General features: G+C 38.5%; 1 protein-coding gene across 1 annotated transcript; it reads right to left on the bottom strand.

Annotated features, from left to right (window-relative positions):
* Nucleotides 1-74,011: 74,011 nt before the first annotated feature.
* Nucleotides 74,012-143,898, bottom strand: GRB14 (growth factor receptor bound protein 14). Its single transcript, XM_076342747.1, has 14 exons — nt 143,756-143,898; nt 141,990-142,122; nt 103,574-103,730; nt 97,010-97,131; nt 95,012-95,086; nt 87,417-87,554; nt 86,289-86,399; nt 86,003-86,098; nt 85,343-85,423; nt 82,990-83,106; nt 82,831-82,888; nt 82,651-82,738; nt 78,760-78,853; nt 74,012-74,633 (listed from the first exon to the last, which is right to left on the bottom strand). Exons 1-14 carry the CDS (start codon nt 143,896-143,898, stop codon nt 74,487-74,489), a joined length of 1,560 nt encoding a protein of 519 aa, XP_076198862.1. The 3' UTR covers nt 74,012-74,486.
* Nucleotides 143,899-144,179: the final 281 nt, after the last annotated feature.

Here is a 144,179-nt window from a genome sequence, read left to right as displayed (position 1 = left end):
AGCACTGTTTTAATTAAGTTTCATCCTTGGTTGTCCGATTGCTTTTGCTCATGGATGCATACCAATTTGTATATTATAAAGAATCTTCTATTGATTCTATAAAGTTGACAATTTGCCTAATGGAGGGCAAGAATAATTTGTGACTGTGACTTCCCTTCCTTTCCAAAGTGTGCCTCTACAGAATTTGCAGATGACGTATGATCAGTGCACATTAGGTTCAGAATGAAAACATTTGTCAGCCAGATATCTAATGGCCCATTTTGCAGTGAATAAATGATGTTCGAAATCTGCCAATTTTCATGGGTCTTTTAATTACAGCTTTGATGGGTATGGTTTAGTTTACCTCATATATTTACCTAACAGGTACAAAAGGCCTGAAGTCTTTTTTACTCTCATGTTCACTTTGCAAAGCTTAAATTTGTGGAAGCTAATCAAACACGTTTCCTTTCCAACGAGACTAAGAACTAGAGTTCAGATGCAGAACTTCAATACCTAAAACTTGAAATACTAGACTGAATTGAATACCTAAAACCCAAAGGACTGAATTAAGTGCAAGGAAAAGATGGCTTAGCAATTTGTCTTTCACCTGTTTACAAAGGCAGACTCACTCATCAGTCACATGATATAAGTATAAGCCTGCACCCATTCAGTTTTCAGCACTACCCAGTACCGTACTAAAAACCCCACACTCCTCTAATTCTGGTGACTTTTTTCCCCACGTGTTGTCATGCATTAAGAGGATTTAAAATGTATTCAACACTACAGTAGAATTTCCGGTTTTGGATGCTATTTATTAATATCTGAAAACAGCATGCTGAAAAAAAATTCTTTTTAGAGAGGTAAGAAGGCAATTCACAGCCCTCACCCTATCTTTCAATTGAGCACAATTAAGCTGCTATGTTGCTTAAGCAAATTTAAAATCTCAGCATCTAATTTGTTTAATTATCTATGAAGTGTCTTCACAAAGATTCAACCATTTGTGTTTCTCTGCCTTACAGAAAATGTTTCAAAAATGGAAACACAGAGGCAGAGATTTCATGTTGTGTTCTCTGCTGTCAGAGGTCTCTTTTTCTCTCCCTTTCTCTGTTGTTTCCAGCCATCCTTCTCTCCATTCTCCTTTGTTTGCTAAAGTAGCTTACTGACTGTAATAAAGGGAGCCCAAGTGTCAGCTTGAGACTGCCATGAAAACTAACATTCACATAAACCATTTTTTCCACTTTTGTTAAGCTTCTTATCAAAAGAACTAGCCCCCTCTCTCTCTACTTCTCTTTTACTCTCTCTCGTCTTCTGTCCTTTTTAGGATATCTTTCTAATTTTATTGAGACTCCTCTGTTAAGGTACAGCACTATAGTTCAGTAACTATAGGAAAGTGAACCCAAAAGAGCTAGCTTGAGACTTCCACAAACCATTTCCACTTCTTATGTTAACATTTCATCTCAAAGGACTCTTTTCTCTCTGTCAGTTGCAAGGCATCTCTTTGTCTCTATTGTGCTTACTGCGCTAAGGTGCCTCATTGACTGGAGTGAAGTGAACTCAAGCATGCCAACTTGAGGCTGGCACACATTTTTTAATTTGGTTGAAGCTGACACCCTAAGGGACTTGGTTTCTGAGCAGCAACGCTCCTCTCCCCACCACCCCATGCCTACTCCACTGGAGGTAACTCTAAGATATGTTTGCTATAATAATGTTTTCTATATTATATATTTAATTTGACAGAATTTAACGGATCGTAACCCTACAGGTCATTCAAGGATATTTCTTTTATTCCTCACCACCTTGTAGAGAACCTGGGATACTGAAGTAAAGTGAATACCAAATTGCCAAACACACACATGGCTATATACCTGCCAAATAGCTTAGGAAAACTTAACAGTAAGGCCCACTTTTAAGAGAAATACCTCTGAAAATAAGAGACCCAAACCTTTTTCCTCTTTTGCTGGGAAAAAAACCCACCCAAAAAACCCACTTTAGCCTGTGAATTTTCATGTCAACTGAAATAATCAGTATATGTTTCTAAGCTAACTCCTAATCACTTTGGTTTGACCTTTTTATAGTATTCCTCATTCCCCTGAGGATTTACTTTTGGTGACAATCTAATGATTGAATATAAAACAACTAAGATGAAATGAATTATGGCAACCAAACTCTTATCCTTGAGTGGAAAGATGCAAGTCTAAAGACAAGGACCAAAACTGACTAGACTGCAAATTCCCAGGACAGAGTTTAAGTCAGCTGCTGTCGACATAACTAGTAATCCTTTGGTACCCAAATGTTTCACTGGAATAACAACACAGAAGAAGGAATCCAGTAAGCAATATTTGCCATCTTCTTTTTGTTTGTTTTCAGTGATGTCCTTAACCTACTTTCTATGTCTTTCATAATTTCTGACAATGTTCAGTTAGCTCATTTTAATATTTTTCTTGCTCTTCTGTACTGCTAAAATAAGTCACTCAGTTTTGAATTGGAAAACAAGAAGGGAAATTTTTTATAACACTGGGTGTATCCTTCAGTTTGTTGTAGCCAAAACCCTACACACTGCTGGCAAGAAAGATCTATGTGTCTTAATTCCAAAATGCAGCAAAAAGAAGCTTGTTTATTTTTGCACAAGTCTGAGATTAGCGATGAAGTTACTCTATGACAAAACTCAGCTGCAAAATAAAAACCAATAATATTACTGAGAAAAATCTGTGCTATCTATTTTCCTTTTTTTCTTTTTCTTTTTTTCTTTTTTAAATGTCTGTAGATCACACTAGAATTTCAGGAACATGCATTATGTTGACAACAACCACTGCAAGTAACAAATGATCATAATAACATGCCACTTAATTGTGAACACAGCAGAAATTTTGCATAGATGTTTTACAAGCTTTCATGCACAGTTTGTCTCCAATTTAAAAAAAAAAAAACAAACACAAAACCAAAACAAATGCCTTTCTAAAAAACCCTTAGCTTTTAGAGAAAATATTATGATTTCAGGGCACACAAAAGTTAATACCACTTCTTGTCCACTATACCCAAAAGCAGCATTGAGTACAGAAGTTATTTCATTTTTAAGTCATTACCAGTAAAACCCTTAATCTTTGTTGCTACACTAGGGGCCTTTCCTTCTATCTTGCTCCTGAATATACCACCGTGCAATGGTGCTAAATTCACTGAAAAACACCCCAAGAGAACAGCATTAAAAAGGTAGGTCCTTCCATATCAAAAGGGCTTTGTTTTTCCATAGCACATTTGGGATTCATTCTATTTGTCTTCTAGTTTCTGAAGCTTTAGAGTTCAGTCAAGTCTACAGTTTTAGGTTTTAGTCTCCTACCATTAAAAAAACCCTGAAAGCTGACTGTTCACATATAATCCCATTCCTATAGAAGTTGAGGCTTTCAGAAAGAAAAAAAAAAATCCTCCCCCACCTTTCCCATCCCCCCCCAAAAAAAAAAAAATCCCAAATATTGTGAAATCTGTGAAACAAAAGATCAAAAGAAAGGATGGAAGTCAGCCACATCTTCTGTGGACAACAGTATAGCAGCCCATTTCCACAGCTAAGAGATGGAAAACATGCAAGTTACCCTAAAGGAAAAGAATCAGGAGAAAGGTGTAAGTTTAGAGCACTGAATCTAAAAATTAATAAAGGAGAAGGGAATAAATATGTCTTGTAAACTTTCAGAAAGCTTGATTTTCTCATCATGTTCTAATTGAAAACACTCTTTGCTACATCAGTGCTTATTCACAAAACTGAGAACTACAATTTCCTGAATAGTCAAGGCCAGGCACGCACAAAAAAAAAAGCAAGCAAAACCCCAGAAAACCCACATCCAGCCATGACCAAGTAGTGAATAACAACAGTGTGTGTGATGATTTTCTAGAAAACCTAACATGATCCAGGTACATAAAAACATAGCACAGAATTTCAAGAGCCTAGCTAATGTTGCCAACAACCACTTGCAAATAGTAAATGAACTGTAAAAAACCCACATCACCTGATTATAAACAGAATAGTCATTTTAAATAGATACTTCATTAATTTTAATAATCAGTTTAAGTCTTTAATTCTCATATGACAACCAAAGTACCCAAAGACACTAGTCTTCAGGAAATTCTGAAGAAATAAAAAGAAAAAAAGCATATCAATTCCTGTTAAGTCCATGGGCATTCTGCCATTGTTCTTGGTAGAATTACCTTTCCGTTAGAGTTTTGAGAGACTCAGAAGCAGAGACAGGCATTTTCTGATTTTGGAGTAAAGGAACGTTTACTTCACATTGCACCAGCAGAAAAGTCAAGTTTCACAAGCTGTGACTGGGCAAATCAACTATGAATATTCCTTGTGACAAAGCAAATCAGCCTCCTGGGTGAAATGATTGGATGTGCTCTTTAAGTAATACCTTGCATCGATTCATAGGACACAAGAAGCTTTCTGAGAACGTTTTGAGACCCCTTCACTCTTAAAATTAGTTACTAATCATTTACTATTTACCTGCAGGAAACTAAATAAAATGTTAAAATGCTCTAAAGCCTCCAAACCTGTCTCTGGCTAACAGCAAAATAAATACAACTGGCCAATTTCAATCAGATTTCTTTGGCAATTTTTCAAAGACAGAAAGAAGCGTGACACGAGTACTCTGCCAGGCCTCATGTGTCTCTGTGACTATTCTGTAAACAAAAGCACTTCAGCACATCCCCAATCAAAGTCATACCAGCTGTTGTTCTTCCTGCACTTATTCTCTGCAGTGAAAGGGAAGACAAAAATCATACCGCCTGGACAAGAAAGAAAAAAAAAAAGGCAAAACAACACACATCAGGGAAAAGGGATATTAATGGCTATTTCGAGAAAGAAAAATTTGCTTTTCAGCAGGCATTTTGATACCCTCATAAAGGAGGGCCATGATGATGGTGGTGCCATAAAAAATAAAACTGTATCAAGCTAGGACTTTCATTTCCTTTTGACTCATGCAATTTTACCAGATTTGTGTAAAGTTCATAGCGCTTCAAGAAACAACAGAAAGACACATTAACTCTGCAGTAGTTCATAGAAAGTTTCTATGAGATAGGAAATGTATTCATGTTGAAAATATTGAGTCACTAAGCCTTCAGACTGCATTCCAAAAGTCTACCAGAAACATTTCAATCAAGAGTGCGAGTATGTGACAGCCAGGCCATTTGGGCTAGAAAGCATTGTGCAGAATTATGTTGGCGAATCTAGTGCCCTATAAATGACCTCATATTATGGCCATGGTATTAAGTCATGGAGAAACCTGTAAGTAAGATGAATAATTTTTTTTTTCCTTAAAAAAAAAAAAGGAAGGGGAAAACTCTCAAGTTCCCAGTAAGAATGCTAAATTACCCCCTCTCCCAATGGAATGCTTCACTTTCATTTCCAAGTAGCAGTAAGCCTATTGACCCCTATGGTGTTATCCTTTTCACTGCTCTTGCAGTACTTTCTTTAATCTCTTGGATCAAAGATTGGTCAATAAAAATCATCTCTGCTTTTGTGGGGAGCAAACAAACTGCACTGAGTCCTATGATAATTGTAAATCTTCACTAAAATCCCTGAGAAAAAAAAAAAAGCACACATGTTGACATTAACTTTGCAACCGGAAATGTTTGTGTTGGTTTTGTTCTATATTAAATATTCTGAATGATTTTCTTTTGAATCAGTTGTTATTGTTTTATATTCTTTCATATTCATTGCATTCCCTAATTAAGTAACTTTAGGCCTTGAAAAACTAAAGCTAAATTATATTTACACTCCGTTATACAATATTTCTAATCAATTGGTTTAAGTCCTAATTATAGAAAAACCTCTGGGTCCTCCACAAAGGTTAAAAGATTGGACAGTATTTTAACAACAGAAATATTTGTTGAGACAGTTTTCAACAGCCTCCAGACTATATGGCATCCAAGGGCTTTGTGTTACACCTTAGGTATCAAATCTAATGAGAATTTGAGCCCGAAAAAGAAGAAAAAGAAAACAAAAAACAAAGACCCCAATAGAATTTTTTGCTGGGGGGAAAAAAAAAAATCATCCAGAGGTATTATCTCCCTGCTACTTTAGCTTATAATCTAAGTCATTTTTAAATTTTCTTCCTACTTTAACCTATGCCTCCTATGTGCAGCATCCATATCCTGACCTTATTATTCCAGAGTATTTCTAATATCCATCAGCTTCCTTGTCTAAACAGAAAGGAAGTGATTTCTGTTTAGCAGAAACTCCTTGAAGTCACTCGTAATCACTGATCACTGCATCTTCATCTACTCTGGACTCCCTGATGAATGCAGAGCATTTCCCTCCTCCTGAGTCTGAAGAGAAACACAGACTGCGGATGGTTCTGGTGATCCAGCTGTGTCACAGGTGCAACTTTGAATGTTTCCACCAGGTCCCCCCATCCCAAGATACAGTGCTTGAAAGTTTTGACATTACCTACATCATGCCTTGTGGACAATCTCTTGCTATTGCATTTTTATTGTCATGCCCAAACTGCCCTCTAACTTCACCTATGAGCTGTTCAAACCCACATTGCTACCAAGAAGTCTCCCCATCTCACCCACTGTATTTGCCTGGCCCTCAGACAGGTTGTCTGCAAAGCTGCTAACAGATTCTCAGTCAAGCACTCCTTGCTAGTAACTCTAGTAAAAAACAACACATGTATGTGCCCAGAACATTTTAGTCATAACAAGAGAGAAATTCCAGCATGCTGGGCTATATCTTCTCTGAGCAGAGATCCCAGACTTGGACTTTGATTTCAGGGAGACTTAAACAACGTCTTAACTGTGCTATAAATCATGTTCTTGTTTAGCAGCAATTTCCTACTTTATTTTAGAGCTCTGCGCCATTTTTTGGCTCACATTGAAAATAGATCAGAAGAGTCAACGGTGAAGGGGAATGTTTTCTTATTTGTACTATGTAGTGCCTCGTATGCACTCTGGAGTGATGTAAAACAACACGAGGCTAAATACAACCCATAAATATTGAACTACAATTATTTTCTCACACGTTTATTGCAAGGTCAAAAGTTATTCTACTAGTGCGCTAATTTGAAAAAACAGAACTTCACTTCCAAATCCAGATCTCTCAATTCAAGATGCCAAGGCTGGCAGAACAGCTTGTGTCCACACATCATACCCCTGCGTTAAGGATCATGGAGATGCACTCTGCAATCAGGTTTGGCCCTTTGGTTCCCAGGGAGAGCCAAAGGTGTTCAGAGGACAGGCGAAGCTTAGGTGAATCCAGATTAGCCTAAATCATAAAGGGCAATCTTACATTTGCTGCATGAACAAATTCCCCATGATTTTATTTAAAACTTTGAGCCTGAAAGCAATATGCAGCTAGGTTTCTTGCCCAAACCCTGAACGGTTTTTTTTCCCCCCATCAAGGGAAAACATTTTGTCACTTGGAAAATAGATGAAAAAAGTAATTTTTAAGCACCTAGGAATTAATAGATTGCTACTGAAGAAACAACCTTTTGTTCTAAGATGTAAAAAGGGAGCCTGCTGGATATTTCCACACTAGTGTCAGTGATATTAGTGCACAGAGAAGCTAACAAAAGGCAGCCATGCTGTCTGCTGCAGCACTAGAAATGGAGTAAAATACAGTAAAGTGAGAGGAAAAAAAGCAGAACAAGCTAATTTCAAGATCAATTTCAAAAACAGATTTAAAATATGAAAATAGAAGTTGATACTTTTATGATGGGCTAAGCTGACACTGATTTAGTTACATTGTTACAGTAATCCCAGAAAAACATTTCTTTGTTTACAGACACTTCATCGTGATTCAAAAATAGTACATAATTTATATTTTTTCCCGAATCTCAGTGCATCTGACACATATATCACATGCAGCACAAAGCACAGACAAACACACATCTATCAATATAGTCTTACTGTTACACCATTTATAAGATTTCCCATACATGATAATAGCAACTCATTTAAAATATCATGGTTTGATTTTGTTTTTTAAATAAAGCACTCAGATACTCAAAATGGAATACTTCATATAGAAAATAGGTTGCTATTCTCTAAAATTGCCTCTAATGTTAGCTGAATATTAATAAAATCCATAAACCATTAGTACATTATAGCTGCTTTGTTCTGAATTACATAGACCTTTTATGTTTATTCCTCAGTGAAAATGCATAAAAAAAAATGAAATCCTCTCTAATTGTGCTCTCTGAAGATAGCTGGTAAAATCATTTCTAGCAGCAATAAATCAATTGTAGTATTAAAATGACCTGCCAGGTGCATCTTCTGGGTATCAGACTAATTAAGGGAATGTATTAATTGCAACTATTCATCAACACCACCAATGTTGTTAGGTAACCCTTACAATGAATCTTTTTACCATATTATCCAGCAATGAAACTGCAGTTTGACCAAATAGAAGGGATTGAACAAAAAAAAATTTCAAAAACTATGCACAGCTTGCTTAATTATATCACTTTGATCCCAATTCTTTGCTAGTAAATCAACCAAACGCAAGAAGATACAATTGTATGTGCATATGTAATTTATACATATACATATCTCAGTAGAGAATATTACCAGGTTTTAGAGACTGATGTGGGGGTTTTTCCCCTCCCCAAAATCTAATTCTGATATAATTTCATATGCATTTTCTGTAGCTATGAGCCAAATGTGACCAAATTTGGATCATACAGGCCTTCACTGGAAAAGACCATTTACTTCTGAAAATATGGTTTACTAGTATCTTCATTATTTTTCCACCAGTACTTTTTTATCACTTTAACCTATACATTCTTGTAAATGCAGATAACATAATTCGAGTCTGCTGTTTTGTATGGGTTGCTGGTTCCCCCAGTGTTATTTTCCCTGGTAAAAATAAAAGCTGTTCTTCAAAACTTCTGATATGTTTTATCACCTTCTTCTACAAGCAAAAATTCTGGATTGCACAATAACTTCATACATTTCAGACAAAATGCTGGAATGCAGTAAAACTCCTACCATACCAATTTCTCTGCCATGCTTTTTCGTTTAGAAGATTAGGAAAGGGATATAGTGATAGGCTGACAGAGGGGAAAAAACATACACGTCTGAGTTCAATTAGCAAAATACACAGAGAATAGTAAATACACAGACCGAATCTAAAAGACACGAAGACAAAATTTGGCCCACCATATCAAAGTTCACATTCCTCTCTCCAGTGTGCTGTAAACACTCATATCTAGGAGACTGGTTCTTGTTGACTCACTCTGTCTACACCTTTTAGGTATTTCTAAGTCACCCTGGTGTCTAAGCACTAAAAACAGTTAGATATAACTATGGCTTTTCCATTGCCATGCCCATCACTATCACCATCATTCTCTGTCCCAGGTGAACCAGAGATTAAGTAGCACCTGTAGATGCATAGGAGGTCATTCTTTTGCCCAAACAAAAATTTACCTTCTCTTCTGGCTGTATATGCATAGATGGGCAGTGAGACAGTGAAACCAGTCATATTTTGCACATTTGGTCATTTAGTTATAAGCCAGTGCATGCACACTTATACTAGAACAAGAATGTCCTGCTTTTATTCAAAAAAGGAGGAGCTGGGGGAGATTTCACAACCCTGTAGCTCCTGCTTGTGCTTTTGCAAAATCACTCGAGCCCTACTTCTGCAGAAAATCCACAGAATTATGCGCCATGTCCTGAAGGCCATGGTACTAGATACTGGTAATCAAAGCTAGGAAGCAAGATCCAGAAACATCAGCATTACAGCACAGATGCCCTGGTAGCAGCTTCCCAGATGACTTTAACCCAAGCGTTCAGTGCCAGGCAGAGAGCACGCCAGGTGCTGGGGCTCACGGCAGCCAACCTGTTCAGCGTCCATGGCCACGCACAGCACAGTCAAGACGCTCCTCTTCACACACAGCTCTGCAAACGCGCCGCAGTCCTGACCTCCAACACTGCTTATTGTGGTTTTGAATGTTTCTTGAACAGCTACTGCCAGAATTGTCAAAATGAATGAAATTGAGATAAAATAGACCCACAGTGAAAAACACTTGATTCATTTTTATTTATGACTCAAAATAAGAATATAGACCTTCCTACTTTTAAAGTCTGTCAAATAAAGTAATTTTTAAATGATCTAGATGATTCACAATCAAGCAATGAATTTTAAAGCCAGCCACCTGTCTCCAGCTTGTGTCAATACGTCTGAAGAAATGCTCTCGATCACCTTTGGTATTCAAAGAGTTAGAAATAGAAGTTCACAAGTAAGATATTGTTCCTGTCTTTCCCTTCACTACCCAGACTGCTTTCTGATCTTCCTTTTGTCCTCAATCCGTTCCTTATCCCTTTCACCTCTCTTTCTCACTCTTACTCCGTCCCCTTGATCCATCAGACATAGCCAAGCTATCTGACACCTATGCCTTAAAGTAATTTTGGACAGAAGCAAAATGCCCTAGAATCCTTAGTAATCCTCCTCAGATCCATGTACTGAGCCCCAGTTTGGCTCTTTTATAGCCACAAACAGTCTCGCAGCTAGCTAGCCTGGAAACTGAAAGCTGTTTCAGTAACAGAGGAAGGACAACAAGTCCTGAAAGAAAATAAGCCTGCTCGGGAAGAGGGGCGGGGGGGGGAATAAAATTTTTAAAAAAATCTTTTTTGGTGTTAACATTAATATAAGCTAGAATGACCAAACCAGTTAAATGAACGTTAAGGAACTCTCTAACTACAGAAGGTAACTGGGGAGACAGTGAGTTCATGGGGGCAGGATCTGTCCTTTCCTTGCACTTATATACACTCCGTGTCCTGGTACAAGACAATGTTTTATAAACACTGGTGGTTTTGTTAATTATTGAAACAGCTACACCGTTCTGTAAGCCCATAGAAAAATGTCTTTCACCCCTTATCATTCCCTATTGAGTCAAAGCGTAGTTTTTGACATCCCAGAGTGGGATTTTTCTTTGTCCTTTTCCAGTACAACTAAATCGAAAGCCATATGGAATTCAGAGAGGTAAATAAAAAATAAAACACAAAAATCAATAGACTACTGTCAAAACCCTGTGGATCGTACTAAAGTCAGAGTTAAATTACCTTTCATGACTAAGCAAGAATCTAGAGAAACTAAAAAGACTACTTGTACCACACTGAGTTACAGAGCTGCTCTCCCCCAGGCTCGGGGTGTACCAGCACTCACACTCCTCTGGTACAAAAGGTAGATTTCAGTGACAGGCTGTGGGTCCTAAAGCCATCTCATCTTTGAGAGAAAAAAATACTTTACAAACTTGTACTTCTCAGTGTGGGAATGTAACAGATCCTTCTCTTTGCAGTCTAACATAGGGCCTTGTTGTCTCTCCACTTTCTAATCTTTTCGTAGAATCATAGAATCATTTAGGTTGGAAAAGACCCTTCATGAGACAACCCTTCCCAGCAAAACAAAACAGTCGGATACATCCAGGGAACATAATACATGATGAAAAGCAATGAAGGATTATCTTTAAATTATGAGTATTTGTACTGAAGGAATGTGGGGATTTTTGGAAGGGGGGATGAAGGAGGAAAGAGAAGGAAGAGGAGGAAACTGAGGAGCCAGAAGCTGCTTCTTTCTATCAAGGCCCATCAGACTTTGGCAAGTAACAGGACATGGAGCCAGATACCATGGACGGACTACCTCAGGGTAAGGGCTTAATTCTTCCTCAGCTCTGCCTTGTTGTTCCCGTGGTAAATCCCCAGGGACGATGGATGTCAGAAGACTTGCATCAGATTTACTCCAGCGTAATGAGGAGCAGAACCTGGCATCGAGTTGCAGCAAATACAGTCAGATGAACTAATTCCCGACATGTCTATCTGCTGACAATGTTAGATTAGATTTTTGCAAGTTAAAAACAGAAGCTCACCCATTCTCTGCAATTGAAGTGATCAGCCATTTCTAAATCTACTAATTGGTGTTTCTCTGCAACAAAACAAAGAAAAAAAGATACTATACGAGACTTCTTTTTAAGGAAAAAAAAAATCATCACCGAAGGAAGTGGAATATACCTGTTACTAAGAGCTACAATACAGACATGGCCAGCCCCTCTCCTTCCCCCAAAGAAGCAATTTACAACAGTGAGAGGACGTAAGTCAGGGGATCAAACACAAGAGAAGTTTAAAAGCGGGTTTTGGCTGCAGTAGTGATGCAACTTAATGGGGGCAAGAACAACTTAATGCCACACAAATCCATTTTTCTGGTAGGGCCATAAGGCTCTGAGGCAGCCTGACAGCTGATTCCACCTCTCCGGGATGTCAGTAGGCAATGCTCTTTAGAAAAGCACAGCCCAGACTTAAGAAGCTTTACTCACTCTTACTTCCTCATGATGAGTTGCAGTATGTTCCACATCAAGAGGCAAAGACTTCCAATATTGCCATGTCCAGTGCTCCTAGCATTAAGCTCTTGAAACAGCCTGGGTTTTTTTCAGAGAATGCTGCTTCTAAACTCCATTTTTGCTTACAAAAAATGAAAAAGAAAAAGACTGGGTAATATAAGCTTAGCAAATTAAGGTTAAATAAAAACACACTACCACAAGATGATCATCAGAAAAGTCATAAGATTAGACAAGTTCATGATTTTGGAAATAACTGATTTTTGACTGCTTTAGTCTGGCAACGGCTATTTGAGAACCTAACGTGAGGTAGATCATTTTCTGTTCATATCTGTATGTTCCCCCATAACTAATGGAAAAAGTTCAGGAAGAAGAGTGTATATGAGTTTCTGTTTTGCTTCATTTTGCCAAAACAGGCATTGTCAAGCAGGAACTTGACCTTAACTTTTGTGGATGGCTGACTTCAAAACACATTTATTTAGTATGCTTTACAGTAGTCATTAGCTTATTTCTCCAGTACTATAGCAATGAGGTAAAATTTTTAGTAACAACCACTCTAGATATCTGCCAATATAAATGGCACAAAGGTACTTCATTTCCAAGGGTCAGTGCTGTACGATAGGCCAAAAATCAAGTATCGCTGCTTTAGCTCTTGCCTACAATCTAGTCAGTCAAGATACATGTATGAAGACATTAAAATATCCATAATCTTTTACATGCACTAATATACGCTATACTTTGTTTTCTTAAAAAGGCATTTGGCCTTATACACTTTGTCCACAACAGCAGCAGATCCACTACAAAGCAACAACTATATCCATACCTATAATTTGCATTTTCTCTGATTGTATTGGTACACCAGCTTCCAGCCATTAGCAATAACTGAGTTTACTAGTTTCTTTCTCTTCCTCTACCTTAGTTAGAAAAGAAAAAAGCTTTTCTTTTTTTTCTCTAATACCTATCTATTGATTCTAAAAACATCTCCTCCTTACCATGTTTGTTCCAATAGACTGTTGTTCTCTTTACTCCACTCTTCTTCTCCTAAGGCCCAATATGCCGACCGGACCCGTCCCACAGGGAAGTCTGCTGCCTCCCTGGGGCCCGGGTCAGAGACATCACTAGGAAGCTCCCTGGTCTGGTACGGCCTTCTGATTACTACCCACTGCTGGTTATACAGGCTGGCAGTGATGAGGTTGCGGAGAGAAGTCCTGCAGCGATCAAAAGGGACTTCAGGGCACTGGGGCGACTGGTTCAAGGATTGGGAGCACAGGTAGTGTTTTCCTCTATCCCTACAGTGGCAGGGAAGGATACTGAAAGGAGCAGGAAAACACACCTGATCAACGCGTGGCTCAGGGGCTGGTGCCGTCGGAGGAATTTTGGTTTTTTTGATCATGGGGAGGTTTACATGGCACCGGGCCTGCTGGTGACAGACGGAGTCCAGCTGTCTCACAAGGGAAAAAGGATCATGGCTCATGAATTGGCAGGGCTCATTGAGAGGGCTTTAAACTAGGTTCAAAGGGGGAAGGGGATAAAACCAGGCTCGCTAGAGATGAGCCGAGGGGTGGCGTGCCGATGCCGGGGGCGAAATCGATAGCCCAGCTCAAGTGCATATACACCAATGCACGCAGCATGGGCGGCAAGCAGGAGGAGCTGGAAGCCATTGTGCAGCAGGAGAGATATGACTTAGTCGCCATCACAGAAACATGGTGGGGTGACTCTCACGACTGGAGTGCTGCAATGGATGGCTACAGACTCTTCAGAAGGGACAGGCGAGGAAGGAGAGGCGGTGGGGTGGCCCTGTATGTTAGGGAGTGTTTTGATTGTATAGAGCTCAACGATTGTGATGATGGTACGGTTGAGTGTCTATGGGTAAGGATGAGGGGGAAGGCCAACGAGGCAGATATCCTGCTGGGAGTCTGTTATAGACCACCCAACCAGGATGAAGGGGCGGATGAAGCGTTCTATAAGCGGCTGGCAGAAGTTTCTCAATCGCTAGCCCTTGTTCTCGTGGGGGACTTCAACTTCCCGGACGTCTGCTGGAAATACAACACGGCAGAGAGGAAGCAGTCTAGGAGGTTCCTGGAGTGTGTGGAAGACAACTTCCTGACACAGCTGGTAAGTGAGCCTACCAGGGGAGGTGCCTCGCTCGACCTGCTGTTTACAAACAGAGAAGGACTGGTGGGAGATGTGGTGGTCGGAGGCCGTCTTGGGCTTAGCGACCATGAAATGATAGAATTCTCACTTCTTGGTGAAGTAAGAAGGGGGGCCACCAAAACAGCAACCATGGACTTCCGGAGGGCGGACTTTGGCCTGTTCAGGACGCTGGTTGAGAGAGTCCCGTGGGAGACGGTCCTGAAGGGCAAAGGGGTCCAGGAAGGCTGGACGATCTTCAAGAAGGAAGTCTTAAAGGCGCAGGAGCAGGCTGTCCCTGTACGCCGTAAGAAGAATGGGCGGGGAAGACGACCGGCCTGGCTGAATGGGGAGCTCTTGCTGGGACTCAGGAAAAAAAGGAGAGTTTACCGCTTGTGGAAGAAGGGGCAGGCGACTCAAGAAGAGTACAGGGATCTTGTTAGGTCGTGCAGAGAAGAAATGAGAAAGGCAAAAGCCCAGCTAGAACGCAATCTGGCCGCTGTCGTTAAAGACAACAAAAAAAGTTTTTACAAATATATTAATGACAAGAAGAGAGCCAAGGAGAATCTCCATCCTTTATTGGATGCAAGGGGGAATATTGTCACTGAGGATGAGGAAAAGGCTGAGGTACTCAATGCCTTCTTTGCCTCAGTCTTTAACAGGCAGACCAGTTATCCTCAGGGTACTCGGCCCCCCGAGCTGGAAGACGGGGACGGCGAGCAGGATGAACCCCCCGTAATCCAGGAGGAAGCAGTCAATGACCTGCTATGCCACCTGGACACTCACAAGTCTATGGGGCCGGATGGGATCCACCCGAGAGTGCTGAGGGAGCTGGCAGAGTTGCTCGCCAAGCCACTCTCCATCATTTATCAGCAGTCCTGGTTAACGGGGGAGGTCCCAGGCGACTGGAGGCTTGCCAATGTGACGCCCATCCACAAGAAGGGCCGGAAGGAGGATCCGGGGAACTACAGGCCTGTCAGCCTGACCTCGGTGCCGGGGAAGATTATGGAGCGGTTCATCTTGAGGGCGCTCACAAGGCATGAGCGGGACAACCAGGGGATCCGGCCTAGCCAGCACGGGTTCATGAGAGGCAGGTCCTGCTTGACCAACCTGATCTCCTTCTATGACCAGGTGACCCGCCTAGTGGATGAGGGAAAGGCTGTGGATGTGGTCTACCTGGACTTCAGCAAGGCCTTTGACACTGTCTCCCACAGCATTCTCCTAGAGAAGCTGGCGGCTCACGGCTTAGACAGGTGGACTCTGCGCTGGGTCAAAAACTGGCTGGATGGCCGGGCCCAGAGAGTTGTGGTGAATGGAGTTACATCCAGTTGGCGGCCGGTCACGAGCGGTGTTCCCCAGGGCTCAGTACTGGGGCCGGTCTTGTTTAATATCTTTATTGATGATCTGGATGAGGGGATTGAGTGCACCCTCAGTAAGTTTGCAGACGACACCAAGTTGGGTGGGAGTGTTGATCTGCTCGAGGGTAGGAAGGCTCTGCAGAGGGACCTGGACAGGCTGGATCGATGGGCCCAGGCCAACTGTATGAGGTTCAACAAGGCCAAGTGCCGGGTCCTGCACTTGGGCCACAACAACCCCATGCAGCGCTACAGGCTTGGGGAAGAGTGGCTGGAAAGCTGCCTGTCGGAAAAGGACCTGGGGGTGTTGGTCGACAGCCGGCTGAACATGAGCCGGCAGTGTGCCCAGGCGGCCAAGAAGGCCAATGGCATCCTGGCCTGTATCAGAAATAGTGTGGCCAGTAGGAGTAGGGAAGTGATCGTGCCCCTGTACTCGGCACTGGTGAGGCCGCACCTCGAATACTGTGTTCAGTTTTGGGCCCCTCACTACAAGAAGGACGTCGAGGTGCTGGAGCGTGTCCAGAGAAGGGCAACGAGGCTGGTGAGGGGTCTGGAGAACAAGTCTGATGAGGAGCGGCTGAGGGAACTGGGACTGTTCAGCCTGGAGAAAAGGAGGCTGAGGGGAGACCTCATCGCTCTCTACAACTACCTGAAAGGAAGTTGTAGCGAGGTGGGTGTTGGTCTTTTCTCCGAAGTAACAAGCGATAGGACGAGAGGAAATGGCCTCAAGTTGCACCAGGGGAGGTTTAGATTGGATGTAAGGAAAAATTTCTTTACTGAAAGAGTGGTGAAACATTGGAACAGGCTGCCCAGGGAAGTGGTGGAGTCCCCATCCCTGGAGGTTTTTAAAAGACGTGTAGATGAGGCGCTTAGGGACATGGTTTAGTGGGCCTGGTGGTGTTGGGTTGACGGTTGGACTCGATGATCTTAGAGGTCTTTTCCAACCTCAATGATTCTATGATTCTATGATTCTATACAGTTATACTTTAAAAAGAGCAGTTGCTTTCTTCTAGGTTTTATATGGATTTTTATCTTTTACTCATGGCAGTGCTTTATCCTTAATATAGCTGTAGAATATACCACATTTTGCCCTGTTTTCACATTTTCCTTTTGTAGCTGCTCTTTTTTCTGAAAAGTGTCATCCTTCATAGCAATTTTTTAAACAAATGCATGAAATCTAACAAAGTTTTAATTCATTAACAAATGCAATTGACAGATATATCACATATAATACAGCTATAAGACAACTGTCAATCTGCAAAAAAATCTGTTGCTAATAACGAACCATTATTTAATGCTATTACATACCCGAAAAATTCCAAACAAACATTTTATTTAAGCATATTTAAGATGGCTGGACCTCTATTAGCAAAACAGCCATCTGTCTTCCATTGCATGTGTAGCTATGAAAAACAATTGTTCAGGACTTCAGCAGCCTTGCCCAGTGCACAAGCCAAGCTGATTTTTGCTGAATCAGGGTCTTAGCTCTAAATGATACCAATTTTTCTTTTCACACTTCAGATTTCCTCTCTTCAAAAAAAAAAAGGGGGGGGAGGCAGTGGGGAGAGGGCGAGGCAGTTTGTTTACCTGTTCAGAAACACTGGAATAGTAGAACCTCTGTCAGTGAATTAAAAAAAAAGAAGGATGAGATCTACTTTTATCAGAAATTTCCAGTAGAGTTACTCTGGTTAAAAGTCATTAGTCTTAAAAAATAAAATGGAAACGCATAATTTCCATGATGAAAAATAAGCCAACTATTAGATTAGCAGTATAGTTACTTCCATATTTTAGAAAATATTTATAGCATCATCCTGTACTGTTAGTTTTCAGTGCTATGATAACAGAATATTATCTGCGAGGGGCACGGTACAAATTCATTCATACTGTTTTTCACTTTGGAGAAAAGTACATCAGAATAATCACGTCAGACAACTAAGAGTTTCTATAATGACAAATGTCATTTTGAAATATTCTGGGCCACAGAAGCTGAGAAAGTATGGCAATTTTGAATAGTCTTTATTTTCTTATTAAATCCTAAAGGACTGTTGGTGTTTGTGTTTCCCAGTTCCTATAAAAATACCATTTTATCATGAAAAAAATTAATATTTTCCTAAAGCAAATGCTTACAACAATAATGGTATTAGTCTATTTTAGAAACTTAACTTTACCCAGTATGTTTCATTACTAAAACAATATATTGCCACTGAAGTAAATTATTATTCTCTCAGTTCTTTTTAGTTGACACGACACTGTCATTAGAAACCTAGCTTCCACGTTAATGTATCACTAGAGATACAGGTATCTCTTCATGTAAGTTGTATGTACACTTATGTCCATACATTTCATTCAAACTACAAGTAAACATAAATATATTTGTATTCTTGCCTTTTGTCCTTTTCATCCTCATTTTCCTCAGTAGTCCAAACAATCGAGAATTGCACATTTCATCTGTTGCCAGTGCCTCAATAATTATGATGGAGCTATAAAGGAAATTATACACGCCGCGGATGATTAAATCAGCCTAAACATTCTACTCTCATGATTCATTGTGGCATGAATGAAGACACCATATTCTTAGCCTTATATCTGTCCTGCTAATTTTCCTTAGCTTCTTTTTTTTTTTTTTTTGCCTGGTATCTTTGACCCTTCTTTTGCTTCTCCCCATCATCTGTCTCTCTCTTTTTTCTTCTAATTAGGCCACTTCTTTTTTTCTGTCCTTCTTGCTCCAGGTATACTTCTGTCCCTGCTCTCACCTCTTTTCCACATTATCTCTTTCTAAGCACAATACCAATGCCACATTTTTTTCCCTTTCTGATTTGTGAAAGTCTTTCTTTCCTCTGTCCCTGCCCAGGCTTCCTACCCCCTGCCTAAGCTTTTCCTTTCTCCTCTATTATGAGGTATGCTCTCTTATATTTCTAGCTCTAAAGTTCACTGAGCTTTTGGGAAGAGAAAACTACAGCTGTGGTGAAACAACATAGGTTTGTCCAAAACTAGTGCTGGCAATTCAATTCAGTTATATCAGCTTTGTTTGTTCTCAAGTAATAGTATAATTGTCCTAATAACTGGAAATTTAGAAATTAAATAAAATAAAAACACTAAAAATAAAAACCAAAACACCAAGACAAATCTCTCTGGGAAATGCACTTACAGAAATCCTTTTGCCAGGATTTTCACAGACTGACTATGCTGTGTGGTTGCTTTTTAGAGGATTATAACACAGTAAAGCTCAACAGAAATTGCTAGACTTAAGTGGTGTAGATTGAAGCATCTCTGCTAACAACAAAACTGCACTAACATAATCCAGGTGAAAAGCTAGTTCTTAAAGTATATAGTTGTATGGTTATAACCTTCATGTGTAATATACACCCTCTACATCTATTCAGTTCAGCTGTTCTGGCATCTAATATTTCAAATCAAGGAGAATTTTATTATATTATTTTGTTTGCAGTACTACATCAAGTGTAAGAAGACTGAGGAAAGTGATGATCAATTGGCAGTCATTTGCAAAGACCTTAGATAAAAGCACACTGAGGAAGAAACACTGTAATAGTATATTCAGTCTCATACTTAGTCTGTCCTGAAGTATGCTGCATTAAGGCTGTTGTAACATTATCAGTACTTATATTCTTTTGTAAACCAAAATTACACACCTGCACAATGCTCCTTACAAAACACCCTCTTTTTAAAGACAACTCTTGAAACTAAACGCATGCACTTCCATAAATCTTTCCTGATTTAGGTCCTACATTTTAATTTTCTTGTAGTCTTCTCATTTATATTTTATAAAGACATGCCTATTTCTACTCCCATATTGAGAATATTACCTTCTATCTATACATCTTTTCAGCAGGAACACCCATTGCTATAATACCCTCTACTGCCTTATATCTTGCTACAAAACAAAAGGATAGGGAGATTCTTCTGGAAAATTAAGTAATCATAAATTACTATTACATTAATGGATTCTTTTAAATGTTGCCTTTAGCTTTTTTTTTGTTTTGCCTAAGGGAAGAATTCAGAAATAGGACTTTGTGAAAAAATCTGTAAAGTCAAACAGAGTTTTGTTGGATTAATAGCTTCACAATTTAGTATCTTTTCCTTCTTTTCTTGGCTAAAAATATATTACTGGGCAATATTTCCAAAGCTAGATATTCATATATCCAAACAGAAGTGACCAGTTCTCATAACTATTAAACACCTAAAGAAATCGTAATGATCACATGGAACACATTGAAAAGAGGCTAGCAGTTCCTAAGGCATAAAAGGTTTATTTGGGCATCTAATTTTAGACATCCAATATTAGAAGTTTTGAGGTGTAGAAATTATGGTAAACTTTACAGGGAAAACACACCTGTGCATAAATATATTAATGACTGCACAGAAAGCATTACGGTCAATTTATGGTCTGCCACTCTTCATAGTCAGTAGAAAGATACTTGAAAGCAATTCAGAAGAGCTAAACTGCAAAATGTGAGAAAGAATGAAGAATCCAGCCTTTACTAAAAAGTGGCATAAACCAGCATAGCGTTAATGAAGAAACAGTATCTAACATACACATTCTGGAAGGACTTTATTAAAGACTGAGAAGCAAATACATAGGATGTTTGCTGCTGAATGCTATACACTGGATGAAGTTTTGCATTCACCCATAAATTAGAAGCAGAATTTGAAATCTTATATTGCAGTAGTCTAGTTGATGCAATTCTATATCCCACTTTAGGAAAATTGTTAGCACAAGCTCTAAAAAAAAATATATTCCATTCACTGCCCCTATATATTTTAAGGTCACTTTAAGATAAATAGTGCTGTGATAAGAGGGGGGGGGGAAGCATTAGCACTAGCATTCCAGCAAAACTATTTTATTCTGAAAAGTTCTGCAGAAATTACACTGTGCCAGACATTTAATTGTAACATAAAAATTAAACACCATTTACTTGATATAAAATTGGGATAGTATGTAAATTACGTAAGTTTCAATTCATGTCTTCTTACTCACATCTGTTGGCAGTTTAAATAGTTTTAGTGTCATTAATTGTTATAAAAGTGCAAGATTTGCTGTATGCTTGCCACTTAGGACCAAAGGCACAAAAGTCTAATTGAACTAAGTAATTAGTAATTTGTCATTTCCTATTGTCAGCAATTACTTTCCATTAGAAATCCTCACTGAAAATTCTAATTTGAAGTGAGGTTTGCATTTTATTGCTGTCCATCCAAATTAGTTTAAAATTGACAGCTACATTTTCATTTAAAAATTTAAAGATATTAAATATGTTTGAAGACACCGAGGCATATTCTACCCCACGTGTAGCTGTGATAACCAATTTGGACTCAAAAGAACGAGAAGGAAACTCCAAAATACTTCTTTCTTTTCTTCAGTTACGAAGTATGTACCAGCATTACATAGTAGGCCACATCACACTCTTGGTCATGTGAATAGTCCCCTTAATTGGCAATTTAAATGGGTAACACAAACAGAGTACGACACACAAAATTATATAAGGATTCATTGGATTTCTTATTCGCTTTCACACGGGAACCAGAAATAGGTATTGAAACTGCATGTGTAACAGGAATGGAACTGTGTATTTTCATGCCTTCTCCTAGAGGCTTTTCTGTGTGGTTTTACTGCAAGAGCAATTTTTCTTTTGTTATTTTTCAGACTTGTTAAAGCAATCAGCAATGTCCAGTTGCGAATGCTCGGCGTGCAGCACGAGGCAGCACTTGGGAGGGCAGGAGTGCTGCAGGTTCCTCAGAAATGCATGGGGCTGATTAGCCGTGAGGAGGTAGAGATTTATAATTAAGATGTGTCAAACCGATATGTACCATCATTTCAGGGCTCATAACATGGAACTGCCTAGCAAGCACCAGCTTGCTGCCTCGTAAAATGCTTCTGCTGCCCAGTCCAATCCAGTTCTGAAACTAGGGGACAACTGGATATCCCAAGGGGCAAAGTGGTTCAACTTTATTCTGTTGGCAGAAAGGCAAAAATAATAATGGTATAAATTCACCACTGTCCCAGACCTCTTTTGCAAGCCAGTTACAAATCTGAAAGCGAAGAGCATGGGGTTTTATTGTTTTTAATGTAAAAAAAATGCTCAAACCCTGAAATAAGATCATGCTTAGTGCCAGTTAACAAACTTTTCAGTGGTAAAGCTAACAGTTTAGCAGAGGTTCATGCTAAATGTGTTCAGAAGATGCCAGCTGGATATCAGTTGCTATCCACTTGCAAGTAAGCCTTTCAAAAACATGTACAGAAGATAAAAGGTATATGATAAGTTTTCACCATAAAATGGGGGGAGGGAATTTGATGTATGAAGAGTTGGCCAAGTGTGTAGTGATATTTTAATGTATTAATTTACAGAATTAGAAAACTATTAAGACTAGAAGACAACAGAATTGCACAATTGTATGTCTAATAATGGAACAGTTATTAGAGGTAGTATCAAGCACAGTTGCACTTCAATGGCAGTTCTATGGTATACTGCCATCTTTCTTTTTCTTAGTTTATGTGATACGATAATTAACCTTTAAATTTAGCAATGGTGATGAATTTCCCTTAAATAGTTATTCTACATTCATATTTCCTGAAAGCACACATCTTTCTCTGAAACTCTCTCTGATAACTAGTTAATACACATCACAGATCACTAGCACTCTATATTAAGCGCACATTAATTACTGATAATTTAGAACATAATTCCTATGAAGAAACATATCCACGTGCTTACAAAAAGCTCATCACAATTAATGCTATGAAAAAGAAAAGTGAAGAATTCTAATGATTCATCACTAATAAATAACAGGCATTATCCACAATACTTTCATAGCTGAAGTAGACTGTACCAGGGAATCTCTCAAACAGACAGTATCATAGGCCTCTTTCCTTAAACTGATTTAAGCACTACATTCACTAGGAATAGAGATTTGTTCCCTCTTCGGGGGGGGGGGGGGGGGGGGGGGGAGGGTAAGGGGTACAAAAGAAAACAGAAGGGAAAAAGGTCAACTGGACTCTTAACATTAAGTCCACCGGACTGGCAGAAAACTCCCTCCAACCCCCCCGCCACCTTCCACTGCAATCAGTTTTACTTCATAGTGTATTGGTGGGAGCTGATTATAATTAGGTGTTTGATTTGTATTAAAGAAAAAACTGATCTCCAAATGCATAGACTGCTTCCTAATTATGCGTTCCTAATTCCATGGGGTGTTCAAAGCTAGGGTTTGGAGGTATTTTCAGAATAATAAAGATAGTAGGTATATTGCAAACCATTATTCTGTCATTTCTGCAGCTGTGTTTAATTGCCAATAAGGCACTGAACAAAACAGAGAATTAAATTAAAAGTTCAATAAACACTGATCAATATTCTTGTAAATACCAAGTCCATAAAATGATCTTCTCTTTAAATGTAGTTATGCTACAGGTACCGTGTAGATGATCCACACTTGAATTTCATGTGTTGCTTGAAAGTCTAGTTAAATTTCTTTCTAGTAAAAACATTTTGAATCTAGGAATGCTGTTAAAAAATATTATAAACCTGCTTTTATTCTTAAACTGTTGCTGTCTTCTGATTCCACATTAGCTCACAATCAGCTGAATAAAGAAGTCATCTTCTGTCTAACATGTAAATAAATCATCAGCTTCAGTTACTTTACCACTAGCTGTTTGTCATTCAGAAAAATAATGGTTAATCGATGACTAATCAATGAAGATGTGTAACGTATTAGTTTGCAGTCCTTCATCATCCTATTTTCCTCAATTGCCTGGGGGTTTGTGTTCAGTACTTACAGAATCGATTACAATTGTGAGTGATCATTCAGCTCATGTTGAGAGCTGTCAGCTGTGCTTTCTGCTAGGAGTTTTTACCCTCCTGTTTAATACGAGATGCTAATATTTAGCTGCATCTGACAAGCTAGATACCGTAGTAGAAAATTTTATAAGAAGTGCTTAAGTAACTAATTGCAACACTACATGTCACTTGATGAAACTAAACTTTTCCTGACTTCACAATAATCATAAGCATTACTGGCTTGCTGTGGAAAATTAAAGGAAAATAGCTGTCTGCTTGAGTCTGATCATGCCTGCAGGGAAGGTCTAAGAAAGGCAACTGACAATGATGCCTTTGTGCATAACTGCAGGGGGAAAACAGATAATTCTTCAATTTTCATATAAACTGACATTCTTCACCATATGACATTCATGTGTGCGCTCAATTTCCTACCAGAGCCACTAGAAAAGTTGGACCCACAGACTTTTGATACACAACAACATAAATGAGTAACAAAGGTTTCTATAACGAAAGTAATGTTTCACTGCTTGACAAGACTGTTTGCTTTGAAGCAGATTTAAGCTTGTCACCAACATAAGGAGAAAAGATTGGCTGTTGTTCCCACACACATGCCAAATGTATTACTACCAATGTATAGGTTTGTTCACTTTAATTATTGTTTTCATACTTCTCTTAGAAAATGCATGTCAGTGGTAGTCATAGGGTGTAATGGTGGAAACTAATAATTGTTAATGTATTTCATTAAATATTTAGAACTGAGCAGTATTGATTAAAACGGCAGCGTGTAAGTGCGCATTTCTAGTAGTTTTAGCTCCAACAGCTCCCTCTTGTGATTGAAATCTCAAAGCTCCCTTGCCTAACAGCTACACTTGGATGTCATGCTAAGCTTACCGGCACTCTTTCCGTAGCCAATATTAAGAAAAAGAGGGAGAGAGAAGTTGCCTTACCAGAAAATCATATATCCTTTTAACTTAAAACATTGCAATATAATTCAATAATCAAGGTTAATACCCAAATTTAATTTAGAGAAGTAAAAAGAGTAATTTCTCCATTAATTTAAGGAATATGACTCACCTAAGAATTATTTTAATATTGTAGGGGTTTGTTCAGTTGCCTTGTTTTTAGCTGATGCGATAGACAGGGAAGATAGCAGTAGATTTCAGGAAACAAGCACTTTCCTACCACAGAGGCTAAAAGCTGCAGTGATACCCACGGTACTGACAAGAGTCAGTGTCTGGTTTTTACGTAGTGCACAGAAACAGTCGAAATACATCCTCTAATTCAAAACAATAAGTGACCCATTAAAAATAGCTACAAAGCAATATTATTACCTTGCTATAGAGAAGACCATTCCCAGCATTAAATCTTATTTTATTTCTATGTTTTTGTCCCTCACCTGTATTGGAAATAAAATTACCTTTTGCGAAAGAACAGATACTCAGAACTTTTTTGGTTTATATACAGACAGACTGATATAAACCACCAATTTCTAACGTGATCACAGAAACTGCTAGTGTATTTAGTATTACTGCATACAGGAAAAATAAAACCAATTAGCTATTAGTTACAAGACTAGTACTAGACAAATAAAAATATAAGGCCTACAAATTATGTGTAGCAATGATCTCCCTACAATCAAATAACAAGCAAATACTGTAAAGGAGTAAAACTTCATGTAGCTACATAGTCACATTATCCACAACAGTTGCAAAAGCATGACAACCATCGTTATATTTAGCCTCTATTTTGGAAGAAACTGGTGTTTTAATTTAAGATCGCTTGGCTAAGCTGCCCCCAAGGATCTGAATAAAAATCCTACTGGTAACTTGGTTGTTTTCCCCCTAAAGCTTCCTATAGTACACAGAAATATTTAGACATGGTCAATTCATCTTAACAACATCTTGAACACCCACCCCAGGTCCCAGCCCTTCAGAATGACAACACAAATAATTGCTTTGAAATCACAAAGTAAAGGAAACAACACTTTAAATCATGGATGGCATTTTTAGTGCAAACACCTATTGTTTCTCATTTCTTAAGTTCCTGCCAAAGACTCAAAGAACACAAATAGGCAAAACAGATCCATTCCCTCTTAGTTATTCAGTGTCTACAGAAGACCTGTATTTATTTGGACCAGTTAAGACAAAAACAAAAATACTTGTCTGCTTATTTCAAGTTCAGACTCTGAATTACCTCGCTTTGTCAGCTGACATTTTTTCTTTTGGTCTGGAAGGCCCCAGCTCATGGTAATACTATCATCAATAACAGCCAGAGTATGGTGACTATGTGTGACTAAAATCTTCTCATTTATGACTTTGCAAGCCAAACTGTGTTCTGACATTTCATGAAAATGCATTTCCAACATACTTTTCTTGAGTGAAATTGCTAATCTTTGTGTTTAAAATGAAACATTTACACCAAAACATCTAAGTGATCATATTACATAAGAATGGCAAAAGGGCTAATTTTAGCCAAACAATTGTTAAGAAAAGTCTTATGAACTATGATATGATTCCTGTTGCACAGAACATTTTTCTTCCCCCCCCCCCCCCCTTTTTTGAAGATATAATCATCAAAACAATGACAAATGAAAGACTCAGAAAAGGTTATGACTTGACAAAGTAACATTTTTAAAACTTGGACACCAATCAAATTGATATAAGCATCAGTGATGCAACACTTTCTGACACTAAAGTCTTTAGCACTGTCTAAAATATATAGAATAGCCTATTGTGATTGCTTAATGTCAACTTTTGTTCATAAGCTCTTTCATAAAAGTGAAACAGGGAAAAATGATTTAAAGCAGTTCAATTTGTCTATTTACCTTAATCTTTAACTATTCCCATATGTCTTAGCTACATGATGTATGACTCGCCATAAACCAATTTTTCAAAGATATACAAGACAGAAAAAAGTCAGGCTCCTAACCTTTTATGCACTGAACTTTCATAGACAGCTGGCAAAACAAAATACTTCTAGGCTTCAGAAAAAGCTGAAAGGTTATTTTGCTCTCTTGCTTTTATGAAACATTTGCATCTGTTAAATAAGATACAGTTGAAATATTTCATCATTTAAATTTAAATCAATCAAAATCAAAAATTTTAAATCAATTTAAAAATTTGAATTAAACTAAAAAGTTGATGGCTGCTATTCTAATAGAACAATTAGACTTCCATTTAGGAAGCAAACACTAGATTTGTGCGCTCTTTTCTGAACACCAGCCTGTGACACTGTACGAATCCTGACATTAAAAATTGCAAGTGGTGTAATCTCACTTTATGGTCATATGCATAACTCAAGGCACTTAGTCTAATGACTGTTTTTCTTAGTACTGACGCTCACTTTAATATGCACCAGTCTGAAGCACAGGGCGATGCAACGCACACTTTTGCTTTGGTTTAGCAAGACCTTCACTGGCAATTTAGAAAATAAAAAACACACTGCAGAATAAAAGTGTCTGACTTACCTAGAACAGTCAGTAGACTGGAGCAAGGTGGAGATGTGTTAATTAGCAAGAAGGTTTTGTTCCATGCAAGAAGTCTCAGCATAGGATCCATTTGGGTATTGGGACTAAGCAGGGTACCAGGTAGGATTATTCAGAAACTTATTCCTCCCACTCTAAAAAAAATTAACAACAAAAAAGTGAATAAAAATATGCACAGATGGAAACGAGCTTAGTTTTCTTTTATACAATAAAAAACATTCATAATTCTGTGTACTGTGGTAAACCAATTAAGAAATATAGTCTTCAATTTATATTAAAAAATGTCATTCATATTTTTTGTTTCAATTTGAAATATTTAAATAAACTTCTACATTAAAGGACAGAATTGTGAACTTCATAATTCAAGACAGCTTCTCATATCAACAGGAGCTAAAGCTTTTCAGTAAGTCTAGCAACATACGTAATGTCTGTAATTTGGTATCGCTATGCATTTCAAAAACGTTTGGTGTCAGAGACAGACCAGGTAGAGATATCTGACAATGGAGAGGGGGGCTGCGTGTAAATTTTCTAAGAATGTATCTTCAGAAACCGCACTGTCATAAAATCTGTTTGTGCTAAAACAAAACAACAAGAAGGTACATATATAGAAAGAGGAAAAAAACCTTGCTTCTTAAACTTACAACTTTAGAGAAGGAAAAATAGTTTTAATCCAGAATACACATTTTGATATACATATTTTGAATCCTAGAATTAAAATGACTGTTTTTTAAACTTCAAGTAAGCTTGAGAAACTGACTGCAGATCATGTATACAATATAGGGTCAATGCCGTATTGAATTTCTAGACCATTTTCAGACTACCTTCTGGCAATGGAAGCATTTTGACCACTGACACTCCCTATGGGTATATCTGACTATCCTGGTACAATGCACCATTCCCCATTATTGAATCTACAACAAACTGCTGTAGGTTATTCATTGATTGAGTGTTTAAGTGTATTCTTTGGGAGCAAATGGAGAACGAAATCTGTAAACAATCACACACACAAAATCAGCAGAATTCTTCACTTGGAGATGGTTTTCAGTTTCAGCACTTAATTCTTTCTGTATTCTTTGATAAAAACTCTGTCACTTTAAATAAAGATGCACAGGAATTTTGCTTTTAAAAGATACACCAAGCTACAACGTGGAGCTGCACATTTTATCTCAAAGAAAAATTAAGCCATCATTGGCCAATATGACTACATAGGGACATGAGGTTTAAGCACATCTGCCATACTTTATGCTAACATCTTTATCTGGATCAATTACAATATGCACTATCACTGTTAAATAACCAATATAGATGCAGACTGCAGCTCTATAATATTCCTAATGGAGGTTAGAACAGATATTAAGAGCTACATTTTCATAAGCTCAAGCAGTAATTGTGTGTGCTTGTACGCCTGTGCATATCTTCAATCAAGCTGTATTTTGATATCACATGAAAATGTTCCTTTTTCCACCGGTGCAAAACCCTCTTTCTTTATCATATATATATATAGCTCTGAGTTCATTTGTACAGTTTGTCTGCCACTATGTATTTATAGCTTTTGTCTCAATGAGTGGTTCATACAGTACTAGGGAGCTAAAAAAACCAAGACATTTGAAGCTTATTTCATCATAATTTTCACCTTTGATTTAATTAAAAAAAAAAAAAGGGGGTCATCCTGAGAATATACACAAATGATATGATTTCAGCTTGAGAAAACTGTATTTGTATGTATCACTGCAGTACAAAAGCGTAACAAAAAGTTTACATTTCTTAGGGTTAAATCTTTAAGATTAATTTTACCATAAATCTGCAATGCAGCTTTGTTATTCCCTCTCATTCTCACTGAAAAACTAACTACAATATCATTACTTTCTATTTCAAAGTAGCACCCAAATGCCAGGGATACAGGAGTCTTCGTCATATGAAGTCCTATCCATCCATGTAGCAAAGTTTTGACTGTGCTCCAAAGAGCTCAAAGCTGAGTAATTTGGAGCAAAACACACAGCATGTTGAAAATAACTTTTTTGCTCTATGAACTAAACTTCAAACTACATCATGATTCTGTTACACGAAAGCATTGAAGATGGAGGAGAACCTGCATGCTCTGTGCATGAAGACACTGCAATGTAAGTTGAGCATAGACTAGGTTATAAAAATAGTTTCTACTCTGTCTATAAATCACCTACGTATGCATATTCACAGACAAGAAAATATTAGGGTGCAGCACAGCAGGACTCCATAGGTATCATAATTCAAGCATTTTAGCTGCACATGCACTGCAAGACAATGCTTCCGTGTGCCTGCTGGCACCCAGACACATGTGTGGCTGTGTTCAGACTGCAGGTTGGAGCAAGGCCTTCAGGAGGGTCCCCTTGGAGAGGTCCCCTTGGAGAGAACCTTAAGTTCACAGTCAATCCAGAAGGATTCAGTTTAGACAATCAGGGAGTAAGACTGCAAGTTGCACCGCAGAGAGCATCTGTTCTGCAACTCAGATACTCCCAATAGGCGCTTTTGAGCGGACGCTCAAGTTTGTTATTAAATTGTGGTAAGGTATCAATTTCCTCTGCTGTCTGACAAGGTTCAAATCCATACCTCCTACCTCCCCAGGGGGCAGCTCAGCCATCTGCCAGTAACCCCAGCCTATGCTTTCCCTTCCACGTTAGTGGAATCACGCACACATACTTGATGGGCTAGTGTGGGACTCGGCAGATTCATGTTCGGAAATCCAACAGTACCAGCTTCTAGATGCTTGCCTAATTCCATAGATGTCCAAAGCTGAGCCCAGGAATGGGATTCAGTTGCATCCCATTACAAGTACTTTTGCAGGAATCCTAGAGTATTTTGTCTGGTCTCCAGCTGCCACTTCAGAAACATGCAGGTTTCCCCCAGTATATCTTTTGGCCACGTGCAGTTACGTTGAATGCTCCAAGACTGTCTGAAACAGCACAAAGTATCTACATTTTGACACAGTCTACGCTTAAGCCAGCAATAGCCCATCAGGTTCCCAGGGCATATCAGATACCAGAAGCAGTCTAACCGTATTAACTTTCTTGAGATGTGATGATTAGCACAGCCAGGGAAGCCACAGCTAATATGGTTTCATTTTTTTAGCCTGTAGTTCAGGTATCTCTTCACAACATTCGTTGGACTATGGAGACTTACTCTCTTGTTCTGCCTCTAAATACACCCAGAAGCATGTTATTCTTGAGCACTGAACCACCATGTATTCATATATCCCACTGGGAAGGTGCTTCTATGGGTGAGATTTCATACACTTCTTATGAAACCGTTAATGGGTAAAACACAAATAGTCATTGGAGCAAGAAGCAGAGCACAGATTTCCCTTTCCCAGCAGAGCGCCCCAGCCAGGAGACCTGTTTGCTCCCTTCAGGCCAACACATTTTTTCTGCAAAGAAGGAGGGGAAGAGCAACCTAGATATAGTATAAGACAGTGAGGCCTCTCGCTGAAAAAGGAGATATGGGTTTGAACCTGATATAGGTTCAAGTCTCCACCAGTCTGTCCAGTGCTCCTTCTGCTGAACACCTCATACCAGTGGACAGAAATTACTTTCAGGAAAGGAATATCTTATTTCGCTTTTTGTAAAGAAACAGCACCAAGGATCAAACACCAAGAGATAACTTAAGGTTATAAATATCACATAGAGGTAGATGTTCAAGCTCTGAAAAATTCATGCAGTGCTTCAATACCGCTTGTAATCATGATTTCTTATTGACTAATTTAGACAGTTGCCTTATAAGTGTCTTTGCATAAAAGAGATCAGTAAATCTGATGGTTTATGGTATCAGTAAATCTCTATCAGTGAGAAAAGCCAAAGTAGAGATTTCATGTCACAAATGAGGCCCCTAAATGTCAGGTATTGCTACACCCAGTGTCATAACAGCTGTACTGTGACCCTTTAAGGGCAAGTGTTTGGACAGGTCCAAACACACAACTAACTGTGTAGGCCATACAGAGGACTTGGAAGCACTTAAACTTCACCTTGAATCTCTTGTGGCTGACTAACTTCATGTTAATTCTGATATGTCATAGGGCTTCCTTTGGAAACCTTTGGAAATGAGGGCTTATATCATCATGGGAATTTTCATAATACTTCAAAGCAAGGCAATCACAAAAACAGATATAGCAACAAGAAAAGTAAAAGTTCAGGGGTTTTGTTTGGTTGGTTCTGTTATAATCAATAAAGTTCTCTGGCACTGGTAACTATGTTTTCTTTGTAAGTTCATCTTGTAAGGTTGGGTAAATGTAATAACAGTAGTATTTAAAAAAAAGGTCACTCTAGAGTTTTGTATTCTTGTATTTTAGCTGGTAGGTGAAGAAGAGAAAAAGGAATTTCTTCCTCTGCATACTAAACACGTACAACAAAGCGAACTATCTTCATAAAGAATTTTTCCTTTGGGACAGTTCTCTGCACATACCTATCTTTAAATTATATTAACATGGAAAAACTAGGGCATTCAGCACCTTTCTGCACCAAAATCTATTATGTTCTATTTCCCATCCTGAGGAAGACATCAAGACTGCATGTAATCACCTTGTCACTTGTTCCAATTTAAGTGTGGTCAGAACTCGTGTTGTAAACTCCCAAAAGTGGGGCTTAGTCATTTGACAGCAGCCGTTTCACTCCCTAAGTCAAGTTTGTTGATTTGTTGAAAGAAATTGGCTCTGCTGCAATATTCATTTCAAAGTTCTTTTGTTTTAAACATAGGGATCACCTTACGTGTGATTACATCAAGAGGGCCACATGAAAGAAGTCTGAGCCCATTTGGGTGAGCAAGTTGAAATCTGGCAGGGATGCAGCGCTTGCCATTAAGGCTGGGCTGGGAAGAACTCACAATCAGGAAGTGACAAGGCTTGAGATTGCACACGCTACATTAGCTGCTCCCTGGTGCATATGTATTACAACACAGTCATGAAATATACAGTCAGTTCCTTTTTCAGTCCTAATATGTACTTTCTATAGGTAAAAGCATGTAGCATCCTACGTTACATATTCCAGCCAGAGAAAGCCTTCTAGAACATCCACAATGTACACATACAATAAGGAATATCATTCTAGAATATAGCAAACCAAGCACAAACAACTCTTTTATGCTTTCATTCTGCCAAATGCCTAGTTACCTGCTCCCACGTTTTTTGTTGCAACTAAAGGAGTCCTCACTGATGGCTGAAAAGAAATTTGTCCAATGATTGCTACTTAAGTCCATAAACTTGCCACAGGGGAGAAAGACTTACATCTTTAGGGCGTACCACTGCCACTGCTGAAAATATGTCGCTAGTATCATCCCAGGTTTTACCAAGCATGTGTTAGTAGGCACTGTTTTAGGAACTATGGGGTAAAGGAAAAACAGACTAAGTTTGCTTTTCACAAATAGTCATAGTCAAGAGGGAGAACAATTATTATTTTGCTATCCTTTTTTAGGATGAGAAGAATGCATGATACACAGAAAACTCTCTGAAGATTATTTAGACAGGGGTCCAGCTTGACTCCCTAGTACCCGGAAGTTACCCCCCACCTTCTCTTTCTCATCAAGGAAAGCTTCTTCAGTTCTGATTATCATGACTCAGAATTTTATCTGTTCTGTAAAATTCTGTAGTAAGAAAGGCTGAAGGAACACATTTTTTAATAATGTTGTGTTACTGCTTCTACTTTGTAACTTAAGGGGGAATGGCAGAAGCAGGCAGGGCAACTTGCAAGAATCCTGGTGCATCATAGAATCATTTAGGTCAGAAAAGACCCGTCAAGATCATCGAGTCCAACTGTTAACCTAACACTACCAAGTCCACCACTAAAAATGGTCATATATGAATATCTAGTTCTCTGCCTGGATAACTGTTTAAGTCTTGCATTTGGGAGACAGGACCTGAGAATTAAGTAAAAGTGAGAATAACCTCAGAGTCCTATACCAGGAAATCTAAAGAGCAAAACACCTCAGAAACGGACTTTTGAAAGGATTGAGCTCTGATCCACCCCAACCCCAATAGGAACAATTTCCTTCTTAGGAAACTATTTTAAAAGAAAAAAAGTAACAGTTAAAAGGGAAGACTTCTATATTTTTCAAACTTTATTACTTGCAATTAGTAGATTTTCTGGGTACAAGATAGTCTTTTAATAATCTAAGACTCTTTTCTATGTTAAAGGTTTGTCGGTCTTGCACCTTGACAGATTCAAAAGGCCCAAAATAGAAGCAATACAAGCATATATCTTATATATAAGTGTTACGTGGTACTAAAGGAGAAAAGTAATTTTAGAAGCTAGACTGTGACACCTGAATGCAATAAAGTGACTTCTGAAGGTGCCACATTTCATTTGTATAGAGTATAAATGAGGTGAGGGCATTTTTTTTACATCACAGCTCAGAAAATAACTGTTGATCTAGAACAGCTGGAAAAAATTAGTTATTGACACATCAGTTTAGAAAAGGCTTAATACAGAAGGACAAGGAAAGGGTTGCATGTTTAACATTAGCATAACAGAGTGACACTTATTGCAAATTTAATTACCTAATATGCATATCTGAAAGTTGTCTGAAAATAATCACTGATGACTTATTGTAGTTACTGAATTAGCAGCTCCAACTGCTAAGGGTGCTAGAGGCTGGCAGAGGCAATGCTTGCTGCTGTCAGAATGAAGGGAGAAGCTGGTGGGAACATAGGCACATTTTGGTTAACTAAGGTAGGATTATTGCTAAGGTATCTGGTGCAGATGGTGGATAAATAATCATTTCTGATGGTGGATAACAGCTAGGAAGAGTATCTGGTAGACCCTGAAAAACTTTCTCTTCTTCCTTCTTCTAATAATTCTGCTACTTCCGAGTTAGAAAGAAAAAGCCAAGTATGTCTAACACGGTGGGGAATCCAGAAGAGAAATATAAGGCCACCTGATTGTTACTCACAAAATTGGCCCTTTACTAACCTATGAGAAACTACTCAAAATAAACAGACTTTGGCCGTAGCCAGCTGAATGCACAAGGTGAGCAGGGATGCCCGTGATTGATAAAACATACAACAGTTGGAAGCCCTGGAGCAGAGAGACTAATCCATGAAATACAAACCTGAAGAAGGATAAAAAAGCCTCCCAGACCAGACTGCAAGCTCCTCCCAAGGATGAGAGCTGTATAAATTTTATCCCATGCCTTTTGATGAGAAATGGCTCTGATGATGGCATATCTACATTGTTGTAGAATCATAGAATCATAGAATCATTGAGGTTGGAAAAGATCTCTAAGATCATCGAGTCCAACCGTCAACCCAACACCACCAGGCCCACTAAACCATGTCCCTAAGCGCCTCATCTACACGTCTTTTAAATACCTCCAGGGATGGGGACTCAACCACTTCCCTGGGCAGCCTGTTCCAATGTTTCACCACTCTTTCAGTAAAGAAATTTTTCCTTACATCCAATCTAAACCTCCCCTGGTGCAACTTGAGGCCATTTCCTCTCGTCCTATCGCTTGTTACTTCGGAGAAAAGACCAACACCCACCTCGCTACAACCTCCTTTCAGGTAGTTGTAGAGAGCGATGAGGTCTCCCCTCAGCCTCCTTTTCTCCAGGCTAAACAGCCCCAGTTCCCTCAGCCGCTCCTCATAAGACTTGTTCTCCAGACCCCTCACCAGCCTCGTTGCCCTTCTCTGGACACGCTCCAGCACCTCAACGTCCTTCTTGTAGTGAGGGGCCCAAAACTGAACACAGTATTCGAGGTGCGGCCTCACCAGTGCCGAGTACAGGGGCACGATCACTTCCCTACTCCTGCTGGCCACACTATTTCTGATACAGGCCAGGATGCCATTGGCCTTCTTGGCCGCCTGGGCACACTGCCGGCTCATGTTCAGCCGGCTGTCGACCAACACCCCCAGGTCCTTTTCCAACAGGCAGCTTTCCAGCCACTCTTCCCCAAGCCTGTAGCGCTGCATGGGGTTGTTGTGGCCAAAGTGCAGGACCCGGCACTTGGCCTTGTTGAACCTCATACAGTTGGCCTGGGCCCATCGATCCAGCCTGTCCAGGTCCCTCTGCAGAGCCTTCCTACCCTCGACCAGATCAACACTCCCACCCAACTTGGTGGTGTCTGCAAACTGACTGAGGGTGCACTTGATCCCCTCATCCAGATCATCGATAAAGATATTGAACAAGACTGGCCCCAAAACTGAGCCCTGGGGAACACCGCTCGTGACCGGCCGCCAACTGGATTGAACTCCATTCACCACAACTCTCTGGGCCCGGCTGTCCAGCCAGTTTTTGACCCAGCGCAGAGTCCACCTGTCTAAGCTGTGAGCCGCCAGCTTCTCTAGGAGAATGCTGTGGGAGATGGTGTCAAAGGCCTTGCTGAAGTCCAGGTAGACCACATCCACAGCCTTTCCCTCATCCACTAGGCGGGTCACCTGGTCATAGAAGGAGATCAGGTTGGTCAAGCAGGACCTGCCTTTCATGAATCCGTGCTGGCTAGGCCGGATCCCCTGGTTGTCCCGCTCATGCCTTGTAAGCGCCCTCAAGATGAACCACTCCATAATCTTCCCCGGCACCGAGGTCAGGCTGACAGGCCTGTAGTTCCCCGGATCCTCTTTCTGGCCCTTCTTGTGGATGGGCGTCACATTGGCAAGCCTCCAGTCATCCGGGACCTCCCCCGTTAACCAGGACTGCTGATAAATGATGGAGAGTGGCTTGGCGAGCACCTCCGCCAGCTCCCTCAGCACTCTCGGGTGGATCCCATCCGGCCCCATAGACTTGTGAGTGTCCAGATGGTGTAGCAGGTCATTGACTGCTTCCTCTTGGATTACGGGGGGTTCATCCTGCTCGCCATCCCTGTCTTCCAGCTCGGGGGGCCGAGTACCCTGAGGATAACTGGTCTGCCTGTTAAAGACTGAGGCAAAGAAGGCATTGAGTACCTCAGCCTTTTCCTCATCCTCAGTGACAATGTTCCCCCCTGCATCCAATAAAGGATGGAGATTCTCCTTGGCTCTCTTCTTGTCATTAATATATTTGTAAAAACTTTTTTTGTTGTCTTTAACAACAGCGGCCAGATTGCGTTCTAGCTGGGCTTTTGCCTTTCTCATTTCTTCTCTGCACGACCTAATGAGATCCCTGTACTCTTCTTGAGTCGCCTGCCCCTTCTTCCACAAGCGGTAAACTCTCCTTTTTTTCCTGAGTCCCAGCAAGAGCTCCCCGTTCAGCCAGGCCGGTCGTCTTCCCCGCCCATTCTTCTTACGGCGTACAGGGACAGCCTGCTCCTGCGCCTTTAAGACTTCCTTCTTGAAGATCGTCCAGCCTTCCTGGACCCCTTTGCCCTTCAGGACCATCTCCCAAGGGACTCTCAACCAACGTCCTGAACAGGCCAAAGTCCGCCCTCCGGAAGTCCATGGTTGTGGTTTTGCTGCCCCCCCTCCTTACTTCACCAAGAAGCGAGAATTCTATCATTTCATGGTCGCTAAGCCCAAGACGGCCTCCGACCACCACATCTCCCACCAGTCCTTCTCTGTTTGTAAACAGCAGGTCGAGCGAGGCACCTCCCCTGGTAGGCTCACTTACCAGCTGTGTCAGGAAGTTGTCTTCCACACACTCCAGGAACCTCCTAGACTGCTTCCTCTCTGCCGTGTTGTATTTCCAGCAGACGTCCGGGAAGTTGAAGTCCCCCACGAGAACAAGGGCTAGCGATTGAGAAACTTCTGCCAGCCGCTTATAGAACGCTTCATCCGCCCCTTCATCCTGGTTGGGTGGTCTATAACAGACTCCCAGCAGGATATCTGCCTCGTTGGCCTTCCCCCTCATCCTTACCCATAGACACTCAACCGTACCATCATCACAATCGTTGAGCTCTATACAATCAAAACACTCCCTAACATACAGGGCCACCCCACCGCCTCTCCTTCCTCGCCTGTCCCTTCTGAAGAGTCTATAGCCATCCATTGCAGCACTCCAGTCATGAGAGTCACCCCACCATGTTTCTGTGATGGCGACTAAGTCATATCTCTCCTGCTGCACAATGGCTTCCAGCTCCTCCTGCTTGCCGCCCATGCTGCGTGCATTGGTGTATATGCACTTGAGCTGGGCTATCGATTTCGCCCCTGGCATCGGCACGCCACCCCTCGGCTCATCTCTAGCGAGCCTGGTTTTATCCCCTTCCCCCTTCGAACCTAGTTTAAAGCCCTCTCAATGAGCCCTGCCAATTCATGAGCCATGATCCTTTTTCCCTTGTGAGACAGCTGGACTCCGTCTGTCACCAGCAGGCCCGGTGCCATGTAAACCTCCCCATGATCAAAAAAACCAAAATTCCTCCGATGGCACCAGCCCCTGAGCCACGCGTTGATCAGTTGTTGTCACAGAGGTACTTGCCATATAAGCACCACCAGCCACCAAAGTAGCTCAGTCAAGGCCAAAAGGCAATATAAAACTCAGCAAGAGCTATTTTAGTCTCCCCCAAAAATACTTGAGTACTTCTGCATTGATGTCAGCTAAAAATCACTGAAAATTAAACATAAACGTGAAATTATATACATACTACTATGCAACAGAAGTCAAGTTTAATTATGTTTGGCTGCCTGGTTCAAATATTGCTCCTAGACATCAGATAATACAATTCAGAAATCGGGAAGTTTAGATTGTGATTATATTTACCCCATACAAACAGTTGCAAAGATTTCACTAGGACTATTTAAATGGAAACCTGATTGCTGTTACAATAATTCATTCTTACTTATTGCTTTCACTACCTATATAATCTCCAAATACCAAGACGACACCCACAGTCATACAACAGGGTTGTCTTGCTCTCCTTTCCGTTGACCAAGATATGCGTTTATCCACATTAGGATTACAGAAATGAACAAGGCTTGCATGACACAGTCTTACCTTGCCTTATTTTTTTCAGCTGTAGCACAAATAAGGTCATATCCTCTGTAACACACAGACTAGGCATGGAGAAGAGCCCATTTAAGAGTTTTCCTTAATTCAGGAAATTAATTTGGGGCCCTTTCTATGCCATCACTCTCCAGCAAAAGGGAGCCCAGAAGGGAAGAATGGTAAATTTGCAAATCAGATTAAAAGTGTGTTTGATTTCTTAGGGATCTGAGCTAGACACTGTCACTTAGAAGAAAAAATATTGCTTATGAGTGATCTACTGCACAGCAGGACTTTGGTTGTGGTTACTTGCAACCTGCTCCCTGACAGCTACTCATCCATTCTGTGTTCAGTGAGTCTCACAGCAGAAGGAAACGCTGTCCTGAATGCTTGTGTTAAAATTAAACTGTTCTTAACAAAACGAGTGGACATCAAGCATCCAGCCCTATTAAAACATACACGAGAGTCAGTTGGCTTCTTCAAATGCTGTTTAAAGTACACTGAATTTCTGATCAACAGAAGATTGTTTTTCTTCATACAGGCACAACTGCAAAGGGAGCATTTGTTTGAAACTGATCTTCCCAGTGCAAGTTTTAATGTGTTGTTAAACTCAGCCATTTAAACCAGAACCAGTGAAATAAAACTCTGATGACTCTTAAAGAATTTAAGATTAATGCAGGAGGAAATTACCTTGCCTAGTCATGCCTACTTTTATTAGTACCCTGCAGTTGTGTTTCATTTTGTATGTGACAAAAGTATGATTTGAAAGTCAAGAAGGCAACTTCTTGCATTTTGTATTTAATTATTGAACATAGAACAATGCTAAAGCTGCATTTCCAAAGTTTGTGGTGTTGTGTTTTGCAAGTTTTACTTAACAAAACTGCAGTCATGGCAGGAAGAAATTTTGTCTTCCCATGATCATGCTGAGAAATGGCATGTGTCTTTTTGAATACCCATGTCCAGTAATCATTATACCAGCATTGCAGAATTTGACAATTTGCTTTTCTTATTTTTAGATTGGATTTTTTTTTTTTTTTTTAAATATGGCAAAACAGATACAGTCTTCAAACATTTCAGTAGGTTCCACGGATTGCACACACGGGGTATAAACTTTGAGGTTATTCCTGGTGTATTACTTTCAATTTTTATTGTAGTATGTGGTTTTAAGGAGAGAGCTAGTTTCAGCTTATGGTGAAGTTGGTTTTATTTATAAGGCTACAGTGTACAGGGAATTCATTAGCAAAATGGCAAAACAAACTAGACCAACTGGGTTAGAGAAGTTCTAAAACATTTATTAAGTTCTTCAGATGAACTGTACTCCCCTTGGCACATCCCAGCACACCATGTGGACTTCTCCCCAACTCTCAGCTCACGAGAGCTACACAGCTATACTCTTGTACAAACGTTTCAGAGCCTAATCATAGCTACATGCTCAAAAGATATTCAATATATGAATTAATTTAATTTTAAATTAAGATACCTTTCTGCTGTTTCCCTAGGCCTGCCTTTAAATGCAAAGCTGAACTGAATAAAGCAATTTTGTCACCTCCCTTACACTCTTATCATTCTTTCCCTACCAGCAAAAGCAAGCCTCCAGAAAATGCCTTATCAAAATACATGTATACTAAATAGCAACAGGCTGGTGGAAGGCAGTACACTGGTGAGAAACACTGAATGACAACAATTTTTATTTTAGCATTGGTGAATACAAGGACCATACAAGAATGGCATTTGGTGCTTCGTGATTATATTTTGATGGGTTTTTTCACATGACCAAGAACTGGAGGAAACAGACCAAGTAGCAGTATTAGATTTCTAAATATTTCCTACATATTCTTTTCTTCTGGTTTTGGCCATAAGAAAAAAGAAAAAAAAAAAGAGAAACTTTACAGAGAAGAGCAGCAAACATTCTTAAAAGTACTTTGAACTCTTCATAGAGAAACATGAGACAAATAATAAAAATCCTCTGAGGTATGAAATGCTTTCATCGTGAAAAAAGCTATTACATGCTGAGATTCAAACTTCAACTATGAATCACGCAGAACTCCTTTTAGCTATTTGTGTGTGTGCAGGTGTTTAGCACAAGGTCGACAGCTCTATAGAGAGCTATGCAAATGGTGACTGCCTGAGTCTATGCTGAAACCTGTCTGGTCCACACTGAAGGTCTTTATAGCACTCAGCATCACCAGGCAGTATTTTTGGGAAGAAAATGAAGAGTAGATTTTCCATTTGAAAACTGCAAAGATATTTTTAGGAAGGCAGAATGTAATTACTGAAGCTGGAATTTGGCCAGGTCATTGGCGTTAACTTTCATCCTCTTGCAAAAAAGAGTGCCATGAAGTCTTTAATGACCACAGGTGGTCAGGACCTTGAATTTGCATCTTGTCTGAAAGACCTGAAGTGTGTTATGCAAGTATGCATGGAAAAAGAGTCTCGAGCTGTCAAAAGGGTAATTCTTCTAGTTAAATCTAAATGTCAAGAAAGACTTAAAAAAAACCTAACACAATCTGATCCCTGAACCCCTAAACTCAGTGAGCACTTTTCATTAAGTCACTAAAAGGAATAAACAAAAACAAATTTTAGATGTTTTAATTTTATGTCCCAGAAATTTTACATGCCTTCACTGCAGATTGGACCTTCATCTGAATAAAGTAAGCAAGAACACCAGCAATTTATTAAATCCAGAATCTTGGGAGGGGGAGAGGGAAGAAACAGAGGGAGCTAGAGAGAGGAAAAAAAAAACCCACTGCAACACTTGAGCATATACTATGAGGGCCAAAGAGGAAGGCAGTTGACTGTACTGAAAATAATTTATTTTTATATTCAGAGCCATTTATGTGGAGGCAGGGGGAGGAAGAAGCTGTGGGATTTTTCAGTTGCTTTATTCAACAAATCACAAGGTGTAACAGAGCATGACACATCATTGCAATGCCCAATCAACCTCTAAACAATAAACCAATCCAGCCTGCTGACCAACAGGCACTTGCCTCAGGGCTAGAAGGGACTCAAACTCTTGAAAACAGATTTTGAAACAAGATCAAGACTGATCCTTAGCCTTTTTTCCTGCCTCACCTGGAAGACGTATTCACTGATATTCACCATTTTCTAGTACACCAGAATCCTGAGCCCAAAAGGCCATTAGATCAGTAATTAGCATTCAGACGTTAGCAAGGGATCTGTCACACCAGAAGTGCCTGAAAGCATTAGAGGTATAAGGTATAAAGTAGTTTGTCACCACAAGCCACTCCTATTTGTGCTGGAGAAGACAACAGTCAGCAGTTCCAGGTCACTCCACGACAATCATCACCTCTTGTTCTCACCAAGAGAGAGGACTGAACATACACTGGAGTCTTCACCTCAAGAGGCAGCTGTCACACACCAAAGCAATTCCTGCCCCAAAACTGGCAGCAGGAGGGACAAGAAAGTTTTCTACCCCACAGCTCCTTTTGGGATCAGCCCTTCCTCTCCCTGTAGTAAGAGCCAGCACTGTCCATCTTCTCAGCGGTACAGGAAGGTGCCAGAGCTTGTGCTTACAAAGAGAATGTAAGAGTGGAGGTAAGCAGGTGCCTGGTGGAAAAATAATTGATACATATTGTAAGAAAATGGTGAGGGATGGATTCGGATATCCTGGAAGGATGAAAGTAAAGAAGAAAGAAACCTGCTCCCCCAACAACTGTATCTACCTCAGGACCTCAAAACCAGCCCTTCTCCCCAACTCTTCCTCAAAACCTGTCCCTACCATTGCCAAAATTATTTAAATTCTGCTTATACCACAAAGTCATCTTATGTCAGCTGAACATCTAGTAGCATCAGTCTTCAGCAGGACTTAAAAATTATGTACAATTAAACATACATGCAACTTCAGCTTTATTGTGGAACGCTTTCAGAAACATTTACTGCAATTCTCCATTTGCCTAATTTCAGCCTTTTGCTAATATTGAAGACTCCCCTTCCCTCTTGCTGCTTGCTCTTAAGCCCTTGCTATGTCTAATATTTCATTTGCATTGCGAAACTATATGTGACTACAATAGATTATATTTTTTTTAACTCATCTTCAAAAGTCAGTTCCTCTCACACACATATCCCTAACAAGATTTTTTTCTTTATCCAAACTCCTCTTGGTTTGTTACTCTGAGTAGGATTGGATGGCAAGAATGGCTGGATTTTATCACTACTTTGGCCTGAGTAATTAGATAATTTCTAGGTTCTTGCAGATAACTTCTTTACTTCTCTTTCTGAGGATTTCTGGTCATATTTTTCTCTTAGCAGCCATCAGGCTTATTACACAGAACATAATCCCACCTCTTTGAACACAGTAGGAGGAAATCAGACAAGGAAAGTTTATTTCTTCGTAGTGGAAGACTTTCTAGTCATACCTAAACAAAAAAATTTGTCCCCGTTTAGCTGATAGAAACGGGCTATGCTGTTGCATCTGTAGGTTTGGGGTTTTTTCCTCCTATATTTACACACTACTTGCATATAGCTGCAATTAAACTGAATTTGCACTGCTTACCTATGGCATGAGAAAACCTCTCTACACCACAGTTTATGTGCAGTCCTGGACAGCAGCTGATTTGCTTGGCCAATAGTTACATCTCCATTCAGACATCATTAAACAAGCATTTAATCATTCCCTCCTGCAGCCTGTCAGAAGGCAGCTTGCACAACCAACAGCTCTGGAGAGATGTTGTGATTGTACTGCCAAGGGTTGGGCAACACTTATTGATGTGAAACTGTGCTAAACTTTGTGGTGTTTCTGCTTATCTGTGTGATATCTAAGTATTTCTAGGGTTCCTGCCATTGCAACATGTAAGCCTACACTTAAAAGCTTCTCTCTGTACTCTGAAAAATTATGTTCACTCTACAACGAGCAGGAAACAGCCGAAAGCACTGAAAGCACAGCATGACAAGGTTGGGGACATCAAAGAAGCAACAGTTGTGTCACCAGCCAGGTTAGCAGAGCCAGCAGGGAAGCTGCACAGAGGATAGAGGACATTAGATGTAATGAATTTGAATTTCAAATTTTGAAAAGTGCTATAAAAATTCAAAATCAGACAGAAATAGTACAGTTTGAGCAAAACTAAAAAAAAAAACCCTAAATATACAGAGAGGAGGGACAAGTATTTCAGAAGAAAATAGGAAGAGTTAAACAATGAAGGTTGTGGTGAACAAAGAAACAAAGAACAGCACGCAGCATTTCTCCAGGCACGCTAATAGTATCACAGTATTACCAGTTACAGGCAGGATGCCCAGAAGCAAAAATTTCCCTGAGCTCATGCACAAGACTAAACGCTCAGGAGAAGATCTGAGTCTCCAAATATACTTATGCACCTCTGTTCACTAACAGCAGTGCTGTTGTACTCACAATATTCTACAGTTTTAAGTAGATGACCCTTCCTTGGAAACTTAGCTTTAATCAAACTAGATAAAATTGGATTTTTAACAACAGTGAGAAGACAGACAAGTTTCCAAGCACAGAAGCCCTTCTTCAGGTGTTTTGACTTGTTTCTAAATTGAGAGCTATCACTCTAAGTTCCATTTGATTAATTTGGAAGAGGAGATGATCTAATCCCTCTAACAGTTTCTCTTCAATAACAGTTTCTGAAACAATAGCATCAAAAGCACAGTCTACCCAAGCTGCAAAAACAAAAAACCTGCAGACCTACTCCACAAGAGCCCCAGGCCTCCAAACACATCAAAAATTACCAGAGGACAAAGACAGGCTCTCAAACACTGCCTCACTTGCTCTCAGAACGCCTTGAGCAACCCAAGGTCACCATGCAGATACTCCTTTAACCCAGACTCTTGGGACTTTCCTAACTCCTCTAGGAGACATGTGGCTCCTTCAAAGGTGTACTATATACACACTCAAGATAAAGAAGCATCCAATATATCTATATCCTAGATTGTCATCTACCAGCCTTCCTTGAAACCTCATTAAGCCATTACAATTTATACTAGGAGAAGATCACACCTCAGAAGAAATTCACTCACAGTGGAACGTTCTGCTTTTAGTTTTCAGACCCCATAAGTCTAAAGCAAAACCCATCACTGGAATCAAATACCCCACAAACCATCCTTTACCTGATGGAAGCAGGCAATCACAGAGCAGTCAAGACAGAAGATGGCCATTAATTGCCATAACTACACCATGCTAAAATTATTTATACCTCTTACAAAGCTATCCATGGTTTCAGCTAATTCCTAACAGCCACTGTGAACCTGAATGTGAATAGAGAATTGATAAAATGGACAGAAATACTGCAGAATATTTTTCACAAAAGAACCACTCCATATCTAACTTCTCAGCCCTGAAGTGAGGAAGAGCTGAAGAAACAAGAAACAAGACCGGAACTAACATTCATAGCTCTACAGTGACAACCGTAGTGAAAAACAAAGTGACAATGTTTTTTTGGAATATTACAGTTTATTCACCAACCTTCTACCCCCAAATATTGCCTTAATGTTCCACAAATGATAATTATCTGTCTCTTTCTCTGTGCCACGGAGGTTAGTGACCTTGTCACCCTTCTCCTTGTTAATACTTCCCCTTTGCTCCACGGGTCCAATCACCTTTTCTTTCAAATTGCCTAATTGATGAACATAATCAAGTTAAGCTCAGAGCAATTGTTCTCAACCTATATTTAATTTTGAAGGGTTTTTTGCTTCTATTTCAGACACTAAGAATGGCTTTATGTTCAAAAGCTTGTTTGTCCCTCCCCTCCAACCCTGCAGCTATATCAGTTGTTTTCTTATCAGTCTTTTCAAAGAGCTTGAGACAGGGAATAAAATTTGTTCAAACTAACCAAAAAGCTGAAAACTGTACCATTATTACCTTACTTAAGCCTTCAGATATGTGGAAACTTTACCTAAAGAGTCAATTTATATCTGTAACCTGAAGTTCTGGAAGAAGAGATAGGACAGCACCACAGTTTTCTGTAGTTATTTTTTTCTAGATCAATAAAACCACAAGCTAAGAACAAGATTTATCTGACAAAATTATAATAGCCCTAAGTCTGATGCAGAGTCCCATGTTAAGACAATTCCCTCCCCCTCAATCTCTAAACCAAACTTATCATGGCTGCAGCAGCAGGCTTTATGCCAAGCAAAACATAGAATTTTCCAAGTGTCAGTGGTACACAGCTATGGCTTAAAAAAAAACAAAACAAAACAGGAGAATCTTAAACCTTCTTCCACTTTATTTCCAATAAAACTTGGGCTCCTAAGGTATTCTCAGCTCCTTTGAAAAGATTGATAAAGCTTCTGTTGATGTTATCAGACTCTGCTTTAAGCCAAGCCATCGAGACGCAGACCTTCCCTTCTGAGTACAGAGAACTGACGCCAACTAATGTTAAGAGTCCCTCAACTGCATATTGTTCCTACGTTGGGCCATCAGGCACACTGGGACAGGGTAATTCAGTAATGAGGTCTAAAGAATCAAGCTGAACTTTGCAAGTCCTAATACACACTACCATCTACGGGAAAAATACATGTGGTCTGTAATATCAGTGGCTCCTTGGTAATAAAAACTACTGAAGACTTTAAGTATCATTTTAAAATTAATCATTGTATCAGCTTTTCATTTCAAAGCTTTATTTTTTCCTTCAAACTGGCATTGATGTTTCAGGTCCTTTCCCCATACAAAGTGACTCAAGATATACACCTGTCATACTTTACCGTTATATACTTAAACAGTATATATTTTAATAGTTAGTCCAACATTATCAACAAACCACTCCAAATGACTTCTGCAGCTTTCAATTTTAAATGCCCTGGAAAGAAAAATAGCTGTTTTGCAGCTGAGGCAAGACTAATCTATTGCTTCCCTCCAATACTTTGGGGTTATTTTATTGCTGCTGGAAGCAACTATCGATTTATGTTTGCCAACTTGCTTGTCACTGAACAGGCATCCTCACGTAAGCACACCAAGCTATCCGAGAGCTGTAGTATCCCTGCTTTCCAGGTCTCAACATGCTTATAATTGAAGCTGCCAGTAGTACTGAATTTTATGGTTTTTGATGGCAGCTATACCAGCAGCAAGAAAGAAACCACCAACCTCTGTTCAGCACCTGCAATATCAATAAGATCTGAACTCAGGTCTCCTGAGGTGAAAGGAGAGTGTATCAAGCCCACCATGCCACATAGCCCTCAGCGTATTAAGATGTTAATTAGTCACTTTCCTTATTATTCAGTCAAAATATGCTGGATTGAAACAAATTAGATTTTTAGCACATATTTCACACATTGGATCAAGTCTTGCAAGGGTTTTCTTTTATTATTTATAAGATCATGTGCTGTCTTCCTGCTGAAAATGAGATGGTCTGCATGAGGAAAAAGGTAAAAGAAAAGCAGAGAAATGAAAATCAGATATTCCCTAATGATATTTAAAAATAGAAATTTTGCTACTGTTACATACAGCATGTTCCATCTTTTGAGATTTAATGGCTCTCTTGTGGTTTAATGGAGAATTACTTTCAGTAATTGATTATTAAAATTTAAAATTGCTAACCATCTTCATTATTAGATGAGCGAACATGTTATCCTTGTAATTAAAAAAGCTTGAGATTCACTTTCATCCTGTTGACAGAATGAGCAGATAGGCTCAGCACTCCAGTGTGATGGTTTCAGGGTTCTTGTTTGACAAAAATAGCCAGCAAGTTATTTGATGATGAAAATACAGAACATCCACAGAGACTGAGCAAAAAATAATGAACAAAGATAAAATAATAATAAAAAGCCCTACAAACTAATTAAAGTTTTCAGTCCAAACTATCAGAGGCAGAATGCATAGAGTATTTTCCAATGAATTTCAGTTGAGTTTAGGAAAAAAAGAAAAATATATGCGTATTGTTTGTGTAACAAATATATATATTATGTGATACACTGGAAATTTTTTTCCTAGATGCAGGGCTATTTTCACCTTTTGGAATTCAGTGCTAGACTTCCTACCTGCAGTAATATAGAAAGATGTCTGGGATGAGTCTGAAGACTACCATCTTCCCCCTTAAGAAAGCCTTACACCTGAATGAAGAGAAGTAGATGGACCTGGTACCTTCAGTCATCCTAGATCATAAGGAAGGAAAACCAATTTTAAGCTAACCTCTTAAGTACAATCCAAAAGTCTGAGGGTTTGCACAAGAAAAGTAATTCTTTGGCCTTTCTGTTGAGGCTACCAACAACATTTTAGGTCCTAATTTTAATACCATAGGCAGAACACAAAAAAAAAAAAAAAAAAGAAAAGAAAAAAGAAATATATTTAATACAAAATTTTAAAGTTAAAAAGCGTACCACCTTTCTGGAACTGCCTGCATTATGCTGTCAGTTCCTGCACTTTGCAAAATGATACAGGCCCATCAGAAGTTCAAGACTGTTACACAGTAGCAGAGCTTCAATCAGCCTGAAAACCATCTTTTCATCTTAGATATTTAATAGTAGTTTCTTTGCCACAGACATTGCTTGCATGAATCTGTCGGTATATTTTCTCCAGTTTCTTCAGTGAGATGAGAAAATTACCACCTGCATTGCCTACCCTGAAAAGCACAAAGAAGTTTCCAAAATATATTGCAAAGGTGTTGAAGAACAATTTTCCCATTGTAATTAGAGTAGGAAATATGCTCTTTTTACCATCATATTGTGTGATCTTTCTAACCAAATAGTAATATCAGTGTCAAATCTCTGTGAACTAAGTCAGGAGCACAGTCCACAAGCCCCGCAGTATTTATAAACACATTCTCCTGGCTATTCCAGGTTCTGTTTTCTTCCACTCGGTTCTTGCCCAAGACAGTTCTTTTCACCTCCTCCCAAAGCATAGGAATGCTACGTATGTCAGCATAGGTTGCACCGTCTCAGCACAATGCAACGGCAGATTGAGAATAATTAACGGCAGGCATTGACACATCAGTCACCAGTAACACCCCAGGACGTAATGTCAATAATACTTTCAAAATATGCCATGAAGGGAAATCCCAAATCCTTAGCAGAGTATGCTCCAATACATAATGTATAAAGTAGTACCAGTTTTCCTCCATATAACTACTAGCAAATGAAGATAAATATATTAACTGTAAAATATATACTGTATTACTTTCCAGTGTTACAAATATGTTCATGTTCATTACTGTATCCTGAGTGGCTTACCCAGAAGCAGTCTTTCTAAGACCTATTGCTGCTTTTGCATTAGTGCTTAAAGGTGTATTATACTGCATCCCTAGTCTAATGCTACAAGAATTATGCAAGAGGGGCATTAAACTATAGTTTGAATCACAGAATGGGACTAAATAAACAAAGCTCTCTAACTTCAGTGCACCTACAAATCTGTATTAGATAAAATGTATTAGTAAAATACAAAATACAGAGCTGTCAGTATCTGGTGACAGAGAGCCCCTTTCTGATCCCATGTCTGTAGGACAAGAGAAATGTGCTTTAAGGATCTATTCTTTTATTTACATTGTCCCAATGAGACAAAAGACTTTAAAGAATTGTCCTATTTGAAAGGAAAAATCAGTATGGTTTTCCTGTCTAACAGGATGCAAGATGTATATAGCCATTCAAAAAACCTATGGTTTGTTTTTAAACATAGACAAGCTGGAGCTTGAAGCGTGATGGGTAATGATTTCATGTGGCTCCTGTTACATGTATAGCTCTGAAAATTACCTATATTTTACACAGATCTGAGATTCTCTTCATCCTCCAAACTGCAAAAGTATTTCCATCAGAAATGACAGAATCACAGAACAAATTAGAATGGATTGCAATGAAGGAAGAGTTCACTATTTCAAACTTTACTGCGTGAATCATTTTGCATTTTTATGCATCCCTTATTTGAGCACTAGACACCTTGAGACTCAATGGCAGATAACAAAATTCCAAAGTTAAATTATTTCTGAGAGTGAGCACTGTAGGGTTAGGACCAGGGAATTACAAATTGAGACGTCAATAGGATTATTTGCAGGGATAGAACCAGAAGAACTGTATGTTTAATTATAAAAATCAAGTTCTCCCTGTGGTTTCAAAAAAATTATGTGAAAGTTGTTTGCACATACCTGTCACATTCCATGATGTTAACAACCCCGCTGTTCATTTTACTTCATTGTGGCTGCCCTTCACACCAGGTATTTAATGCCTTAGCGCAAGGGTGAGGACTAGCTTTCTTGCTCTTTGGTCACAGGCAAATCCATGTCTCAGAGGTATCCCCACCCATGTCTTTAGCATTAGGTTAGGAACATTAAAAAAAAAAAATCCTGAATAGCTTTGTTTTCAGCTTCAACCTGCGAGGCACAGGGCAAGCAGAATACTGGCAGACATCAGCAAGGTCTTAAGACATACAGCTACTTTTGCACATTCAAAACATCAGCAGATTACCTGTTAGGCTTGGATTACAGCTGAGATTAAGGTTAAGCAGAAGGATGTGAAAAATTAGATTTGTTGATTCATTTGAGCAGGCTTTCATGGATAGAAGGAAGTATTTTGTAGACATCCAATGGATTATGCTTCCTTTTGGTCCTGTACTGTTCAGTTATGAAGGCTTGGAGAGATGGGTGTTGAATGGACTACATTTGGTAATCTCCAAATAGTCCCACAACTACAAGTACTTTGGAGGGTAGGGGGCGGAGGGAAGCAGGAAAGGGCCAGGTGGAAGCAAGTCTCAAAAGCTTTATATAAATAGTAATCCCAGTATGGTCCACAGAACCTAAAAGCTGAGCCAAAGAAAATGAGGGAAGAAAAGGCAATTTACATTTGCTGTAATCTGCCCATTCCTTTAATGGCATTGAATTCCTGGTCAGCAAGCTCTACCATAAGCAGTGCCAGCATGAAGCATCTTTTCAGATGTCTAGATGTAAAGATCGTAACTCTAAGGTTTGTTCTGGGAGAAGATGGGGGGGGTAGGGGGGCTGAATGCTCCAAAAAGGTACAGATACAGCTTGGCAAAAGAGCCTCAAGACCCAACTATCCATAATATGCAGTCACACAAAGTTAGTGCAAATATCCATACAATCACATGACTCTATATAGCACATGTAAAAATCGAAACCCTGTGCATGCTTGTGCTTTGCTTTTCTTAAGTTACTCATCACATTCTCCTGTATGAAAACACTAAATCCCTTGAACTTCACCAAAGGATCTATTTCCATAAGACACTTATTAAAATTACAGTTTGCTCTAATTCAGTATGTCATTAACTAATGTTGTTGTGGTTGGTTTACAAAACCATTGTCACCCCTACATGTGATATACTGGATATCAGTTGGATGTTTGGCTCTGTGCCTGGTTACAGCATGGGAGATCCAAACCTTCAAAGTTGGCCTTGTGTCCTTCTTCCCTCCTGAGAGGGTTTCTCCTTGTCCTTACATGGCTCTGCTGTGCTCTTATTATAGCAACAGAATACCTAAAAAGTGCAAAGACAAATAAATCTCTATCAGCAAGGACAGAATAGAAACGAACTAATCAGGCAACATATTTTTTCCAGAAGTCCATTAATGTTAAACTCGCATCTGTCTGCACTTACATTATGTAATGTACATGCATTGCTTACACATGCAGGAAACCCTTTTTCCTCTCCTTTTTTTGGTAACTGCATGCTCAGTCTTGGGTCCAATATGTATCACCCTGCCCAAGCTGATTTCCATTCTACTAATATTCTAAATGACTAGCTTATAGTAAGCAACTTCTTGGATTTTATAGTTTTACATACAGTAAGGCAGCAAAGAGAACTAATTGTTTTCCTTTTCAAGTGAATCAGCTGAAATTACATGTAATTTAACATGGATGTTTCTTTAACCAAGATGCAGAGAAAAAAATTGATTCTTAAACTTGCTTAGAAGCAGTATCAGAAGTCTACTTGTACTGACTACAAAAAGCTGATTTTATATTTTAAAGAAACCTTTTTAAAAAAAAAAAATACAGAAACATTTACAATGGAAAAGTCTACATTCAGTTTCATAGAGAAAAAAAAGCGTATAAAAGCAGGGAATTTACTTTCAACGCTAATTAGAATCTCAGAGATCTGAAAGAATACCCAAAAAAACCCACCACACCAAAAACCCCATACATCTTCTTTTTTGCTTCTTCTGGATGCAGATGAAATCTGATGCTAGTGACACTTGTACTATTATTATATACTGTTAAACATTACCGTTATAATTTTTCATTTATATCTACATTAATTCAGGTAATGAAAGAATCTATCACATGGTGATTAACACTTCATTTACAAAGGGATGCACAAGTTCTTAGGTACTGCATTTGGAAGGGGCGATTTAAGTCATTAGCATGTTTTTCAATAGCTTAACTATCAAGACGTATCGAATTCACAACATTACAACTGAAGTACTGGTTTGAATATTGTTCCAAAAAGATAAAGGGGAAAGGTGGAGTACTTTGAAGACTTTTTTCCAGGCAGTGCCAGTGACAGATACGATACAATCTTATTCTACTGATATCTTTCAAATAAGCCTGAAAAATAGTATTCCAATTAAATTGATAATTTTGTTAAAAACTAATAACTTCAGCTGATAATTATAACGAGCCACCACAGAACATTTTTCTCCCTATCAAGCTATAGTCTGTATGTGCTATAGATTTAGAAGCCTATGCCACAACCTGTGCAAGTACAGTAAAGGAGAGTATCACCAACTGAAAATAAGACTTCATTAAGCAAGGCTTGCTTTAGTTTTATAATAAACTATTAAGTGATTGAAATTTTACACTGTTATCTTCACCCAGAAAGTTTCCGATAGGCTTTTTCTTTCTGTTGTTGTAACCATGACTATTGCTAACTATAATATAGCTATCCACGTAAAAATATCTTCATTAACATAAACAGTCTCAACTTCAGTCAGTTTTGATCTTGCTGCAGGGAATACAGCCTTCAAAAGATTGATAACTATCTCAGCTAACTAAATTTTCATGCCATAGCAAACCAAATAATTGGTTTACTGATGCATTCAGCAAACAGGATTTATGAAATTCCCTCAGTCAGGTTTTTCCATTGCTTTAAATCTATACCCGCTCAACTTGCGGGATCTGCTTTAGCTTGCTGAACTCCTGCAAATCCAGTTCTATTACAGTGCCAGAGGGATTTATATGTGGTTTTGCTTTTATACCACAGGCTGAAGACAAGCAGTGTTTGACACCTCTGAGAAAGTGACCCAGTCTGGCACACGGATGACCGTGAATCAGAAGGGGGCAGATTTACTGACAGACACAGGGAACCTTTTCAGGGGACATAGAGCTACAGTCAGTTGCCTGCCCCCACCACCTCCAGGGAACTCAAAGCTCTACGACACCAGTCCCACAGCACTCACGTGCCCTGAGGCAGGGGACGAGTCAAACCTCTGAACCCAAAAAGCAGCTCTGGAAGCTCCTGACTTCCGTCAGCTCCCTGACTTCCCACTACTACTGCACAAAGAGCTCTGCTCAACCCCACCAAGGACATCTATCAGGATATCAGGTCCCTCTCCAAATCATTACTGAGCTGCAAAAAAGAGTCTCTTGGGTCTTAGATCAAAGTACCATAAAGTCCTCTATCTTACATGCTTCCATTCCTCTGCTTTTGTTCTCCTTTCCCAGCAGAAGAGTCAATGGTCCTCAGCTGACAGTCAGCTCCCATTTAACTAAGTTGTTCATGAGCAAGAAACATAAGCTACTAGCAACACTTGGATTTTGTGAAGATACCAAGCAGTAAGGTGTCTCCAAATAGCCAATTTTAGTTTGGTTGTTTTAGCAGAAGAAAGAGGTGGAAATAAATAAGTAAATAAAAATAATAAAAAACAAATTAAATGCACACAGGTAAGTCCAGAAACAAAGAATATCAAGTACACTCATATCAATGCTTTGCTAATTAAGCAATAAATCCACCAACTGTACAGTAATTAACTGTAGCATCTAGCCCACAAGATTTAAACAAGTTTTTCCCCTTAAAACAAACAGAAAACCTGATGTACACACATACACAAACAAAATATTCTTAGCTCTTTATAGAACTCATACAACGTACTATCAGAAAGCGTACAAACTGACGACCAAGTTCCAGTCTGATAGCATGCCCAAAGCATAGCATTTGCCTCCATGGGAAGCAAGATGATGGCTGTACAGGTGTACAGAATCTGACCAACATGGTGTAGGTATCAGATATCATTTCATGGGAGGCCCAGTGAAAGCAACAGTTTTTATTTGATCTCTCTGCTGAAAATATTTTTTCATCTCTGCAATATTTTATTAGCCTTGTCACTATTCCTTTTTGCACAGAATCAATGAATGAGTTTTGTTTGTGGTGTTTTGGAAGGGTTTTTTTGGTTGGTTTTTGTTTGGTTGGTTGGTTTTAATTCAGAGTGGTCACACACACACACACATACCAATTCACCACTTTGGGAGCCACATACCCTTCATTACAAAATGTTCTTGGACCAACAGGAGAACTGCATGGCAGCCCTCATTTAGAGCCACAGGAAAGAGTAGTTAAAACTATGGTTATGTTAACTAAAAACACAGTGCATTGAAAATAATTCATTTTCCATTGCTTATACAATTTGTATTTTTTCCATTCCATACATTTGCACAAATACTGTGATTGCAACATCCAAATTGTTGTATAAAGTTTAGCACTAAAAGCTTCTAATTCAAGGAGCATGACAAATCATAAATATACACAGAATACTGAGAATATTAACCATCACTACAAAAACCAGTGCAATGACTATAAAAGTATGCTGACCTCTGAATTTGTGGCTATTGTTTAGTCACGGACTCTACAAGCATTTTGTTGTTGCTTTATAACTACCAAATAGTTTAGGTTAGAGATGTTTGGTTTCTCAGTCCTGCCTTTGCAAGAAGAGTGCTGCAAGCCTGTAGCCAGCCTCAGACTGCAGACCAGCAGGAGAGTATATTACAGTTCCCTGCTGTGCTCAACACACTGATGTGAGAAGTGTAAGAGAACAAGGACAAAGCTTTGCCTCTCCAGCTCTAACAGTTCTGGAGTGCCTCATATAACAGCCAAGACAGCAGGGCTTTTATTTAGCTAGACCAGCCTAGAACACCAACTGTCCAAAAAAAGGACACCATCTTGCATTAACTAAGGAAATGAATTAACTATCGTGCTTTATCCAGAGCCAAAGCAGTGCAGAAAAGCAATTCAGTGCCTGCCAGGAAGAAATAAGTGCTGCTTCCCAAATTGATTAGGTAAAGAATTGCAATTTTAGCAGTTGTCTTGTCTTTTGGGGTGGGGGGAGACAACGGACTGAGAGACATTTTAGCATTGTAAATATGTGTCTTATTACACACACATGCTAAAAGCTGCCAGCTTAAATGGGCTGTTTTCCCCTTTCTGAAGGATTTTGAGAGACATCATTTTGATTAAAACCCAGGGGAAAGTTGAAGTTGTAAGAGCAGAGGGAACAGCTCCTGCTCAGAACAGTGAAAAACAAAGATCCTGTTGTTCATAACTGCTCTGATCCCAGGTCATGTTAGCTTTTTGTGGCATTAGGCAACGGCTGCTTAAAAACTGTCTTTCTGCAGTCCAGAGGACAAAAACACAGCAGTGTAGATCATTACTTTTCTGATAACGCTAAAAAACCTAGGGTACAGTTGAGCTGCTAATAAAGCCTGCAAAAGCCATTCTCTCACACCCCACATACTCTTCTGGTGTGTCTTCAAGGCACAGTTATTCCTTTTTAATCATATATTACCTGTTAGCAGCTCTTCGTCAAAAGATTCCCAGCCTCTCTTCCTTTGCTGTGTAGGAGGTAGCTATCACCCAGTCTTTTAGCTTTCTCCCTCAATTCCTGCAGAAAAATCTCACCCTCCAATCCTCGAGTCACAAGTGTCCCTCTCTGCTCAGGGACCGTCACCACCTATCTTCTCTTGTCTGGTGGCCCAGCATATTTGATTCTCTCTCTCTTGAGGTAGAGCTGAATGCCGTCTTTTGTACCTGCCTCCTTAGGGCTTGCAGACGCACTGCTCAGCCAACCAGGAAGGTTTCTAGGCTTCTCTTCTGCTTGGTGGAAAGGAAGTTGTTCCATAACACCTGCTTAAGTATGTATTACTAAAGCTTATGATCCTTTTGGATCTTCACATCACGTTTACAGATTTTCATCAGTAAACCAAGTACAGATCTGTGACCTTCCAGATCTGTGACCTTCCTCCAGTCTCCTGCACTGGAATTTCAAGTGCAAAAATTGCCACATTTTGTTCCAATAGGATTTTTACTGCTATTAAATTTAAACTAAGTGTAAGTTACAAATTGCTTCTAGCCTAGGGCAGACACATCTTACTCCAGGGCTTAATACTTTATTTGACCCTAGTTTGACTTCATATCAGGATCTACAAGGCTAATAAGATGGGTAGTTTCAAAGAAGCTTCAGGCATTAGCTTTTTAGGCCTTTTCCTTAGAAATTGTTCCTCTAAGAGCAACCACAGCAGGAATAGCAGTCAGTGTAAGAACAACAGGACAACTGTTTCCACAAGCTTTTCCTTTTCTTCCAAATAGGAATGCAAGATTCAAGGACCTGCAAGTCCTCTATATACAGCAGTGACCTTATCTAAGAAATGTTACACATAAGGCAGTAACACAACTACTACGAGGTAGAATACCAATGTCCACAAGCAGCTTAATATGTGCAATACTCAATTTCTCCTCTTCAGGAATTCTAACCTCCTACAAACAGAGTCAAGAACACACACAGACTGCACCTATAATAAATATGCCTATAAGCAGCAATAGTCATATTTTGCATTTACAGTAAACTCTCTAATGGATGCAGATATACAGTATTTAAAAGGTCTGAAAGCTTGGGATCTTCTTGTTCAGTTCATTGCTTAGCATCTGGAAGGGCTATAGGAAATCTTTCCCCTACACATTTTTGACCCTTTTGCCAAAACTCATACGCTTAGTATCTTAGGTACTGTGATAGATGAAGCTGCTTTTTCACCTCTGTTTGCATGCCATCCCTAAAACTCATGACATTATTAACCTCTGTTTTTCAGCATCTAATAGATGTCACCAGAAAAACAGTTTCAATAAATGCATCCTGGAACATTCAGTTTGGAGCTAAGGTACCATATGTGAAAAGGAAAAATAATGATAAGTGATAAATGGGATAAAGATTTTAGGGAAATTTTATTGTATTTAATTAATCTACCATTTTTACTAAGTTGCTTTCAAGTGAAATGGCTTTTTACCAACTCCTTTGGAAAAGGTTAGAAGGGTATTCCCTGAGCTACAATCATTAGCATATAGATGTCTCTAAGTGTTAATTTCTGTTTTCACTGAATGAATGTAATTTAAAATGAGGCCCTTTCAAATCAGTTAACTTTAGCCATTTGAGAAAGATAAGAAAAACAGACTCAAGCATGAACCCCAGCAAAACCTGCTTCTTAAGGATAAATATATGTCACTATTTAAGAGTCTCCATTGCCACATGCTGCAAATGATAGATTTCAGGAAAATTATGGGAAACGGTGGATGCTGGGATTAAAGTCCTACCACTAGGTGATAGAATCCATTAATAGGGTTAACAATAACAAAAAAGAAGGGTTATTTTTATAGTTCACTTTTTAAGAGAGAGTTGAAAAACAGCCTAGAAATTAGAGTTGTGGCAATTAGTTTTATACCTACAGCAAAACTCATTGAATTTCTTCTTTTCCAGTTTTATGCAACAAAGGAAGAATAATTTAGGAGCTGATCTAGCTCCTAAATTAATGAATGGTATACCAACTATCATCTTCAGCTGGATCAGGCTCAGGAGTGTTTTGAAGTTTTCCTTGTAAAATAACCTAATACAGATTCAGTACAGTGTACAATGAACCTCTGACACAGCTCTCCATCCAGGCATGCCACATTCCCCAAGAAAAGAGGGTTTCTCTTCAGCAGGTCTCCAGCATATATACACTCTATAACACTGTTAATAAAGACAGAGAATATTTGTAGTTAAACATGTCTCATTCTCCATCATAAAGTCATACCCTCACCAGATCATAACTTTCCTGAAATTACATTTTTCCCAGAGTGATCATTTCTTGCTTGAATATCTTTTAACTCATAGGAGGGAAAAAAGAAACAAACAACCAACTTCAATCTTGGAGAACATGTTTTCTCATGAGAAGTATGAAATTTGGGAAAGTGAGTTGCCCTAACCTACATAGAAATTCCACCCATTCTGGCAAAGCTACAAGGCTTTTGATTATATTTAGTTTGCATACACTGAAATGATCATTGCCGTATTTTGGCAGTCGAAGTCCTCAGAAAGTGTGTTTGCTCTGAACATACCAGGATCTGGAGAAGTCAGACCCAAGCTACGCTGTTTTCTTGGCAGCAGGAAATCCCTAAGGTGTGGCAGGCACTAGAAAGGAAACCAGGAAGATCGTTCTTTGTATCTACCCATACAAGATATCATTATGTTAGGGAAGGAAACAGTGCAATGATCAGAAAGTCAAAAACAGGAGTCAGTGAGAGGAGGGACTAATGCCTTGTCAGCCCTCTTTCCATAAAGAGAAAGCACCAGCAGCCAGAAGATTGAGTCTGATAGATGAAAGTTGAAGGGACAGAAAGTCAGACCACAAATATCACACCCATCAAAAATATGAAACAAAAACATCCCCGAAACCCAGGTTCTACATTCTTGTTCATCAACAGAGATTAATAGTATTCTCCTTCTAAGTTACTTCTTTTTGCCACTTCTACAAGTTGCTCCATTCAGTGAAGTAAAGATTCACACTGTAGGATATACTAGATGGATTGACCAAGAGAGAAGTCAATATTGTTCCTTACATACAAGTTTTCTCTTGTTCCCTACTTTATAATCAAAACCAACTAATTATTCTGAAATAGCATTTAGATTGCAAAGTCAACATTCAACAGGGAGGAAACACTACATTAAACAAGCACTGACAATTACATGTGTCCAACCTACTGTTTTGAGTTCAAATGAAGTTGTCTTCCTGAGAAAGGTAGTCAGTGCAAGCTTTCCCCTCTAAATACTCTAGTCAATGTGTCTCAGCCATACTCCAGGTCAGATCTCTTGCTTCAGCCTCCCCTCTCCTCTACCAACAGCCAAAGGGCAGGCCAGCTGATGTCAGCTGGAGTAGGGATACAAGTCTATTTGGACTTGGATTAAGAGCAGCAACATGGTATATGAAATAAATTTAACAGATGGTAACATTCAGCTTTGATATTCTTTTTTACCCCAGTCACTTTTCCGCATCAGACTTGCTTGAAACATGCTAATTATGCAAACCCTGAAAAAGAGCTTTATACTCTTCAAATAAATATACATACATTATCCAATCTAATAAACAGACCAAGCCCTAGCTCTTGGATGTGAGTTGGCCACGGAGGGAAGGATTTCCTACCCACAGAAGTCTTCATAAGATTTCCCAAATTTACACTACGTATGAACATTATCTACACTGCATATTGGCTTCAACAGTTCTATGAATAAGAAGCATTTACGTGCAAAAGGCTGAATGGAAGTTATAAAATCACCTTCCACAGTTATGAGTATATATATGCCATCCTTTGTCCAGCGCTTTAAACAAATTCTAAATTAGAGTTTTATTTTTGTTTCCATTCTGGAAGATATTCAAGAAAAGCATGATATACTTTTGACACTTATTTAAATCCCTGAGATTCTATTTTGCTTTTTAGGTTTTTCTACATATAGTTCCCATACAGCTTCAAAAAAGTTCAATAGCTAAATTTCTTCACATTATCTCTTCCACAACAAAAATGTAAGTATGTTTTTAGCAGAGCTATAAATAAAAATGCCATCGTATTCTGTATTTTTTGCAAGGCCCTTCATGTAAGCAGAATCCTTGTGCTCTGTTCTTAGTGTGTATGAAACGTGCACAGTCTTTAGAAATGCAGATAATCAAAAAAAGAGCCACTAGGGAAACAAAGTAATAACATTAGCTAATGCCACACAGTAATGTTTATTTAACAAATCTGTGTTGCATGCCTGACATTTCCCCTGGCATCAATTTATTTTGTTTTGCTTTTCTCTGATAGCACCACAAATGCATTTAAAATGTAAACTTATTTTACACCTACCAAAGTGTATACACAATATAATAAAAACATATACATCTTTTTTAATATCTTATGGGAATACATACTAGAGATGTGCAGAAAGCCCAACAGCCAAAGTAAACTATCTAGATTATGGAAAATGTTCATTTTTAGCTTTCCCAATAGCTACTAAAACTGCAATTGTCAGTGCACTGTACATCACTGCATTATGTTATTTATAAAGTGCCACAATGTGACAAAATGATGCTATCCATCAGGATCCAATCTTAACTGAAAGTGGCAGGGGAAGTGGAGTGGATGGAAAGATATCTTCGCAGTCCATTCAAACTGGCAGTTTGGAATAGTTACAAATGGCAATTTTCAGAAGTTTAATTTACTGGTCATTTGTAAAAGTGTACACAAATGATTCTATGAACGAAATTAGAAAAAAAAGTTTCTACTTTCAAACTTCTCTGTAACCAAGCTATCTCTTGCTCCACTTCCCTCCCAGCCGAATATCACACCGTTTCATTCATGCCACTCTTGCTTTCTTCATTAGAGTCCTAGATTTGCCAGCCTTTCTTTTCAGGATCAGTACCTTTCTTCACTTCAAATGCCAGCCCAGCCAGCTGTCTCCAAGAAATCCTCCTTAATTTCCCTTCTTTTTGTTGTCCAGCAGTCTCTTATCTTTGCTGCCTCGCTGGACTTTTTCAGAACACTGAAATCCCAAATTTTATGTCTTCTCTTCTAAAATATTCAAGTTATGTCAGACAACACCAAGGACAACATTGGACAACACACCAGGCAGGACGACATCATCTCTCTCACGTATACCCACATGCTACTTGCACAGTAACTAATTTTTCTTAAAAATAGAAAAATAAAAAAGTGTCATTAAAATCAAAATAATGAGAGAGAATAACCTGAAGCACACACATGCAATGATTGGCCACAAGTTAGATACTACCACTCCAAAAACATCAGTTCAATGCTCAGCAGAGGTCAGAAAAATAAACAGTATTAAAAACTGTAAAGAAGGAAAATGAGAATAAAAACAAAACAAAAAATCTCAAAACATTATGTGACTTCGTAAATCCACATACACACAGATCTTTCACTCTAAGTGCACTCTGATAACCTCATTAAAGGAAAGCAGAGAGTTCAGAAAAGCTCAAGAAGAATCATCAGGAATATAGAAAATGTCCAAAAGGGAGAGAGTTCAACTCTTCAGCTAGTCTCTTTCCCAGCAAAGGAGAGTTACACCCCCATCTATAAAGTAACAAATGGTGAGGTAAAGGTGATGATGATTCACCTGCTCACTACGTGTCACTTACAAACATCTGGTAAACATATCAAGCAGCATGTTTAAAAAGCCACAAAGAACTCCTTCCACATAACGAGAAGTGCAACTCTTTGCCTGAGAGGCGGTCGAAGTTAAGAGTATAAATGGGACCAAACAGGGCTGAAAATAGTTCATGGTCCAGTAATGACTAATTAAGAACAGACAAGATGCAGCCTACTGTGAGGAAGTTCTCTAATGACAGACCGGTTGCAGAAGGATGTGCAACAGTGAGAGTCCCTCCATATAGCTCCTGGTTCCTATTCCCTCTACCAGCATTTACAACTGACTGCTGGTAGGAAGAGAATGTTGAGTCCATTTGACTTCAAATTAATTTGGAGACATTAGCAAAAATCATAATGAGCATTTCCCCACCCTGCCCAGCATTTTGGGCATGAGGGGAAGAGAAATCCTTACGCTCAAAGTAGCTGTTCCTAGAGGCAAAGGGTACTTGTCTTTTCAAATTGTTTAATCTCATTTCTTCAGTGCTCCATTTTGCTTTCTCCAACTCTCATACGGAACCAGTCAGCCTGCATTTCCACCTCTGGCCATCATTAGCAGTTTTCCAGGTGCAGGAATTTGGGGCAGAAAGTTTCACAGGAGAGAGGATACATCAAAATTATTCCTTGACCCAAAGGAAATTATAGCCTGCAACTAATCTGCATGGGCCCATACCTCCAGTTAGAAGCCAAAGTATTCAGGAATTGAAGAATGAAAGTAAGGTGACTGGAAAAGGAGGTTTAACAAGGAACTGTACACATGTACATAGTTTTGACTAGACTATGAAATTAATACTGCAACATTTATGTTTCGCTAAACTATCCTTAAGAAAAAGGCCTGGATATAGAAGCTATTTTATAACATGGGAGTCTTACTGCTATTGCTGCCACAGCAGAATCTGGAAGGATATGCTAGGATATGCTGCCATATGGTCATACTTGCTCAGTTGACCAGCTCCATCTATTTTCTTCTCCAATACAAGAGCAGCCTGTGTTACGCAAAAAAAAAAACCAACAACCAAAAAAACCAAAACACCAACAAAAAAAAACCCACACCAAACAAAAAAGCCCCTCAACATTAAATGAAAAGGTATTCTTCTAGGTATAATGCATCCTTTAAAAATCTGTTAGCCCAGATTTAAATATCGCTGTTTACTTATTTGACTGATAACTCCTTTACCTGGCATAAAAACAGAATGTGAGTGCTTACCCAAAGACATAATATGTTTTGCATTACAAAAAAAAAAAATTTAGAAGTCTGTATGCAATCATAGTCACAGCTGAATGCCATTAAATGTACTAATAGCATATTGATATATTTGGTACACTGCTATTCACTGTTAGTATGTACACAGTACACAGGTCATACTTAAGAATATTTCCTGCTGGGTACCAGTAGTATAACACTTGAACAAGTTCTATGCAATTATTTTGAGCCTGCCATCTTAAAAACAGTTTAGCTAATGTTCGATGAAAAGCAAACAACCGAAAACACACCTCCTTATCTGACCCCAGTGTATCACACCAGCATGATTCTTTTCCTTCTATCACCAGGATCAAGACTGAGTAAATTGGCAGATATCTCAATTACGAAGTGGAAGACACCTTCAATGTCAGGCACCTAGTTCTTTGGTACTCTCTTCCACAGTTTCATGTACTCTTGCTCTCTATTACCTCTGCAGAAAACTCTAATCTTGTTCAGTCAGCAGAGGAAAACTGAAAACCTTACACAAGTCAGAATTTTAGTCACTGTATTTATTCCACATTCAGCAGCTTGATATAATGAGCCTTTATCATTCTTCCTTCTAAAGATGTTTTTTCCAGCACAAACACTGGGCAGTGTAGAAGTGTTTATGTCAGACTAATGTGTTACTGGCTGTAGTCTATGTTGCTTTCTCTCTCTTCTTCAGTGCCAGTGTTGTTAATCCTCATACAGCATCACTCTAGTCCTTTCTCTGCCACAACTGCTTTTCCTAAACTGTTAGTTGCCCTTGTCTGGGTCTGTTTTGGCTCTATCCCAAGTTCAAAAGCCTTGAAAAGTTACAGGCAAGATTTCCTATTGGAAGTCCATGGTGTAATCATTCTATGATTTTGGAGGTGTCAGGTGTAGAGAGTGTGCCAAAGCCACTACTCCTTGAAGCCTCACTTTTTCTCGGGTTTCTACTATGTAAAGCATCTCCTATGCATATATGAATCCTTTGGTTTGGCTGCATAAGGTGTGTGTGGGGGGTTAATATTATTCATCACCTAAAAATGATTCTTATTTTTATACACTCATATTGGGGGTTGTTTCCCTGCCGCTGTTTATGCCAAAGATACCAGAATGTGTTACAAAATGTTAAACTGAGGCAGGAGTCTAATTCAATACATAGGAAGATAGTAATGCCCCAGGACCAACAGGGAACTGCTGCTGACATACTTGATTTAGATAAGAAATTTACTCCTCTTCCCACTACCCACAAATAACATACACACATATTATCAGATGAAAATCTGATTGAGATCACTAATTAGAAATAAAGAAGTACTTTGCACAAACAGATTCTCCTTTACCAGATGGTTTCCACTAATATTCACTAACAAAAAGCCTGTTTGAGGAGCTTATGTTCAGTTAGATTGGAAGAGGCCAGAAGCAGCACAACTATGTCAGCAATTAATTTCATTAGAAAGATTCCGTGTCAGTTCTGTCCGAGAACTCTGTAGCTTTTACAACTTCCTTTACTCTGTGCAGATTTCAACTCTGCAGTGCAACATACCTGACAACCTTTCTGTAGCAAAACTGTATTTTTTGGCTCTTAAGAGAAAGTCTTAAGTAGATACTTATCAATGTTTGAACATGCATGTATTAATGTGAATCCTTGGGGATTCACCTCATAGTTCTACCTCGGTCTTCCATTTATTATCAAAGTAAACATACTATCTACCTATCAAAAGTTTTGAACCACTATACCATGACAGAGTACCGTCAACATCTCAAAATCTTTATCATAAATACTGTTTCTATTGGCACAGTACCAATTTATCTCAAGCGTCAAAGCTCATCAAATGATTTTCGGCAACAGTTCTTTTTCTCTCCTGTTCCTTATTACATCACCACTTACACAGGAAGTCAGAGGAATATATTTTCTATGAAAAATATTTTAATTCAAGTAATAGGGAAAATAACATAGCACTGGCCATTTGTCAGAAGAGCTAAGGTAACAAACACATTTAAGCATGAAATGCAATCCCTTCCCAAGCAAATATAAGGTATCATCATGTAAAACCTAGAAGCTTTTTGCTAAATATGACAAAATACAAGTAATCAGATTGTACACACACATTTTGGGTATGAACAGTAGCCACAAAAATCCCTACCTACTCAAAAAAAAAAGGGACCACCACCACCCCCCCCAAAAAAAAAAAAAAAAAAAAAAAAAAAAAAATCACACTTCATGTTTCTTAATGCCCAAGAACCATTCCAACCCAAGGTCTTGACCCTTGTTCAGCTCCTCTCAGTCACCTGAAGACTTTTTGCCATCTTCCCATGCTCTTTGTGGTGGGATTTCTCATTACTGATCTTCATTTAAAATTATTCTAGCTTCTGAATACCATCTTATCTCCACCCACACAGAGCAGACCAAGTGAATCGTTCCTCCTCCTTCCTCCCACACCGACAAGAAAACAAACCTGAGGTCATGACTGGTTGTTTCTTGTTGCTCAACAGAGTCTGCATCCACAGGCAGAACACTCAAGTCTCTCTGTACCAATTATGCTTTTCCAAACTGGGTTAATATTAAGTCCCTACTTTACTGAAACCAACTTAAATATGCATGTACCTTGAATGTACTCTGACAGAAAGGTACTGAAAGAAGAGATTGTCTGAGATGTTCTTGTGCTCACTGTGAAGACTTTATTATATGTCCAGACACAGTATGAATAGAACAAGAGAACCTCTTCACCAAGACTAGTGCTGGAGCCAAAAGATTTAAACTTACATCACTACTCCTGGGAAACAGAGGTTCTTTGCAAGAATACTGTACAGAGGTAAGAATGGCATTATTGAGTTTATTTGACGCTTCGAGTCATTAGGTAATGTGTGCATTTTTAAAAATATTCATCTGCATTATGAAGTTTGTGACATCATGAAAGATTCTTTAAAATACTTTTTAAACTGTCCCAGTTATATATGTGAAAAGAAACTATAAAAATCAGAATGAAAGAACAATTCTTAAATTAGTACAAGGGCAGAGCAACAGCTTTTTTCAAAAATGGCTTTTATGCTGAACATGTTTGCAGTTTTCAAATTTATGGGTGTAGCTGTCAACATGTATATTCACTTTTAGAATATCGTCCTGGCTTAATGAGGTCTCCTGGAATGATTTCTTTTAATAAAAAGTTAACATGCTTACATATCTGGTTTCCACTTTTTTTTTTTTTTTTTTTTTTTTTAATATCTACACTACTCTTTAGCAGAGAGATCACAGCGAAGTTTACTTTAAAACTTTACAGTGCATTCAACTACTTCAACACTTCAAAGTCAGGCAGCTTCCAATGAAACTTTCCAGTAACAATTGTTATAGCTAACCCTTAACAAGTATAGATCCATATCTTCAGCATAAGAAACCTAAGCCAGAAAAAAAGTCACAAGACAATTGCATTTTAGTTACAACTACATGCCATCAGCAAATGGTGCCACATTACTAAATAGAAATAAGACTTCCTACTAGTCTCTCCATCTTTGGTCAAGCCTCATAATTGTGGCACATACCATGCGTCTACCTCACTTCTTTCTCTCACCATCTCTCCACCTGTCTTCAGTTTATGCTGTTGTTTCTGTTAGGCAGAGTATAAGAAGATTAGATTCAGAAAACAAACACACATCCCTCAGAACAAAGCTTCCCCCGCAACATCAGGCTACTGAGTGACAAGTTCAGAGTCATTCAGTAAAAATGCTGGCGTTTCACTAGCTCAGAATTGCTCCATGGGACTCCACAGGTGACCGACAGAGTTGGTGACAATTTTCAAATTCATACACATCCCTGCAAGAATGCCTCATAATCATGGATCAAAGAGATTAAGACTTCCCACCCGCCCCAAGAAGCTGAAGTAGTTGTTCTTCTCTAACTTCTTCCCTTCCATTTCATCTTCTCATTCACTCTTCCACCTCTTAGTGTTTTTCAGGGTTGAAACTGCCACAGCCTGCTTGGCTAAACTGCCATAGTTCTCTAGCTTTTACTTGGAGCTCGTTTCTCCTCCAACCCCTTCATCATCACAGTTCTATCCTTCAGGAGCTCTCCATTTCTTTCATTTTTCTTCTCTTGAGCTACCCACAACGAGTCTGATATGCTATAAAGGCAAATCACTCCACTATAAAGATGTTCAGTTACCTCAAGCCTGATTTCTTTGTCTGTACAACGTAGTATAGCAGAATTTCTCTACCACCACATTCCTTTGTGAGGAGTCTGCATAACGTCAAATACATTTTTCTCCTACTGTTACGACTTTGAAAGCATCCTGAACAGTACATGTGCATTAATCCATTCAGTATCATGCTTTCAGCACTAGATTCATCAACTGTAGATACAGAACCAACGCCGCTTCCAGATTACATCAAAAACTTGTTAAAGAACTGCAAACCAACAATGCTTTTCATATAGCAAAGAGGGTATTTTCCTCTTTTCTATAGAATAAATTGTAGGAAGATAAGTAACTGACCAAAAAAATACCTCAAATAGATTAATATCTGCAAGTAATAAAACGATTATCTAGAAAGAATTATATACAGAGGGAAAGAAAAGTTGAAAGCCTAGAAGAATGTCAACAGTTAAAGTTCTTGCAGCTCCTTGGATCAACATGATTGCAAAAGCATGTTCATTCTTCCCTGTGTCTCTAAATTCATGCTGAGTGAGATGGCCTTATTTCCAGTGGAAGTAGGAGCAGCAGTGGAACACACATTCCTGCAGACAAAGGAGCATTTCACTTCATCACAGAACGACCTAGAATACATTTGTTGCAAACCCCCATTATCTTAAGCAAAGGGGTAATAGAATTCAGCTGTACTTCTTTGCCATGGGGCAGCCCTTCTAAGGGCCACCTGTACTGCTGATACCCTTTGAATTAGTGTGTTAGTTTTATTTCTAGCAAAGAAATAGAAACAATTAGATCATTCCCATAATGCTTTTTAGTTCCTACCTCTACAGTGCTGAGAAATGAGGAACTTTTCTTCAAAAGTATCATACATCTTTCACAAGGCCAAGGCCACTTCAAATATAGATTTCCACTGCAAACCATTTCTTGTAAAGAAGGCTTTGGGGTTTTTTCATTGGGTTTTTTGTGTGTTTTTTCTTAAACACACAATACAGGATAATAAGTGCAAACAGCATTATCAATGTACAAGTACTAAAGAGACAAAACATTCCTAATTTTTAGTTCAACTTCATATACTGCTTTTCATTTACCTCAAAAAGAGAGATGGATATTGTTCAGTCACAGTGAACCCAGTGACCACAGTCCATCATTAAATATCAGCTGCAATTTCCACTTCAGCACCAACTGAAGTATCACCTTATTATACTTTGTGAATTTCCACAAGCCCTCCAAGTTATTTTTGACGTCTTTGACTCTGATCCTGCCAGCACTTACACACATTATCTTAAGCATACTGAAATCCATAGCATTATGCACAGCACACAAACAAGCACATGCATCATTTCAGAAATGAGGACTTCATTAATTGTTCAGTACAGAAGCAATCCCCTTCAGATGTGATGTGTACAGGTTAGGAAAAATCACTCCAGTAGCATATCTATTGTTGCTCCAAGTGTTAGTATCTCTTTTAAAATTCCTTCCTTACCCTTCCACCCTCCTACACATATCACCTCCTTTACATTCTCCTTAAATGCCTAAAAATAACTAACTATGCATATGGTCTGAGCACCACAGCCCTATACTGTGTAACTGGGGAGAAAGTATTTTAGTTCGAATAGCTGACCTCACATCCATCATAAGAGATTTTTCCATGAGTTATTTCCCAGAACTTAAACATTTAGCATAGGCTGTAGATTTCGCAATTGCAGAGTTCTGCACAATTTAACAGAGTAACTTTTTTGGTTAAAAAAAAAAACACAACAAACTACAAATAAACAAACAAAAAACCCAACCTACGAAAACTTCATGCATTTTTTCTCCCACCTGCACCCTCCTGCATTGTAAAAAGATTTGAAATTATATATTTCCTTTCCCTCAGTTTAAGGATTTTTCTTCACATTAGAAAGCTTTTTGCTTTTCGACATTAAAAACCAATCTAAACTTATGATCCCACTGGGGAACACATCAGCCTACCCCGTATTCAGGAATGCAAGACTAAGGACTCATTCTTTTGCTCAGGTTCAGCCGCGAGGAAAGCAGGAAGCACCTCATTCAATGTCCTCAATGTTTTCTGCCAACTTGCTTACCCTAGTTAATGCTCTTTCCTCTGCCACTTCTCTTTCTCCAAGTAGGTAGCTGGCATAATACAAGGCAAAGCTGAAATACATTTGTGAAAAGTGGTGTTTCAACTTAGCTCAGAGCAGGAAGAAAGCAAGAATGGAAAGTTGTACATCCGAGACAATGCATCTCCCAGAGAACTACAGAAATGCTTCCAGGACTGTGCTCTGCTAAGGAAGTTCCCAGGTGACAGTCTAATTTCACATCAAAGAGGCACACCTGCTATTTTGGATAAAGAACAACCATTTTCACTTAGCCTTATCCTCCACAGCAAGATCCTAGCCGTGCAAGTCCAGAGGTGATAGCAATACAAACACCTTCCTTGGGTCTCACTCTAGAAAAGGCTGGGCTCCGGTTCCGCTGCCTACTATGGCCAGGGCTAGAAACATGCACTGCACTTCGCGTAACTGAAGCCTAAAGAATACTACATAGAGCTTAGCATTTGAAAATAAAGGCACCCTTATTTATAAACAGAACAGAAAAAAAGGGCAACACAACAGGTATATGACAACCTCCCCTCATGCTTTCCCCTCCCCACCTCAGGCCCCCAATCTTAAGAAAGAAACAATTTCACTCACTATTCATGCTGACCTCAATTTGATGCATAACATGCCTCCTCCAAATACACACCTACTAGTCAAACCCAGAGCACATGTATTTATTAAGGGCAACTCATTAACTCTGACAATATCTGGGCTGGTGGGGCTCATCAGCCTCACCTCCCTTTCCAGGAGGCAAAGGGTGCAGTAGCAGCTCCTGGGCTGCTCACACCCCCCTTTGCACAGTGGGAGAAGCTGGGGCAGGCCCTCACTTTCCTTCAAACCTCATCCATAGCAGCTCGCTCCCATGAGGTGCCTGGGGCCATCTGCCATGGTCTTTGGTGGCACTGCACCAGGCAGGCCAGAGGCAGAGCTGGAAGGAGAGGGAGAGAAGAGCGAGCTTCGGCTCTCCCCGCTGCACAGTGCGGCACCCGAGGGGTGCTGCCTACCACCTACCCTACCTGCCCTGCTGGGCACCAGCACAGAGGGATGGCAGCACACCGTTCACCCCTAAGCCTCCCCCAAACTGTTCCAGCTCCCAGTGCGTAGCCAGGTCTTGTCACCTCCTGTACCCTCTCACAGAGCCATTACAAAACACCTAACACATCACATGTGCCCACATACAAGCAGATGCCAAAAGCTGCGCCACCAGCGTTGGCTAGCGCCAGCCACGCAGGCTCCCTCCACGCCACAGCTGGTGCCGGCCACCTTTGCTCTCTAGGCTGCTCCTACGCTGCCAAGAGGGTTTCCACCTCATGGAAGTGGAAAGCAAAAAGTCAGGCCCCAGGGCCACCTCTCCGTTCCACCTACTCCCTTAACGGGCAATAAAGTCATTTATTTTCTTTCCCCCATGGGAGTGGAGGACAGGCCCATCTCCTCCAGAGCCAACCCTGCAGGTTCAACAGCACCGGGCTGCTCCCACTCACCCTGGGCTCCAGAGGGTCCCACCTGCCCCCACCCCCAAATCTGCCTAACTGCTGCCTTGGCCACAGCTGTGAGGACACAGGCTCTTCTCACCAAACACCTCACACGCATGCACACCACCCTGAAAAACTGGTGTGGGGGACAGCCCCTCTTTCGGAAACTTTGCCTGGCATTTGCCACGCTGCCCTGGAGTTCCCTGGTGGCATTAATGTACCTGAGAAGTTCCCATGGAAACCCTGGTGCTACTTGCACACCTAAAATCCAGCACATGCTTAAATGTTGTGGAAACCACGTCTTGATATGGATTAGTTTTTAACTGTAAAGTTTAGGGGAATCATCTGTATTATCAGCGTTAATCACATAAAGTTCTGTTTTGAAAATATGACTCACTAGTGGATAGAGTTTTCCCAAATTGCTTAAAAGATTAATAAAATAATCAACTTAGCAGAGGGGAAAAAAACCACAAACTATTCCTGTAAGGAAATCACTTTATTGCCTATACATGTGAATGAGCTGTTTTAATACTCAGGTTCACTGCCTCCTCTGCATTTAATCTCTTCTCTTTTATGTCCTACTCTGATTTTTTTTAAAAGACTTTCAGGCTTTTTTAAAATTAATTATACAAATCATTAGTATTAAAAAGGTAATATAATGGTTTCAAGAACAAGCTTCACAGACTATCTGCATATTTAATCATCTCTGCTAATAAATTTTTAATCACTCATTGAGTTCAGGTTCTTGTCTTGAAGCTTAACTTGATAACAAACCTAGCAACTGGTAGAACTAATTGGTACAGAGTAAGTGAATAATTTATAAGAGGAAAAAGCACTGGGTGTTCTGGAGGTGTGCAGAGACCACAAGTCACAGATATTTCTGGGAGGAAGCAGGAAAACAGCGGCTGATTACAGGAATTTCGTGATACACTGCTGACATCCAGAGGCCAACAGTCAATACTGTTCACATATGTAAACCAGGCTGTAAAGCACGCTGTAAAGCCAGATTCATTAAGTTTTAAATATTCATGCATTTCATTAAAGTTAACATTAATTGCACTACCATACACATTGATTATGCATAGACCATAAGTGTTTAACCTCTGAAGGCTTGCAAGTATATTCAAGTAATGGGGTATGTCCCATTTTCGATGATTTCAGTGAAAGCTTCAGCTACGAAGTTGAAATTAGAAACGGAATGCATTACAGTGCTAAGGAACCATAGTTTGAAATATCAGAACAGTAATAAAAATAAATATTTTACTAACCAAACAGAAACGCTGATGTAAGCTGTAAGTTGCTTTGTATTTTTGTAAACTAAAGTAATCAAGGTAACAAAAATTATGTGTAAGATTTCTTACTGACAAACACTAGACTGATTTGCAAACTACATCTGTTAAATAGGTTTAAACAGTTAAAATAAATTAATTGGTAGCTGAGTGGCTTCTATTTAGATGAAGATGACTAGCTTTTAACAATGGAACAACAAAAAAAGGCTATTCTCTTGAAATAAGCTGATTTATGTCTTAAAATTGGACACCCAAACCCACTTACACTACAGAGTAATTCTACCTCCAGGGAAGTACAAAATGCTACAATTCTTAAACCAGGATGTAACAGACAACATTTGACAGAAATTCAATTATCCTTGAAAGATCCCACTTGTAGTTAGTTACATGCGTAATCCTCTTTTATTTAATGGGTGAAAGCTCTCTTTCAAAACATTTAGTTTGATGAACTGAAGACTCGCTACATGTCAAAAAATTCATTAAGTGACTTAATAAGATTGTTAAGTAAAAACACTCAGAAGTTAAAAAATGTCATTTAATGCTGCCCATGCAACCTTAATTCTGGCTGTGTATGTGTATGCATTATGAAACACCACTGAATTAACTTTTAATCTCCTTTGAGCCAAAAAGATTTTAAGATTGGAAACTAAGGCACAAAGGGCATGCCAACAAATACAATGCTGAGCTTTAGAGCAATCTCTGAACTAGCTCTCAGCTTGCAGAGCATACCCCTGCAGGGCTAATTACCCCAGATAGAAAGATGGGCTTGTACAGTTATACTGCTTCTGGTACCTCTGCATGGCAAGCTTAGTTCTCTCTTCCTGGCACTGCACTGCACTGCACGGATACACTCACAGAAGTATAAAATTTTAAATCTGAAGAAAGTATGAAGTGTTTTTCAAATACCATGCTTCAAACCTAGGTGCTTTGACACTGATTTTCCATCAAGAAGTTTAAGACTATAGATTCTGACCTCCTCAAAGTAAAGGTAAAAATATATCACCTTCCTTAAAAAAAGCTCTCTGCAAACAATACCAATTTCAATTATAATTTTTTTTAAAAATCAGTCCTTAATTCCTCTATGAGGTAAATACAAAATTGTCCACATTTTGTAGAGAAGCAAACCGTTGGAGACAGAGACTGCTTTGCCCAAAATAGTACTGATTTCTCCCTGAGCTGTTAACAACTCCTGATTAGCCAATTTTCTTTGTGAAGGTGGGCACCAAAGAAGTGCAGTATTCCTAATTAGAAGCCACAGATAGCACACTGAAATTCTGTTTAAACAGCATTGCCTACACCCTCAAAGAACTTTATGGTCAGACATATCCTGGGTGGTATCATAAAAAACCTTGCCATTTTTCTGACAAGAAATGACTGGTTGCTAGCAAGGATCTTGCAAGTCATATATCAACCACCTGTACCGTTTAGCATGTTTTAAAGTAGTCTGGGATATCAAATAGTTTCGCTTTGTTTGTTTTGGCAGGGTGTGTGTGTGTGTTTGTTTTTTCGTTTTTACACATTAAAACTACCTCCTTCATGCTTCTTCCTTCAGTAATATTTAAACAAGGAGGCAGTCTGTAAACCATTTAAACACCAAACTAGATTTTATTAGTTTTACTGGTTTGGTTTTTATGGCACAGTCACAACCAACCATACAGTTCAGGAAAGGTATGCACACTTGTAAAAAAAAGATTTGGTACTTTCAGCAAGATTTCCGTTTAGATTTTAATTAAGAGAGCTGTCAAAATGCAGGAGGCAACACTTTACAGAGTAAGAATGCTTTGAATATTTGCCAGTTAGAAACTTTTGATAGTCCAAAAACCATGCTCATTAAGCAATACTTCATTTTACTTGGAGTTTTTTGATGTTGGGGTTTTTTTTGCACTTGTGAAAAAAAAAAACCTGAAAAAGCAGGCAAAGATTTTTGATGGTTGATGTCTTTCCACCACATGACATAATCCCGGCATTTTCTTTTCTTTTCCGATAGGCCCAAAGGTGACTGCTCACCGAGCAGTTAGCTTCTCTACCAAGCATGCTAGCAAATACATAAATACAAATAAAAACTATGGCAAAGCTTTCACATGCCCAAGTAGAAATGGACTACAGTAGACAATTCATTTTGTTTGTCACAAGATGACCAAAAAAACAGGGATGCAGAGGAGAATGTTTCTCCTTATTCTATACTGATCTCTGAAATAATACTAGGCCTGAAAAGTAATCACATTATTAAACTAAATCTGAGGAGGTTTTAATTAAAACTGTACTTTTGTAATTACAATTTGAAATTCCATTTGAGGCTTAAGAGTTAAATTTATCAGACTGTGAAGAGTTTTACAAGGCATTACTAATGTAATGAGCTTAGGCACCACATATGTTGCATCTTTGGTACACGTTATGAAGAGTTGCTTTTTTAATGAGCTTTAAAAACTGTATTTGCATACCAGAGGAAAAGGTCAGTGATGTGTGGATCAAGTCAGTAAATTAAGTATCACAGTAATATGTTATTATGATTGCCTTCCACAGACACACAATAACAAAACCATAGGCTATAGCTACCATACTATTCTAATGCTTCCATCTACATGACCTTGTCAGCTTACGTACACTGGCGCTGCTGTGCCCCGGGTCCCATCTTACTCCGTCCCTTGCCCAGGCCTCCTTCACCTCCTCTCCTCACCATACTAGCAGAACAGCTGGTATGTCTGACAGTCGGAGAATCAAAGCAAGCACAGGAAGGAGGGGCCGAATTCAGCATGATGGCCCATCTCCAAGCACTACCTTGCACTCCAGCCTTTACCCTGAGTAAAGATACCCAGGGCGAGGTCCTCAACCCTCACAAGATCAAACCTATTGGACAGCAAAGCATCAGGACAGGGATGCCTCTTTCAATCCAAGCCCCATTCCACTTGAGTCTTTGTTCAAGGATGCAGCAGTATCATCTCTCTTTCAAAACACAGATACTGAAAGTATTTCTAATGTTACAGTCCAAAATTTGACTCAGTCTACTGTAACAGTTCTTTTTAGTTGGAATGTTAGATGTTTGGTAATCTCTACAGACTGGTTGACTGGTAGCTATATTGAAATTTTTATTCTGCGATAATAAAATAAGCTAGGAACTGACTGCAAATACGCTCTCACCAGGTTTTCAGCAAACAGTAAAGTTCACTGGATTTACCTTTATTTGTAGGTATCATAAGTATTTGTAAATATTGTAAATTTGTACATATTATAACCTTACCTTTATTTTTTAAGGGCAATTGAAGTAGATTCCCTCCCCAACTCTGCAACAATCCACAGTACTTAACAGATCTCTCTCTCCCTCTCTCTGTTTTAGAGACTGTACGTATACACTAAACCATGTTATGCACTACATGATACTTTATGCATGTTTATACATATCACAGCCAAGTAAGTGACACTCCAGCTCTGTATAAAGATGTAGATTTAGTCATTAGAGAAAAAAATCCTTTAAAATATTACAACAGTAATAGCACAACTCAGTACAGTTATAAGTAGTTTTAATGATTTTTCACTTTTTGTGTACGATAATCCTCAAAGTAGCATTCAAAAATATAGTGCAAAATATTTGTTTTATTTACAAATAAAATGTGCAGTTCAGCTTCTTATCCTCACCACAGTAAATGTTATTCTTCTATGTGACAAACAGAAATTACGAGAAACATTTGAAGAGACAAAAAGTTCATTTTAAACCTAAGAACAAAGATCTTTCGTTCAGTTATATTTTTGTAGAAGTTACACAATATCAGTTTTTTAAAAATTGTTTTCAGTTGAAAAAGAAAAACAAAGTCCAAGACAACACTAAAGAATTACATAGGAAAGAATGTTTTTTTAAAACCATAAAGCTAATTTTGCTGTGACAATCACAATGCAAAGTTCTTATCTATATAGAATATAATTTTTTTTTGCAGCTAAAACATAGAATCTTTACAATGTCATGCTTTTTCCCTTCTTACTCTACAAATTGCCTTTAGGGGAAAAAGTATTCTAATATCCTCCTTTCCCTCTGATGAAACAACAGATGCTTTGGTTAAAGAGCAATTCGTGCGCAATAGTGTTTTAACTTGCAAGGCAGTACTCCTTTATTAAGTTGGTAGAATTCCACTAGCTGGATGAGATCAGTAAATCTGGTATGACCATCATCAAGGGTATAGAATAGCTTCCCATCATCTTCCAACTGCAAAAATGGAAAAACAAGACAGAATAAAATCCTCTTTTGCTATGGTATTTCTTCCCGACTGAAATACTTGTTTGAGAAGTCTTCCTGTAGACCAAGATATTCATAATTACATGACTACTGAGAGAAGGAAAAATACAGCGATCATTCACAGCAAGATCAAAAATAAACAACAGAAAAACAATGCATTCTTTAACTTCCCCTTTAAGTTATGTACATGCCTAAAAGGAAAGAACAGTTAAATAAGTATAGGAATATTCTTTCTGCACTAACAATATTACTTTATGCCTTTGCTTTGGAATGATAGCTGGAGTTAATATGAACACTGAATTTTTACAGAGTGACAAGAAACAACCAAGTTTCAACTTACTCACCGATTTCAACCTTTGCTGCATTCATATTCTGTGTAACTGCTACATTTTGTATCACTTACTTTGTAAGGTGCAATGAGGCTATACGCTAGTGCACTGGTGTACTGGATGACACTTGCTATACAAGAAACTGCCCACCACAAAAGTAACATGCTTGATGTAGTAACATGTTCTTTGTTGTAGGAGAAAGAACTGCTGCAGCTCCAAACGCATTAGCATGGATACAGAAGAGAAAGAAGAAATTGCAAAACATACCTTGAAAGATTACTTTTGACTTTTAGATGCTTAAAAATTTACAATCAGCATTTCCCTATTCTAGGTTACTAAACATTAGCTCTTGCACAATTTGTATTGCATTGGTGACTATATAGTTTCTCGATTTATTTCCTCTACTGCGGATACGTCTAATATCAAGAAGCTTCAGTGCAATAGTGACTAATTAGTATTAATGTACATAGAGGGTAAAAAAACCCTATTTAAACTATTTTAAAAAGAAAAGGGAAAAAAGATACTTTACAAGATTGAGAGAGTAGTGAACAGAAGATCCTGAAGTAGGGCTAGAGTAGAGTAGCAGATGGTGTGCTAGGGAAAGATGCAACTATCCTACTTGAGTAGAGGGGAAGGGAGAAGATATAATTAGCTCTCTTACCTGTAATTAAGATTTCTCATCTGAAGCAGCTGTTGAACTGCTTATGACTCCTGGTTATTCTACCCTTTTCTACCATGTCTGGAGGTAGTTTGTAATTTCTTTATTCTCAGACTTTGGTCAATCCAGGTCAAACACTGCTAGTTAAGGAATTACCAATGTGTGCATGTGTAAATTCCTGTGCTCCAGCCAAGAACCTGAAAATGGATTATCATCCATCGGACTTTCCTTATGCATGCAATTTTCCTGCCAACACACTGAAGACAAGGAAGAGTTGACAATTCAGATGTCTGTTGACCAGGATTTCATTTTTAGGTTATTTTTCCCCCTCCAAGTTAATCCCAAACCTTGAAGTGAATACCAGACATATTGCTAATTCTAAAGCAATCAATATTCTGCAAAGTAAAAACTCATATCAAAATTATGTTGCCCATGAACCTAACATCTTCTGTAAGCTAAGAAGGCTGTTATGAGAGAACATTTATTGGAAAAAGACAGTCCCAGAAATGTGTATCAATTCTTCTTCTTTCGCATGGACTACAGAACAGCTAATTTCAGGATAGACAACACTGAAGTTAACTTATATCACCTCAGAGTAGTAAGGCTGAAAAATACATTTAAGCTATCAAGTCCTCCAACTTTCACACTATGGGATCCCAAACGTATCTCAAAGGTTTTCTCTTCAACTTTCTACAATCAATTCCCTGCCACCCACCTGCAATACCTATTGCACATGTTACTAATGTTAACATGATGCACCTGTTAATGTGGGGGAAACTTGAATTGGCAGGCTGCATGCCCTATCTGAAAGGAGACATTTTTAAATGCAGTGTAACCTGAAGCAACCTAAAATGTAAGAGAAAAATAATTCATTTAGAGACTGACTGATTTTTCACTTGTAAAAAGACCTTCTAAATGCCAGTTATTTATTTATTTACATTTAGTAGGAAAGTTTATCTTCTCTTCCCAATGGCTGGAAAAAGGCAAGAGTTTAGAAGAACAGCAGGATTTGAAGTTCAAAAAGGTAACCTTGATCTCCAACTAATAAGCTACCACCTTACTGCAGTAACACAACATGCCTTGTTTCTTAGAAAATGGTAACTTCATTTAGAAGATCAGCAGCAACTGGAAGCAAAACCTTCCCCCCCTGAAAAAATACTTTTTTGAACTCCTTAAACAGTATTGTTCTAGCGAAAACAGAGCATGTGGTAAGTCAGGATATTGAGAATGGCATGAGGGGTACTGAATGTGACTGGAAATTAGATGACAGAAAGGAATTCAAATATGCCTATGTTTGGGGAACTACCAGTTTCCATAGTCTCTCTCTGGATTAAGTTGTTCTCATTACAGATTTATTTTTTCTGGTAACTACCATAGGATAAATTGCTTTACTTTAAAAACCAATTAAAAAAAAATTTCCTTCAAGTAAGACAGGTTTTGCACTGAAGTGGTACAGGTCTTCTAGAGCATCAGCATGGAAAAACCGCCCCAAGTCTGTAGACAATCTATGTCAAAATAAAGAGTTCCTGGTTTCTCCAAAGATCCTACAACAGGAGAACGTGGTTTTAGTATGCTTGTATATGATTAATTCCTCAAATGCACTGCTTACATCTGCAGAAGAACATTAGAATTGACTGGATAATTTTTTGGAAGGGAAGAGGAGAATCATCCAGCTCAGAGGAAACTGAAGATAACTGCAGCTTCCTGCTACATTGGTTGTTAGAGAAGAGAGGGTCTGTTTCCTGATAGGGAAAGAAAAGGTGGTCTCTTAAATTTGAGAGTTAAATGACATGCCAATGAAGTAGGATCATACAGTATTTGTACGGAGTTCAGAAGGTTTTCTAAACCACACAACAGTTATCCCAAAGTAAATACTAGAAGCAACCACAGTCAATAGAAGCACAGAGATCTTACACCTGAGATTCTGATCACAGAGCACATGCTGATGCTTGCATGGGATCCAGGGCATAGCTATCACTTTTGGATGAAGGACTCCTCCATTGTTTGTACCTAACACAACAAAAATCCTGGGCAATTCTTTTAACAAACATTGATTCACTCCTTTCCTCCTCGCAAATAATGCTTCTGTTTTATTCTACAGGAACTTTTTTGGGGGAGGATATCAGCTGCAAGCCCTAGGTAAGGCATACAGAAATTTGGTGAACGATCATAGGGGATCACCAGATCAGAAACAAAGAAAATGCCACTACACTCGTTTCTACTGAGAAACAGCAGAATCTCCTAGAAACTTCAGTAGGAAGAAACATGGAGGCTAGAGTGTTATGTGGTCTGGAAGAAAGGTTCTTGTGAATAGAGAAGAAAAAGCTATAGGTCTGCTCAGTTATGTCAAGCATCTGTGGGTAAAACACATAATGCTAAAGTGTTTCTCATCTTAACAGAAGCAGCCTGTAAAAACAGTATAAACCACCTCTGGAAGGATTGGAAGGGATGGGGAAAGCTGGCCATTCTGGCAGAAGAATTGGATGGTATCTTCAATGAAAACTGATGGAAATATGATTTCAATTTAGGAAATTTCAGCTTACCTATAAGTAGCTGGACTAAATAAGGGTATCAATTTTTTGCTAAAATTGTCCCCCTGAAGAAGACCTGGACATGAATATACCACAATAATATGAATCAAGAAGAGGGGTCAGCAGAAAATGTTTGGCTCCAAATATTGAGAGAAACTATCCTGAAAAGATGAGTCAGTGAGATATACACACACACGCGTCGCAGGCAGTCCACCTAAACAGATGACTAAAAAGTAATTGTGCACATATTGAAAAATGAAAAGGTAATATGACCTTTATTAATACATTATTTTCATGCCATCAGGGTTGCTTCTATTCCAGTTCAAATAGATTTGTCTATTTTTTTGAAGACACTTTTTAGGATTTCATAATACTAGTCAAGCTTTATAACAAATCAAACAGCAAAGCTCAAAAATGTTCAACTCTACTCAAGAATACTAATTATTTTTTGTGATACAGGTATTATGTTTACATCTTCCATATAACAGCAAAAGAAAAAATAATCTAGCAATATTCAATCACAATTAATCAACTGTTTTGTTTTACAACTGTATATATAAACTGAAAAATTTACTTACTGGTACAATTTGAAAATGCTTTATTTTTAATCCATGACTCAATGACAATACAAATGTTTTGGGGTTACTTTGGCTATCACGTACCAGGAATACCCTAAAAGAGATTGAAAATTTTCAGAGTAAGATCACTCTGGAAAGCCTTTTGTAAACATCCAGTTAAAACTGTTGTAAATTCATTACAGAAGTATTAGTGAAAAGCAAAAATAATATTAATTACATAAGTTATGCTTTTAATCAGTATTTCTTTGCAAATGTGTCACTAGAAATACTTTTTCTTAAATTCTTCTTCACCTTGTCTATTATATGAAAAATATGCATTCTCAGAATGAATGACACCGTAGGCATTAGTTTTTACACTGCATAGAATTACAATGCATCTCTTTAGACACAAAAGTACACCCAAAGTTTGTGCTTTGAACAAAGTTTTTCTTTGGACGCTGACAGTTACCTAAATCACAAGCGTTATAGGGAAAATTCGAAAGGTAGTTCAACAGGGAGTTTACAGAAAAGGTAACGCAAGACATACCAGAATGATTTTCACATCTGGTCAATAATCATAAATGCACGCTCACTTCTGCACATCGGCAAAAATCCCACTGAGACAGAGCTACATTCTGCTCATTTTATGGCATCATTATTCAAATCACAACACTCTCAATGGCCAACAGTGTCACTGCAACTAGTTCACTGATAACTTAGTCCAGCCAGTTTATGGACAGACATAATTTTGCCACAATCATGGTAGGATAATCTCGTACAGGCAAAGGATGATTACCAGTAAGAGACAGCTTTCATTGAATCACTGGGTTTGGGATATTGGCAGAGAACAGTCTGGAGGACAGAGGGAAGTACCTGATTCACAGCTTTGTAGTGGAGAGAGTCTGAACTGTTTATACTGTGCAGGTCTGGAACAGATACAGCTAACCAGTGTACCAAAGAAGGGAAATGGAGGGACAGCCATTGGCAAGCATACTCCTCTTTCAGGACACAAAAGAAACGGGCAAAATGGACTTGCAGGTATCAACCAAGTGAGCACTAGTGGCCACCTACTTTTTCCCAACCACATACCAGGAATTAGAGCACAAACTATTCTATGAAAAGAAAGGATTTCAGGAGAAGAAAGCAGACAAAGGCTTACAGTGGATTTTCACTGACTAACAGCATGGATCCAAACTACTAATTTCATCCTCAATGTTTTTAAGAGTTCTATTTTTCCAAAGTAAGAAAATACCTGGAATTATGAAATTTGGAGTCTATAATCATTAACATTTCTGTCAAAATCCCCATCCAGTCTAATTCGGACCTCTGATACTAATTCAGTTATTAAAGAGGGATAATCGCCAACTCAGCATACGGCTTGCAAGAGCACACGGCAAGTGTAAGGACAAATAAGAGTTCTCAATAGACTCGGGCTCTCATAACAAGCTCTCTCTCACCACCTAGTGGCCTTTCACCCTCTCCAGGACATGAACGAAATTTTTCAGAGCACAGTTAGAATCCTTTGCATAAACTTAAATCTTTTATATATTTCTCATTAAGGACTGGCATTTTATTTTATTCAGAAAAATGACACTGTAAGAATGTGCCACTTTGCAGATATCCAAAATGGGGTCTCTACACCCAAATACCGGTATACACATTAAACAATACACAAAGTAATCACATTGGGTAGGAAAGAAAATACAGGTTGATAAATATTTATGTTCCCATTCATCAGTTCTTTTAAAGTCCATTTTCTTACTTTTTTCCTTGTTTTAACAGCAAAGATAAGCAACATTTGTCCTCCTTACATAAAAAGATCTTTACTCTTTTCTAACCTTATCACAATAGACCTACTTTAGTTGTCAAAGAACCTTTAAAAAGATCACTTTCTTATGAAGAAAGGGTTCTAGTTCACAGAATCTTAGAAATGCTAGTTGGAAGGGAGCTTTTTAGACATGCTGGATGACTCCAAACAACTGCTCCTTCATAAACCTGTAAGGAATTCTCTGAATGACCAGTTGCATTTTGTCATGGGCCTTTTGGTAATGCTATTTATCTCATTCATCAATCAGATGCCGATCCTGTCAACCATTTATCACTGAAAAGTCTCCAAATGTCCTTTAGGGAGTAAAGTATGAAATCTACAACACTGCTACATAAACTTCTTTAAGAAAGTTGGTTTTACACCAGGACAGTAGATCCAAAAACTTTATTCTTTCATAGCACACCTTAAGACTGTTGCTGTCTCTAATTCTGTTACTGGGTTATTCAAATACTGAGACAACTGCAGATTCTTTAAGTAATAGCCCCTTTATCTTCTATAAGCCATCAAACAGCGTATTTGTTGGTACATGCAGTATTACAGAGGTCCTACCACCTCTGTCATATATGCAGATCTCCCTGCTTGGGATCACCTTAGAAGGCTCAACATGGATTATTTTCTCTGCCCCAACCCCCCCAGCCCCCAGAAACTAAAATCTTATTATTCCCATGAAAAACTTCTGTATTTCTGGTGATAATTCGTTCTTTCAGCCCGTCAAAAAGCACAGCATTTGTCACATGCTGTAATGTATTAATGACTTCACTGTAACTCCTGAATATGTATCTGACAGCATATAAGCACTCATACTACCATGTTCTAATCAATTCTAGACAAGTCCACGCAAAAGTATCATCCTCACCAAAACCACAATGCATATCTATGAATAGATCCAAGAATATAACATAAACAACACTGTACTAAACTAATGTTAGCAAGGTATTCACTTTCTTATCTCAAACACCATTGCTATTTACTCGTCAAATCTACTGGGTTTCATTTAACAGTATGTGTGTGTACCCACTGAAATACAGTGGAAGATTCGTCACCCCTAGAATGACATACTGCTCAGAAATACATGTTGGATTCACTCCCATGTCCTGTCCCTCTCACGTAACAAATGCAAAAAAGAATGCAGAGCACAGAAGCAGTTTCAGGATGATTAGCCCAGCTTAAAAACATGACCCCTGAAGTTGAAAACTAGAAGAAAAAATACAAAAGGGGAAGTCCAATTAGCCATCCTTGCTGAATATGACTACTTCTGTCTCCCCTTCCTTCCCATCTCTTTTTTTTTTCCTAGAGCCATTTCTGCACATGTAGAAAACAGTATTACAACATACTTAATCTAAAACTGAAGGAATTTAACCAGTAATCTGAAGGTAATCTAAGTAATCTACAGGTACCTAACTGGAAACAGACTCAGAGAAACTTAGTTTTATGGAATTACTCATTGAATGAAGGAGGCCCAAGTTTATATTTAATACAGGAGTAAGGATAAAAATACGGAAATGAAAAACAGGAGGATTTGAATGTAAAATACCTACTTGCTTTGTCATTTTTTTTAAATTAATATATAAGTGAGAGAAAAACAAAAGTGAATGGTCTTATCCTAATGTTTATTGTTTACCATTAAGGGATAATACAATTTTTAGTCATTTCATGAGGAAAAGCATACTTTTTTTTCAACAGCTGTCTCTGCACATTTCATCTTAGAATAAGGGTAGTCAATGTTTTCAGGCTTGCTTTCATTCTTTCATCACTAATAAGAGATACAAAAGACACTGGTGCCAAAGTTGACAGTTCCCAGAGAATGTTGTACAAATACACAGCTCAAGTGCCTAGCTCTGAGCAGACCTAAGTAATCTGTCAGTGACAGAATCGAAGTGTTAGATCACCACTTTATTGCTTCCAAAAGATATAAAATAGAAACCAACTGATCCCCAGATAGCCCTATATAAAAGAATTTTTACTTCTATTAGGTAAGAGCAAAATCTTCCTTCCTCCATCTCCCCCCCAATAAGTAGTACATGAAAATAGCAGTTGTTGACTAGAAACATGTCTCAGAAGAGTTACGTAAAGAATTAACTTACCCATCTACAAGTCCATGCTGCAAAATAAGTCTCTGAGCCTCTTCTCTAGAGATTTTATGATGAAACCATGACTGAGATCTATGTATAGCTGTAGAAATAAAGATCTTTAAAAAAACATATTGCCTTTATTGAAAGAACCAGCTATTGCATTTCTCTGGCAATGAATTAACTCACACATACCCATGTTAGACATGGCAATAGGACTACCATGTGAGTTGAGTCGTAGACACCCTCTCCTCTGTATGAGAGAGAAGTAAAAACATGATTTGAAAGCTTTTTTGTTTAAAAAAAAAAAAAAAATTTGAAAATACTATTCTGATAAAGCAAAGGTGTTTATACCCGCCATGCTAATCCTTCTTCAACTGCAACTGAAAGGGCTTCTGTTGGATTTTCTATAATTCTGCTTCTGTGTCCTGAGAAATCCATTGCTACTAAAGAATTTTCTGAAATGCTTCTCTGCAACAAAGAAAAATAAATTTAGTTTGTTCATTTTTTAAAAGATCCATCATTTAAAAGTGAGCTTCTGAGAAAACATTATGTTTTGTAAGTGGTGTTTCAAGCATCTGCAGTGTTTCCCATCAAAGCCAAACTCATTTTACCCTAGGGAGCATTTGTAATTCCAGTATGCTGCTGCAAAGCTCAATTTTACAGTCTGGCAGGACAGATCATCTTTTCGCATTACTGCAATAGATGATAAATACATCACTTTACCATAAACTCTATTTATATTTTTAACTATAACTAGCCCTTTGCATGTCAAAACAAGTCAGGAAACTGTTATTAAGCTGTCCAAGTAACAGAAAAAAGATAAAATACAAATTTCTTATACATAACCAAATTAACAAAGATTTGAAATATTTTGCTATAAATATGTGATAAACATATATTTTCTATATAAACTTTCACTCAAAGTTTACCAGATTTAAGCATTGAAAACAGTAATTTCTATGGAAATTAACTTCTATTTTAATACAACCCTTCTAACTCTTCACAGACTCAACAACTGTAGGATCTGTTATAAAAAAATGCTTGGGGTTTTTTTCTCCCAGTGAAGATCAAGTTTGTAACAACAGAATAAAAAGCACTGAAGTGTGACAAAACAGTCTTAAAACTCACCAAAATACATCTCAGAAACCAAGGTTTACAAAATCAAGTTTAATATGGATTGTAATGGCTCAAATGTCAGCAGGCACTGGAATATCAAATAATTACAAGAACATTCTAGCATTCTATAAGTTAAAGTAACACCTGGAACACAAGAGGCCCAGATTTCTGTAGGGTTAGCAAAGCTTCCCAGTTCAAAACCAAAGCAGCTGTTTTGTTCCTGTTTGGTTACAAGCATGAATATAACTAGAAATGGAAGACAGCAATTTTGCAGTTCACTGTAATTCTTTACACTGTAGTCTAAGGTCTGCCTGAGCAACTGTAACCTGTAAAGAACTTTGCAAAAGTGAAAAAACAAGGGCAAAATAAGATAAAATGTTTGCCTCTAGGAGAGTGGAGAGAACTCCTTGTAGCTGACATGGTTGTGAGTTATGGAGGAATGTGAAACATGGAAGTGGTTCCCCTACGAAGTATGTTCATTAGCTTGTGCACTTAATTCCCAACTTTATCCAATTTGCTGTTTAATTCATGAATTATACACAAGTAGAAAAAGAGTGTCACGCTTAATACTGGTTATAGATCCTGCATTAGAAGCTACGCGAGCTAAAACACACGCAACAACATAAGAGGAGAGAGAATCAGTAATGGCTCCCAGATCCATTATAAAAGCAGCAGCTGGCTATTCTAACAGCTTCACAAACCAGAAAGTAAAGACATGGTCAGCATATTAAGCACAATTTTGAAGCCATGCTTATTAGCAGTATCACTGAAAACTATTTTTGTGAATACCTATAATAGCAAATGCATATTTTAGGCATTTTAACCGCAAGAACTATAATAAAAGCTCAAAAAATCCACCATAAATCACTGTCACAAGTCCTGGCAACAAGTAATCTTTACCCAATTTAGCCAACAAAAAAACCAAAAATTATATAAATCATCCATGAAAAAGTCTGGAATCAAATGACTCATAAAGAACTGGGATAACATAAGATATTAAAGAAAAGGACAACCTGGTCCACTCCGAACTATCTGACTGAGGAGATGGACATAGCATCTAATATAGGCTGTTATTGCTCCAAAACCCAGTTCTGCCAAATTATGGTGTTCTTCTGAAGTCCAGTCATTATTATAACAGCTGAAACTCATCTTAAGTACTTAATATTTTATATTTAAAAAAGTATTACTGTATACCAAAAAGGATTTGTTATAGCTTTCTTATTCATCATTTACAGCATGTGTAACCTTAAACACTTTTCTTCTTTTTTAACGCATTTATAGTTCTGCTGCTCTGTGTTCAAAAATCCTCTTTCCATTCTTTTTGACAGTGGTAACAAGCCAATGAACCCCCAAAATACTGGAGATTTGACAAAGGCAAAAAACCTGTTAACTGGTCTGAACTACCTGATTTGTATTAAGTAAGTTAATTAATTAGCTCTCTAGACAACCCTGACAAAAGTTTTTGGCAAGCATTCACACATGCAAAGATTTGCAGGATCAGGTCACTAGTATAACAGACACAAGTTACTTAAAAATAGCATGATGGCAGAAACAACGTATTTATTCATGGAGCTACTGTGGGACATACCATAGGTGTTATATTCAAAGGGCTGCAGCCACTTCTACCTTGATATGGTTGCATGTAATTCTGATACAGCTGCATCCCATACTAAAACCAGAAAATAACACGGTTAGCATTTTAAATTATAAACCTAAGCCAAGTAATTTTTTTTCCAGATGTAAAAGATAACACATGCTTTTCTTTACCATTAAAAACCAGGGACAAATGCTGTTAGGGTAAGGAAATGCACATCGTCGTCATTGCTGCTGCCTTTATAAATGTACACACTGCATTAAATGCTACCCATTTAATACACCAACTGACCTATTCCTATTTTTTCACAAACAGACACATTTTAAAAACATATTAAAGTTCCCTTCTTGTAGCTTTGTTCCACATTACTCAACAATCTCACTGAATTCAACATGGTTACATATAAGCATGTGCTTAATGTTACATTTAAGTATTTGCAGGACTGAGGCTTCAAAACATCATCCCATCCCTACAATGATTCTAGTAATTTGGCCTCTCTCTGTTTGTTGGGATGAAGAAAAATAAGCTTTCAGAGTACAAAATTGATATTGCTATTGCATGGGAACCTAGAATTACATTACTTCTCTACCACACAGTATCAAAATTTCACAGAGTAAGCTTAAGTAAGAAGTTAACTCCACACAGAAAAATTACCTTAAGCAACCTAATTGCTGTCATCCAACAGGTCCTACTTTGTTCATCATCTGCACAGAGCTGTTTCAGGTCTCTGGTTCCTCCTGATTTGTTAGGCTAGAAGGCCACAGCACATTTTTTTAGCATTAATGCATATCTTGAAGATAATACCTGTTGAAATAAAAGCCACTAATTCTCCTATTTTATAACAGACAGCTGAATATTGTTTTCAAAAACCTTAAAGAAACTTAAGCTTACCTAAAAACTGTGGCTTGCTTTAATATGTATCAGAATAATAAGCCTGTACCTTAAAGCAGAATCCATAGTTTGTTGGTGCTCCAGAAATCTTTTTGCCTGTCAAAGACATGTACATATCACTATTGCTGAATTCACAGAAAAACTGCAGATGCCTTGGCTCCTAAAAAAGAAGGGCAATGTAATACAGTTAGACTATTTTTAGCCAGTCTCCAGATAAGAAACTCAGAAGAGTATAGTAGTTACCCCGTTCCAAAATACAGTCTTACATACTGCAGTTTTAACTGTGACATCATGAAATCTAGAAAGAGACAACTCAACAGTAACTTTATAATGCAGAGAAAAAACACCTCAAACTAGTCAAAGACTTCATTCTTCTAGAGAGGGAAAAAAAACCAAAGTGCAAGTGATATCATTTCTGGGAAAACACGCACTAAATTCAAGCCACAATAATAGTAAAGTAGGAGGCAAGTTTTGAGAGCAGTATGCATTTCAAACATCAAAATAAAATATACTTTCAGAATCTGAAAAACAACATACTGTAATTATTACTGTCCGGTACTACTTCTAACCATTATCTCCATCCTCTAAGGTTAAGTCAAGGAAGCAAACAAAAGAAATTTGCTGAAGGATACAAAAACAGCCCAATGAATACTCTGGCATTTAACATAGAAAATTCAGAACAAGAAAAAACATTGTTTTAAGTAGTTTATGTAAAAGGGGTGTCAACTCCTGTGTATCCTGTGTAACATAATCAGGTTTAAGGTATTGCCATCAAAAAGTTGAACTAGTAAAATGAAAAGCTGTCCAGTGACAAAACTTGAGAACTCTAAAAATCTTCCTGTAAAATCCTTTTATACATGGGGTTTTGTTTATTTTAGATAATGAAGTATTATATCCACCTTTCAGAGCATCAACTTACACTTCAGAATTTTAACTACTACTTGAAAATTCATTTTATGAGGCAAAAAGAAACTACTGTTTCTAAGACATACTTTCCCAATTTTGTATCTCAAGGTCTCTCTAAATTTTATCTATAATAAATAGATTATTTTTTCCCTTTTTATCACTGGAAGTTGAAATTCAAATTTTGGTTGGTTATTATTACAACAAATGGTAAATACATAGACATTTGCCCTAACGTCATAGTTCTCTCTCTTTTTTTTTTCCCTTCCCTTACCTTAGAGGTACCTTTAGTGGAAAAATAAAGGCCAGATCTTCTCAAAAGAAAGTACAATTTTTTCCACGATTTTTTTCCCTGCTCCTTTGCATGCAAATAACCATGAATCTCAGGATATGTGCTGGAGCTTAGGAACATCTGAAAGAAATTATCAGACATGCATTTTTCTTTTCATCTGAAACCAGCTTTCTGTTTCATTAACATACTCAGACAGGACTAAGGGGAATAAACCCCTAAATCCACTATCACGCCACAGTTAATTCAGTTACGATTGCATCTAATCCCATTAAGAGTACTTCTGATTTAAGGCATGTAGAATGTTACACAACTCCAAGGTATGCTAAGCAAATTACATATTTATATGGAACATATGGTTTGAAATGAGAGCATTAGTTATGCAATATGTTGACTTCAGCAACAAAACCAGTGTAAGAAGTTCTGATCCCATGCCTCAGACCCTATTTATATAAAACTGCAAACCAATGCTACCAAAAGAAGAAAAAAAAAATGCCATCCCTCCCCCACTCCTGTGTTACAAACCAGATAAGCTAACTGATCTGAGTTAAAATTAATTCAGCAAACAAATCACAAAATCTGAATCACAAAAACATGCAGGTCAGGCAGATATTATCATTTTCAAAAGGAGGGAACAAAGGTCTCAGGACCTGAAGTGGTGCTTAAGTAGGAGCTTTAGTTGAACCAAAACCAGGAGGGGCTGGACCAGTCACCAAAACAGCTCCTGTCTGTGCTCAAGGCCATGTGGCAGAGAGTACTGAAAAAAGCTGCATCAGGAGGAAGGAGAGAGGACTTAAAAGTCTGAGAGATCAGCCATTTTGCCTCCAGAACTGCAAGAAAAAGGTGTGCACCCTCACAAGCCGTAGAAAAGACAGAATGATATGGGTAGACAGAGAAGTTAACTAATGCACTGAGAGAAGCTAACCGATGCACTGCCTCTACTCAAGCATTCAACAGCTTCTCTTTAGCCATTTCAACCCGACATTGTCAGAACGCAACACAGCTCTTATCTTGCTAAGACCAAGAACACAGTTTTACTTAGTCTGCAAAAGTACCCACTAAAAGCTGGCAACCATGTTAACTTCATTCTAATTCCATGTAATGCATTCATTTTTACTACTCTTCTTCCAATAAAACTACTCAGAACTATGGCTCACATCTAAACAGACTAACCTAGAATTATTCAATTTCCATATATGCAAAGGAATCTGTGTTGTTACTAAGCTCTTCAAGAAACCTTGCCCCAGACTGGCCTGCAGAATCATAAATACTATCTAGGCTTATATAGCGGTAGGGAACAAGGGATTTTCTGGTTGGTATCTCTGCAGCTTTCATTGCAACGTTTTCCTCCTGTTCACTGCCACTTCCAGAAAATCTGATTTGAGGACACAAAGCAACAGATTACTAGGCAAGAGACAGACTGGCCAGTACCGGACTGGAGCAAAATGATGAAGTGAACGTGACTTTGGAAGTACACCAAGTTCTTTGGCCAGTAAATAATGCAGTCCAACCAAGACACACAAGGTTTCTTTTGCTTTTATTGTTTTCCTACCTTGCAGCCAGATGCATGACTGTACCACCTGTAGACCAACCTGAGCTATTAAATTCAGCTGGTGTGAATGCACTAATATGGGCAGGCTTCATTTGACAGGGGAGTGCCGTGGCCCACAACTAGAAATGCATTATGAATAGCTTCACTGCTATTCACCTGAATAGTTAAATTACAGTACGACTAGGTACATCTATCTACAATGTGCTGCTGGCACACAGCTGTGTGCAAATGCAGTTTAAGCTATTTCAGCCACATTGAAGCAGATGGGTAGGTCCTGGTAGGTGTTCCAGCCTGTTAATCTTCCCATTTTACAAGGGCATGTAGTGATAGGACAAGGGGTAGTGCCTTTAAACTGAAAGAGGGTAGATTTAGATTAGATATAAGGAAGACATTCTTCACTATGAGGGTGGTGAGGCACTGGAACAGGTTGCTGTCATGGTTTAACCTCAGCCAGCAACTGAGCACCATACATCCGCTCGCTCACTCCCCTCCCCCGGTGGGATGGGGGAGAGAATTTGGAAGAGTACAAGTGAGAAAACTCGTGGGTTGAGATAAAAACAGTTTAATAATTGAAATAAAATAATAATAATAATAATAATATACAAAGCAAGTGATGCACACTGCTATTGCTCACCACCCGCTGACCGATGCCCAGCCAGTCCCCGAGCAGCGGCCCCCCCCGACCAGCTTTCCCCCAGTTTATGTATTGAGCATGATGTCATATGGTATGGAATGTCCCTTTGGCCAGTTTGGGTCAGCTGTCCTGGCTGTGCCCCCTCCCAGCTTCTTGTGCACCTCCAGCCTTCTCAGTCGGTAGAGCATGGGAAGCTGAAAAGTCCTTGACTGGTGGAAGCACTACGTAGCAACAACTAAACATCAGTGTGTTATCAACATTATTCTCATGCTAAATCCAAAACACAGCACTGTACCAGCTACTAGGAAGGAAATTAACTCTATCCCAGCTGAAACCAGGACAGTTGCCCAGTGAAGCTGTGGATGCCCCATCCCTGGAAGTGTTCAAGGCCAGGCTGGATGGGGCTTTGAGCAACCTGGCCTAGTGGAAGGTGTCCCTGCCCATGGCAGGGGGGTTGGAACTACATGATCTTTCAAGGTCCCTTCCAACTCAAACCATTCTATAATTCTATGATTCTATGATTTGCCATGTATTAACAGGTTCACTGATGGTGAATATAAAGGCTGAATTGAAAAAGTATTTTAACTCCATTAACAAAGTCAAATGGAAGCTTTAGGAAAATCTAAAAGAGTCAATGTATGTAAAAATAAAAGAGCATCTTTTTAGGCTTTAGTATCTCTGCTGAAGATGAAAGAAGTGGCTGGCTCCCAGCCTGCACAAGTGCCTTCCTCAGGATTTCTGCCTTAAGAGCTTTAAACCAGAAGCGCTGTCATGAAAGCTTTTATAACTCAGCAGACCAAACTGGAGGAGCAATACAAAGCTCAGCTTCAACAGTCACTGTTGTACCCATGCTATCAATTAAAATAAAGTAGCAATAATGCTAGGAAAAAGGCAATCCTAGAACCATCTTTTTTTTTCTAAGACTGCTGAGAACTTTGCGAGAAAAATATAACATGAACAAGCTGCAGTCAAAACCACTAACTGTCACAAGGAATGAGCAGCAAAAATATTTCAGCGTGAGAACTGAATGTCTGTAATAAACACCTAAAACTAAAGACAGTAGAAAAGAGAACTTCCTTGGGTTTTTTTGTTGCGGGTTGGTTTTTGTTGGTTTTTTGGTTGTTGTTTTGATTTGTTGGTTTTTTTAATGGAGGTACATGCAAGTTTCTTACGGGGGGGAATGGATCGCTGTTTATGCAGATAAGAGGTAATCAAAATAGGACAAAAATAAGAAAAATAAGAAAAGTCCTTAATATAGGAAGAAGAAGTGGGGAGAGGTAAATGATGGTATGCTGCAGACAGGGATTATTGGTCACATAATATGCAGAAATAAGCTTGCACCCTCTCCCCCATGCAGTGAAACATATAACATGATATGTAGGGTGGTGTCAAATGTCACTGTGTCTTTCAGATACTAATATATGACAGCACCAAGGACTCGATTACAATTTGATTAGCTGTAAACCCAACCAATTTAAAACCAATCTGAACAAAAACCAAAGCAAATAAATGTCTTTTGCTGGGGGGAAAAAAAAAAATCAAATCAATCAACAAGTGAAAAAACAACACAACAGGAAAAACGTTGCACTGTCTCGGATGACTATAATAATAAAAAAATGCAGAAATAGTAGATGTCACTGAATGCAATAAAGACTGAGAGCTGCATTCCTAACTATATAACTTATTTGTCTCACCTTCCTCATTTTCAGTGAAAGAATGGCTGCAGTAGCGGAGACAACAACATTTGCTAAGGTGGATGGTTCTCGAGCACTTACATACTATTTTGGAGAGTTAAAGAAGCCACCATTTTCGTAAGACTCTGTAAATCAAGTTTTAATTTGATGACAGATTTCTTCAAAAATGTGATGGCAGCTGGCCATGATCCAGCCCAATGCTACTGGGAATGAGCAGGATTTTCCCCTGAACCTGCTGATACATTTTGGGGGCACCAAGTAATTCCAGTGAAGAACTGATACTGATTCTCAGTATTGTCTCCTACAGACTTCAGTCAATCTGCGGGGTTTAGACTGGCCAGCAAAACCTAGAGTGCAAGATGGGGAAAAGCAATGGGCAGACTAGAACCTGTCTAGATGATTGACAAGAGACTGAAATTCAGCACATGGCTATTTCAGCCTGAAGACTGGAACGGAGTCAGATGAGAAACTGGTCAGGGAAAGAGGGACTTGCTGTGGCAGACAGATTAAAGAAATGAAAGCTTGAATCTTAAATCTGTGGAGGCAGACAATGGGAACAACTAAGAACATGGAGCAAAAGATGGCAATGGGGAAAGGGCAAAAGGAAAAGACACTATCAGTAATTCTACCTTTCACAAAATTATGAGTGTTTGTCTTGGTAATCCTGTTCTGTCTTTAACTTAATTTTTGGCTATATAACATTTAGGAAAAACATCTGCTCCCTTCTTTAATATATTCTACATCAGGTGCAAGATTTTTCATTGCTCTGGAAGATGGCTTGGACATGCACTATCTACAATAGCTTTTTTTAATGTATTCACATTATATGTAAAAAGCTGTTTGAAAGAAGCAGCCAAATTGGTCAATATAAGACTTGAACTCTGAACTTAAGTCTACCTACAGAACCTGAATATCAACTGCATCTATTAAACAATGAGGAAGAGCAGGGGGAATAGGTCTATTCTTAAAGCAAAACCAGAAGAAAGTGTGATTACCCAAGTAATTTCAACCTTCTATTTTGATGATGTCACTGTTAAATTTAAAACACTGATTGACATACTGCATAGTGAAAAAAATTCTGCTACAAATACAATTAAAGATTTAAAAAACCAGAAAGACAAAATTGGAGAAGTGTTATTCACAGACAAAAAGAAAAGGAAAGAAACCTAGGATAAAATTTTGACCTTTCCAAGTCAAATTCCAAGTAATTTAAAAAAAAAAAAAATAACTTCAGTGAGGCTAGGACTTCACCTACTAACTCAGAAGGACTGAATTCTGTCAACACTATCTATTGCTTTGCAGTCTATTCATTGGAAATTCTTATTCATTAATAAGAACACAAAAGGATGTAGTATGTACATGAATTCATCTAAAATAAGATGCTCCAATAAGCAGACGATGTTTTAAACAAGTCACAAGCCCCATTTAAAATTACATTCAACAACAGTTTCACATCTAATTAGACCAGGTGAATTAATTTGTTGCCCACCTATGAAAGTTGCTAATTCTCAAAAAGCAAACAAACACACCCCAAAATCTGAAAATAATAGACCATTTCATTACTATGGGGAGAGGCCATTAAGATTAAAATCTTCACACTACGTTCATTTTTGACATGTGTTAAAGCATCCAATTTGCAAAAATAACCTAAAGCAAGTTCCAAATGATCCATACTCACTACCACTAAACGTATAAATACAGTGTTGTGTCTCAGAGCAGCCATACTCTAATCAGTATAGTGACACTTTTTTTTTTTTTAAAGACTAAGGATCTTCATGGCAGAGATTAAACCTCTCTCTTTGGTATACATAGACATTCGGTATATGTCAGACCTAGTAATTTTACTTAGCACATGCTAAATGGATAGGAGACAGGTAAACTTTTTTTGGTTTTGAGGCTATTTAGATGCTCTGATTTAAAGTCATCAGACAAAATACTCACTCCTTCAATGAAAGTCAAGAAAAACATACTTGAAAAACATTTTACTTGCTTACAGCTCAATCCACAAAAAGCTACAGAAGTATCAGAAGTGTTTTTTTAATCACTTGTAAGCATTGAGTTGTTAAAACTAATGTTTCTCTTGATACTTGACCAAGCACATCACAAATAATAACGCAAACCCATTAACTTGTCTTAATGAAAGTTTCCAAAGAAATAGTGACACACTGTAAACAATTTACCCAACAGCTTCTGCTGAAATGTGCGTAACGGCTGCACAATCCACAAAGGTATTCTCTACTTTGTGCCTAGTAAGTTTTATTTGACAAAATACAATTAAACAGACAAGACAACATAAAATAGCAACAGAGGAGAGTTCGTAACAAATCTTTCAAGCTATCAAAATGGCATATAACTATATATATTTAGAATGGGTCTTAATCTTACCCACAAGCTCTGCACACGTTCTACATATCACAATACGGGCTTAAAGAAGTTCTGTGCAAGAGTATATGGCAAACAGTTCCATTATAAAAGTCTTTATTATTTTTTTCAAACTACCAAATTACATTTGGGAGAAAAAATTATTAAGTTCTATTAACACAGGGGACAATATTTTCAACATTATATGTTTAACTTAGACTGCAAAATCTATTTGCTATTTAGGTAGCAAAAGCGAACCAATTTTCATTAGCTATGCAGCATCTTTTGAAATTACAAAGTTTTTATTTAGGTTTGTAAAAATGATTTACAGAATCTAGCATGTGTCAATTCAATTTAATTTGAAACATTTTCTACTATATTTGGGATAATCTTAGCCTCCTGACTAACATCCACTTCTATAAGGATTTAACTATTTAATACAGAAGAATGCTTTGAGAATTAGTTCTTTAACGTTTTTCATTTACTGGTGGATGCCAAGGTAGAATTTATTATATAGGTGCAAAAAATATTTTGTAATTTCTGTATTTCTTTTAGTTCTACCTTAAATATCTTGTGTTATTATGTTGCCTTTCCAACCATTCTTTTTCGTCAAAACTCACACATAGGGTTGTTGTCTTAAGACCAGTGAAAGTTCTTCTATTAATTAATTTTTCTAGTGACAAGCAAACAAGAGTGATGTGTATGTTTCCACCTTTATTACTCATTTTTCCCCTCTTTGAGAATTAAGATGATGATCCCTGATATGGTCATTCTGTGAAATTATTCCCACTGTAAATTAAAATCTTGTGTCCGCTTAAAAGATGACTAACACTGAGTGACCTGTCTTTTTTTTTTTCCCGAGGCTACAGTAGCCTTCAAGCTAACAAATCACACTAGTCAGTCTAAATTTTCTATTCATTAAGTTTAACCATTTAACTCTTTTTTATATCCATTTGTATCACATTACCAGTTCCTCAGTGTTCTACCAAGGCCTGCTGTTAAGTATGTGCTGAGTACTGCAGCACATCACCTTTTTAAGGAAACAGGGTCTTTCACCTGAAATACCCAATAAAGGTATTAACCATTTTTACTGCATTTTGTCTGGTTTGGTACTCCTTGATTCCGAAAGAATATGCAAGTTTCCAAGTGTGGTCATATAATAACTGTCTGGAAGGGACACATCACTTCATATCTCGTAAGGAAGAAAAGTTATTAACCATGTTTTGAGTTATTCAAAACCTAGCAACAAATCCAACAGTGACAAAGAGCTAGCTCACACAACACAGACAACGGGAAATTCAGAGCTATGCTGGCTCGTCTTCATTCAAAGATTACATACCTGTAATATCCCAGAGTGGTTTACAGCTGCATTGGTCTCACTTGGAAAAGATATCATATGATCTGGAAAAAAACTCTGTAACAATAATAATTTGTATTAAAGTTCGTAAAAATAAATATAAAACTTCCTATCTCTCTTGGACGTAAAATTACAGTTCTCCATGCAGTACAAGACACTGCAGATTCTCCGATCCAATAATTTAAGCTTACCTTAATATCATTCCTAAATTTGTGACATCCTATATATTATTTGCTGAAAAACTTAGAATTTTGAGAAAACATCAATGGTCTCTGGAAGCAAGAGGGTTTCATACACCAGTGCAAGTCATATTGCAGTACTTGGCCCTTAGTGTTGGTTTTCTAACAGTAATTTCTATTGCTGTTGACACATAAGACTTGCCTGGGGCTTCAATATGCTACAAAGTAGGGAGGATATACACCCACATGCTGAAAAATATATTGTTTTCTATTGTTTTCATTACACTAGAAACCCAGTAAAATATTTTGGAATAACTTCCATTAATAGAAAACAAGTCCACTCAGGTTTTTTTTAATTGTCCATTTTGTATGATATGAATTAACATCAAAATCTGACTACATCCATATGGTGTGGTTAAAAAGTCCACATTTAAAGTTCCAATTTCATTATCAAGGAAAGCTCAAGGGGTAATTTATGGGACAGACCTGCAGCTGGGGAGTTCTATATAGTCATGCAGATATGAACCAGCCAAGAGTCTGACCATTACTAATAAAGTTTTCTCAAGGCTTGGACAAGTTTGAAGCTAATATTCCCTTGACCATCCAATGTCCACTGACTTTCATTTTTAATAAAACTGAACTACTGGTAGGGTTAATTCGTATCAGCTCATTTCTGATAAAGCATTCTTGCTACACCTGGGACCAGAGTACCCAGAAGAATGACTCAACAGGAATAGTAAGGACTCTGATTAGCCACAGCTGCTGATGCTAGTCATAGCTGCACGTCTGCCACACTCCACAGCTGGTTCCACTCACTGGTTAACCAATACCCAATCATACCTATTCTTTGAAAGCTTCTCTGCTAACTGTAGACCATCTCAAGCTTAGATTTTTTCACTAGTGCAGTGATACCTCCATGTCAGGGGAGTATATGATTTGCCCAGAGAAACACAGGTGGAGCAAGAAAAAAACCCTCAGATCTCTTACGCCTCTTGGTATCTTAATATTTACCTTTTCATCCTTTTCACAGGTAGATAATTTGAGTTCCCTTCCACTTTTCACCTTTCAAGTCCTCATACATTTCTGCTATTTCTCCCTTTGACATCTGAAACAAGCTGGCTTTATAAGAGACAGCATTAAGAGTGATCCAAATACACCATGCATTTGAGCAACCAGATGGTGAGTTTCTCCTGCTGAGCCAAGGTCTGAATCAGCAGCGTTAACCTTTGGCAACATCCTTCACTTACGAGTTGTCTCTGCTCTCTTTCCATTTCTTACATACACTAACTTTGGCTTCACTTTCACTTACTCCTAATAGGTTATGGCTGCTCATGGCCCTTTGTGTCAGTTGTCATTTAGCTGCAGCTGTGAGAAGCTGCCATTGGGCAGCGCTGGGCCATAACATTCGATTTTCACTTCAACAAGACAATCATCTTTGCTACTGATACCCCTCCTCACACTGCTTCATTTTATATTTTGTTGTCACTTGATGGAAACTTCACTCAATTTCAAAAATTTTATTTTGTCATAGGTCTGTGTGCAAACTTCAAGAAAGTTAAACCCATGTCTGCCCCCTTCACCCTAAAAAAAAAAGTATGAACATGGATGTTTTACAATTGCAACAAAGGGACCGGCCAACAGTTACACGCACTACAATACATTCCTATATCCCTATATTCCCTCCCAGTTACTCCTTTTGACTCATGTTACACTAACAGCTTTACACTCTGCCTATCTCTGTGTAACAGAAAAGACTTTTGCAGCAATTGCACCACTTCATAGATATAATGTTAGGACTTACCAGTGGATTTTTAAAAAACTCATACTTGGCATAATTTTTTCTAAAATATAGTTTGTTTTCCTCTTCCATTACCCAATTTGACTGGATTTCCATCACTAATTCATGGTCCTCTATAGCTCTTCCTGTCAAAAAACCAAACATATTAAAAAAACCCCACATAATCTGCACCTAAGAGCCTAGGAGTAGAACATGAAAACACAAAAGTCAGGTAATAAAAATATTATTAAATTAAACAAATACAAAACATGAAACAAGCAATCTGAACAGAGTCCATTAATCAGGTCCACGTTACACCAAGTTACTGTTCCACCTCAGTAGGGCCCAACTTCTGAGGTAGGTCACACGTGGGGTTTTTTGTTCGTGTTTTGTTGTTGCTGTTTTCTTTTACAGGGGCAGCTGAGGGCTTTATTCCATTTCATGGCCAAATCCATGTTCTCCCTGCAGAAGCCAGGCAGTTCCTGCTGTCTGACACATAGGGCAGCAGGCAGCTGACCATTTCAGCCATTCACTCAGCCTGTCTGGGGCGTCAGGAATGTCTTTCTAACACTCCTTTCTCTAATGCATCATTTGTAAAGTGAAAGCTATCTGCAATATAGAAAAGCATTAATTTTTCTTCTTCTCCCCAGGTCCCTACTATGTCCTGAAGCATTTCTAAAACTGCCAATGAACTTAGGGCATTTCAGTGTTCTAGTGTTTTTGCACAAACCAGGGATACTGAGAATTTTAGCAGCCGTAGAACTAGCATATGCGAAAAGAATGGTAAAAGTAAGCCATGAAAAATACTAAAAAAGAAAACAAAACAGAAAAATGACCTACAAAGTGAATCCTAATGTGTAGTTTGGCTTTGCAGTGGGGCGAGGGGAAGAAAAAGCAAAGAATTCAGTTATTTGTACCACAGCACTGGCGTTCAGAATCAGTATTCTCACTGCTTTAGACTGCTTCTGCTGCTCAGATTCTTGAGTGAATTTTTCGATTTTACAGCAATATGAAATGCACTTAATAGGAAAGATACAGAATTTAAGAACTTTCCTGTAGATGTGCATGTTTACGTGTTGCATGCTCTGAGTAATGCAATGGGACTACTTACAGTGCAGGAAGTTAAGCATAAATCCTGAAAGGCTATGGACAATTTCTGTACAGTATTATTTATACTGCCTTTTTTTTTTTTTTAAATAAATTTCAGCAGCTTATGAAATCATGTTACAAAAGAAGGATGAACATGCTTCCAAATGAGTATACAGTTTTTGTGGCCATTTGTACTTTGTTGTGGACTCAAACTAATGAGAACGAGATGGAGTTGAACAAAGTTGTAGATTTCATTTAAATGATCATTGGCACCTCCAAATTTAAATTACATTCCAACAGTGAGTTACAGGTTAAGAATAGGTTTGAGATCTAACCTTATATCTCCCTGCCAATTATGGGGTTTTAATATCCAATTCTGGTCATGGTTTCAAAGGGAAAAGGCAGTTAAAAATAAATTATAAAAACCATGTAACTCACAATTTTCTGATCACATTTTCTACACTTCATTGCATTATCATAAGGGATCTTATGATATACTATAAATGAACATTGATGCTCTCATATAACTGCCTGTTGTTAGAAACTTTTTTAAAAATCGTAACAGATAAAAGGATAGTGTAGATTTTTTAAAAAACTTAATTAGGCATGACATTAAATTAATATAAATGGCAAATTTTTGCAAGTGGTCCTGGCTAAACAAAGAGCCTAACTTTCATAAAGTGTAGCATGCACAACCTTCTAAAAATCAAACCTCAAATTTGAAATCTTTAAAGCCTTTTTAGAACTACAGCATCTTTTTCTTGATCTTCTGTTGCCACCTCTTTCACCAGTCACTGCTTCATGCTTCCACACTGTCCAGTCTGGTGGGTAACAGCCTTATTGTAGCCTGCAAATCTATAAGCTTCTTCAGGAAGTTTCCAGCTAGCAAATTTAGAGACAATACACTCATACAGCTAAATTTCACCTCAGTAGGAAAATACCAAGCTCACGACTAGCATAAGACAAAGCACTCTCATGATCTACAGATCAAGTAGGGAAAAGTTAAACTTCCATTGAATTTAACTCATTCTTGAGCCCATAAAGACAGAGATCAAGGATGTTACATGAAACTCATATTTTGTAACCAGATCAAATGAAGCAAATAAAAACATAAAGCAATTCAGAAAACAAAAAATACCCCAAAAATACTGAAAGAAAAGTGAGCATTTTAAAATCTTGTAGAGGCTGCTCTACTCCAAAACACATTCTTCAGATGCAGGAGTAAAGAGACACTAAAGAACTGAAGCTCTTACTCAAAACCAGCGTATTTTTTTTCCTTTCAGTTTTACAGAGAGAAAGTGCTCCTCTGGGATGACATTTAAATCTCTTAAATGCTTGGATTGTGACATTTAAGAAAATACCATTTCCTCAAGTCTTACTTCTTGGTACAAAAATAAGACATTCTGCATCACCCCAATGGATGGGTAAGGATGCTGGTATTTCTTTATTTTTAAGGTGTCACGTCACAGAATATTTTACAATTGATTCAACTTACTTTCCTGAAGGAACTGAAACATGGAGTTAGTGCCCTCCAAAACACAGCCCTGTAATCAAATCCCTAAATGTTGCCATGAAAAAGCTGCACTTTGGTTTAGTTAGATCATTTTTTCTCTTCCAGCTAGACTGCAGAGTTTCTACTTTCCTTTCTACCATCTCTTTATTACTATCTCTAACATGAGGAGCCCCTGCTACAGTCCAAAACAAAGTCTCCTTAACTATGGAAAGTAACTAAAGCACATGAAAGAAGATTTAATATTGAAGTGCATGACAGAACACATTTCAAATAGCCTCCTCTCTAGCCACCCAGCAGGGGAAAAAATTTAAACAAAATAAAAACCAGAAAAGCCATTGCCCAGTACTATTGCACAGATAGTGCTTTGTGAGCCTTCCCACAGGCTACCTAAAAGAATGCAGATAGTGAAATCAAAACAGGAGACTGAAACACAACAATGATGTGCCCGGCCAAGGCACTATCACCTACTCAAAGAGGAACCCTAGAACATGTCTATTGAGCTGCAGAAGCAAATGGAAAACTATTTGCAGTCAACACAAAAAATTCTCACTAGAAAAGGAAAAATTTCAGGATGAAGACAGTATTTTCCTTGAAAAGGAGAACAGCTATGGAAAACTGATCTGTTTTCACAGCCTGCCCTGTACAGGGGAATTGCAGTGGAAGTATGGGACTCCAACACCAAGGTACCTGGTGGTAGGGATGACATGGCATCATCCAAATCCAGGCATACCTCAGCTGCCTTCAATAATCTTAGACAAGGTGAAAAACATCCAAGAATTTCTTTGAATTTAATAGCTTGGGACAGAAAGGACACATACCAGAAGCACACAGTTCTGAAATATATTGCGATTTATAGTGCTGTAATAATCATCATACTTCAGATATTTGAAATAGAGCCCAGGCTACTGCAAAACTTTGGAGGTAGGTAAGAAGGCTGAGCATCCTGGGTGGTGGGGCAACGGCAGCAGGCTGTGCGCAGCGTGGGTGCCCCACGGCAGGCAGATGCGGTGCACCGGCCAGTGCCCCGGGGAAGTGGCGTGGGTGGACAAACCATCTCACCTGCCCGCTCTCCCCAGGTCAACACCGCTTGGTCAGCACTTGCCATGCAATGCAGTGAGGACATGACCATGCTTAATATTCAACAATCCGTAGTTCCACGCTAAAGGGCATATAGGTTTGTGAAAACAGGAATATACAGACCGTGATTTTATGTTTTCTTTTGGGTGGGATTTTTTTTTTTTCTTTTTTAACCTTCACATGCAGATACCTCCACACAGCAATGAAGGCACACTCCGGTGATGTAATTAATGTCTGTCTTGATTAAAAGCAGAACGCTGTGCTCAGCTCACTAAGATTCATGCAATCATATCTAATTCAGGAGTATTCAGACAGCTGTTAGATATTAAAGAAAATGTTCACTAATTGATGAATGAATTATTAATCCCCATCATACTGGAATTTACACAGACACACACACTCACTCACAGCACTTCTCCTTTCTATATCCATTCATTTAACTTGGGAGCAGAAAATAACTGTCCAAATTTCCGTGGGGAAAACATACAACAGAATAATCAATAGCAAATAGTCCAAAACTAAATCATAATTTGAAAAATATTTGTTCATGCTACTCATCCAGTGCTTAAGAAAATACTTAATGCAAGTCAAGATCAGTATGTTAAACCTTTCAAACAAAACCAGATCTAACAGTATCATAAAAATAAATCCATTATTATTCAGTATTATTAAAAAAAAAAAAAAAAGAAGGTATCTGAAGTTGTTCCTTTCCTTGGCTAGTCATGTTGAATTGCCATCCACATCACCTAGGAAATAATTTTATTTTAAAAATGAACAAGTCACCTTTTTCTAAAATTCTGCCCAAAGCAGCTGGAGCAATCAGAAGACTGTATGGTGAATGCAGGTCTTCAGACCTGCACGCCAGCAATTTTGAGAATTTCAGAATCTTAGGAAAAGCAACTTCACTAATTATTTGATATTGAAATCTTCCAAGAAATCCTTCAGATTGAAGCAAACACACTATTTGACAAAAAGTGTATCGTGCAAATAAATAAACCTGGAGAAACAATGCCACTATTGTTCTGGCATGGTTTGTCGAAAGTGTCTTCATCAATAGTTACTACACTACTTAAATACCAGCCACACTATAAAATACAGAAAACATTTCTACTATTTGTATAGTAGTGTTGTCTAAAGACATTTTTATACCTCCTCTTCTGTAACAGTCAGTCATTTACAGCCTCGACCCAGATTTAACTCTGACCTTGCTCTGAGCTGGAAGCATCTTACAACTGATACATTCAGTGCAAAAGGTTATAAATATCTTTGAAATGTTACAAAGCAAACAAAAAAATTTGAAAAACGTCTGTGGCTGCCTTCATAGGATAAAGGAGCAGAAAAGGGCAGAAAACAGTTTTAGCTTGTGTAGTTCATCTTTAAAATACGGCTGTTAAACATAATACTGTTGGAGATGCACAGTCAAGTTTATTTTACACGAGTCCAGATTCCCTAGATTCATACTCAGAAAGGGAGTTTAACAATAGCTTTTAGCCATATATAAATATCCATGGTGTGTGTGGGGGGGGTGTTTGGCTTTTTGTTGGTGGTGTGTGGTGGTTTTGTTTTTTTTTTTTTAAATTGACAGTACTGGAGTTACCAGGTACCAGTGCAGTCTTTTCTGCGAATTAAGGACTCCAAGGAGTTTTCTACGTATTTTAGAATGCAGGAAGGCCCCCAAAATGTCCTCTTTCTCAAGCCACACTTTGCACTAGCAGCTGGAACTGCCCTTGAGGTTGCAGAAGAAGTACTACCTTTGCTAACTCTAGGACAGTGCCAAAGTTCAAGAATAATATGGAAACTTTGAGTGACATGAAATTAAAACCATATTTTTTATGGCATTTGTCTTCTAGTAGATTTTTTCCGATATAATTCTTTATCAAAACCAACCACAATACAGTACTGAAACGTAGTGCTGTAAAAGGAAGTAAGATTGTCTGACTAGAGTATCAGTTCGATACTACATCCTAGCAGTGGACTTCTAAACTCACGTTTGCTGAGTGAAGTCTTTCCTGTGTTCTGCATTTTCTACATCTCTGCAAACATCCCCTTTCCCCCTATATTTAATTTGTCTTAATGTGTTTTTATACCGCAAAGTTACGTCTATACAGTACAAAAAGGAACGGAGACCAGAAGTTATAGTTGTTATATATCTGAAACCACAGATTACACCTTTTAAACTGTATAATAGAAAAAGAGGTTTTTTACTACACTAGAGAAACACTGGTGATGTGGAAGGCATTCAGAGCATTTCGTTTCCAGCAACTTAAAATACTAAGCATAAAGTCACTTCAACACAGTTCATTGGTCCATAATTGGAAGTTTAGAAGAATGGTTTTGTTTTGCTTTTTAAGTAGTCCTGTCCCAGAGTTCACAATAAATCTAGCCAAACTGATTGTATTGAAGGAAAATACTGACAGACTACTCCGATGTTGTTTCTGAAGAGTGAGTCCTATTGTCCAGATAGAATAGCACTGTGTAACCACTTTCTGTCCTTGATGTCAGAGGTTTCACTCAGGTGTGTTGGGAACAATGAAGATTTTATTTGCAATGAAAATAACCCAAGTCTTGCTAGAGATAAGCAGGAAATACCAAAGGAAGAAGTGCCAAAGAAAAGCAAGGAAGAGCGAGGAAGAATTTGCAGTGAGAACCTTAATGGTCAGTGTCTTCCAAATCACTTTTACAGATGCAGATCAAGCAGTGTGAGGCAAATGTACTATGACAAAATGTACTTTATAGCTATGCTTTCAAAAAAAAGAGAAACAGAAGCAACAAACCCCCAAAAGAACAAATTCACACAAGCCCTCCCATCATTTTCCTTCCAAGCCTTTCTATTACAATTGTACTTCTATGTGAAAATGAAAACCAAACACCTTATTTACTGCCATACCATTGTATAGTATTAGTCTTACCTAAACCTGTGTGGGTAAGTTGTTCAAACAGAGTCCAGCTGTGGTCATCAATATAGTGGTTCTTCATTATCAACAGCTGACATACATCCCTGGCTGTTATATCACTTGGTACTTCCAAAGCTCTGCTAGTATCGTCTTCACTATGCACTTTAATTACCTGCAATAAATAAAAAAGCTAAAATATCCGTAAGTTTAATCTTTGATTCAGTTAGTCCAAATACGTTCCTCTCTCAGCTTCATGACTGAGACAAGAACCTATACACATAGGATGCAATACTAAAGACAGCCATTTCTCTGTAGTGCAATGGCATAATAGAGAACAAAACAGCTGAGCAAAGCATATCCCACTTCTAAATTTGGCTACTGAATATCCCTCCCCACAGGACACTGGACAGATTGGTGCATTCACTTTAAAAAAAAAAGGTAATGGAGAGGTAAATAAACCCGGTGGAATTGTACATTCTTACATAAGCTAAAGAAGAAACCACAGAGGATAAACAGTGAAACTCAAGAACTCTATGACCGCAGAACTGTAGAAAGTTTTGATAGAGTTAGTTCAGAGAACAGCAATCAGATTCGAGATGCTCACAATTCTATACACAATAAAAACAGGAGATGCTACAGAGCTGCTTCAAATTTTGACAAGCAAGAACTGGAACTGTGAGTAAAAAAAGGCATATATACATATATACATACAGAATCAAAAACGTCATACATGGAAAAGAATTACCATCATATGAGGACCAGGAAAGTAAATAAAATGTTCTAGAAGATGTACATGCAAAAAACCTTAGCACAAAGTAGACAATTTTTATCATGTTTTACCTCAGTAGTTTTTCCAAGTTTCTTTATTCTATTAAGTATGTTTCGGGCGGGGAGCAGAGGGGAAGGAGGCAATATAAACTCTTATGACTTATCCTTGTCATTTTCACTTTTAAATTTCAGTTAAAAAAATTATTTTTCAACATTGATACACATTTTAGAGTCCAGAAGAATGGGTGTCCATTAAGTTCTTGAAGAGGTGAAGCTAAACCTGCTTACGCCTAGTTTCAAATGAAGAGGCTGAGGAAGTCTTACTGCATAATCACTGTTTGAAAGAAGGCATGACCATTTAGGTATTTTTTTCTGCATTTTCTTTCTCTGAAGGAGAATGAATCAAATTAATCAGATGAATCAGTGAATTGGATGGCATTCATGCAAATCACTAGTGCCCTGTCTTCTTAAGCTCTGCACAGTGACTAATTCCATTAAAGTCAACACAGAAGGTTTTTTTGTGTAAGAGTAGAAAACAATTTCATATTCCTCACAGCAGTCGAGAAACTCAATACTGTTAGATTTCCTCTATTTCTCATTTTTTAGAAGTAGACAAAACACAAAAAGTGAAAAATATTGAGGCTCCTGACACAAGGATCAACTCTTATCTGTGGTATTGTGTGTTGGAATAGTAACATAGTTGCCAAAATAAAACAGATGTTTGAGACTTTATTATAAACACAAACAGGCAGGTAAACATGAGCAGTAGGTATAGAAGATTTGATGCAACATTAAACACACCATAAAAGTCTTCCAGGTACTCAGAAATACACTAAGTGATCAAGTCTGGAATGCACCTTTTTTTACTCTTTGTATTTTCAAACAAGCATTTTCACCCCAAAGCCACCCAATGTCATGCGATTGGGAAGTGAAATACATTAATTCACCTTTAAGAATGGGATTTATTCCCCAATATTTACATTTTCCAGTAGTGTGAAATAACACTGAGCAACATTACTCCCTCTCTACCAAAACAGTAAGAGTCTGAATGTCCATCCCCAGCGCAGAGCCTGCTGTGTACTGTGCCAATGGAAACACTAAGCAATCACTTGCTAGTGACAGTCTGGCCACAATAAAAAGTGTGCTGGTTCTGGCTGGGATAGAGTAAACTTTCTTCATAGTAGCTAGTATGGGGCTATGTTTTGGATCTGTGCTGAATACAGTGTTGATAATACAGGGATGTTTTCGTTACTGCTGAGCAGTGCTTACACAGAGTCAAGGCCTTTTCTGCTTCTCACCCCACCCCACCAGCGAGCAGGCTGGGGGGGCACAAGAAGCTGGGAGGGGACACAGCTGGGACAGCTGACCCCAGCTGACCAAAGGGACATTCCACACCATATGACGTCATGCTCAGCATATAAAGCTGGGGGAAGAAGAAAGAAGCGGGGGGACGTTTGGAGTGATGGCGTTTGTCTTCCCAAGTAACCGTTACACGTGATGGAGCCCTGCTTTCCTGGAGATGGCTGAACACCCGCCTGCCGATGGGAAGGAGTGAATGAATTCCTTGTTTTGCTTTGCTTGCGTGCGCGGCTTTTGCTTTACCTATTAAACTGTCTTTATCTCAACCCACGAGTTCTCACTTTTACGCTTCTGATTCTCTCCCCCATCCCACCGGGGGGGAGTGAGCGAGCGGCTGTGTGGGGCTTAGTTGCCGACTGGGGTTAAACCATGACAGCAAGGAACTCAGCACAAGTTAAAACTACCCTGCCTACCCTGTCTGTGCCAAAGCACAGACATCGGGCATCCAAGATGTTTTTAATTTATCTCAAAAATCCTCCTCTCAGTTTATTCAATTTATCCATATTCATCAGAATACGTGACACACCTCACCTGAACTTTATGCACAAAACCTAAATACTATTGTAAACCCTTCATTAAACATCAAGACACAAGTTCTTACTTAAAAGACAAACAAGCATGTTATTGTCAGTCAGTCCTTAATTGCTACCTTGCTAAACACATACTCATTTCAAGCATCTAACGAACAATCAGCAATGTATTGTTGCCCTAACTTGTTACAGCAGCTCCTTCTCCGGTTTGTGCCAAAGCTGGTAGGAAAGTGAGCAAGGAGCTGCAACTGTATCTCCTGCCACCTGCTTCTCTCCCACTAATGGCAAAAATCCAAAAATTTAAAAAAAAAAAAAAAAATCAGGTCAGCTCACCCACGCTTTCCAAACATCAGAACGAGGAAAAAGGACTCCATTTGAAAAACACGTAGAGATTAAAACACACTGATGGCCTTGCTCCTCTCCAAAAAACTGCTTTTCCCTATGGAACTACATATACAGCAGTTCTGTTACAATCTTTGTCCAAGCATATTAAATCAGCATGAAGCCCATGATGATTTGCTTTAATATTTCAGCTAATAAATGATGACAGCTGAAGAGTTCCACATGAGGTTCAGCCACCCTTGCCACGACACTGATCTCCAGGATACGGCAAACATTAAAATCATGCTTCTAAAGTGGTAAAAATCTCTCTCTACTCATGAATCAACCACCTCAAAGCAGAGTCTTCCAGGGAAACAGGCAGACCTTGGAGAAAGTCAATCCAAAGTTTCCACAGGCCTAAGCTACAGCCCAGTACTTACATTTAATACAAAAGGCAAAAAGACCACATCGATATTGAATTCAATGATCGATACTGCCAAAGCAGCCATGGTTGATGGCTATGGTTAGTTTTATAAGATGTCCATGCTTTGGCAGCGTTCCCACTGCTAAGCAAGTGAGACCGGTAGCAATGCAGCCTGCTTGCAGTAGGGTCTTGTTCCACACACATAACTTAAACCCCTACTCCAGTCACGCAGAAATGATGTTCTGCAGTTCAGGATAAACCAGCATGAATTGTTTAAATTCCTGCAGTATTTACAAGGATTCAAAGATTAAATTGAAAGAGGTGTCTGGCAGGGTGTGCTGTGAATGGGATGGAGGGCTGTACAGGTGAGTAGACAAAACAGCATCCCATCACCTTAAAACATGTCCTACTCTGGGCAGCACTGGAGGTCAGGGACAGCTTCATTAGCCTCTCCAGTAAGTCTGTGTCAGGCTGAATCTGAAAGATTTTACAGGCTGAACTGCCAGAAAAGAGACAGTATCGAAGGCGAAAGGAAGGGAGAGAATTAAAGCGACTTCCCTAGTATTGGACTAGATGATTGTTGGAGGTCCCTTCCAACTGACATATTCTATTCTATTTCTCAATATTCTCGCAATAAAGCCAGGGTGAGAATCCATGCCAGCGCCCTGGCCAGGGGCCCTGCCAGCACATACTAGCAACTACAGTTTTCTCCAGGTACTCATCAAGTTAGGTGGTCGTCTTGTTTTACAGCAAGAGCACGTACAGCCCATGCTCAGGCCCTTGACAGACGATTCCTACAGAAATTCTCTTTAAAAGGGTTAAGAGTCGCAGTGCAGATGACTACACTCTTATTGCTGAAGAAATTGAAAAAGACTTTTTAAAATGCTGAAGAAAGCAACACAAGTCATGATAATGAGCTGCCTGCAGCCATTCAACTCGGGGAGTGGGAAGCCTTGGAAGTGGCCTTGGGACTACAGGAGCACAGCTAAAACAAAACAACACAACAAAAAAGCAACAGGAAAAACCCCCGGAGTTTATATTCTCTGTGAGTATTCTCACTCGGCTTTCTCAGTATAGGGAAATAAATCCTGCGCAAGTCTAGGACAACGGATCACCCCAGCTCACAGCTATGACGTGCTACCTTATAAAACACAAATGCTGTGCCCTTTTTCTCTTCCTTGCAAGGGACTCAAATACAGCAGGAGACAACAGACAGGCAGTCACCTAATAGACCCTTCTGAACTTCTGTTACGGTTTTAGTTTAATGAATTGAATGTGATGGTGTAAATCTCATCAGTTAGAGTGACCTTTGAGGGGTTTTTTAATTAGAAAAAGTTGCTCAGTCTGCGCTTTCTGCTGTGTTTGAAGCATTCTCTTGTAGGTTTTGCTGGGAATGTATTTGTTCCAAGGGGAGTAGATCACATGAAAAAGGACAAATTCAAAATCCCTTTTTTCCTGGGAAATATGTTGCAATAAATACTTCTCTTCCTAGAACTAGAGGATGCTCCAAGAACTAAAGGGTGGCAGGATTATGCTAAAGATGCAGTTATGCTGACCTCCTAAAGAGATGAGGAAGCTTGAGTGACTACTTCTTTATTTTTATTAGCAGTTACCATCATGCATTCGGCTGGCCAGTCATCCCACTCTCTTCCATTTTTTCCCCTGAAAATTTGTCTGAGAAGTAGCACACAAGGAAAGAGCTGCTAATTGAGAACAAGCTGTCATTACAGTTTTCATTACCATAGACTCTCAAGCTTTGTTCTAAAGCAAGCTATTTAACTTCCCTTGACTATACCTATTAGCAGACAGTTAGAAAAAGTTGCCTCAGTAGTGCTCAAATCTTCTTCTTTCCTGTCTAGTTTATAAATACAAGGAGATTTTAGTTCTTCCCAAGGTCAGAAAAAGAAACATCTCAATAGCTTCCATTTAAGCCACTGGAAGTAAGAAATCAGCAGCTCCAAGATCTTCTTATAAGAGGAAAGCACCAAGCTGAGCATTGCAAGCATTAATCATTTTCATTGCCTACAAGAGCAGGCAAGGAGGTACAGCTTTCCTACACATCCTCTTTCCATTTTCCAATATATTAAAAATCAGCCAAGATCCCAGAAATGTGCAATGCACCTTTATCCCTCCAAAAAATTATTTTGATAAGAAATGTTGCTTCAAAATAAAATATATTATTGTTTGTATTTCACTAATCATCTGAACTCAGAATGTAAAATCAATGTTGACAAATATAACCTAGTATTTAACACAGAAAAGGAAAAAAGAGACCCTAGCTTTTATACTAAAAAATAATCAGAAGCAGCAAATAAATCAGAAACTGTTTAAAAGAATAAGTAGAAGAGCACATAAGGTAATCAGTGTAGGAGGAGGGAGGAGCAAGAGAAAGCTGGACTCTACTCCCCCGAGTCTTCTTCCACACTCAACTGTCATCTCCACTACAATAATTAAATAATGTGTTTCATAGACTTTTAAGAGAGGGTGTCCAAGTCTGATTCTTCAGAATCTTCAAGCCATCTGTTTTGGAAGTTCCAATCTGCAGAAACAGCACAAACATATGGAAAGACCATACCCTGCGTTGAGGAATTTCAAACGAAGTCCCGACGTGTGAAAAAAGCCAGGTAAATCCAACAGAAAAAGAACCACTCAGCACATGGAGTCCATATTTAGGTGCCTACATCAAAATGACCTGACATTTACAATTCTTAATGCTCCTGTATAGCCATTAAGACAGTGGATGGTCAGCACCTTTTTAAAAAAAAAGCAGGCCGCTTTTATTTATAAAGATACAAGCACCTAACTTTAGCTTATCATTTCTACAATTATTTTTCCCCCATGTACTTACATTACAATTTCAGTCAAATTTATGTTAAATGCATAGTTATTGTATGCAAAACCAGGCCTTAAAAAGTCTTACACTCCAGGGTGCCATACTTCCCCTGAGATCCTGCCTGATACCGTGCTAACCTCTCTCTTTAGTGTTAACTAATAGGCTATTTGCCTGAAGCATCTGTTCTCCAACTTCCAACTTTGCCCTCTGCTAGACAAAGTTTTTTGCTTATTGATATTGGCAGAGGATAGGGGAATTTGGAGTATATTTGAACTATAATGGAAGCACTTGGAAATTTCTAGCATTTTTAACTATTTGATGACTTTTAGAATCATAGAATCATAGAATCATTGAGGTTGGAAAAGATCTCTAAGATCATCGAGTCCAACCATCGACCCAACACCACCACCCACTAAACCATGTCCCTAAGTGCCTCATCTACTCGTCTTTTAAATACCTCCAGGGATGGGGACTCAACCACTTCCCTGGGCAGCCTGTTCCAATGTTTCACCACTCTTTCAGTAAAGAAATGTTTCCTCACATCCAATCTAAACCTCCCCTGCCGCAACTTGAGGCCATTTCCTCTCATCCTATCGCTTGTTACTTGGGAGAAGAGACCGACACCCACCTCGCACAACCTCCTTTCAGGTAGTTGTAGAGAGCGATGAGGTCTCCCCTGAGCCTCCTCTTCTCCAGGCTGAACAACCCCAGTTCCCTCAGCCGCTCCTCATAAGACTTGTTCTCCAGACCCCTCACCAGCCTCGTTGCCCTTCTCTGGACACGCTCCAGCACCTCAACGTCCTTCTTGTAGTGAGGGGCCCAAAACTGAACACAGTACTCAAGGTGCGGCCTCACCAGTGCCGAGTACAGGGGCACAATCACATCCCTGCTCCTGCTGGCCACACTATTTCTGATACAGGCCAGGATGCCATTGGCCGCCTTGGCCGCCTGGGCACACTGCCGGCTCATGTTCAGCCGGCTGTCGACCAACACCCCCAGGTCCTTTTCTGCCGGGCAGCTTTCCAGCCACTCTTCCCCAAGCCTGTAGCGCTGCATGGGGTTGTTGTGGCCCAAGTGCAGGACCCGGCACTTGGCCTTGTTGAATCTCATACAGTTGGCCTCGGCCCATCGATCCAGCCTGTCCAGGTCCCTCTGCAGAGCCTTCCTACCCTCGAGCAGATCAACACTCCCACCCAACTTGGTGGTGTCTGCAAACTTACTGAGGGTGCACTCAATCCCCTCATCCAGATCATCGATAAAGATATTGAACAAGACCGGCCCCAAAACTGAGCCCTGGGGAACACCGCTCGTGACCGGCCGCCAACTGGATTTAACGCCATTCACCACAACTCTCTGGGCCCGGCCGTCCAGCCAGTTTTTGACCCAGCGCAGAGTCCACCTGTCTAAGCCGTGAGCCGCCAGCTTCTCTAGGAGAATGCTGTGGGAGACGGTGTCAAAGGCCTTACTGAAGTCCAGGTAGACCACATCCACAGCCTTTCCCTCATCCACTAGGCGGGTCACCTGGTCATAGAAGGAGATCAGGTTGGTCAAGCAGGACCTGCCTCTCATGAATCCGTGCTGGCTAGGCCGGATCCCCTGGTTGTCCCGCTCATGCCTTGTGAGCGCCCTCAAGATGAACCGCTCCATAATCTTCCCCGGCACCGAGGTCAGGCTGACAGGCCTGTAGTTCCCCGGATCCTCCTTCCAGCCCTTCTTGTAGATGGGCGTCACATTGGCAAGCCTCCAGTCATCCGGGACCTCCCCCGTTAACCAGGACTGCTGATAAATGATGGAGAGTGGCTTGGTGAGCTCCTCCGCCAGCTCCCTCAGCACTCTCGGGTGGATCCCATCCGGCCCCATAGACTTGTGAGCATCCAGGTGGCGTAGCAGGTCATTGACTGCTTCCTCTTGGATTATGGGGGGTTCATCCTGCTCGCCGTCCCTGTCTTCCAGCTCAGGGGGCCGAGTACCCTGAGGATAACTGGTCTGCCTGTTAAAGCAACAGTCTGTCTTGGTTTTAGAGAGAATCACCAAATTTCACATTCATAAAAATATTTAAGGGCAGGTTAACTCATGACTAGTTTAAAAAAAAAAAGCATGTTAGTAAAGTTTACTGCCTTTATTATCAGGTGTGAATGCAAGACTTTCCCTTTAAATATCCCAGTCTACAGTTAAAAGGCCAGCTTCCACCATTTTCTCCAAAGGGAAGACTTCCAGGCCAAAGGCATTCTCACAGTTTGCGGAAATCTACATCTGCCATTATAAAAAAAAAAAAAAAAAAGTGTGCACAATGATAAACCGTAGCTGCCCATTGTAAAGCAACTATTTTCTCAGTCACCACAACAGGAGCTTTCAAAAATTGGTCCTGTACACATCCCTGTGAGGAATGAACACAAAGAACTGAAGCACAGACACAAAACAACAAAGGATTCATTAATATTTTAGGCACCCAAATCCAAAATGGTCGTCATTAAGCCTATGAACCTCGCTTCTGAAGGATGGTTCACAGGACACGACACGATTTCTGCACAGACTTGTCAACGTGTATAATTGGGCAGGTAGGAACTGTCACCCAGTGATTAGGGACAATAATCTGGAAGCCTGTCCATGGGGGAAGAGGGCAAACCTGAGTTCCAGCATGCAATCCAAAAAACAAATTTATGTAAAATACAGGTCCCAGTGAATCCTGACTTCTTATTTGGAACACAGCATAGCTTCAAGAGGCAGAAGGAACACTGCTCCCATGCAGAAAAATATAAAGGATATATATATACAGTAGCTTAGGTGACACAAGCATTAGACTTAAAATCTCTGTCATGCACAGACTCCCTGTATTCCTATCAACTTCAGGAGGGGAAATTTTAAGATCCTGTTGCCAGCAACATTTCCTATTCTATAGCTCCAATGTTCTACAACACCTTGCTTTTTTCTCAAGGTAAAAACCAGAAAATTTATAAAAAACAGCCAAAATAGGCAGATTGGACACATCAGAAGTGACGTGAAAGGAAATGAAACTGTCATCTTCTTCAATAGGACCATCAAGGCTATTAAGGAAAAGTTAAGCACCTTGTATGGCTTGTGAAGCCATATATTGAAGACATGGAAGATCAATTTAAAGAAACTGAAGGTAAGCCAAGTCACTGATTACAAGGACAGCAAACATCAAAGAATGAAGTAGTTGCCCAAAGAAAGAGGAGCTGTTCTTCCAAGTGACCAAAAGTGAACTTTGCATACACTTACTTATTATTGATAGATTGAGGTATGGTCCCACAAGCACTAAAAGATATAAAAACACTAATAATCAATTATGACTGTCTTGCAACAAAACCAAAGTGCTGAGAAAGGAAGAGCAAAGTCTAGGAAAATTGCCTACCTTTCCTACCACAACCCAGAAAAATCTCATATTATTTCCAAAATCTAACCATTTTAAAATGACATTTCAAATAGCAAAAATGATGTCAATTTCCAGCCTTTATTCAAACATAAGACCACTGACAAGAATGATTTCTCTAGCAATTCATGAATTCGTTGCCTCAAAACATGATGAATTTTTTTAGACCTAAATATTCTGTTAGAAGGTATTAAAAAAAATGTTTAATTTCACAGTTACAGTGTGCACACGTTATCAACCAAAACAATTTCTATTTATTTTCTGTAGTAGTCTTCTGATAGTTTACTATGGCACTATGGCAACTGTCTATATTATATAGCCCATACAGTCACTCCCCTCTCCCAGACTCTTAGTATGGCCCTACCTAATCCAGCACAAGATTGACCATCCCATGAATGGAAAAAATCACTCCAAAAAAAGGAACTAAATAGCAATGTGAAGAAGTAACAAAAAATATCTGAGAATACCTACAGGCAAAAAAAGTACAATTCTTAGTTTTAAAATATGTATTTGCCATCTGACTCTGGGCAAGTCAGTATTAGTCCCTTAGTTTCCTTTTTGTAAAATGGGGCAGGGGAACTGAAATCTGTTTCTGTACAGCAGGGTAACAGATTGAACTCATTAAGATTTGTAAAGCACTTAAACTTGCTCATATGACTGCTGCTTTAGATGTGTAAATATGTTGTATTATAAAAAAGGAGGTTAAATTATGCAGATCTCCAAATTATAATAAGCTATGTGCAAAAATATACCAGCAAAGTTCTTTCAAATGAAGGTTATGACAATCACATTATGATGTTCGAAAAAATAGCAGAATGAGGACAATGCTGACATGCAATCATCTCAAAGACAACGTCAGTAAAACTGAAGAGAAACAAGGTCTGAAAGACAACAGGAAAGTTAAAATATAAATATCATTATTTAATCCTGAATTTGAGACATTCACTTTTTCAATAGTGGTCAACAGAAGCAAAATATATTTATAAATAGTAATAAAATAGTTATAGAAGATTTAATTTCTCTGTATAAGACTGAACAAAAGGCAAGGTCTAGAGAAAGCAACTTCCACGCTTTGGACAATTAACTCATAGTACTTTCTGCTCTAAAAATAGTTGTAAGATTATTGTTAACTATACAATAACTGTCATTATATGATACTTTGCTCAAAATGTTACTATAATTGTAGAATTAAATAATAACAGCTACATTGTGAAATTCAACATACTGTAAGTAAGAATTGCAGTAATAAATAACACGTAGATTAAACATAGAAAGTGAAAGATTTATCACCATCAACAGCCATTACCACAACAAAGGACCAAATCAGGAGTAAGAAATGCAAAGGGATCTATGGAAGTAAAAACCACAATAAAGTCCTTAAAAATAATGCACATTATTTATAAGGAAAGGCGGGGCTGGATGGGACAATTTATTTAAATAGAGAGTCTCAAATTATTCTGCCTTACCAGAGATCTTTTTCAGACTATGGAGATTCCAAACAAAAGGAGCTAAAGAGGCATTTCAAGTACAACTGGTAAGATGTGTAAGAACAACTAGAAAGCTGTGAGGAAATTTAAACATCATTAGCAAAAATTTCAAATAATACAATTCCATGGAATAGCAGAAATGAAGTAAAATTAGCAGGTTTGCTAGATGATTAAGCAGTCAAAGGATCACTTATACAAGATAAACATACTTCAGAGCAGCTAAATGATTTATTTGCATTAATTATTCACAACGGATATGGAAGAATATGTTCCCAGATCTACTCTTTACAGGTGAAATAAAATTGCCAGTTTAAAAAGAGGGGACACTGGAAATGAAAAGGAAAAAAACCAAATAGTTAACAGAAGGTTATACAGTCTAAAATTTAAAGGAACTTAAATGGCAAACCTCAGTCTATCCTAACATCAATAGAAACGGAGGCTTAGGCTCCATCTATTACTTCCTCTGATATGCACAGGGTATAAACTTCTGTTCAGTCCTGACAAAGAGGAAAAGCCCAAGGGCTACTGCGGCAGATTAATTTTGGGGTGTTGCATTGTGAATTTGTGAGCCACTGTTGCCAGACAGATAGGTAAGAATCTACTAACATTACCTAAATCTGTCTCTTACTAGAAGAAAATCCACTCAAATTTATGAAAACTTTTCCCCATCTTGTTCACAGCATTTACTAGAATGATTTAGAGTAATCATCATACTTCTGAAAAATCTCAGTGGGGTAATGCAGTTCACATTGATTGGTATCAATAACTTTTCCCAAGTCCTTCAAAAGAAGAGCTATTATGAAGATTAAACAGTCACGGAGTAAGAGACTGCAAAATAAAGATAAACTTGGAATGAACGGTTCATTTTTAGAACAGCTAGCTATAGTCAAGTAATTTCAGACTCTTACTCATACTAGTTTTTTAATCAGAGCGGAAAACCCATGTCTTACAAGCCATGATAAAAATAAGCCTTAGTTATTTTTCATTACATTATTGAGTAATGCTAAGTGTGTACATTAACATCTGACACAAAGGTATTTGAAAAACCTCTTGGCCCTGGGAAAGGTAAAAAGTTCCCTATTCCTGTCTTCTATGAACCACTTACTTATAGACAGCTAATCAAATGTAGGTCACTTCTCAACCTCAGTGCACAGTATGCATGGCTCCCCGGTTAATCTAAACCCAGTACATAGACATGTAGCTCTCAATTAGGAAGACAAGGGAGTTTTACATCTTCCTATCCACTAAAAATAAATAAATAAATGACGACAATCCAGTGAAACTTGGGTAAAATTCTTTAACCAAGGGAAAGTAATTGTAAAACTCAGTGGAGAACATAACATAATCCAACTTCCGAACAAGTACATTTGTATGCAAGCTATTCTCCCTTCTAGCCATGCATCACCACCTCTTAGTGTCAGAATCACCATGCTCTTTCATATAGTTCAGTATGTCCAACCAATACAGCTCACAGTAGAAAGCTTAAGTTATTTACGCTAAATGTACATGCTTTATGACCCATTATCTTCACTTGGAGCTACCTTAATATTTTTTCACAAAATCCATAGAAAATTGCTAAAGTAACTAGCAAGGTACAAAACTCATCTTGGTAGTGGCCAAGAGTTTCATATTTCACCCCCAAACAAAGTCCTTTACAATAAAAGTTCAAAAGCCTTATTGTTTGATTTAAAGAGATCAATATTCAGACCGGACTGGATTATTGCATTAAGGTTAATAAGAGTGTACTTTCACTTGAACTTTTCTTCATGAAAAGTTAAATTTAGTGGAGGCGAACAGCTTATTAGCCCTATTAGTAAACTTACGTTATTTAGTAGCTTCAGTCCTTTGCTTCCACACTGCCTGCCAAGTCTTAACTTTACATAGCTTTTATATATTTAATAGTAATACACAGCTTTACATTTTACTATATACAATAGCAACATTTAGAACGCACTTACCATACACTGATGGAAAAATATCCAGTTAGACTAACTGGACTTAAAAAGAGGGATGGGATGGAAAAATCATACTAGAGGAGTCAAAGAATCTGACTTGAAGGAGGAACTTCAGTATTTCGTTTAAAAAAAAAAAATAAAAGAGTTTGTGAAATAGAAAATGAACAGCAAATGAAAAAAGTTCCCAGTGCACCAGTGTTCTTTATCCTCCAAACTAGAAATATGGTAGAATTACCCACATACTACTCTACTTTCCAAAGAACTCATGTATGAAGATCGGGGTAGAAAGAAATTTCAATATAAAGCCACTAAAAGACACTTCTGTTTTTTGTTTTCTGTGTGCAACAAAGTTAAGGGCAGAATGTTATCAGCCTCATGTTTGAATAGCTTGCCCCTATTTATGTCAAAGCGCTAACATTATTTAAATGAGGCTTTCTGTATTTAATAGTGCAGTTTGTCCAACATATCCTTCGCTTGTCAGAGATAAATAGAATGCTGTGTTCCAGCACAAGAGAAAGCAAATCTGTTACTGCCACGTTCTGGCTGCACTCTATGTTTCTGAAGAGATACCAGCTATAAAAAGAAGTACCTATTGTTTCTACCAGGTTTTTCACACTATGTTGCTGGTTTCTCAGTAGACCAGACCAAGCCTCTGAATAACACCATTAAGAGACCAGTTAGTTTCCCATTTCCTTTGCAGCAGTCCTAAAATAAATCTTTTAAATAAAAAGGAAATTTTTTTTTCTTAAAACATTCTTTCACTTTTACAATTTTATACAGAAGTTCTGGCTTGAACTACAACACAGCTTCAAAGCAAAAAATGCCTTTGTCATCACCTTTATCACCTTTGTATTCCCATGGAGGTCACTAGAGGAGAAAACAATGTAGACTCTGTAAGACTTGTATTTTTAACTAAAGAAGACACAGTTTGGAAATTTTCTCAGAATTTCTGGAGTGGTACATGGAATATCCAAAGCAAATATGACAAAGGCTACGTAGGTTAACCTACTATAATAAATAGTTGTTTTAGAATGCTGAAGCACTTTGCCGTTTAGTAAAAGACCAAAAAACTGCTTTGCTGGGTCAGACTACAACATCCTTCCAGCCCAGCACTGTCTCTGGGTATCTGTTTCTAGCCACTGGTGGTATATAACAGCAAGGTTTAACTGCTGTAGAATAGTTATTCTGACAGAACGTTTTATCCCTCAGTACTTTTGAACTTGTCTTTCATTTTATTCACATAGCATTGTTCCCTCCGGCCAAAGCATAAAATCCAAATAAAGAGTAAATCCTGCAATAAAGCTAGTAAGTCTACTCAAACCATGTAAAAACTTCAACTATACACTGTTATATTATTACAGATTTGTCAGCAAATTTTGCTGACAACTCCAAGCCACTATAGGAACAGAAAAAAAGACCAGGAGCACCTGGGCATGGAAATCTGGCCCTGTAATTGTTGGCAAAATGTAATAGTCATCTAATGCAGGAGACACTCATTAAAACAAGTGAACAAAGTGGAACAAAAACATAATGTTAAGTGGATGATGTAGTAATAAGGAGAGACTAATCATTTCAGAAATTCAGTGTATTTTGACAATGTTTACCTCTAATCATTTGTTCTAAAATGAAAATGAGGTATGTAGACTGAACAGCCTTCAGTCATACAGGAAAACTGAGAAGTCAGTAGCACAACTCTCATCTCTACACATGCTGTGATACCCTACATTCAGAGGTCTTCTGGGTTGTCTGGCTGCTGCTTCTCTTCCCCACACACAAGCCATGTTCATATCATCATAAATGTGCGTATTTTATTTGTGTTATGATCATCCTAAAAGTCTTGTCAAACAGGATGCCCAAAAAGATGGTGACAGACACCAATCCAACAAGTTACAATCAGTAGGACCAAAGGAAAAATTACAACATTGAGGGCTTGCATACGCAGCTGGTGGATAATTTGATGAGCTAGTTAAGTCTGGCTGTCAAGCTAGTACAAGACAAGCAGAGGGCTCCAATTGCTATTCAGTCTAGACACCATTTAATTGCTAACCTCTTGGAGAAGGGAATTAACTGGTTCAGAAAAGCAGTCTAAGTGGCCTAAGAAAAAAGCACAATGTTATGTTAGGGCAAAGGTCGGAGGTGGAAATGATACAATATGCAACAAGAGTGATGAAAAAAGACTGAAGAAATCAGAGTATGCTGAGGAATAGTGAAAAAAAGAGGATTCTAGTAGGAAATAAAGGAAAAGCATTAAGGGTGTCAACTGAACACTTCCTCCCAGGTCTCAGTCCTTCATAAGAATTTTAGTGGTGCCAAACAGAAAAGTTATCAGCAAAGACACAAATAGCAGAAAGTTGTAACCTCAGGGATGTGCAAGGCACAAGAAAGAAAGGAACCAAAGATGTCTCTCCAAGTTAACATTTCTGATGCCCAAGCATGCGTATTGGTAGAGATACAAGTCAGCAGTCCAAGACAGCCATTAGGATCTGCCAGAGAGAGGAGATGAAATATGTTATGAGAAATATGATGAAATATGAGAAATATGATGAGGGCCTATCAACTCTGGCTCAAGAAACTGGATATGTATTCTTGGAAAGTATGACTTGGGAAGTTTGACTCACCTTGCTTTGTACTGTTCCCTAGGCACCCATTATGCGCTGTACTGTGCCAGAATAAATCTGTTCTCATATAACTACTTTAAACTATGAAAAACAGGTTGCCTTGAAATAATGTAATCATAAATAAAGGGTTGAAAGCAACTGAATAAGGGCAACTTCAAAAAAGAAACTTTAGGAAGTCACTACCAAGTGTAAGAGACTAAGATGGACTGGAACCAGGGTAAAATTTCCAGTGTTACAATAGAGTTATATCGGTTCAGAAGTTTTGATCATACAGTCGTAACTTCTTTTTTAGGTCCTTAAGGCAGTTGGTGTTTTGTTGGGTTGGTCCTGCCTCTGTTCCTGACCCACAGGCAGAAAAACAAGGAGTGGGGGAGCATGGAGCATGGCCAGTACCCATAGCAACAGCATGAAAATGAGGAAGAAAGCGAGCTTAAATATGAATAATTCCTGGGTGCAAGGTGATGAATTTTGTTTGTATACATTAGTATATCTCTAATTATCAAAAGTAAATAAAATCTTCTAATTTTTCAGGCACTTGCTTATGTATCGTAGCATGTTGAAAGTAACACACACAGAAGACATGTAAGTAAGGGAAATTTGATTTTTCACATAGGACTGACGCCAACACCTTGTGTGCAGTTTGCTGAGTTTCTCCCTTCATATACAGCAATGCAGCATAATCAGTATGGGGTTTACTACCAGTAGAAATAACGATTCAGCAATAGCTCTTGATATACTTCAAGGCTAGATAACACAGTCCAAAGGTCAAGTTCTGACTTCTCGAAGCCTAATTTATTCAAGAGGAGACTAAAGTACTAGAGCTAGAAAATGGCCAAGCACTTTCTTCAATTGATGAAAAAGCTGGATTTTTTTCCAAAGGATTTCTGCCAACAGAAAAGGATTATGAGCAGAGTAGGGCACTAAACACTGCCAATTTCCTTGGTTACTGTCTGAAGAACATTAGATGTTCAAAGAAGGCAAGAAGAAACTGAAAAACGTATCAAAGATTTGTTCAAGAACTGAAGACAGAGAGGAGACAGGGTGCAACATTAATTGTGCCACTAAACCTTGTCAAACTATACAAGGGACAAGTAATGACCAAGTGTATTAAAACATTGAGATTTTAAAAGACTTTTTAAAAAGCTCTGTGCACTTATTACTCACTCTCTTACACACACACACACACACACACACACACATCCCTAACTCCCTTTCATGGCAACTATGCAGCATAGTGCTATACATTTTAAATTCCAAGATAGCTGACGATTTTGCATACAAAATATTCTCTGAAATTTGATTGCTTGTAGAGACTGGAATGTCACACGAGAGAAAAACCTCCCTCTCTACCCCAGTAGCTGAACCATAGGGATTGCTAAAGTTAGTTCCATTTTGATTTCATTTATACATGTTGGAATCATTTTTACACACAATAAAAATGACAGGAATCTTTACTGGTTTAATGTTATTCAAAGCAGGAAATATGACTGGCCAACTGGTATATGACTGCTATACCAGAATCCATTTTTAGGTGCCTGCTTGAGTATAAAGAGTACCTCTTCAAAGCAAAATCTGGTCCCAGAACCCTTCTCAAGTATAGTATCAGATCTAGATTTATTCAGCCATCATCATCAGGGAGGGGAAAAGTCCTGCAATGCCTTCCCCTGAGGAGGCCCTGTCAGTAGCTCTCTCCTAAAGAGTCCCTGGATCTAACCAGATCTCTTCCACAATGACAGAAAATGCTAGTCTGCCACTCTCCTTCTTACCTATCATCCACAAACTGAATCTCTAGCATCAGGTCAGCCTCTATCATGAGTAGGTAATTTAGTATCTTCAAGTACAGTACAGCAGATGACTGAATTCTAGGCAGTTCACAAATCTTTTCATAGCTAACATGAAAGTTGTATGCTCCCTCAAACAAGTATCTGAGGGAGATACTTATAAAACTAGTTTCACAAGTTTTGATGTATTATCAAGAGGAAGCAAAAATTCCAGATCTCCCCAATCACAATGCAGCTATCCTAGCACATGTTAAATACATAAAGGGGCAAGACCTCTCCTTGAGCCTACATACTATCTTGGCCTTCTAGCAATTTTAAGCATAAACTTCTTCCAAAAAACACACTACCAGTCTCCTGAATTCAGTCTGGGTCTCTGTCCATTCCCATATATTCCTCCTTCTCAGCCTTCCTCAACTCTTGCTCTGGTTCAAATCCTTTACTATTTGTATCAAACTCTGCAGATCCAGTAGCAGCATATCCTGATGCTTTATCCTAGTAATTTACCTCTAAGATCTAATTCTATATTGAATTTCCAGTCAGGCCCATCTTACTACTTTACCTGTGGTTATACCCATTATCTTCTCTCAGATCCCTCAGTAAGTCATAAAACAAAACATTCCATTAAGAATAAGACCTTACAGCGATTCAAGTAATTCACCTCAACCACCACAGGTTTTCTGACCACTGTTCCTGAAGTATTTAAAGCACACTCAAGTCCATCCCCCACTTAAACCTCTCATCTGTCTTCAAATCTTTGTGGGACGTTACCCCTTCTTTTCCTTTATTATTGTATTTATTATTATATTATTTATTATTGTATTTTATTTTTATTACTGTACAAAAGACAAAGAAGACACAGGTGTTGTTTATGCATCTTTAAATGACTATTTTTCAAACTGTCCTTACAAAGAGCTTTTTCATACATGAATGCTTTGTCTGCCCCCAGTTATTTTATAAAAAGTATGCATTTAATGACACCATTATCATGTCACTTAAAGTGCCTTATGTAAAATTCCTGGATTAGCACATTGGCCTTTCATCTCAGGGAACCCAAATGCAAAACTGAAAGATTACTTTCATGCTCTTAGCCTTGCAGACAGACATTACTAATTCTCAGTACAATTTGGCTTAAGTGACCATTTTTCCTTGGGGGAGGGACAAGTGTTGATTAAAGCAGCGTGTGATTTCAGGCCAGAAAAATAGATGGAATAAAGATGCAAGAGAAATCTTGAAAGTTGCATGCTTATACCAGTCCTAGATTTGAGCGATCTAAACCACATCCTCATTTTCCAATCAATATTTCTTCCATTTAAAAGACACTATGCAATCTCTTCGAGAATCACTGGAAATTATTCAGCTTCAATACATACCACCTATGTACACAGAGCTTTTTAACATTGTGTGACCTAGTATGCTATGAAGTTCCCAGCTGCTGTGGAAAGAACTACAACTCTCACTGTTCATACACCTTGCATGATGCCAACATCGGGTCCGTAAGTACCCTTCTACTTATCACATAACAAGTCTAGTAGACTTGTGGGTGTTTATCTTGAATAAATGATTGGCCTTTAACTGACCGTAAAACAATGTTTGAACGCATTATGACCTTTTAAATCTAATTTCTTAAAAACATTTTTAGAGGAGTACAAAGTTATTCATACAAAAGTTAAAGAAGATATTTACTCTGACTGTGTTGGATTAATTATATCTCTAGTCTATATACACACTATAAATCTGGTTTTAATAGTGTTCAATATGCGTAACTCCCCATGCTTATTAAGCAAGTAATTTTTCTGCCTGTGCTAAAAGACCCCTTGGAACCTAAACGAGGCCCTGTAGCTTTAGTTAAAAATATATTACTTAAGAATAAAACACGTCAACTGTGATAAATACTTCATATCAGATTTTAAAACAGAAAGAAGTACGAAATAACTTTGGACAAAGCATATTAGATATTTGGAATGAAAATGAGAAAAAAACATGTATTCAAGAAACTGGCAGAACAGCCAGATTAGCACATTGATAAGGAAAAATTTTACCTTTTGTGAGGGAGAAAAAAAAGCCAACAGAAAAAAAAAAAGACTTGCAATTTTTGCATTACCATAATTAAACTAGACTTCTTATACAATTACCCATTCCATGAATTTAAGAAATAATCATTGGGGATGATCGATAGCCTAAAATAATACTTTATGAGCTACTGCTTAAGTTTCTCTTGACTATGCAGTGCTAACGTAACATTTTTACATTTCCAGGTCTTTCTTGCATTACAAAAAATAGAAGTTGCACTACTTTAAGTCAAAGGTGATGTCTAAGGTTCTAATGTCCGTGAGAAACATAAATAAATTTACACATGCACACACATGCACAAATGTTACCCCTTACAAGCAAGGCTCTTTCTTGCCTCCCTTCCTGCCTTCCCTCCCTGCAGTATTCCAGTTCCAGAAATCAGGGTATTGCTGCAGAAATATAAAAGCACCTTCTGAATAGAGAGAAGAGATACTTTCAGGAGGAATTCTACATGCATAGATACAAACATCACAAGCATAAACAGGACTATTAAATTTGGCATACAGTGAGCCCCCAGTGAGGACACATGCCTTTCAGAATTTTTGCAACTGTGTGTAACCCAATACCTACCTACCTAAGGCAACATCCTGTGCTGCTTCCTCCTCCTACTTCCTTTATTTTTATTTTGGGCTTACAAAGTGCACAGATAAAGAGAAGTAAAGCCAGTACCTGTTGATAGCTAATTTGATAGTAGTGTGAAAACATTTGTGTTTTAAAATAGGAGAGAATGCACAGAAAACGATCTTACTCACCATGCATTTGTCAAAAGAGAAAAAACCTTGTTTCCAAGAATGATGCTCACCTCCCAATAGCAAAAAAAGAAAAGCAATCCATTAAAATATACAGTACAGTTAAAACTGAGTTTCCTAGCCTTCTGAATGCTAGATTGAGCAAAGTTACACATCTCTCCCCTCCCACATAGCACCAAGTACCGCTGCGTGCATACCAGAGGAGTCCAACACAACTACAAGCTGCAAGAACAAAGACCTTCATCTCCTAACATACAAATAACCAAAGAACAGCCAAAAATAAAGTAATTATGACAACTGAAGATTTGAGACCGTGTGGGGTGTTGGGGGGAGGGAGACGGGAAGGGGAGGGAACCACAGGATTGAGAGGATGACAGCTGAGAAGTTAAATCTAAACCACAATTTTTAAAAGAGTATTTTTGAGGAGTGTAACAGAGGTATACCAAATTGTTAGGATAAAACTGTGTAAGAGCACATCTTGCACACATCTAACCCTGAAAGGGAAGTTACTATACCAGAAGAGTAGCATATGACCATGTTATTAAGACAGTAGTATAATCTAATCTGTAGCAATCAATCACACTAAAATTGTATGTTCACAGGCTTCCCCTCCAACTCAAACAATGAAGTAATCTGAAAGAATACCATATATCCCAAATCAATAAGAGCTATGTGTTCATATACTACTTTAGACCCACTGGACTTACGCCATAAGAATATGCACTGTCCTGTGTAAATTGTTCATGAGAACCATTTAATACTGTACCAATATTTCAGTGAAATTTCATTTTTCACACTGCTGGTATATTAAAAGCCTCTGAGTAACAGAAGAGTCTATTAACAGTGATTCAGGCACATTATGCAGCAATGAATTTTTGAAAAATATCTACACATTTACAAAATAAATCGAACTAATGAATTACTTGCAGTTTGTTTGAACTAACTTCTTAGAAGTTAATATATCTGGCTTAGCAGAGAGTCATATTTCCATATTTCACTTCTGTGTGTATTTTTAACTTCATACATACCCCTAATGCATAGAGTTACACTAGGCAATCCTAGTGCACATAGGCATAATGATTTTGCATTGCTTCCACTTTTTAGAGAGAGAACGAAAAAAGGCAAGCTACAGTGGCTACAGAGAAACACTGTACAGTGTTACCCTGATTCCCAAAATACATGATGGACCATCCACTATTAAGGTGTTAGCCAGAGAGGGTGAGGAAAAAGTATGTTGTGTTTAAGGCTAATCCAAAGCCTGTGGAAGCAGACTCCAATAATCCTCCTTTAGGAACAGTACCATAGCCTTCTACAGAGGCATATTTTAATATTCTGAAATGTAATTATGACACTTTATATTTAAAAACTACATAAATCTGTAAGCAAAATCAATTTCTTGCACAAGGTACAGAATAACACTAACAGATAAAAAAGCACAGTAACAAATATTCAATTACGTACACATATATATTTATGTATATTATGTAAACATACATTTCACATAATGAAATAAAAATCTACATTTATCAGAAAAGAAAAATTCTTATTACACTAGAGAAATAAAAAAAAATAAGTAAAAAATTAAATATAGCCCTGTTTATTTTAAACATTATTTACACTAAGCAAATGTATTACCAACCCATACTAAAGTCAGAATTACAAGACTGATTTAAATGCCGTACCCATTTCTGTAGAGTTATTGGCATAACTGCAGGCAATGTTACTCTTCTTGAAGACAAACTCATGTCTGCTTTTCAAAAAACTCGCCAACCTTCATTCAGGGGATAACATGAAGCAGAACAAAGTAGTTAGCAATATTCTTTGAAGCCTAACTTCTCATAACCCAAATATTGGAGAGTCAGTGCAAAGAAAAGAGTAAGGATCTAGTAAATGTCACTCTGTTTATGTGAATCCATTCCTACTCAAAGCCAATTACGGAAGACACCGGGGTAGGACTAACTAGAAAACAACCAACCAAAAAGCTTGAAAACTCGTCTTCTGTCCTTGGAAAGACCCACACTGATATCTCTGGCTATAAAAATAAGCAGAACATGCATTTCTATCACTCAGAACCCTGTCTTCACCGTCAAAACAAAAACAAAAACCAAATTGTTAAAGACACCGAGTGGTTATAGTCTTGTTGGGGTTTTTTTCCTTGCTTTTTCCAGCAAACAAAATATTCTTCAGTGCTTCTGATCTTAGGGTTTCAGGAAAGTAACTGAACATAAGAATAGATGCACTGAACCCATAGAGTTTAATTCTGTGATTCTTAACTACTTTTATTCAAAGCAGCAGCAAAACTCCCCTTTTACTAAAGGTAATGCAATTTCTACCTTTGCAATGCAACAAAGGCCTGACAATGTGGCACATATAATGTTACAAGTGAGCGAAATTTAAGACTGTTTATGAACTCAAATTGTTCATCACCCCCACTCACATATTTACTTTATGTATCAAATATCTGCATAACAAGTCTGGTTTCATTACTGTGATTCCACTAAGAAAGCCAGGGTTTTTTCGTTCCTTCTTTGTCAAAAAGGGTGAGATTTTACATTGCTTATATAATAAGGCAAGCTATAATCTTTTTTTAAGGTCTCGTAACGTGCTTAATAGCAGAGAAACAGTTTTCTGGTTTTATGCAGCATGAGTAAGCAATAATCCTGTTGTAAACCAACTTATTAAACAGATGTTAGAACTGTGATATTGGCTATTTCTTTTATAACTCTTGAACAAGCAGTTTGCATCAGAAACATTGCTCACCATAGGTGAAGACTGCAGACATTCTGCAAAAATTATTTGTATTAAGTATTCGTAACATCTCAAACAATAATGTATCAGATATGCAGACTACTGTACTTTCACAGAAAGTTACTGCAAGTGTATTATTTAGCACACATCTGATGTATATGCCCTAGAAGCATTCAGAATTGACTTGACAAATGTTATAACAATCCATGCTAAAATTCACTAGGTCATATTGATAGTGTTTTTTCCCCTCAGTAATTGGAGATGAGCACACTCTGTAGTAATCCCAAAATGTCTAGAAAAAGATCTTGTCTGCAAGACATAAGAAACTATATACTGGCAGGTTAAACAATGTGATTTCATGTAATTTTCTTTTTTGAGAGTTTTGTAAGTGGCAAAAACTACATAACAAGTGACTGGCACCAGTAAGATACTTCAGAATCCATGGATTCAAAGCATCTATGTTCATGCTAAATTACTTTCCTGGAATCCTAAAATTAGTAGGGCTTTGGTAAATTCTGTTGATGAACAAGAAGAACAAACACTGTCAATACAAAAAGAATACAGCTCCCTCCCAAAAACTAAAACCTGCAACGCACTGGCATTTTACCTGCAGCTCTCAAATAGTAATAAAATACTGCCAAGGAATAGGAAGTAAAGACAAATATTTTCCTAAACTTTCAAAACCTGTTGTCCTTGATTGAGACATACAGGGTGGAAAAAACCTGATAAGAAAATGATGCCAAGTCACAAAGAGAATTTGTTTGGAGACAGACATTTGATCCTTGTTCAGTTAGCTTTAAAACAAGAGCTTTTAATAAAGCCATAAAACCAGTTAAAATACAGCAGATATTAGCCATTTCCTTGGCTCAGTAGTAAAGGTTCAGTTTTAACTTTGACTCATTTTAGTTGAGTCTATAGCAGCAATAGATGCATAGCAACTAATCTTCTAGGTTTAAGGTATTATGTTTATTTACTTTTATTTTTCTCTCTTAAGCTCCAGTCCAAAATCCTTATGAATGTTTTGAGAAATCAGAAGAATAAAAAACTGTTCCAGAGATCAAGTTGAAAGTGTTAATTCTGTAATATTTGGAATGAACATCCTTTTCTACTAGTGATAGCTATGATAAATGTCAAGTGTTTGCAATTAGGTTTTTACCTTTCAGGCACAAAGTATTTATTTCCTATGGGAGCATGTTCTCAAAATTCTATAATATAGCTTCAAAATTTTGCTGTAAGATTCAGAAAATAACTTGTGGTACCAGAGCCTGGTCCTGTAGGCATTTTACTCCCAGGAATATTAGACATGCATATGTTTGCAGCACCAGAACAAAAAACTCCCTCTACAATCTTTTTTCCTTGGATCTTACAGAAAAATGTTTGGGAAACAGTAACTGTAAATCTTGGTGCATTGCATTAGTGGCTTTATTGGGAAAGAAACAAAAATAACCAAAGCCATTTTTCCTTACCCCTGGGTATTGAAGGTCCTTGGCTCTTGAAAAGCACATGCAGCTTTTTGTTCTATGAATAATACTGACCTATTTGTCTGCAAGGTGAAGCAAAGGATTATTTTCCTCAGTGAGACTGTCTGTATTTTATCTTCTCCAGTCAGATATACAGACCAGACCTATTTAGAAAGTAAGCAAACACCTAAGTGTTGTGTTTGACTTTGTAATAAAAATCCAATATTCAGATCTGATTTGATTTTAAACAAAAATACTACAGTAATTCACTTATAGTAATGAAAGTACACATCAGTTGCACCCAAGAGTACTAAAAATGACATTGAGGAATACCTTAACCTCGTAAATTTCACAAACACCAATTTAATAAAATAAAATAAAATAAAATAAAATAAAATAAAATAAAATAAAATATAAAATAAAATAATGACATCTCAACTTCGAAGTGCAAGCCTTGCAGAATCACTTCACCATCTGAAAGCCAAGAGGAGTTCTGTTGATAAATGTGAGATACAGAAAGGCTTTGAAAGCCAATTATGCCTTCAGGGAAACATATATAATCACTTTTTTTTCTACAGGTAAAAAGATTTGACTTGTCTGTGGCAGGTTTGCAAAGAATTTTGCCGGTGGACAGGAAGGAAATCAGATCCAGTTCACTTGCTTGAAAGCTCTGTAAAATGAATATGTTCATGCAGCTTTTCACTCCTATTTTTGTCACTAAGCTACCAGATACAGTTCTGAAAACACTGTGCAGATACTTTTTAGATACTTCAAAATATAAACCACTTCTACGTCTTGCCGCTAAAGAAAGCGTGACTAAATTGAGTGGGCAAGAATTGAAAAGCTCTTAGTAAGAGTCAGTAGCTCCAAGTAAGGATTTTATAACAACATATGGAATAGAGATATCCTGCTAGTAGAGGAAGGTCAGCAATATACTTAAGGCACGGGATATGGAGTCACAACAGCTGATCTATTCCTGGCTCTGCCAGACATAACGCAGGAATGTGGGCATGTATAGGTAACAAGAGCAAATCAGACTCAGCTTTTGCTTCTGTAGATGAAAAAAAATTCCAGAGAATATAAATTCATTAAGGTTTATAAAAAAACTTTGATGCTATTTTTTGCACTTGCCTTTTTTTTAAGCTAAGGCAGAAGATTATTACACAAGACCAACATAAAGTCAGGTAAGTTATTTGTGGTACTATCAGCACTTCCTTCAGACAGTGCTCCTGTCTGCTTGGCACAGATGGTCACTTTGTCTCTTTACTAGAAGAAGAGTCAGTTAATACCATCAACGTGACTGTGGAAACACATACAGGGTATTTTTTGCATAGGTACATTTGCATACGTTTGGCAAATAACTATTTTCTTTAAAACCACCCCACAAAAGAGAGGTTTCAAAGTGATTGAGTGAGTTGTTGTCTTTCTACTCCTAGAGTCCCTTATACAAAGAAATGTAGCAAGGTCGTATTCCTCAAACAGAACATACAGTACACCCTCTTAGAGGGTTGATAATGATTGATTCCTATGCAGAAACAGTTGCGCTAAAACAGACTGTAAAGCAACATACCTAGGAACTTCACAATGAAGTTTGAGCCTTCGTGATCTCTCTTCTTCTGTCTCTTCATATAATTATCCACCTATTAAATGCTTCTATTTTAAAAAACTAATGCACAACAAAAAAAGAACCAGTACAATTCATAGTTTCAGCTCTTCCTCTTCTAGCCTTTCCATGGATGAGCCAGGCAATACAAACAACACACCATGCCGGAGCAGTTTAAGGGCAAAGCAAGATAACCTTAGATCCCAAACCCTGCACTGAAAAGCTATCTCCAAATATGTCACTTCACAGTTCTCAGCAGATCGCTGTCCTTTTGCCGGCCAAGAAACATGTACCACATGAACTCTGAACTCCTTTTTAATGCTATCCTTGAATTACTATCCCATGTGACAGCTTCCTTCTTCCCCCTGGTCATAGCTATGATATAACTGGGTCAAACTGACCCTTAAACATACTTAAAACAAGATTCTTGGATAAAAATTCTCAGCAACTGTACTTTCTGACAGTCAAGATTACAGGCTGGTTGTATTAGAAAACAATTGTTATCAAGTGTTAGTTTTCCACAGGAAAATGTGTTTAGTAATACACATAGAACCAAAGCAAAGAGAAACACAGGTTGCAGGAAGAAAGTGAGTGGACAAAGACACATAAGGTAGCTTCTTGGTGCCACGGCTGAACCACTGGCTTCAGTTTTACTGTCTCCATACATTTGTCTTCTGAAGGAGCTAGTTTCATTTGAGAAAGAGAAGCCTTTCTCATGTTAATATTTCTGTGTAACAGAAATCAACCAACAACAGCAGTCAGTCAAGCAAGTACAAGAGCTCCACAAACCATGTATTCTCCCCACTGTACGTTGAGACTGCTTGGACTGAATCGGTAACATGTTTTATCTCAGAGTCACAACAGTATATATTCTCTTGTATCTTATTTAGAGGAGTCTATACGAATAATTTCCCAGGTCATGATTTTTGTACTTAGGTAAGCACAATCCCTACTTCAAAACCGTAATGCTGCTGGAATAGTTTAGGAAGAGATTAAAAGAGATCCATATAAGGTTTGTACCAATGTATAAGCCCTGAATACAAAGACGGAATATTTTTTCATCACTTCTCCACAATACCTCTATAGAAAAAGCCTAGACCTACTCAGTCCTGTCCTCTCCACTTACATACTGCTTATTTGCAGTTATTCTACAAATGCCCCTCCTTTGGGCCTGAAAAGCTGAGTAGTTTCTGTTTTATAAACTCATTCAGGATTTGGGAAGTCTCCATCCCAGAAGAAAAGTAACACCCAACCATGATGAGTTCATCATTCAGCTGTTCCAAAGACCTCTTACTTTAGAATATCATATGTCTTCTATATGGCTTGGTTGACACAGCAGTTACACATTCCAATTTTCCATAAAGTCCATTCCTTAAGTAAGTTTTTGCCAGCTACTGCCGAAGTGTTAACAGGAACATTACAAGACTGACATTATCCTTCATACTTATGAGTCTTCTGTTTGCCCAATGCCTGCTAAAAAAGAACAAAGTTACAAAACTCCTACTGGATACTTAACTTACTTCAAAAAATTATTAATTCTTAATCGTCAATGTTATTAAATAAGGTCATTGTCTCATGGGCAGAAGTACAAAGGACAAAGTACAAACCTTTCTAAGAAGTAACTTAAGAGGAACCCTTTTCCAAAATCCTTTCAACTCACTTCTGATCTTACGTTAAAGGGAAAAAAAAAACCAAAACCAAAGCCCACCGCATATCCTTTTCATGGTTGCTCCTCATTTCCATGAATGAGAAGGATATTATCCTAAGATCATACTAATGAGTAGTTATGTGGATACAGGTAAAAAAGGATCTCATTGCCCAGTGAGTTGCCCAGAGGAGACAACACACAAACTTCCTTTGAAAGCTCCATGTTCTGAAGTTACCCAAATACAATAAACTCAAAGTAATTTACTATTACAAAAGTGACTAATCATGGACTACAGCCTATCAGAATACTGCCAATTAAAACTTTTAGCTGTGAAATATGTCTTTTTTTCAGAATTATTGGTTATAAAAACACTAGGAAGAGCCAGCTTTGCTCAAGCTAGAGCAATGACTTGCTATCCAGATCACTTCAAATTGAGGAAAGGATTTAAACCATCATCTTCAGCATCACAAGCAGGACCCTTAATGTTCAACTCTGTAAATCACTTCTTTTTCCCTATTTGAGAAGTCTAAATGACCTTGCTCCCTCCCAGGTCTATCCTAACTGAGCAATTAATATTTTATATAGAAAATTAGCATCTTAACACAGGTCTTAACACAACACTACAGCAGAAGTAAAACGGCTTTCCAGGACAATCTGAAATTAGACAGCTGTTACCTCCTGAACAAGTCACACACATACACAAACACCCCATACTCTGAGAAAATTTCAAAGAAGAAAATCACTTCAAAATATAACTTAATGAGAACAATCAGATAAAAATATGAAGTGCAACCAGTCAAAATTACAGATGTGGGAAGTAAGTTAAAGTATGAAAATCAGGATATGGACACTTTTCCTTTAGCCCTAATGAGTAATTATTGTACTAGACAAACACTAGGCAGATCCTGTCTGCTTACCAAAATGGAAGAGACTATTCCTGTATCCTAATGCTACAACGCACTAATCAGAGGGGCTGATGTTAGAGAAAAGCCTAACAATGAAAATCACACCAGCCCGGAAAAAATCTTCTCTTGCCACAATATTCATCTCCCCTCAAATGATTATGGAAGGGTTCACATTGCAAGAACAATGGCAAAAAGCTGAACACAGCTCTAAATTTCACAGTATCAAAGAGCATAATACAGTTTTCCATCCTTGTCAATTCCCCTCACAAACTTGTGGGATCTTAAAGCCTTGTTACATATGCTCCTTGCAAAGCTTTTCAGCTGCCTATTTTTGCAACCAATAGGTTCAAGCCTGATTGAAAAGAATACTGATAACAAAGTTCTGTCAATTGAGTTATAAGAAAACCTTCATATTGCATGGGCTTCTCTCCCACTACGTAGCTGTAAATTTTAGTGATTATGAGAAGAAATTCTTGCAAACTTCCAGCCTGTTTCTCAACAGTTGATACCATTTCTGCACCACTATCAAGTGCTTGCAGCTGTTCATAAACTCCAGGTCTTAATGTAATAAGTAACAAGAGTTATCATAACATAACTAATATAAAAAGGCTATTTATAGCCTAAGAATACACTCATTGAAAAATCAAACTCTGATCACAAGGCAATCTTCTGTATCTTGTTTTCCTGTGGATATAATACCAAGTTAAGAAGCAAACAGATAGACATACCAGTATGCAGCATATGCATACATACCAGAAATAGGCAGGAACAATCCATCAGTATCCTAATTAGAAGCACAGACACACCTCAAAGATAACCGATATACATTTCTCTCTCGAGACTTAAGATTAAATATAATGTACACTATTGGGCTAAAATATGAGCTGATTAGCTGCAAATGAATGTTCTGTGACTGAAACAGAAGAAAAGAAAGTTCACACTGTTACTAGAGCAGAGAGGTCTAATTTCTTCTCCCTCTTAATTCCTCCTCCCATAACTGCCCTTCTTGAAAAATTTTCTTTGGCCTGATTAGCATTTTTTTTTAATCTTCCCATTTGAGGTGACTCCCATCAGGACTCTAACATGAGAGACACACTTAAGTACGCTGTCTTGAAGGTTTCCCTTTATCTTCATTCCCAAATTAAAGGCAGTCATAAAGGCGTGAATTCCCTTAGAAGTAACAGCTTTAAACATGTTGAAGACAAACAAGGAGAATATGGCCAGGGGTCAACTGTCATCTCCCACTTATCACTGCAGGATTTCACCACTTGCTAGAGATATATCCCAGCTTTTTAACAGAATAATCAGCTGCTAGAAAAGTTTGGAATCCCTGAGCCCTGAAATCCCCAACTGGAAGCTGTATCAGCTCTTGCCTCTGCACACACACACACACACGAGATCAACATCAATTGTCAGTAAGAGGATTCTGATGCCCTTCTGCTGCCTGGCCATCGTAGTTCCCGCTATACAAGTACCAAACAGAAGACTACTCTTATCCTAAAGATACTCATCTACGTAACCTGCAGATGTCAAGACACGGGTATCAGTTGTCCACTACTATACTGTATGAAATAGGATGGTGAGAAGGGTGAGAGATCTCAGGTTTATTGTCAGTTTCTATACTTTTTCTTATACAAGGGAAACTTGGTCCTGAAAGCAAAGGCAAGTAAAGCATGGAAGAGATGTAAGGAGGCAACCTAAAAAATGAGGAGTCCTTTTGCTGTCCTAACAGTCCCATATCCAATTTGTCCAATTTCCATTACAATTCCAGCTAGATCTCTTAAATACATTGGCACAGCATAAAGATTACCACTGCAAAGAGTTAAAAAGATCATGAAGCAAAAATTGGGAAAAAACAAAACAAAACAATACTGTATTAGTGGCTCTGGAATTATCATGTGAAAGAACAAATAAGTCCTCAGCTATCTATTGTAAATAACTTACAAGAAGATACACTTGTATAATGAATATAAAATTGGTTTACCATTCACAAATATTTAAGACTATTCTATATGCATGATCAACTTAACTCCACCTGGTGAAAACTAACGAGGTTTAATGTTGATGTTTATGTGGAGGTATGTTTTGTTTATGTAAAATCTAAATTATTCTTATTGTGGCAACATTTACCCACAGAAGTAGGATGGGGATATTCATCTGCTTGTTTCTATAGTTCTCACGTTCTTATTAGAAAATATAATAACTGTCAGAACATCAGAAATACAACAATCCAAGGATATGCTAAAAACTGCGCCAAAACTCCTAACAGAAATAGATCCCAGTTTGAGCTCCATTCTTCAGATAACACCCCAACGCTAGGATAACAAAGTTTTACTATGATAAAAATCATAACATTTCTGATCATCTTATGTTAGTTTAAGTACTGTAAAATGTATGGTAAACTACTTGGTATTTTCTCCATCTGTTGCACAGCTTTTAATTCAAAGGAGATAAAAGTTGTAAACCTTCAGTAAGAAACATGTAAGTTGCCAGCTTTACCAAACTCATAGCATTTCAGGGAATTTAACTATTCATCATTGACTACTCTCATCTCATTCAATACTACAAAACTATTAAATTGTTTACGTTATAAAAATAGCAGAACATGAAATAAAGCAGGTGTTTACAATACTGGTCAATGAGATGACAAAACTAGACCAGAACAGGACCTCAGAGTCCATAAGACCAGAAAAGAAAGTTAAGGAAAAACGAAATGGAGAAAAAACACAAGAAATGCAAAAATATGTAAGGCTCGGCCTCATTTTTATCTGGTTGAAAATGAAAACTGCTGTGGCAACAAAAAAAGAAAATCATCTATGAAGCTCACACACATGCAGACATGAACTTTAATTCTAAATGTACATGCTTAAAAACACTGTCATTTAAGTCTTAAGATTGTAAAAAACAATTCTTTGGGAAGCTCTCAATACTTTGGGAGGGGTACTACTTCAAAAAGCAACAGAATTCGGGTCTTCTAGTTTATTAAAGCCTTTAAACAGCAATCCACATAATTTCTTTAATATGAATCATAATGTTAATCTAGAATAAATGATACAAATTATGAATGTTACTAAACACTATTCTGATTAACCTAGACTGTGTGTCCCTGGAAGTCAGATGGGAATGTTTATCTGTTTTGATCAAAAGACAGTTCAGACAGCGGTCCGTAAAGGGAAGATGTCAACAGCATTCTGTTGTTACAATACTGACATCTTGCATGCCCCACTTATCACAGTATCACTTACTGACAATGCCACCAATGAGAAGCCACCTGGAAAGAGATCTGTCAATAAAATATTTATTTAATTATGGATCTGTGTATGGCAGGTATGGAGCTGCTACAAAATGACCTAAACTTCTCAGTTCTCCAGTCTAACCCTAAACAAATGCACCCATCCCTGGGAACAATTATGAGTAAGAACAGTGTTAGTATCTATCACATCTCATTACTTTCTGAAAATTATGAGGATTCAAGCTCCATTCATCAGAGTTTAATCTTTTCAAGCCAAACTCAATAAAACTGAGTTATCTAAAGTGACTCAGCAACATTAGAGCAGAAGTTCCCTGCAGTTTCAGCTGGCTTTAACTGTCGAGTCTCTTGTATATTCAAAGAAATTGAGACTGTTTCTCTCATTGTCTGCTCTAGCCACCTCGTGGCTACTATAGAGGTGTCACAGGACCAAAATACCAGGTAGTCAACTCAAAATTCAAGAGATGAATATTAAAGAATTGCTTTTTGGAGAACCAGGGTTTCCAAATTTACAGAGAAGGTTTGCTACACAAAGAATTAGATCTACTGCAATGTACCAGAGGTTTCTTGTTCCAAATATAACTTCCCAAATGGCACAGAAGAGGCAGTTTCTTTTATTGAGAAAACAGTCCTAACAGAAAAGATAAGAAACTTCAGTTTTGACTTTCAGGATGATGAAGCCCAAAACAATTAAAATCAAAAGGATGATTAAAATCATTCCAATTTGACAAACACTGGCAAAATGTCTACCAGAATCTTTGACAGTACTGATGATTATTTTATTTCATATCGCTACAAATAGTAAAAATTTAAGCCTAACATTTGCCTGATGTAAGTGAATTAAACAACGAGCATGCAGAGGCAATATCTTAGTAACCAGACAAGTTAGAGTGACCTCGTTTTCTTGCTCATTAGAAAGGGAAAAAAAAAAGTACATGCTATTTTTGTAAAGTTAGAATGTTTAGAGTCTTTGCTTGGGTTGGTTTTGGACAGTAACAAAGTACAAGGTTAATTTGTAGTAACATTGAGGGTTGACATGAAGTTTGACAGAAAGCAATTTCTTTTCTCTCTAAGAAAGATACACTAATGAATGAACAAATGTAAAGAAGATAAAGTAAAATACAAAAAGAAAAAGACACAAACAGGCGATTATTCTGAAGTTTCCCCGGTTGATGTATCAGCCAGCTTGTGCTAGGCCACCTCAATATAAACCAGGTGATATTCCTTATTGCTAAAATGAGAAATTGTTCAAATCTGCCTCCTGATTTTTACCTATATAGACCTGTGACTTTCTGCCACAGTGTTAAGGTGACTGATCAAAGCACAAAGGTACATGCATTAAAATAGCAAGTTTTAATAGGGCTCTAAATAATTTTAATCTAATGTAATAGCAATAAATCTTTCCTTTGTGGGAGGGTAGGGCCATTTAAATGAAGAACAGAGCACAGAAACTGAAGCAGAAGACCACCAGATGAGACACCACAAAAAGGAGTCCAACTGAATCAAGTCTTACATTAGAGACTTCACGTAAAAACCCTGAGCTCTTTACATTGGTTCTGTATAGGATGTTTTTTCTGTTAATCTATAAACTGGCTGGAAAGACTTTTTCCCTTCCCTTCTGCCTTTCAAACTCTAAGTCTTTTTTGTGTAATTTAAGGGGAAGACATGGGAAAAACAGATATATGTTTAGGATCTGGAAGGAAAAGAGATTGAGAACTGATAAAGGAGGATATGTGCAACGCTCTCCAACCAGGAAAGAAATCTGGCAAGAAACAGACAGACTGGAATTACAGAGAAAATTTAACTAATGCATCTTTTGTTTGGAAAAAATATTTCAACCCTTGGAAATTGCTTGCAAATTCACTAATTATTACATTTCATTACATGCATTACAATTGCATTGTTTAAAAGTCAAGAGAAAACAGGTATTCTAGCCAAAAAATCTGTCATGAACAAGTCATTTATGTCTGCTAATAGAATTATATGCAAAATTTTGAAGAATGAGGTTTCAAGCAGGTACACTAGAAGACCCTGAACTATAGCTGTAAAAAAAAAAAAAAAGGTATTCCAATTACAGCAGTCATTGCTTAGTATTATTCATAAACTTAGAATAGCACACATTTAAAGAAACATCTGCTCTTTGTCATAAAGTTCCTCTCAGTTCTTCTTTGCCCAAGAGCTTTACATTAAAATCTTTGTTAATGCAAAAAGAGAAGTGATGTTCCACTACAATCAAATGTGTATTTGAGGTCTCTTTATACAACTGATTTCCTGGAAAGCACATTGTGGGAGTATATTTGGATTCTAAATGATAAAAATATCTACTTGTTTAGAACATCAAGAAAGACAAAAAAGGGAAGATAAAATTCCAAAGATTTGAGTGTTCTTCACCTTGAGATTTACTTGAGTTTTATTTTTGCACTTCTAATTTAATTTAAAGAAACAAGGCACTAATTACCTTGAACTACTTTTGTGATGAAACACTTTTTGGCTTATCCTTGATCAGGGCAAGAACTGTCACTCCAGTGCAAATGATTCAGGTTTTGTTTTCAGAAAGACTTAAAAACTAAGCTTTCATAAAACTATAGTAACCTCTTTTTAGTTCATTTGACTAAAGAAAACCAAAAGTATACTAAAAGAACAGAACATGTTTTCTTACAGTTAATATTTTTCCCTACTAATATCCATTTTGATTGTAATTAGAAACAAAAGTACAAAGTGTTTTATATTTTCAGTTCCTTGTCACTTCTTAGAGAACACAGACTCCGAGACACAATCAGATTTTCCACACAAGTTCACATACTCCACTTAATAACAGCAAATGATTGATTCCTCAGAGGAAGGCAACATTTCCCACCATGAACCTACTTGACCATGCTGTGTTGGACATGAGGGGAAAGCTGGTTTTTTTGGCCTTTTCAGATAAAAGTCTTCCACCCTGAAGCACAAAATTCAGTTTATCTGAGCATATATAAATATAACATTATTCATGCCAAAAGCACCCAACTCCCTCCTACGTTTCTTCCAAGGATACCAAACTTGATGATTTCTTACAGAATGGATTACGCAATGCACAAAGTGGTCTTGCCATCCATACATTCAGCTGTTGATTTCATCTCCATATTATTCCCTTGAGGATGAGGATGTTAAATACATAATCCCACTCCCACTTGTGAAACGTCTCAAAGTTCCACCTTCCCAAACACGGGTGTGATACCGTAACAACAGCTCCACAGGGTCACCTCCATGAAATGCTCCACTGAGAACAGGTCCTCTGAGGCACAATCTCCATGTTCTCAGCAGCTCAACGCAGGCCTGTTCTTTCCGTTCTCCCAGCTCCCAGTCCTCCCTCTAGGATAATAAAATTTGTCACTATACTGACTCTATACTTTTACTCCCTATTTTGATCCCCATCATTCCCCCTCCCTTCATTTTTTAAATTGAAAGAGAAAAAAATAGTCAAGGTTGCCTCTTAAAGAAAGTTTGTTCTAATTACTGTTAACGTGTCACGATTATGAGTCTGTGAGGATATAACACAAAATTCTTCCAAACTGCAGGGGGGGAAAGGAGATGGACAGCTGTGTTGATAAGGCAGACCGAATACTGTTCAGACACGCAGATGTCCTACTTCCCAAGCACAGAGGCAACTCACTATTCTGCTACATGGCTTTTACCAATTTGCTTTTATAAACTTGTTTCCAGTAAGTCAACCCCACAAACAGACATGCTGTTCAAGCAGCATGTTCAATGTTTTGAGAGGCTTATGATAAAAGATCATCAGAAGACAGTAAGAACTTCAGCTTAGAAAAACAAGAATTCAAAATAATGTTAATAATCTATTCAGAAGAGGAAAGATTTCAGATGTCACAGGTGCTGTGAATAAGAGAGTAGATATTTGTGACAACTTCTTTCTTCCTTGGAAGTAGAAAATCTTTTCTGGAGAGAAAAACAAGACAGAAGAGGCATAACTTCTTTTTTTTCTTTTAGAAACACCTATTTTGATAATAGTTACCTTCTAGACATAAGTAGAAATTCACTCTGTAATTTTTCTTTATTATGCCTGAAATTAAAAACACAGCAGAAAAAGAAACTAAATCAGAAAGAAAGCAACCTAAAAGAAGAATCACTGAAAACATATGTAGATTTTCAGAGAGGCACCGGAGGCAGCTGTCAACACTATAAAAAAAAAGTGCTTAAGTGTAGCTGGTTTCTCTTAAAGAGTTAGGAAACTATCAACCTGTAACAGTAATATTCACGACCTTGGAGGCTATTTTCAATGAAATCTTTGTATATGGATCAGGTATTTGCAGACAGAGCTGTTACAAAGTTGGCAAAATAAGAACACGCGGTGGAAACATGACATGTCCAAGCACAGCCTCCACAGCCAACTGTGGGAAGTCAAAGTCACAGCCAGTTCACTTCTCTTCTTTGCACACCTGCTTAGCATTCCCTCTCTCTCCTTTTTAAACCTAAGTAATTCTATAAACATATTAGAAGACTTCAACCTGAATTTCAAAGATAAAAGTTTAATTCAACAGTTGCCATTTAGCTTTAACCTTTAATAACTTTAGACGAAGAACATAAGAACAGTCATACTGAGCCTGACAAAAGGTCTGCTTAGCCCAGTGCCATTTCTCCTGCAGTGGCCATAAATGGATACTTAGGTGAAAGGCTTTTTGACAGAAACCATGGTCTTGTTAAAATGCCTCCAGAAAATAACAGGAAGACTCCTCTCAATTTTTCTGGTAACTGGAAAATGGATCAGGTCCTCCATAGACACTATTATTATTTTAGCTCACTTCTGTCAGTAAACCAGTTGTTCTTGATCCTACTTTTACCAGAGAGAGCACTACATTCTTAAATGGAAAACCAGGAGAAATGGAAGGACTGTGAGCAGAAATTGTCACAAAAGGTATGACAAGAGCCTTTATGAAGAAACAGAAGAGAAATCAGTGAAGCTATGAACTTCAGCTTCTGAGAGACTGAAGCTAACACTTAGCTGGCTTAACTGATCAAGTGAGTCAGTAATTTTAAACATGACAGGTGACAAAAGCAGATAGTTGACCTTTGTGTGTTAAATCATGCTTGGGAAATCTACTTTCCAGTTGCAAGCACAAAGATTACCACAATGAGTGCAATTTAAGCCAGCAACGTGAGTAATTTAAACTAATTTTCTTAAACGTGACTTCTAGTCCTTATGTTCTGAAAGATAATGTTACCAATTCAGTGTTTTTCCTGCCTCTGCAGAGACAGTCAATGCTTTCACCTTGCCCAAGCACAAAACTAGCACAATTTTACCCCACTGCATTAGCAACGTTGATATATACGCTGACCAGAAATGCTTCAGATTACTATTGCTATTGTAGGAAAAAACTAAAAGCAACAAAGTAGTCCAGAAAGACACCATAGGTATTTTTAGAGAACATGCAAAATATATCAAGGTAGAATCAGTGCAGTCTCCCAGACACATACAGGGTTTTCACTGGAGAAGGGGGCAGAAGGTTCCTCCTTAAGATGCCAGCCAAGACTTTGCTAGCAAAGTTTTCTGGCAGGTGCACAGAAACAGCCATGGCTGGTCAGCTTCAGAAAAGTTAATACAACTACAAGAAACTTCAACTTCCAGACAATTTCTTAATGCAAACCTAAAAACTGAATAAGCAGCAGCAGTGTCAGTTCTTACACCTCCAATATCACCCCTAAAACTGTTAAGACAGGGATCTCGCAAACCACCAAAAAAGAGAATGTGAAGGAGGTAGTACCCTTAATCCCACAGGTATTCCTTGTCAGAACTCTTTCCAGTCTCAAGGAAAGAAAAGAGAAATGAGACAGGTAAGCTTTCAAAGAGTGAAACAGATCTTTGACACCAGTAATCTCCATTAACTGGAAACTCTTCCTCTTTAACCTCTACCCCTGCTCAGGATAACAAATACACTGTGTGTGAACAGTACTAAGACAGAGTATTGCCAGGTCTGTCTGCCTACTCAGAAATTCCCTTGGCTTACAGTTTAAGGTATTTACGGAAATACAGTAACATCAGCCATACACAGATAAACAAACATGCATACAACATATAGCCATCTACACAGCGTTTGCTCCTTCCCCATCAATTTCAGTTTTATTCAATTATCCTAGCAAAATTAGACCTTCAGATAAAAGCAGCTGCTCAGTGACTGTTAAAACCCTCCGTGTTATAGCACTGATGACAGTAATTGGAGGTGGGGAGGAAACGAAGAAAGAAATTAACTTCTCATTTAAGGACATAAAGTACTGCCTGCCTGCCCCTGGTTCTGCTTTACCCGAAAAATTTGCACAGTCACATGTAGACTCTGTGAAAGAACAGTCACGTCTTAAGTCACAGATTCTGAAACCTCATTTTCTACAATCATTGATGACCTACAGAGAAAATTTCACCAAATTACAGAAATATAGAACACCTTTATTAGAAAAATAACTTAATAGGTAACCGGGCTTTTCCTCAAGCTTTCATGAAACCAATTTAGAATTTGTCAAATAGTAATTTATAAATCTTACCTGCTTTTTTCTTGAAGTTGCCTTGGGCAACAGACTGGCTGACAAAACGGATGCAAACGGAGAGCAACACAGCTCAGGAAAAGGATTTGGAATTGATGGGATCTCCAAAATATTGTCATCTTTCTTTTTTCTCCTATTTCAACAAAATACATAGTATCAAGCAAAAATTGTAACAACTGCTGTTAAAATTGCAATATCCAACCACAGTGCATGAAATACTAAGGCACTAATACCACGATACTTCCTGGTTGCAGCAATTAGCTTTTTTGTGCGGTTATTTTTTTTAATCAGTAGGCTGAATCTATTAACATACAGTGCTTAACACTACTTGAAAGCAATCCAAGTATTCAGCTCTGAATATAAAGTTGTTTGAATATGTGCAAGTCTTTGCAGAGTAAGAGCACAGATATATTTATATTGGCTCCTAAAGACATTAGTAAATATTTTGTTGTCCCTGTGTTCATGCCATTCCCTATGTACACATATTACAACAGTGGATGCATGTAACTTCTCAGTAACACTTCCTGAGTACATCACAACTGTATTTTAAACAAATGGAAACTTTTTTCCATTGTGACTGACAAGACAAAATAGTGCAAAGCAACACACTCATTTCTGTTTTCAGTTACTTTTGTATTTGAATCTCCATAGCTCCATCATAAAATAAATGTCTTGGTAGTTTCTGGCTACTTAAATCTGACTGTGTCGCAAATATCACCAAGCAACATTTGTAATAGTGAAGATAATCACCACTGCACTTGCTGAAGAGCTCAGTTATGCAGTGGTTTAAAGTATCACCTTACTAACGTGGTTGTTTAGACTGCTGGGTACATTACAGTGCATGGTTTTGTCACGTAAAATATTGAACAGCACTTTGTCTACTTGATTTCATTTGGAGAGCAGTACCCAAAGCACCCAAAGTATTTGAGTCTGCCAACATATAATCAGATTTTTCTACATGTGTGAGTTGATGGCTCCAAGCTTAGTATTTAACTTTATTACCTTCACTATTATCATTCCAGATTTCACATACTAATTGGTAGAAAGTGGGGAAAACCATCATAGTAAGGTAATGATGCAGAATGAAGATGCTTTACTTTCTGGAAATCCTCACCGAACATACATTTGAAGTGGTATTTAGCATTAAGGAGTGAAAAATGCTGTATGCAATATTTTAAGATTTTTCTAAACTTCAGTCTACCAAAACTGATCAGACGCTTCATGAAAAACCTAGCTCACAGTCTCCTTTACTAAGAACAGAGCCCCATGCCGTTAAGAACAGCCTGAGAGGTAACAAATACAGGGTGCACATCACTGACGGCAATTACAGCGGCATCGCTAACGGTGAAGCAGTTTATCTCACGAACACTGTAAGAGACGTTGCAATGAGAAAGTAATGGCTCGGTTCAGTTTGACAAGGCAGGCTCGGCAACGTCGTCTCTTTTAACATCAAACTGGGAAATCTCTAAAAAAAAAAAAAAAAGGGAGGGGAGGGGAGGGAGACGCATCCGCAGCGGAGGGAAGTGTCTGCATGGCTGGGAAACAACTTTTGAGTTTCAGGGAGGAGCGGGCCGGTCCCGGGCCAGGCCGCCCCCCTCCTGCCGCTTCGCACCCTCCCCAAACCGCCGCTACCAAGCCGCAGGGCACTCACACCCTCAGGCCCCGCGCTCTCGCCCGCAGGGCGCCTGCCAGCCCCTAGACGGCAGCAGGCGGGCCCTCGAGGGAGCGGTCAGGGCTGGCGGCGCCCGCCCGGGCTCCGGCCTTACCTGTCGGCGGGCGACAGCGGCGGGTCCCCCCCGAGAGGCCGGGGAAGCGGGCAGGGGGAGCCCGCCGCGCCGCGGGGGCCGCCGCCCGCGGGCTCCGCCGCCCGCCCTGCGCCGCGCGGCACACCGGGCAGCGGGGCGGCCATCGGCGGCGGCGACGTCCTGGCTGGGCGGCCGCCCGCGCGGGAAGCACGTCGGCGAGCGGCCCCGGCGGTGCCGGGCGCGTCGGGCGGAGGCTGCTTTCCGCTCCCGCTGCGGAGGAGGGAGGAGGGGGGGGAAGCGCCGCCCGGGCGGCGAGCGGCACCGAACGCCTTCCCCGGCACACGTGCGCGGGCGGCGGCGGGGGCGGGCGGCCGCCAGCTCCGCGCTGCGACGGGGAGGCAGCGCGAGGCGGGCGGGGACCGCGCTGTGCCCTCCCGGCTGCCTC

Source organism: Aptenodytes patagonicus, chromosome 6 (genome assembly GCF_965638725.1).
Source record: "Aptenodytes patagonicus chromosome 6, bAptPat1.pri.cur, whole genome shotgun sequence".
Lineage (NCBI taxonomy): Eukaryota > Metazoa > Chordata > Aves > Sphenisciformes > Spheniscidae > Aptenodytes > Aptenodytes patagonicus.
The sequence above is the reverse complement of the archived record's forward strand: the minus strand, read 5'-3'. Positions and strand labels throughout refer to the sequence as shown.

Bases quoted from the DNA above. Each gene is read 5' to 3' on its own strand.
- GRB14 (XM_076342747.1), bottom strand. From the start codon at position 143,898: ATGGCCGCCCCGCTGCCCGGTGTGCCGCGCGGCGCAGGGCGGGCGGCG. The intron at 82,739-82,830 runs GTATGTGTGAGT...TTATTTCTACAG, and splicing joins TATTGCCATGTCTAACATGG to CTATACATAGATCTCAGTCA. The intron at 74,634-78,759 runs GTAAGTAAATTT...CCATTTTTGCAG, and splicing joins AGCATTTTCAAATTGTACCA to TTGGAAGATGATGGGAAGCT.